The following is a 144,179-nucleotide window of genomic DNA, read 5'->3' on the forward strand; positions in this document are numbered from 1 at the left end:
CGCCGGGGGGGTCCCCACTGGGCCTGGGGGCCCCGGCGGTTGCCATGGTGACGCAGGGTCGGTGGCTCCGCGCAGTGGAAACAAAGCCGCCCGCCTGCCCGCCCGCTCCTCGCCCGAGCTCCTCCTCCGCCGGCGCCTCCCTCCCCTCCCAGGCGCCGCCGCCGCCGCCGGAGCGGCTCCCGGCCCCGCGCCCGCCGCCGCCGCCACCGCCACGGCCGCCGCCGCCACGGGCCAGGTAAGGCGAGCGCGCCCGCCGCGCGGAGGGCTCGGGCCGGGCGCCGGCGGTGGGGGTCCGCCCGCTGAGGGGAGCGGGCGCCGGGGCCCGGCTGCACCGGAGTCCCCGAGGGGCGCGTCTCCACCGGAGACGGTCTCCCCGGCCGCCCCGCAACCTCGGAGGGCGCCCGGGGCACGGCGGCGGCGGCGGGCGGCAAACTTCGCGGTCGGCGCAGGGCCCGAGCCTCCTCCCGGCGCGACGGCCCTGCCGGTCTCGGCTCCGCTCGACGGCGTACGAGGCGCGGGGCTGCCCGGAGACGGCCCGGCGCGCGGGTGAGGCTGTGCGGGGAGGCGGGGGTGGTACCTGCCTGCGTTATCCTTTCTCTCTCTCCCCCTCCCTCTCGGCGTGTTATCGAGGCTTGTAGAAAAAAAAAAAGATATGAAAATATTTACCTCTGGACTTTCATGTTTCCTAGTTGATTCTCTTTGAGGACGGGATGGTGCTAGGGTCTCCAAGGGAACAAACGAGACTTTTTTTTTTTTTTTTAAACCATCTCTGAAAAGTGAGCCCAGGCTTCCATGCCTGGGACGGGAGCATTTTGAGGTGCTTCTGAAGTTCGTTTGGATTTTGAACATAACCGCCTTTATCTTTGGAAGGTGTGACTAAATGGGAAAGGTAGCCCGGGTTTCCCATCCAGCAATACCAGCGTTAATAGGATCAATACTTTGTAGATTAGATACTTGGCACCGATGTCATTGCTGCTGTTTCTGGAAGGTATTGTGTTCGTGCTTTAAGGAACTGGAAAATGCCTTGCGTTTCTATGTGTGAGGAAGCAAACCAAAGCACCTCTGAGGGCAGGTATCTGGGCGGTGTTTGCATCTGTTTCTGAGTGTGAGGAAGAGGGTTACGATGGCCTTGCTAAGGGCATTCAGGTACTGGATGGGGAATTGCTCAAGTTATGGGTAACCTCTTTTCTCAACGGCCCCAAGCCTCGCCATCATTTCGTGATATTTAGTTTGTTGCAGACACAAAGAATGGATTAAAAATAGGATTGTGAAGACTGTTTCGTAGCTACTTAGGTATCATCTTAGGTGTACTCATGTGAAAGACGGAAAACAGTTTTCATTTTTAGAAATATAGCTGATCAATTCAGAAGGAAATAATGTACTTGTTAATATTTTTTAATTTGGGGAGAAATGTCACATTGATAACTGGAAAATAATTCAACTTATTAAATTGTATACCCAACTTAGTAAAATAATTTATAAGTTGGAAGAGGTCAGTTAGAGAACATTACATGGAAAGCAAGAAATTATATTTTTGCTAAAAGGTAGTTAACGAGAAGAAATCATTGGCAGCGATCATTTTGAATTGCAGTTAAGTTGATTAGAATTACGGATGTTAAAGCTACTTGAGGTTTCAGACATAAAGTGATATTCCTCTTCCCTCTTTTGGGATTTCAACACCTGTTAGCTAGCTGATTACTAGGTTTCTGAGTCTGTTCATATTTGCTAGTAATTTTTAAAATTTATTTATTTATTTATTATTTTTGGCTGCGTTGGGTCTTCGTTGCTGCGAGCGGGCTTTCTCTAGTTGCGGCGAGTGGGGGCTACTCTTCGTTGTGGTGCAAGGGCTTCTCACTGCAGTGGCTTCTCTTGTTGTGGAGCACAGGCTCTAGGCACACGGGCTTCAGCAGTTGTGGCACGCGGGCTCAGTAGTTGTGGCTCGCGGGCTCTACAGCGCAGGCTCAGTAGTTGTGGAGCACGGGTTTAGTTGCTCCACGGCATGTGGGATCTTCCCAGACCAGGGATCGAACCCGTGTCCCCTGCATTGGCAGGCGGATTCTTAATCACTGCACCACCAGGGAAGCCCTTTGCTAGTAATTTCAAGTCATGTCACTTCATTAGAAGATTGTATTGGAAACTAAGGAATTGAGTTACAGCAACAATTTACAGATTATTTCACAATTGGGTTTGTTGTTAAACTGAATTTTACCTGTAGAGTGATTCACAGATGTTCTGCTAAATACTCTTTGATGATGGTAATGAAATGGGACATTGATTAAAATGAAGTCTATCTGTTTTCAGAAGATAACCAGGAGAGAAAAATAAGTATTTTCTCATTTAAGCATGAAAGGCAACCAGGATATTGAATCCTGGTCCTGTTATATAGACAGAATATAGTTTCATGTTTTGTAGCAAAAATAATAATTTTTGTGTTCTTTCTAAGGCACCAAGAGTACAGCTTTATTTACATCTCTGTTAGCAAATCCAACATTCAAGTGAAAGTATTCTGGACCTGCTTTTCAGCCACGTGGGCCCCTCACTATGAGTTCTAGCCTGTGGCACTTAGTTTGTATTCTGAAGAAAGGAGATAGCCAGTGTTAATTCAGCACAATAAGGGCTCATGTTTTGCCTTTGCTGCTAGCTCACACAAGGCACAGGATTCAAAATAGTTTGGCATCTTTAAGGCTGTATCGCTTTCTGCCAAAAAACTAAAGTCAGTAAACATCAGCAATAAACAGGCATGTATTGCAAGCACCGCTTTGTTCTAGTGGTTTATTTACACAAGCTCTGAAGCAGGAAATGAAGCTTTTGTCAGTGAAGTGAAAAACAGCAATTTGGCATGCTTATGTATGTTACTAGCATCATGAGGTATGTGCAGAACCAAATAATGAAAGCAAAAAGTGCTGTGATATCCACAGTACCTTCTTAGGAAATGCAAATGGGAGTGTGGTGTACCTCCGTGGTTGAGACTGGCCACCTGGTGGAAGTAGGGAACAGCACACAGCATCCTCAGGTGTAAAATAGCAGTTGTCACTCTCCCTCATTCACAGTAATAGGAGTCTTCTGCAATTCTAGGCTTCAGAGTCTTAAAATTAGAAAAGTCTTAATTTTGTAAAATTATTTTATAATTTTGTAAAGTCATAGTTTTATAAAGTCTTAATTTAATGATTAAAAAAAAAAACCTGGTCCTAATTTTTGGTTTACATTGTAAAATTTGGTCTGATAATTAAAACCACAGCCATCGTTCTACCTGAAGAATTACGTAACTTGACTTACCAAGCAGGTCCAAAGAGATAAAAAGAGCCAAGGCATGTTCTTGTTTAAGTAGGATTAACCTTGTACTTGTGCCATTGAAAGTCATTTGTTTGTAACCATATGAGCCTGCATGGACAGTATTAGGCCACTGAAGCCTTTGTTGGCGGTTTCTGGGTCAGTGTTCTCTAGCAATTTCTAGCACTGTGGTAATGTGATGACTGCTTGGTAATTTAGCACGTTGTACAATGTGTTGTAGCGTTTGTAAAAGCACATTTCTGAAAAAGTGATAGTTTTTTAAAAATGATTTCTTCATTACCAAGACACTTAGGTTTGGATTTGTGGCTGGGGAGAGTAATGTTAGCCCCGTGACCTCGAGGAAAAAATGCTATAAATGTAAGGTATTGTCAACTGACCTGCTGTGCGTGGTGGGTATTGATCATGACCATTGTGCTGAGAAAAGGCATGGGAAACCCACGCTGGTGGTGATATGAAGGGGTGTTTCATGCCGTGGATTATTAGTAGGGATTGACGGAGGTTGAAAAACATTTGTGGGCCCATACTTCATTTTTTTGTGCCCTCAGTTAAAATGAGGATAAGCTCTCTTAAGCCATTTTAGAAACCACTTTACAAAATGGGAAACACATATATTTATACAGTCTAGCACAGAATTGGAGTGTTATAAACATAGTTCGAGGTCAGTGATTGATTTCCATATGTGCCAGTTCTTTGTAGCAATTATATAGTTTCGGACATCCATCAGCAAATGTTTATCAAGTGTTTCCTTCTCTTTATTCCGTATCACTTGATAAAGTCACCTGAGCTCTTATGGTTGAAGACTTACTTGTTTTCCAACTGTTATGATTATTCTTTTATTGTATGTGTAACTCATTACATACAATACCCAAATATTCTCCATTGGCCTAGTTTTCAGCCTTCCTTTTCTTATGGGGAAAAGTTACCAGTTAATTCTTAATGCTATTTAAGTAATTTTATATCCCCAGGGCTTTTAGAAAATATGAGTTGGTTAATTTGTTATTCAATAAGAAAAATATTAGAAACTTAGTTTATAATGGTGTGTATTTTTAAAAAACCCACAACACATGTTATAATCCTTAATTTCACATTTTGGACATGTACAGAGGTTGCATGGTGGATAGGAAAATTTGGGATCCTGTTAGGTGACCAAGTGCTCATTTCCCTAACTGCCTGGATCTAGATCTCTGCTTCTTTACTTCATAATCAGTTGAAATGAAAGCCAAAGACCCTCAAAGTGGAGGCTTCAGTGAGTTAAAAAGTGTTAGAAAGGGAGATTAATATACACTGAGACCCCGCCGGGCTTGGAGTGAAGGGGAGGGGAGGAAAAAGATGGATGGCACTGATCATCTCTTCAACACCTTATGGTTCAAGATCCTGAAGCAATTCCCCACGGGCTGTTTACATGGTTTCCAGAGACTCCTGCAACAGAGATGCTGATCTGGTCACTTATCCCCGCTTTTTCTCCCGACTGAGTAAAAAGTGACTCCCCTGAATTGTGGTGCAAGTGCACTTTGAATATTATAAGCCACAAATTAGGGCATAAGAATAAAGATTTTTGACACAGATATATTATATAATCTAATTGGTCAGGGAGAACAGTTAGATAATCAAGACAGTAATGGAGCTCTAAAATAAAACTGTGTGTTTGTCCCACATATTTGAGGTGTTCAAACGAGAGATTGTTGCTCTGAGTATCAGTCCATTATGAACTGTCTTCCCTCTATGATAACCAAAGCTGTTCAAGGGAGACATGGCATCTTACACAATTTTATCACTACGTGTTGTGTCAGGCATAGTTGTATTGAAGAATAGATGCTTACTCAGACTCTTGAGTGGGAAACCTCTAATGAAAGGTTTCTGTGTGGTCTTATCTGGCATTTCGTCTTGTTTCATATAGTTTCCTCCGACCCTGGTTAGTATGATTGCGGTTCCATCTTTTTTCTATCAATCAAACCCTTGCTAGTGCTTCCTAATAGAAGCTGTGTTCTAAACACTTTACAAATATTAATTTATTTAATCCTCTTAAGAACTCTATGAAGTAGGTACTACTGTGATTCCCCATTTTCAGAAGGAGGAAACTGATGTGATCTTTCTCTGTTATATTAACCTACAGGTACACAAAATGTACCAGATTCCTGGCTTCTTTATGTCAAGGAATGCAGCAAGCTTTGCTTTTTAATTCACTGAAATAAAGGCACTAATCGTTATGGCACTTGGGCTTTTTTCTTAGTTTAATGAAAAGAAACAAAACCTAAAGTCATAAAACGAGAATCATTTCTTCATAGTGTATTGTGACATATGCCAGTGTTTTCTATACTTAAAAAAACTAGAATAGGCTAATTTATAGAAAAGATACTTTTGAAGGTAGTTGTTCTTTCACTTATTATTTGTATTCATATATTGAAAGAATATATATTCCCTACGGTGTTAGCCTTGCTATATACATGTAAATATATCTTTTATATGTGTCTATTTTGCATTGCCTTATGTAGACTATCATCAGTCTAGGCTCACCTTTTAAAAAAAATTGAAGTACAGTTGATTTACAATATTATATTAGTTTCAGGAAGGCAGCATAGTGATTCAGTATTTTTGCAGATTATACTCCATTATAAGTTATTACAAGATAATGACTATAATCCCCTTTGCTGTAGGCTCATCTGTTCTTTTCTCAGTAGCTCTAACCTGTCCTGAGGACCAGGACTCCTTCTCACTCATTCTCTTCCAAGAGAACTCTGTGTATACCATCTTTTTTTTTTCTTTAACAATTTAGCATGTTGTTTGAAAATACATGTATCTGTTTTTTGTGCTAGACTGTAAACTTCTTAAGAACAAGAACTGTGTCTTACTCATTTCCAAAGATAAGATAGGTACAAATGTGCTTTTCTTATTTGAATACTTAAAAGATTTTTAATGTGATATAAACTTATCATTTTTAAATCTAGTTCCAAAGTCAGTATTGAGGGCCTTAAAATGTCAATATTAGGGTCTTAGGAAAGTGACTCAAATTTCTTAGAGTAGTATTACTTCAGTTATCCAAGTTTCAAAATGTATCCTTAGGGCACTATAAAATTACTTTGAGCTTTTAGTTATTTGAAGTACGACATTAGAAATCAAATACCACAATTTCATTTTCAATTTATTTGGATTCCTGAAGGTCATATCTTAAAAGGTTATATATAAAAAGCATAAAAAACACTAGCTAGCTTAATTTTATACTAGCAGTTATGCATAAACTTTTGATTATTCTAGTCAAAGAGAGCAAAAAATGGATCTTTAAAAATCATTTAAGTTTGTCTTTATAATGCTTTTCGTATTTTACCTTCTAACCCCTCTCCCCCTTCTAAGCTCATGTTCTCACTGTCTCCATAGAAGAGTGATTAAGTGTTTTAATTTCAGGGGCCTTTTCTTATTTAAGCTATATGAAAAATAAGATTAAATAAGAGACAGGTGTCCACAAAAGCAAGTAATGAAATATAGTTCTGTAGGTTCTTTTAATAATAAATATTGTAATAGCTATCATTTATTGATCACTTACCTGGTACCCGGTAGTCTATTAAGTATGCTACACAAACTGTCTTTTTGATCTTCACAATAACTCTTGTTTCCTCATGTGTAAAATGCTAATAAATAGCTTATCCAAGATCGCACAGAGTCGGTACATTTAAAAACATGATTTGCGTGATAAATCACAATCTGAAGTTGACTATGATTGCTTTGTTAATTACCAGCCAACAAAGAAGGCCTTCCTGCTGCAGTGAAGATGCTTTTCAATTATGTATGCTTTGGAAAGAGTGGCAGTTGAGAACTGCCTGGTGGGGCAGATTCAGGATGGTGGGTGTGGTCAACTTCGAGAGGGGAGATGGTTCTCAGGAGGTAACCCAAACCATATGTCCTTGTTTATGTTCATTGCTGCAGACTCCAGGTGGGGTTTTTGTGTAGAAGGAGGGGGAGAATGTTTCCCCTGAAACCTATTTTTAGAATTAAAAACAAAATGAAAAGGAATTACCTTCTCTCTCCTGAATTTGTTTTATTTTGTACTGTGCCCTGGATTCAGAATTAACCCCCAAAAGGGCCATATGAGATGTTATAGGATGAAAAGAAATGCAATGAAAAGTCACCCAATAAATGTCACATCCCTCAGGCTGGATTTCTTGAGGGTCAGAGCAATATGTTCTCTGTCACTGCGGGAGAGTTCCTTGTCTTAGGAAGCTGGAAGCCTGGGGTATGGGGATCAGAATGAAGTCAGAAGCCTTGAAAACTGTTCTCATTTGGATCACTCCCTTGTACATCACGGTTTTTTCCTGGAATTCCTACTGCAAACCTTTCTTGATAGCTACTGGGAAAAAAGAGGCATGAGAGACTTTTAGTTAAAATCTTAACAGCATGTGAAAGCTCACTTTTTGGAACAATTAGTTATTTTTGTCGATGTGAGCTTTTTTTCAGGTTCAAGGGCAATCTGAGAGTCAGTAAAGCACAGTGGTTAAGAGCATGCATTTTGAAGCCAGGCAGCCTGTATTTGAATGCTGGCTGTGCTACCATCTAGCTGTATGACCTTGGGGCAGCTACTTAATCGTGCTGTGCCATCATTTCTTGACTATGAAATGGGGAGAATAATATTACTTACTTCATTGGGTTGTGAGGATTAAGCGAATAAATATTTGTAAAGTCTTAATTATTAGCTGTTAAGAGTATGTTTTGTCTACAGAAAGGACAACTGATATTTGATGTTTTTACAGGTAAAAATAAAAATCGAGTTTCCTTTAGGCCTGTAAGTTCCAACTTACTTATCTTCTTATTCTGCTTGTAAATCTGGTAAATGTGAGCCATCACCTTCACTTTTTCTGTGATGAAACTTTAGTTCAAATCAAACAGATTGAGTGCCTTAAACTATCAGTCTCATTGATAAACTTCGTTAAATTTAAACCCTTAAATATTTTCAATTGTGTATATAAATTTAATATATTTGATTTTCTTTTTAAACAAATCAGATGCTTAGTGGGCAAATGTATGACTCACATGAATGAAACCTTTCCAAATACTTAGCTCAAGTTCCTTTGACTGTTCCATCACTTACAGAATTAATATTTTATAGACATAGCCAAATCCTCTTAAACATTTCAATCTAAATAAATCATATGCCTAAATATAGCACACATTTTAAACGAGAATCACAGGGCTAATCTGTCAGTTTATGTCAGATTCTTTTAAACACTAAAAACATAATAATTATGCACAAACTGTTCCAATTAATATAAAACATATTTCTAAACTTTTCTAAAAAGTATTAACGTGAGTCTGATTTGCTTCATCATATCTATATTTAATTCTAAACCTTCTCTAGATTGGAAAGGCACTTACCCATTGGAAAGAAGTTTATTATCTCGGGTAAGCTGGAGGTACCATTTTAGGTGAACTTTCGTTATCATACCATTCCACATTGATTTCAAGTTACTGCTTGACTGTTTTTCATTAAAATATGGCTCCTTATTGATCACAGACCTAAGGCTTAGATGCTGCACTTGGGCTACATACATCCTGGATAGTTCTTCCTGTGACCTTGAATGACAGGCTTCACCCTCTTTTGTAGTCACCATGACAACAGGTGACTCCAAATCGTGCTCTTCAGATAGTTCTGGTGTTTTAATCCTTAGACCAGTGCCGTCCAATATGTAATTTTAAGTTTCAGGTAGCCATATTAAAAAAGTAAAAAGTGATTTTTTTTTTAAATTAATTAATTTTTTTTGGCTGTGTTGGGTCTTCGTTTCTGTGCAAGGGCTTTCTCTAGTTGTGGCAAGTGGGGGCCACTCTTCATCGCGGTGCGTGGGCCTCTCACTGTCGCGGCCTCTCTTGTTGCGGAGCACAGGCTCCAGACGCACAGGCTCAGTAGTTGTGGCTCACGGGCCCAGTTGCTCCGCGGCATGTGGGATCTTCCCAGACCAGAGCTCGAACCCGTGTCCCCTGCATTAGCAGGCAGATTCTCAACCACTGCGCCACCAGGGAAGCCTAAAAAGTGATTTTAATAGTAGATTTTACTTAACCCAACATATGCAAAATATCATTGTAATTTCAACATGTAACAATATAAAAATTATTAACAAGATTTTTGACATGCTTTTTAATTTTTTCATGAAATCTGGCATGTATTTTACACTTACACAATTTCTCAATTTAGATGCTATATTTCCACCAGTTGCAATGAAGTGTAGTCCTGCCCAAATGGTAAAGTTGTAGTTTATGGAAAAATATTTGACATTGCTTCAATTTCTAAATTTAAATTAATTAAAATTAAATAAAATTAAAATTTCTTTTCCATAGTTGCGCTAGCCGTATTTCACATGCTCAGTAGCCAAATGTGGCTTGTGGTTAACCATATTGACGAGTGCAGCCCCAGACTGGATTCAGATTTGCTTCTCACCTAATTTTTCTGTCAGCTCCAGACTAAGCCCCACTGCTGTTTCAGATATCTTCTTCTACTCAGTTGGATTCCTCATTTCTCCAGCTCACAGTAATTTTAATGGCATCCGATTGGCTTGAAAGGCATTTTAGTGTCATTTCATTAAAGCCCAATTTCAACTCTGTTCTGTTTTTACAACTGGTTTCTCAGACAGTTTTTTCATTTGTTCATTTACAGCAGTAGTAGTAGTTTCAAAGGAGATGCACTGTTTCATCATACGTAGTTTGCCATGTAGAGAGAAATGTTAAGACTTAAGTGTAACCCATGTGTGAGCCCAAGTGGCTGATTCTGGCAACCCTCCTCCTTTTTTCTGTCAGCTCACTCTCCTGCCATCCTCAACAACCATCTCTCATCTTCTTCTCTCCCCTCAAACATGTGCCCCCTCTTGCCTCCTTGCCCTCTGCCGATGACCTTGCTTCTAGAGAACTTCCACAGGCTTCTACCACTGCGTCTTCAATCTCACCTGCTGCTTCTTTTTTTTTTTTTAATTAATTAATTAATTTTTATTTTTGGCTGTGTTGGGTCTTCGTTTCTGTGCAAGGGCTTTCTCTAGTTGTGGCAAGCGGGGCCACTCTTCATCGCGATGTGCGGGCCTCTCATTATCGCGGCCTCTCTTGTTGCGGAGCACAGGCTCCAGACGTGCAGGCTCAGTAGTTGTGGCTCACGGGCCTAGTTGCTCCGCGGCATGTGGGATCTTCCCAGACCAGGGCTCGAACCCGTGTCCCCTGCATTGGCAGGCGGATTCTTAACCACTGTGCCACCAGGGAAGCCCAGTCTCACCTGCTTCTGAATGCACACCTACTACCATCTCCCCGAGGGACCCCAAGTGGCTGAGCTCCTATCTAAACCCTCCTCCTCCACTTGTGTGTTGTGTACCTTCCCCTCTTGCCCACTCACAGATAATGGTCTTTTTCTCTGTCATCAGTTTCCCCCCACTATTGGATAATTTCCATCAGTTTATATACTGTAATATTATAAACTTTAATAATTTAAGCTCACCTTAAAAAAACCCCACAAACACAATACTTCCTTAACCCCTACATTTTTCTTCAGCTTCAACACCATTTCTCTGCTCTCGTTTATAGCAAAATGTCCTGTAAGAGTTGCTCTTTGCTGCTTCTCTCCTCCCATCCTTGAATCTATCCCAGTTAGATGTGCACACCCACCATTCCACTGAAAGTGCTTCAAAGTGACCTTGCCAAATCCAGAATCAGTTCCCAATCTTCATCTTACCCAGCCTTTCAGTAACATTTGAGAGTTGATCAATGCCTTCTTCTTGAAAGACTTCCTTCACTTGGTGTATACATTCACTGGTGCTTTAGTCATGCTGCATTACAAACCACCCTAAAACTCAGTAGCTCACATTTAATTTTTCGTTCATAGGTCTCCTAGGTAGGCTGCATTTCAAGTGATCTAGTTTGGGCTGAGTTGGGTGGCCCTGCTCCAGGCTGTGGATTGGGTTCAGATCTGCTCCTTGTGTATTTGTTCTGGGACTTAGGCTGAGGGGACTACGCAGGGTCTGCTCTTGTCATGGCAGATCATTGGGGTCCCACAGTGAAGTCAAGCCACACAAGCACACCGAAGGCCTTTTCTTTCGTCTTGTCCACTAATGTTCCTGTTGGCCAAAGAAACTCACATAGCCAGGCCTGACATCGGTGGGCAGGGACGCCACTCCATCCGCAGTTGGGAAGGGAAGGGGAGTGAATATTTGCTGAACAGTCATTCAGCACATCACATGTGGCCTCCAGGACACCTTTCTTTCTTGCTTCTCTGCCCATCTCACTGGCTTTCCAGCTGAGTGTCCTTTGACGGTTTCTGCAGATTTCTCTAAGCATTGCAGGGCCTTCAGGTCTAGTCTCTGGAGTCCTTCCTTTCTTTGTCTACCCCAGTTTTCTAGGTATCTCATCTTATCGCACAGCTTTAATGTCATCTCACCTGCTGATGAATCCCAAATTCTTATCTTCAGTAGAAAATTCTTCCCTTCATTTCATGCTCATGTGTCCACTTGACATTTCGACTTGGATGGCTAAATAGGCATCTCAAACTCAACAGGTCCAAGAATGTACTCCTGAGTCCCTGTACCAATACTGCCCCAGCCTGCTCCTCCCACAGGCTTTTCCCAACTTAGTAAATGGCATCTTCGTTCTTTCAGTTGCCTTGACCCTAACTCTGGAGTCCTCCTTGACTTCTCCCTTTTCCCTTCATACGTTAAATTGAATCCATTAGTGAATTTGTTGACTTCGCCTTCAGATTTGATCATTTGTCACCACTTCCCCCACCCCCACTACAGTACAGTCTGCTACCATTACTCTTTTGTTTTACCGCAGGTACCTTCTAATTGGTTTCCCAGCCTCTGCCCTTAATACCTCACAGTCTGTTTCCTTTGTAACAACGAGAACAATCTTTTGGAACTTGGAATCAGCTCCAATCATTTCCTTGCTCAAAGGACTGTGACGCCAAGAGAAAACAAAATACAAGCCCCCCACCCCCACCCCAGGTTCCCTCCTCACTTAGAATGAATGGCAAAGTCCGTTCAGGGGCCTGTGAGGCCTCCCCACATGCTCTGGGCCCTGCTAGCCCCCGCCTCGCCTCCCGCTGGCTCATTGCTCTCCAGGCTTGCTCTTCTCTGAACGTACCAAGCCTGCTCTGGCCTCCAGGTCTTGGCACTGCTGTCCCCTTTGCTGGGACTCTTCTGTCGCCAGATATTTGTATGACTTACTTCCTTGTTTCTTTCAGGTCTGTACTTGAGTGTTATCAGAGTGACTCCACCCAAACACTCTGTAAAAATGTAATCTTTTTGTCTCTCAAACTCTCTGTCCCCCTTACCTGTTCTTCTCCATAGCACTGTTACCACCTCGCACATCGTGCAAACAAACAAAAAGTATATATCTTTGTCCTCCTCTTTCTTCTACTGTATAAAACCCATAAAGACAGTGGCTCTGTTTTTTTTTCCTACTGTATTTTCAGCTTCAATACCTAGAATGTAGTAGGTGTTCAATAAATATTTCTTGACAGAATAAAAGAATTTTATCGGATACCTGTTTCCAGCACAGGGGATCAATCTTAGAAAAACTCCAGAATATTATAGAAGAGTTTTAGATTCCCATAGTCAAGCCTTAGTGTTGTCAAGTGGTTGTCTCTGTAACTTACTAAATGATTCCAGAGAAGAGCACAGAAGATGCCATCCTCTGTGCTGGTAAACAGATCAGAATTACTTATGTGGTAGAACTTGAGACGTCTGTAATCATCGAGACATGAGCATTTCCACGGCAGAGACTTTTTCTATTAGGTGAGGGCTTGTAATAGTTCCTTTATACGTTAACTGTTTTGTTGAAGTCTTAAAAAAAAAAAAGGTATAGTTCTCTCTTCTCAAGTCTTTGTCAAAATGGATATAAACCATTTGAAGATCATTTTTGAACGCTTGCCAATGTAAATATGAACTAGAATTTCTTATGTGCAACTTTAGGGCTAAGAAATAAAAGGAAAACACCTAAAACCCACTTCTCTACAAGCTTGAATTAGCAGTTTGCTTGCAGATATTCAAATATTAATGATAATAACAAGCGCTTTAAAAAACATAGTGTCCCAAGAGCTAGAGGCTGCAAAATCAAGTAAGTCTAATAGATTTATCTCTTTTTCAAACTGAAGTAAATGTATTTTGGGGAGGAGAGGGGTTGGAAAGTTGTGCTTTAGCAAAGCTTCTGATTATCTCATAATCACTGAAATGTGAACAAGACTATAGAGAATACAAAATACATCCCCACTCCCAACCTATGAATTAAAAAACAATTCTGCTATTAATTGTAGCTGATGTGTGGGTGTCATTTATGAACTTTCTCCTTTTGAGCTTGCATCCATGTGTCCTGAGAAAGTGAACAGACTTATTGGAGATTATTAAGTTAGCTCCTAGGTACTAAAAGATGGAAGTTATTCACTGGTGCGTGGTCTGCCTTGCTGGCTCACTGTGCCCGCATTGCATGGACACGAAGAGCGTGGGCTTCCTGGTGGTCAGATCTGGTCCGAGTCCTGGCTTTGCCACCTAGTGGCCCGCGTGACCTAGAGTAAGTTCCCTTCCTTACTACAAAGTGGAGCGCTAATGGTACCTATCATGGTGAGTTGTCTGGAGGGTTAAAGGATTAAATGAGGGAATTCCCTGGCAGTCCAGTGGTTAGTACTCCAGGGTTTCACTGCCGAGGGCCTGGGTTCGATTCCTGGACGGGGAACTGAGATCCTGCAAGCTGTGCTGCACCGCCAAGAAAAACAAAAAAAAATTTTTAATGAGGTAATATATGTATTTATTGTTATTTATTATCATCTTATTTATTATGTTTCTTATTAGCTATACAGTATTATTAATTTGGGGAGATTATAATAGAAGTGGATAGTAGTAATTACAATTTTATATGGGAAGATGGTATAGCTATCTTGAACATAACCTCTTCTAGTGCTGGGAATCGATTCGTGTAGATTTAAAGACGTTTTTGTCATTTAGCTCCTTTGTAAGTGATGGCAGTTTCATTGGAGTTACAGCGCACCAGGATTAGAGTGCGTGTTCTCGTATCTAATATCCGTCTGCAGGTGGGAAGTAATTAGATTTAGCTCTTCCTCTGAAGAGAGTGCTGTTAATGAATGATTTGGAGAATGTTGGGAATCAATAAATCTGTTAGGATAAGGCAGGAAGTTCACATTTTAAAGAGCACTCTTTTTGTTAAAGCTCTTATCATGTATAGTTCTGGTGTCAATCCTATACTTAGCCCATGAATTTTTTGGTTTTATAAGAGAATATGTTCATTTACATAGTGCATTTACACAGGTAAGATAAATGACACATATTACTATTAAATAGTTTAACATTAAAATATCAGACATACTTACTATAGTATCAATAGTATCTCAATCAATAGAACCAGGGTTTCTTATTATAGATCTACAAATAAATTTTCATCAGTTGATGTGTTTTATAAAACATCTTTCATATAGCAGGTTTTTTTTTTTAGATGGAGCAATCAATTGAAATCAGGATAGAAAAATAGGAATAGATATGATTAAATTATGGGATTTAGGTTAAATTTATTGTAGTAACACCTTTTTTTTTTTTTTTTTTTTAAAGTTTATTTATTTATTTATTTATTTATTTTTGGCTGTGTTGGGTCTTCGTTTCTGTGCGAGGGCTTTCTCTAGTTGTGGCAAGCGGGGGCCACTCTTCATCGCGGTGCGCGGGCCTCTCACTATCGCGACCTCTCTTGTTGCGGAGCACAGGCTCTAGACGCGCAGGCTCAGTAATTGTGGCTCACGGGCCTAGTTGCTCCGTGGCATGTGGGATCTTCCCAGACCAGGGCTCAAACCCGTGTCCCCTGCATTGGCAGGCAGACTCTCAACCACTGCGCCACCAGGGAAGTCCCAACACCTTTTTAAAAAGTATTACTTATTGAATACATTTTAATCTTTTTTATATGCCAGATTTGGTTTTATTATTATGAAATAATTATGTAGTGTTTTTTACATAGAGCTCTTGTTTTTGCTCAAACTTGACAGGCGTATTAATCTCATTCTGTGAGAATTGCCTTTATACCCTTCAAACAGCTGACAGATCTCTCCTAACATCTTTCTCAGCTGTTACTTCCTTTTGGACTCTGACCTCCAGTCTCATGCAGCTTCTTTTAAGCCCTCATTTGTGCAGTGTTTCCTTCTGCCCCTGGGCCTTTGCACTGGCTGTTCCTTCTGTGTGGATGTCCTTCCCTTCCCTCTTCCCTCAGTAACTCCTGCTTGTTTTCCTGATTTCAGCTCAGTTGTTACTTCCTTAGGGAAATCTTCCCGAACACTCCTGACCAGGTCAGGCACCACTATTCATTCAACAAATATTTATTGAGTGGCTGCCGTGGGTCAGGCAGAGTTCTAAGCTCTGGTAATATAAACAGACCAGGTTTCCCTATATCTTATAGACAATGATGGAAGAGTTTGAGACCTTTAAAAATGTTTACTGCAACAGTGAGACACATAATTAGGAGGAGCTTAAAGCATTTTAGAACTCAAAATTATATCCAGACTGAGATTCGCTTATTCTTTGGTCTGCAGTAAATTTAAATGGTTTGATTATTAACCTCTAGGTCACGGTCAATTGGTCTATAAGTGGTAGACTTTTCTGCCAGGGAAAGTCCACTTAAAAAAAGAGATACTGGCTGAAATTTGGATTAGGATTTCACTGAATTTGTAGATCAATTTGGGAGAGTTAACATCTTCACAATACTGAGTCCTCTAGTCAATGAACTTCATATAGCTCTCTGTCTAGGTTGTCTTTAATTTCTCTAACTAATGTTTTCAAGTTCTGTTTGTAGCATTCTTATATATCTTTCATTAAGTTGTATTCTTTTCGTCGTTACTGCAAATTACATCTTTTAACGTTTCACCTTCTAATTTTTGTTGCCTGTATAAATCTATTGCAATACGATAGATTTTGGTGTGTTGACCTCGATTCCAAGGATTTTGCTACATTCACTTCTTAGTCTTAATGGTTTATCCATAGGTTCGGTTGGATTTTCTGTGTGCATGATCATTTTATGTGGTAAAGAGTTTTATTTTTTATTGTCCAGTTCTTATACTTTCCTTTTTTTTTTTATTGCCTCATTGCACTAGCTGGGACGTCATTTATAATTTTGAATAGTAGTGATGATAGCATGTGTTTGTCTTACTCTCATTCTCAATTTCAGGGGAGAAAGTTTTCAATATTTAAAGTAGGCACTTAGTGTTGTTGAAACCTTTTTGCTAAATTAAGAAAATTCTCTTATTTCTAATTTGATAGGCATTTAAGTCATGAACATGTGTTGACTTTTCTCAAAAGCTTTTTCTACATCTATTAAGATTATCATAAAATTTGTTTTTCCCTTATTTTTTCAACGTGGTAATCATATTAAAAAACGTTAAAACAATCTTGCATTTCTGTCATAAACCCAACAGATGTGCTATCATTTTTGTGTTTTGTTGGATTCAATTTGCTAATATTTTGCTTAAGAATTTTGTATCTATGTTTAGGGAAGAGATTAGCTTGTAATTTCCGTTTTGTGTAATGAACTTGCCTTGTTTTGGTATGAAGGATATGATGGTCTTATAAAATCAATTGTGGAGTGTTTCCCTTTTTCATCCAATTCTCTGGAAGAGATTGGTGTTAGTTCTTCCTTCAATGTTTGATAGAAAATTCATTAGTGAAGCCATCTGAGACTGGGATTTTCTTTGTAGTAAAGTTTTAAATTATGGATACAATTATATTAAGTATAGACCTATACATATTTGCCATTTCTTCTTATGGCAAGTTTAATATTTTTTGGCTATAATTAGCTGTTATTTTTCTAACTTTTTGTGAGAAAGATACTTAGATAATTGATTTTCAGCCTGCTTTTCTAATATATGCATTCAAAGGTCTGCATTTTCCTTTAAACCATGGTTTTAATAGCATCCTATAAGTTTTGATGTCATACTTAAATTTTTCTGCTCAAGAAGTTTTAAAATGGCCATTGTACTTTTTTTTCTATGACCTATAGGTTACTTAGACACTTAATGCTTAATTTCCAGTTATTTGGGATATTCTAATGATCTTCTAAAATTGATTTCTAGCTTAATCCCGTTATTACCAAATAACATGCTGTAAAGATTTTAGTCTTTTGATATTTTTGAGACCTGTTTATAGCCTGGATGTGGTTACTCTTGGTAAATGATACATGTACACTTGAATAGACTGTACAGTATATTCTGTAGTCATTGGTGTAGCATTCTATATCTGTAGATTAGATCAGATTTATTAATTGAATTGATCAAACTTCCTATCTATAGGGTTTTTTTTTGTCAATTCTGTGAATTATTGAGATAGATAAGCTAAATCTCTTGCTGTAATGATGAGTTTTTATGTCTCCTTTTAATTCTGTTAGCTGTTTCAAATATATTTTGAGGATATGTTATTAGATACATACAAATTTATAATTGTTATATATTCTTGTTGTATTGGATCCTTTTATTATAATTAAATGCCTCTAGTTCTAGTAATGGTTCTTGACTTAGAGTCTACTTGTCTGATATTAGTATAGCTTTCCTTTGGTTAGTGTTTACATGGTGTATTTTTTTTTTTTTTATAATTTTATTTTATTTTATTTTATTTATTTTTATTTTTGGCTGTGTAGGGTCTTCGTTGCTGTGCACGGGCTTTCTGTAGTTGCGGCGAGCGGGGTCTACTCTTCGTTGCAGTGTGCAGGCTCCTCATTGCGGTGGTTTCTCTCGTTGCAGAGCACGGGCTCTAGGCGCGCGGGCTTCAGTAGTTGTGGCACACGGGCTCAGTAGTTGTGGCTCACGGCCTCTAGAGCGCAGGCTCAGTAGTTGTGGCGCATGGGCTTAGTTGCTCCGTGGCATGTGGGATCTTCCTGGACCAGGGCTCAAACCCATGTCCCCTGCATTGGCAGGCGGACTCCCAACCACTGTGCCACCAGGGAAGCCCTCGTGTATCTTTTTCATACTTTAACTTTTCAGACTTATTTTTGAGTTGTCTCTTTTATAAGCAGCATGTAGTTGGATTTTGCTTTTCTTCTCTCACCTTACAAATCTTTGGAGTATCTAATAGTCCATTTACATTTAAAGTAATTGATAATATATTTAGGTTTAAATTTACCATTTTACTATTTGTTTTCTAATGATCTGATCTGTTTTCTTTTTTTCTTGCATTTTAAAACTAATCAAGTATTTAGCATTCAGTTTTCTTCTCTATTGGCTTGTTAATTATATATTCTGTTGTTATTCTTTTAGCCATTATCCTAGAGAGGACAACATCTGTCCTTCACTTAAGAATTTAAATTGTTACTTCAACCACTTCCCTCACAATGCATGGTTCTGAGAATACTTCAACTTAAAAAATCCCCTGCTCCCTTCTGTGCTGTTGCTGTCATTTATTTTAATTTCACATATGAATAAAACCTCATGACATATTGTTATTGCTGTTTTATGCAGTTAGTATTCATTTATATTTATCATTCCTTCATGTGAGTCTTTGGTTCCCTCTGGGATTATTTTCCTTCTGTTGGAAGAACTCCCTTTAGTATTTCTTTGTATTTTTGTGTGTTTGAAATTTTATTTTTTCTTAATTCTTTTTTTTTTCTTAATTCTTAAAGTATATTTTTGCTGCGTGTAGAATTCTCGGTTGTCAATTTCTTTCATTGCTTTAAGGATGTAACTTCATCATCCTCTGTCTTCTATTATTTTTGTTTAAGAAATCAGCTGGCAGTCTCATTGTTGATCCTTTGAAGATTATGTACTGTTTTTCTCCCTGTGCTTTAAAATTTTTTTTGTCTTTGATATTGAGGAGTTCTATTATAATATGCCTAGGCACATTTTCCTTACTATTTATCCTGCTTGGGTGTTATAAAGCTTCTTTAATCAGTTTTAGGGTATTGGCAATTATCTCATCAGATATTGCTTCTTCTGGTCCAATCTTTCTCCTTGCATCCTGAAAGTACAGTTTTACATATGTTAGACCTTTTCACTGTGTCCTTTTTGACTCTTAAATTCTTTTCTGTATTTTCCATTGTCTTTTCACCTCTTTGCTTTAGTTTGCAAATTTTCTAATGATCTATCTTTCAAGGCATGAATGCTTTCTTCTTAGTCTTTAATTTGCTCTTAAAAACATCTGTTGAGTTTTTATTTTGTTACAGCTTTATTGAGGTATAACTTACATGCCATAAAATTTATGCATTGTAAATGTACAATTCAATGATGTTAATTAAATTTATAGAGTTCTGCAACCATTACCACAATCCAGTTTTAGAACAAAATTCTCTTGTGCCCATTTGCAAGCTCTGCTCCCATCCCTAATCCCAAGCTACCACTTTTCTATAAATTTGTCTTTTCTACTCATTTAATACAAATTGAATTTTACAGTATGTAGTCTTTTGTATCTGGCTCCTTTCACTTTGCATGTTTTTTGAAGCTTGCAAGGCTTGTCCATATTGTAGCATGTGTTGGTATTTTATTGCTTTTTATTGCTGAATAGTATTATTCTGTATGGATATACTATAGTCTGTTTATCCATTCATCAGTTAATGAAAATTTGGATTGTTTCCAGTTATTAGCTACTATGAATAATGGTGCTTACAATTCATGTAAGTCTTTGCGTAGGCATATATTTTCATTTCTCTTGGGTATGAGTAGTGGAGTAGAATTTCTGGGTCATGTGATAGATGAATGTTTAATTTTTAAGAAACTACAGAACTGTTTTCCAAAGTGGCTGTAACATTTTATAAATATATATTCCCACCAGCAATGTGTAAAGCTTTCAGTTTCTTCACATTCTCATCAACAATTATTGACTACAGCCATTTCTAGTGGGTGTATAGATTTTAATTTGTGATTTAATTTGAAATTTCCTAATGATGAATGCTGTTGAGCACCTTTTTATATTATATGCTTATTAGCCACTTGTATGTTTTGCTTGGCGAAATGTCTATTCAATTCTCTTGCCCATTTTTAAATTGGGTTGTCTTCTTACTCATTTGTAAGAGTATTATATATGTTCTGGATACAGGCCCTTTATTGGCTATATGATTTGCAAACATTTTCCCAAAATCTGTGGCTAGTGTTGTCATTTTCTTAATGGTGTCTTCTTTTGAAGCACAAAAGATTTCAATTTTGATGAAGTTCAATTTATTAATTTTGTCTTCTGTGGCATGCTTTTGTTATTATACCTGATAATTTATTGCCTAATCTGAGATTTTCTGTATTTTCATGAGATGTAGAAATTTTCTATATTTTTTTCTAAAAGATTTATAATTCTAGTAGTTGTCTGTGGATTCCATATTATATTCACCATACTGGATCACATAATCTGCAAATAAAGAAAGTTCTGTTTTTTCCTTTCAAATCTGAAAACCTTTCTGTCTTTCCTCCCTCCCTTACTTACTCCTCCCTCCTTTCCTCCTTCTTCCCTTCCTTTCTTCTTATTGTAGTAGCCTGAAGAACTTCCACTACAATGTTATATAAAAGTGGCAAAAGTGGACAACTGTACCTTGTTTATTGACAAAAGCAGACATCCTTGCTTTATTCTTGAATTTAGGGGTAAAAAACATTCAGTTTATCAACATTATATATGATGTTAACTGTAGATTTTTTCATAGATGCCCTTTTGTTAGGTTGCGGGAGACCCTTGCTATGCTTAGTTTGAGAGTTTTACAGAATTATCAGTGGGTATTGGAGTTTGTTAAATATTTTTCTGCATGTGTTGAGATAATGATGTGTTTTGCCCTTGATTAGTATTTATGAATTTCTCCTTTATTAATATTATACTTAATATAGTTTATTACATTAATTGATTTTCGAATTTTTCACCAACCTTCTTTTCCAGAGTTAAAATCTCACTTGTCCCAGCTGTATTGGTAAATTCAGTCTGCTTTTTTTTTTTTTTTAATGTTTTTTTAAATTTCTTTTTTTTTTCTTATTAGTCACCCATTTTATATACATCAGTGTATATATGTCAATCCCAATCTCCCAACTCATCACACCATAACCCCCACCACCTGCCTCTTTCCCTCCTTTGTGTCCATACATTTTTTTCTCTACTTCTGTGTCTCAATTTCTGCTCTGCAAACCGGTTCATCTGGCCCATTTTCTAGGTTCCACATATATGTGTTAATATATGATATTTGTTTTTCTCTTTCTGACTTACTTCACGCTGTATGACAGTCTCTAGATCCATCCACGTCTCAACAAATGACCCAATTTCATTCCTTTTTTATGGCTGAGTAATATTCCATTGTATATATACACATATATGTACATATATATGTACATATATATATATATATACCACGTCTTCTTTATCCATTAGTCTGTCGATGGGCATTTAGGTTGCTTCCATGACCTGGCTATTGTAAATAGTGCTGCAGTGAACATTGGGGTGCATGTGTCTTTTTGAATTGTGGTTTTCTCTGGGTATATGCCCAGTAGTGGGATTGCTGGGTCATATGGTAATTCTATTTTTAGTTCTTTAAGGAAACTCCATACTGTTCTCCATAGTGGCTGTATCAATTTACATTCCCACCAACAGTGCAAGAGGATTCCCTTTTCTCCACACCCTCTCCAGCATTTGTTGTTTGTAGACTTTCTGATGATGCCCATTCTAACTGGTGTGAGGTGATACCTTATTGTAGTTTTGATTTGCATTTCTCTAATAATTAGTGATGTTGAGCAGCTTTTCATGTGCTTCTTGGCCATCTGTATGTCTTCTTTGGAGAAATGTCTATTTAGGTCTTCTGCCCATTTTTGAATTGGGTTGTTTGTTTTTTTAATATTGAGCTGCAAGAGCTGTTTATATATTTTGGAGATTAATCCTTTGTCTGATGATTCATTTGCAAATATTTTCTCCCATTCTGAGGGTTGTCTTTTTGTCTTGTTTATGGTTTCCTTCGCCGTGCAAAAGCTTTTAAGTTTCATTAGGTCCCATTTGTTTATTTTTGTTCTTATTTCCATTACTCTAGGAGGTGGATCAAAAAAGATCTTGCTGTGATTTATGTCAAAGAGTGTTCTTCCTATGTTTTCCTCTAAGAGTTTTATAGTGTCTGGTCTTACATTTAGGTCTCTCATCCATTTTGAGTTTATTTTTGTGTATGGTGTTAGGGAGTGTTCTAATTTCATTCTTCTACATGTAGCTGTCCAGTTTCCCCAGCACCACTTATCGAAGAGACTGTCTTTTCTCCATTGTATATCCTTGCCTCCTTTGTCATGGATTAGTTGACCATAGGTACATGGGTTTATCTCTGGGCTTTCTATCTTGTTCCATTGATCTATATTTCTGTTTTTGTGCCAGTACCACATTGTCTTGATTACTGTAGCTTTGTAGTATCGTCTGAAGTCAGGGAGTCTGATTCCTCCAGCTCCATTTTTTCCCCTCAAGACTGCTTTGGCTATTCGGGGTCTTTTGTGTCTCCATACAGATGTTAAGATTTTTTGTTCTAGTTCTGTAAAAAATGCCATTGGTAATTTGATAGGGATTGCATTGAATCTGTAGATTGCTTTGGGTAGTATAGTCATTTTCACGATACTGATTCTTCCAATCCAAGAACATGGTATATCTCTCCATCTGTTGGTATCATCTTTAATTTCCTTCATCAGTGTCTTATAGTTTTCTGCATACAGGTCTTTTGTCTCTCTAGGTAGGTTTATTCCTAGGTATTTTATTCTTTTTGTTGCAGTGGTAAATGGGAGTGTTTCCTTAATTTCTCTTCCAGTTTTTTCATCATTAGTGTATAGGAATGCAAGAGATTTCTGTGCATTAATTTTGTATCCTGCAACTTTACCAAATTCATTGATTAGCTCTAGTAGTTTTCTGGTGGCATCTTTAGGATTCTCTATGTATAGTATCATGTCATCTGCAAACAGTGGCAGTTTTACTTCTTCTTTTCCAATTTGGATTCCTTTTATTTCTTTTTCTTCTCTGATTGCCGTGGCTAGGACTTCCAAAACTATGTTGAATAATAGTGATGAGAATGGACATCCTTGTCTTGTTCCCGACCTTAGAGGAAATGCTTTCAGTTTCTCACCATTGAGAATGATGTTTGCTGTGGGTTTGTTGTATATGGCCTTTTTTAGGTTGAAGTAGTTTCCCTCTATGCCCACTTTCTGGAGAGTTTTTATCATCAATGGGTGTTGAATTTTCTCACAAGCTTTTTCTGCATCTATTGAGAGGATCATATGGTTTTTATTCTTCAATTTGTTAATATGGTGTATCACATTGATTGATTTACATATATTGAAGAATCCTTGCATCTCTGGGATAAATCCCACTTGATCATGGTGTGTGATCCTTTTAATGTGTTGGATTCTGTTTGCTAGAATTTTGTTGAGGATTTCTGCATCTATATTCATCAGTGATAATTGTCTGTAATTTTCTTTTTTTGTAGTATCTTTGTCTGGTTTTGGTATCAGGGTGATGGTGGCCTCATAGAATGAGTTTGGGAGTGTTCCTTCCTCTGCAGCTTTTTGGAAGAGTTTGAGAAGGATGGGTGCAAGCTCTTCTCTAAATGTTTGATAGAATTCACCTGTGAAGCCATCTGGTCCTGGACTTTTGTTTGTTGGAAGATTTTTAATCACAGTTTCAATTTCATTACTTGTGCTCCTATGCTCGGTGCATATATATTTATAGTTGTTATATCTTCTTCTTGGATTGATCCCTTGATCATTATGTAGTGTCCTTCCTTATCTCTTTTAACGTTCTTTATTTTAAAGTCTATTTTGTCTGATATGAGTATTGCTACTCCAGTTTTCTTATGATTTCCATTTGCATGGAATATCTTTTTCCATCCCCTCACTTTCAGTCTGTATGTGTCCCTAGGTCTGAGTGGGTCTCTTGTAGACAGCATCTATATGGGTCTTGTTTTTGTATCCATTCAGCAAGCCTGTGTCTTTTGGTTGGAGCATTTAATCCATTCACGTTTAAGGTAATTATCGATATGTATGTTCCTATGACCATTTTCTTAATTGTTTTGGGTTTGTTTTTGTAGGTCCTTTTCTTCTCTTGTGTCTCCCACTTAGAGAAGTTCCTTTAGCATTTGTTGTAGAGCTGGTTTGGTGGTGCTGAATTCTCTTAGCTTTTGCTTGTCTGTAAAGCTTTTGATTTCTCCATCGAATCTGAATGAGATCCTTGCTGGGTAGAGTAATCTTGGTTGTAGGTTCTTCCCTTTCATCACTTTAAGTATATCATGCCACTCCCTTCTGGCTTGTAGAGTTTCTGCTGAGAAATCAGCTGTTAACCTTATGGGAGTTCCCTTGTATGTTATTTGTCGTTTTTCCCTTGCTGCTTTCAATAATTTTTCTTTGTCTTTAATTTTTGCCAATTTGATTACTATGTGTCTCGGCGTGTTTCTCCTTGGGTTTCTCCTGCATGGGACTCTCTGCGCTTCCTGGACTTGGGTGGCTATTTCCTTTCCCATGTTAGGGAAGTTTTCGACTATAATCTCTTCAAATATTTTCTCGGGTCCTTTCTCTCTCTCTTCTCCTTCTGGGACCCCTATAATGCGAATGTTGTTGCGTTTAATGTTGTCCCAGAGGTCTCTTAGGCTGTCTTCATTTCTTTTCATTCTTTTTTCTTTATTCTTTTCTGCAGCAGTGAATTCCACCATTGTCTTCCAGATCACTTATCCATTCTTCTGCCTCAGTTATTCTGCTATTGATTCCTTCTAGTTCATTTTTCATTTCAGTTATTGTATTGTTCATCTCTGTTTGTTTGTTCTTTAATTCTTCTGGATCTTTGTTAAACATTTCTTGCATCTTCTCGATCTTTGCCTCCGTTCTTTTTCCGAGGTCCTGGATCATCTTCACTATCTTTATTCTGCATTCTTTTTCTGGAAGATTGCCTATCTCCATTTCATTTAGTTGTTTTTCTGGGGTTTTATCATGTTTCTTCATCTGGTACATAGCCCTCTGCCTTTTCATCTTGTCTGTCTTTCTGTGAATGTGGTTTTTGTTCCACAGGCTGCAGGATTGTAGTTCTTCTTGCTTCTGCTGTCTGCCCTCTGGAATTCAGTCTGTTTTCTAAAAGGATTTTTGTGTCTGTATTCATGAGGAGTAATGCTGTATAGTTTTCTTGTTATAGCTTTATCTGGCTTTGGAATCAAGGCAATGCTGGCGCAATAGAACGAGCTGGGAACTGTTTCCTTCCTTTATTTTCTGAAAGAGTTTGTGAAGAATGGGCTTTATTTCTTTTTAATATTTTTGATAAAAGCCATCTGGCCTTGGGCTTTTCTTTGTGGGAAGATTTTTATTTACCAATCCAATTGTTTTCCTTGTATAGTTCTATTCAGAATTTCTCTTTTGAGTCCATTTTGGTGTTTTTTTGGGGGAAATTTGTTCATTTCATCTACGTTCTCTAATTTGTGGACATAAAGTGTTTATAATATTCTTGTATAAGCCTTTTCATTTCTGTAGGGTCCATAGTGATGTCCTCTCTGTATATAACTTGATAATCTGACAACTCATGTCTTCTGTTTTACTAACAGAAGTTTAACCAACTTAGCTTAAGTAGCTTAATTGGTTTGTCATTTTTGTTGGGGTTTCCTTTACAAACCAACTTTTAGTTTCAGTGATTTTGTCTATTGTTTTCTGGCTCATTGATTTTCTTTCTAATCTTTATTTACAGGATCAATCTTTCTCTCCTTTGTTCAATCTGTTTGTATGTTACAACCTGAAATGTGTCTCTTCTAGGTAGCATCTAGTTCAGTTGTGCTTTTTTTTTTTTAACATCTTTATTGGAGTATAATTGCTTTACAGTGTTGTGTTAGTTTCTGCTATGTAACAAAGTGAATCAGCTATATGCATACATATATCCCCATATCCCTTCCCTCTTGCGTCTCCCTCCCACCCTCATTATCCCACCCCTCTAGGTGGTTACAAAGCACTGAGCTGATCTCCCTGTGCCATGCAGCTGCTTCCCACTAGCTATCTATTTTACATTTGGTAGTATATATATGTCAATGCTACTCTCTTACTTCATCCCAGCTTACCCTTCTCCCTGCCCATGTCCTCAAGTCCATTCTCTATGTCTGTGTCTTTATTCCTGTCCTGTCCCTAGGTTCATCAGAACCTTTTTTTTAAAATTTAGATTCCATATATATGTGTTAGCCTACAGTATTTCTTTTTCTCTTTCTGACTTACTTCACTCTGTATGACAGACTCTAGGTCATTCCACCTCACTACAAATAACTCAATTTCGTTTCTTTTTATGGCTGAGTAATATTCCGTTGTATATATGTGCCACATCTTCTTTGTCCATTCATCTGTCGATGGACACTTAGGTTGCTTCAATGTCCTGGCTATTGTAAATAGTGCTGCAGTGAACATTGTGGTACATGACTCTTTTTGAATTATGGTTTTCTCAGGGTATCAGGTGTGTTTTTTTATCCAGTTGGACAATCTCTGTTTTTTGAGTGGAATGTTTAATCCATTCACTTTTAATGTAATTATTGATATGGTTTTGTGTCTGCCATTCTGCTTGCTATTTCATGCCTCTCTTCCTCCTTGATTTTTTCTTTTGTGTTAACTAGTTTTTAGTGGGACATTTTAATTTGTTGATTTTTATTTATTTATTTATTTTTTATAAATTTATTTATTTATTTATTTATTTATGGCTGTGCTGGGTCTTCGTTCCTGTGCAAGGGCTTTCTCCAGTTGCGGCAAGCGGGGGCCACTCCTCATCATGGTGTGCGGGCCTCTCAGTGTCACGGCCTCTCTTGTTGTGGAGCACAGGCTCCAGACGCGCAGGCTAAGTAGCTGTGGCTCATGGGCTTAGTTGCTCTGCGGCATGTGGGATCTTCCCACACCAAGACTCGAACCCGTGTCCCCTGCACTGGCAGGCAGACTCTCAACCACTGCGCCACCAGGGAAGCCCTGTTGATTTTTAAATATGCTTTTTTTTGTTGTTGTCATTGTAGTTATTTTCTTTGTGATTGCTCTAGGGGTTACAATGTGTTTTAATTTATAGAAGTGTACTGCAGATTAACAGTAACTTAATTCTGTGAAAATAGAAACTTTGTTCAAATATATATCCTTTTCCTCCCCTTTCCTTTGGGTTCTTATTATCATATGTATTATATCTACATATATTAAAAACTGAGCAACTGCCTCTATATATACTTCAAACTCAACAATATATAATTATTGCTTTCTACAATTTTATGTGTTTTAAGGAAGATGAGAAGAAATGAAAAAATATATTTATTTATAGAATATTTTTTATTTAGTACATATTTAGCATTTGGAACACTTTTCATTTCTCCATGTCAATTTAAGTTAATGTCTGATGTCATTTTCTTAAAGCTTGAAGGACTTCCTTTAGTATTTCTTGTAAGGCAGGTCTGCTAGGAAGAAATTCTCTCAGTCCTTGTTTATCTAGGAATATCTGTTTTTCCACCTTGGTTTTTGAATCAGTTTTGCTCAGTTGATTGATAGCCTTTTTTTTTTTTTCAAAACTTTGTCATCCAATGACTTCTGGCCTCTCTTGTTTCTATTGAGAAGTCAGTTGTTAATCTCATTATTCCTTTGTATGTGATGAATGGTTTTTCTCTTGCTGCTTTCAAGATTTAATCTTTCTCTTTGTCTTTCAACAGTTTGTGGTGTGCCTTTGTACAGATCTCTTTGTTACATCAAATTTGGGATTATTTTGGAGTATATCTTCAAATATTTTTTTCTGCCCCTTTCTCTCTCTCCTTTCCATCTGAGTCTCCCATTACATGTATGTTGGTATACTTGATGTTATCCCAAAGGTCTATGGAGCTATTTATTAATTATTCATTAATTCATGATCTTTTTTCCTCTGTTCTTCAGACCAGATAATATCTCATCTATCTTAATATTACTTAATCTTTATTTTGCCATCTGAAATGTACCATTTTGCCCCTCTGCTGAATTTTTCATTTCAGTTATTGTAATTTTCAACTCTTGAGTTTCTATTTGTTTTTAAAAAAATAATATTTCTTTATTGAGGTTCTTTATTTGTTGAGTCATTATTGTCATACTTTCCTGTAATTTTTTCAACCTTTTTTTTCACTTTAAAGTTCTGTAAATGTATTTATAGTAGTGGCTTGAGGTTTTTGCTAAACTCAATATCTGGGGGCACTCAGAGATAGTTTTTATTGACTACTTTTTCCCCCCTGAGTGTGGGTCATGTTCTTGTTTGTTTGCATATCTTAACATTTTTTTGTGGAATACTGGAAATTTTAATAATATATCACAGCAACTGTGGATTGTGATTTATTCCCTCCTAAGGGTGGTTGTTGTTGTTTTATCTTGTTTGTGATTAATAATTGGCCTAAATTTGTGAAGTCTCTGCATGATGTATAGCTGATGTCTTTGATCAGGTTTTTTTCCTCATTGTTTATTTTTAAAGCTTGGCTTCCTAGGGATCTTTTCTGTGTCTGCATAGTTGAAGGTTCAGCCAGAGATAGAGGTTGTGCTCAAATTTCTCAAGCCAGTAAGGCTTCCACTCTCTATGGAGAGATCTGCATGTGGCCTGGGGAGTCCATTCAAAGTTCAGGGCATTTTCAAGTCTGCCCTTGTTTTTACTTCCATGGGCACTCATATCTTCTCTGTGCATGTATTCAGACTCTATTTGCTGTGAATATGTTAGTGTGTTAGACACTAGTCTCTACCATGTATGCACTCAGCCTCTGGTTAACCCAGGATACGTGGAAAATTTTTCAAGCCTTCCTTTGCTGTCTTAACTTCTGGAACAGCATATCTGTGGCTTGTCTCAAACAATTGTTTTCTTAGGCTCGTGGAACTGCTGTCTCTATTAGCTTGTAACTGAGATCACCACTTTGAACAACATTGTTTCATGTCAAGTGAGCTTTCTTGACAGTGGCAGTGAAGCTGCTGTTTCTCACAATTGGTTATACCCTGGTTCAACTAGCATGCTGAAGGGGGGCATGGGGTGATGCGAGGGGCCCCAGGCAAGAGTACTACAATACTTACGTTAATCTCACCCAAAGTTCACCTACTTAGTTTGTTGCATGCTGGAATTTCCAGAATCCTGAAATGATTGTATTTGACAGTTTTAACTGGCTTTATAGTTGCTTTGTGGGGATAGGATTTATCAACCTCTTCACTCCATCATGCCAAAGTGAATCTCTTCTAGTTATTATATTTTTGAGACTTACAATCTTTATTTGATTCTTACCTTTCTTTTTCTTTTTAAAACAGATTCCAGTTCTCTGGTGAAATTCTTCACTTGTCATTTTATTTTTTTGAACATATTAGTCATAGTTCTTTTAATGTCCATGCCTGATAAGTTCAGTATTTGGATCACCAGTGGGTCACTTTGTCTTATGTCTCCCCCCACTCCCCACTCCTCTGTCCCAATTTTAGTCATTTGGTCTTGTCCCCTAGCATGATATTTTTGACAGAATGTCAGACAGTGTATATGAAAAACTTGTAGATGCTCAGAATGATGTTATCTTTCTTCAGAGTGCAGTTAGTTTTCTTCTGGAAGACAGAGTTAGGGACCGCCTGTTTTGATTCAGTCACGAATTGAAAAGATTTGATTCTGAGTTTCATTCTTTTTGAGGAATATATTACTTTGGTTCTCTTTTACTCCTAGGGCATAGCCTTTTAGAGATCCCAACTGAAAACCTGAGGTGTTTACTGGGGTCTTCCTCCTTGGTGAGACTGAGCTCCACTTTCTTTTTCCTCAGTCCTACAAATCTACCAAAAGCTCTACTTAGTATTTTAACCTCATGTATGACACTTTCTCTGGTTTTCTGGCTTTTCATGTTTCGGAGCTTAGGAATCTGGAAGGGAAATGTTATGTAGAATATTGGTCTTGCTCTCGGCACTTCTCATTTCTTTGGGATCTTGGCTTGTCCAGTCCTACTCACGTTGGTAAACCTGAACTCTAATTTTTGAGCACTTACCACAGTGAACCAAAATACTTGAGCTGCCACTTTCTTCTTGGCCTCCTGGCCCCCAAGTGTGCCAAAAATTGGCAAATGCCTTGAACACTGAAGTGGCAGAGAATGTCAGGCCCACTTTAGTGCATTTCCTTTCTTTCCAGCAACTTGGTCTCTCAAGTCCTGGTTGCTTTGGTTGCTGTATAAGAACTTAAACAGTTTTTTGCTTTTGTAAATTTTGTCCCCTCTTTCTTCATGGGATCGTTGGTCTTATACAGACTACTTCACTCTTTATGGAAGTGGAACTCCAAAAGCATTCTTAGGGTTATTACTTTACTTGATCTAAGTTGACAAAGAGATGTATGATCATGTAATTTTTCCCCTCTAGATTAGAATCTTGGAATAATCAGGAGCCTCTTGAAGATATAATAACTAGACAGGAAAGGCTAAAAAATCATCTTGCAAAATTTGAACTAGAGAAATTTTACTCAATATAGCTAAGAGACTAAATGGTTTTGCCTAAACTGACCTGCAGTGTTGTTATAATTTTGATCTCTTGAATACTTCCTTTTGAATCAGTTCTTTATTATTTCTTACAGTAAAATCACTTATAAATATATAAGGCAATTTTACAAAAAAATGATATGACTTTTAGTATAGATCTTTATTTGTAATTTGTGGAGTATTAAGAACCATGTTATTTGAGTTTATTATTTGGAAAACACAAATATTTAACTTACTAGTGTCAATTTTTAAAAAAAATTTTTTTAGAAAAATGACACAGAATGCTTAACTTTTCATTTTAGTTTATTTTGATTTTAATACTTTTCATTGTGTTATGGAAAGTAAAAATCTGTTTTGAAAATGGCTTTTAAAAATTATTAGGTAAGAGAGCAGTCAAGATGGCAGAGTAGAAGGACATGCTCTCACTCCCTCTTGTGAGAACACCAGAATCACAACCAGCTGCTGGACAGTCATCGACAGGAAGACACTGGAACTCACCAGAATGATACTCCACATACAAAGACAAAGGAGAAGCCACAATGAGATGGTAGGAGGGGCGGAATCACAGCAAAATCAAATCCCATAACTGCTGGGTGGGTGACTGACAGACTGGAGAACACTTATACCACAGAAGTCCACCCACTGGAGTGAAGGTTCTCAGCCCCACATCAGGCTTCCCAACCTGGGGGTCTGGCAATGGGAGGAGGAATTCCTAGAGAATCAGACTTTGAAGCCTAGTGGAATTTGATTGCAGGACTTCGACAGGACTGGAGGAAACAGAGACTCCACTCTTGGAGGGCACACACAAAGTAGTGTGCGCATCAGGACCCAGGGCAAGGAGCAGTGACCCCAGGGGAGACTGAACCAGACCTACCTGCTGGTGTTGGAGGGTCTCCTGCAGAGGCGGGGGGTGGCTGTGGCTCACCGTGGGGACAAGAACACTGGCAGCAGAAGTTCTGGGAGGTACTCCTTGGTGTGAGCCCTCCCAGAATCTGCCATTAGCCCCACCAAAGAGCCCAGGTAGGCTCCAGTGTTGGGTTGCCTCAGGCCAAACAACCAACAGGGAGGGAACCCAGCCCCACCCATCAGCAGTCAAGTGGGTTAAAGTTTTACTGAGCTCTGCCCACCGAACAACACCCAGCTCTACCCACCACCAGTCCCTCCCATCAGGAGACCTGCACAAGCCTCTTAGATAGCCTCATCCGCCGGAGGGCAGATAGCAGAAGCAAGAAGAACTACAGTCCTGCAGCCTGTGGAACAAAAACCACATTCAAAGAAAGATAGACAAGATGAAAAGGCAGAGGGCTATGTACCAGATGAAGGAACATGATAAAACCCCAGAAAAGCAATTAAATGAAGTGGAGATAGGCAACCTTCCAGAAAAAGAATTCAGAATAATGAAAGTGAAGATGATCCAGGACCTCGGAAAAACAATGGAGGCAAAGATCGAGAAGATGCAAGAAATGTTTAACAAAGATCTAGAAGAATTAAAGAACAAAGAAACAGAGATGAACAATACAGTAACTGAAATGAAAACTACACTAGAAGGAATCAATAGCAAAATAACTGAGGCAGAAGAATGGATAAGTGACCTGGAAGACAGAATGGTGGAATTCACTGCTGCAGAAAAGAATAAAGAAAAAAGAATGCAAAGAAATAAAGACAACCTAAGAGACCACTGGGACAACATTAAACGCAACAACATTCTCATTATAGGGGTCCCAGAAGGAGAAGAGAGAGAGAAAGGACCCGAGAAAATATTTGAAGAGATTATAGTCGAAAACTTCCCTAACATGGGAAAGGAAATAGCCACCCAAGTCCAGGAAGCACAGAGAGTCCCATGCAGGATAAACCCAAGGAGAAACACGCTGAGACACATAGTAATCAAATTGGCAAAAATTAAAGACAAAGAAAAATTATTGAAAGCAGCAAGGGAAAAACGACAAATAACATACAAGGGAACTCCCATAAGGTTAACAGCTGATTTCTCAGCAGAAACTCTACAAGCCAGAAGGGAGTGGCATGATATACTTAAAGTGATGAACCTACAACCAAGATTACTCTACCCAGCAAGGATCTCATTCAGATTCGATGGAGAAATCAAAAGCTTTACAGACAAGCAAAAGCTAAGAGAATTCAGCACCACCAAACGAGCTCTACAACAAATGCTAAAGGAACTTCTGTAAGTGGGAAACACAAGAGAAGAAAAGGACCTACAAAAACAAACCCAAAACAATTAAGAAAATGGTCATAGGAACATACATATTGATAATTACCTTAAAAGTGAATGGATTAAATGCTCCAACCAAAAGACACAGGCTTGCTGAATGGATACAAAAACAAGACCCACATAGATGCTGTCTACAAGAGACCCACTTCAGACTTAGGGACACATGCAGACTGAAAGTGAGGGGATGGAAAAAGATGTTCCATGCAAATGGAAATCAAAAGAAAGCTGGAGTAGCAATACTCATATCAGATAAAATAGACTTTAAAATAAAGAAAGTTACAAGAGACAAGGAAGGACACTACATAATGATCAAGGGATCAATCCAAGAAAAAGATATAACAATTATATATGTATATATGCACCCAGCATAGGAGCACCTCAATACATAAGGCAACTGCTAACAGCTCTAAAAGAGGAAATTGACAGTAACACAATAATAGTGGGGGACTTTAACACCTCACTTACACCAATGGACAGATCATCCAAAATGAAAATAAATAAGGGAACAGAAGCTTTAAATGACACAGTAGACCAGATAGATTTAATTGATATTTTTAGGACATTCCATCCAAAAACAGCAGATTACACTTTCTTCTCAAGTGTGCACGGAACATTCTCCATGATAGATCACATCTTGGGTCACAAATCAAGCCTCAGTAAATTTAAGAAAATTGAAATCATATTAAGCATCTTATCTGACCACAATGCTATGAGATTAGAAATGAATTACAGGGGAAAAAAACGTAAAAAACACAAACACATGGAGGTTAACACTACGTTACTAAGTAACGAAGAGATCACTGATGTAATCAAAGAGGAGATCAAAAAATACCTAGAGACAAATGACAATGGAAACACGATGATCCAAAACCTATAGGATGCAGCAAAAGCAGTTCTAAGAGGGAAGTTTATAGCTATACAGACTACCTCAAGAAACAAGAAAAATCTCAAATAAATAATCTAACCTTACATCTAAAGGAACTAGAGAAAGAAGAACAAACAAAACCCAAAGTTAGCAGAAGGAAAGAAATCATAAAGATCAGAGCAGAAATAAATGAAATAGAAACAAAGGAAACAATAGCAAAGATCAATAAAACTAAAAGCTGGTTCTTTGAGAAGATAAACAAAATTGATAAACCATTAGCCAGACTCATCAAGAAAAAGAGGGAGAGGACTCAAATCAATAAAATTAGAAATGAAAAAGGAGAAGTTACAGCAGATACAGCAGAAATACAAAGCACCCTAAGAGACTACTACAAGCAACTCTATGCCAATAAAATGGAGAACCTGGAAGAAATGGACAAATTCTTAGAAAGGTATAACCTTCCAAGACTGAACCAGGAAGAAATAGAAAATATGAACAGACCAATCACAAGTAATGAAATTGAAACTGTGATTAGAAATCTTCCAACAAACAAAAGTCCAGGACCAGATGGCTTCACAGGTGAATTCTATCAAACATTTAGAGAAGAGCTTGCACCCATCCTTCTCAAACTCTTCCAAAAAACTGCAGAGGAAGGAGCACTCCCAAACTCATTCTATGAGGCCACCATCACCCTGATACCAAAACCAGACAAAGACACTACAAAAAAAAGAAAATTACAGACAGTTATCACTGATGAATATACATGCAGAAATCCTCAACAAAATGCTAGCAAACAGAATCCAACACCTTAAAAGGATCACACACCATGATCAAGTGGGATTTATCCCAGAGATGCAAGGATTCTTCAATATATGCAAATCAATCAATGTGATACAACATATTAACAAATTGAAGAATAAAAACCATATGATCTTCTCAATAGATGCAGAAAAAGCTTTTGAGAAAATTCAACACCCATTGATGATAAAAACTCTCCAGAAAGTGGGCATAGAGGGAACCTACTTCAACCTAAAAAAGGCCATATACAACAAACCCACAGCAAACATCATTCTCAATGGTGAGAAACTGAAAGCATTTCCTCTAAGGCCAGGAACAAGACAAGGATGTCCACTCTCAACACTATTATTCAAGATAGTTTTGGAAGTCCTAGCCACAGCAATCAGAGAAGAAAAAGAAATAAAAGGAATCCAAATTGGAAAAGAAGAAGTAAAACTGCCACTGTTTGCAGATGACATGATACTATACATAGAGAATCCTAAAGATGCCACCAGAAAACTACTAGAGCTAACAATGAATTTGGTAAAGTTGCAGGATACAAAATTAATGCACAGAAATCTCTTGCATTCCTATACACTAATGATGAAAAATCTGAAAGAGAAATTAAGGAAACACTCCCATTTACCATTGCAACAAAAAGAATAAAATACCTAGGAATATACCTACCTAGGGAGACAAAAGACCTGTATGCAGAAAACTATAAGACACCGATGAAAGGAATTAAAGATGATACCAGCAGATGGAGAGATATACCATGTTTTTGGATTGGAAGAATCAATATCGTTAAAATGACTATACTACCCAAAGCAATCTACAGATTCAATGCAATCCCTATCAAATTACCAATGGCATTTTTTACAGAACTAGAACAAAAAATCTTAAAATTTGTATGGAGACACAGAAGACCCTGAATAGCCAAAGCAGTCTTGAGGGAATAAAATGGAGCTGGAGGTATCAGACTCTCTGACTTCAGACTATACTACAAAGCTATAGCAATGAAGACAATATGGTAGTGACACAAAAACAGAAACATAGATCAATGGAACAAGATAGAAAGCCCAGAGACAAACCCATGTACCTATGGTCAACTAATCCATGACAAAGGAGGCAAGGATATACAATGGAGAAAAGACAGTCTCTTCGATAAGTGGTGCTGGGAAAACTGGACAGCTACATGTAGAAGAATGAAATTAGAACACTCCCTAACACCATACACAAAAATAAACTCAAAATGGATGAGAGACCTAAATGTAAGACCAGACACTATAAAACTCTTAGAGGAAAACATAGGAAGAACACTCTTTGACATAAATCACAGCAAGATCTTTTTTGATCCACCTCCTAGAGTAATGGAAATAAGAACAAAAATAAACAAATGGGACCTAATGAAACTTAAAAGCTTTTGCACAGCAAAGGAAACCATGGTCAGTTTTAAGAATGGTCAGTTTTAAGAATGTTCCAAGTGTGCTTGAAAATAATTTGTAATTTAAAGTTTTGGAGTATAGTGACTATATATCTGTTTGTTGAATCAAATTTACTGCTCACATTATTTAAGTTTTTTATATCCTTACTAATTTTTTTTGGGGGGGGGGGTCTACTGGTTCTGAAAGAGGTATCCTCTATCAGTGAATGACAGCAGTATGTTAAATCTCCTATTATGATAATGAATTTGTCTATTTTTTCCTTGTAGCTCTGTTTCTCTATATAATTTGAAGTTAAGTGCATACAAATTTAAAACTTCCTGGTAAATTGGTCTTGTTGATATGAAGTGCCCTTGTTTATTTCTAGTAACGCTTTTGCTTTCAAGTCTGCTGTATCTGTTATTATATAATTTCCTTTTGGTTTACATTTGCACAGTATATCTTTTCCAATTATTTTACTTTGAACCTTTTTGTACCATTATGTTTTGTTTTTTTAATAAATTTTTAAAAATTAAAAAAAAACAATTATTAGGTAAGATTCATCAATTGTAACATGTACTGCTCTGATGAATGATGTTGATAATGTAACATGTACCGCTCAGATGAATGCTGTTGATAATGTGGGGGCAATGGGTATATGGGAAATCTTTGTACCTTACTCTCAATTTTGTTGTGAATCTTAAACTGCTCTAAAAAAAATAAAATCTTCGAAAAAATTGTTAGATACACAGAAATCACATTTACGTGTTCTGATATACCAGTGTTACCCTGATATATTGCTGGAGAAACCTTTTAATTATTAACCCTAATTTATTTTTATATATACCACTGTGGTAAACCACCAATATTGTGATGAACTATAATGTCCTTATGTTTGGGTTTTTGATAGACATTGATTTTGAATTAATAGAAGCTCAAAAGTAGAACCTGTAACATTTTAAAATAAATGTTTTTGTTCAATATATTAAGTTTATGAATATATATAGTACACTGAAGAACAAAAAAGGAGAAATCAGTGACTTTATAGGAACATATGAAAGAAAACCTTTCCCTGTTTTTTGTCTTTTTCTGACATTCCTATTTGGTAGATTAGTAGATATGAAATAAGCCTTGATAGAGTTATAAGTATTTAATTACATATAAGGGACACTAATGGCTACCTTATAGACATCCAGATAGTGAAAGTTGTTTCTAAATTGTAAAGTGCTATATACTTTCATTCATCCAGATAAGAAAGTATAACTAATAACAGGATGTATATCAAAACCCTTGATGAAATTACAAAATGCTACACAATGTAAAGCATTATTACTAGGCCCATGGAGCTTGCTCCTGCTTTGCAGTTCATGGTTTTTCAAAGGAAATACAGAAATAGGACTTTCTGCAGCAAATAAGTTAGACTACTTGGTAAATGAACATCGAAGTGCCACCAGCATGTATCTCGCTGCCTTGTAACTCCTGTGTTTTACGTACATGCTAGTCCCTGTCACTAGATTGTGAGCTCTGTGAGGAGGGTGACAGCGCCTTGCTCCTTATTAGGTATACGGTACCTGGAGGTACTCTATAAATGTTGGCTAAGTAAGTATGTTAAAGAAAAATTATATATTGGACACTTGTTAAAAATGGCAAGACAGATTTTATTCAGTACGTCTGCAGTAGTGGAGAGAGACTTCAGTGTAAACTGAGCCATGAAAACAAAAGGCAGGAAGCCTATGAAATCCTGGGGTGTGCTAACAGAAAGGCACTAAAGGTCTTTAAGGGGAGTTGGTCCAGATGGTTAGGTCATCTGGGTTTGTTCATTGGCCCTTATCTGGAGGAGAAACAAACCTCTCCTATCTTTAGGGCACGAAGTAGTTTTGCAACTTGGAGCAAGGTGCCCACTGAAGTTAGGCTCCTATCCTCCCACAGGAACTGGGAGACAGGAGCGCTGTCTCCCTGGGTATTTGCATTTCAGAGAGGTAGCTCCCAGCTCACTGGGGACATGTTTCTGGGTGGTAGAAGAGTTACATCTCAAAGGGGCAGGAAAAGTTCATAATTGCAAGCTTTTTAAAGCTCTAAGAAAAGGGAGGTCAGGGGTCGGTAGTCAGGTGTTGGCTGGAACAAACAGTGAATTCTTTTGGCGGTTTTGAGCTTTCTAAGGCAGGCATTTTAGGGAGCTGGGGTCATCATTCTATGAATATGGCCTTGAGCTGATAGAAACTATGCTAGTATTTGCTTCAGTCTCTTAGTGTGCTTAAGGGTGGATGAAATCCATTTGTGCTGAAAGTTGTAGGTCTCATAGGCCAAGGTGAGGCCCAGTTGAGTAGAGGTCACAGAGGAGCCTGATGCAAGTTTGGTCAAGGAGAGAATCTTTGTCAATAACACGGGGCAAGCCAAGGGTATTTTTTGAATGGAAATCCAGGATGAAACCAGAAGTGGCGTAGAGATCAGGGATGCTTAGAATCATTTAATGTCCAGTAATTGCTGGGGGGAGAGGGGACTAATGTTTGTTTACTTGGGCATGTTACATCTGTTATTTTTACTTAACCTTTCTAATAATCCTGTGAGGTCAGTACTATCTTCATATTAAATCAAGAGACAGAGATTCAGACATTTTAAATAGCATAATCAGGGTCATAGAGTTAATGACTGGTGGAGTTGGGATTCAAATCCAGATTTTTTTGACTTCAAGTACCAATATATGATCCATGCATGATCATCAGGATGTATTTTAATATTGTTATACAGCAATTTGCTTTTCTTAGAAGTAGTTTACATTAGTAACAGTTAATATTGATAAGCTGCTTACTAAGTGTCAGATCCTAAGAGGTAAATTCAGTAAGATCTAATAAACTTTGTTTTCTTTTTGTTTTAATCCAGCATGTTTTTTATTTTTTATTTTTTTAGGATTTTTTTGATGTGGACCATTTTTAAAGTCTTTATTGAATTTGTTACAACATTGCTTCCACTTCATGTCTTGGTCCCTTGGTGGCAACATGCAGGATCCAAGCTCCCCAACCAGGGATCAGATCAGCACCCCCTGTACTGGAAGGCCAAGTCCCAACCACTGGACTGCCAGGGAACCCCATAAGGTCTAATAAACTTTGAATAGTGAGAAAGTAAGAGTATTACTAGTAATTTGCTTTGTCCAGATGTAGATGCTCTCAGCTGTCATTTGAATGACTGCTGACACCCCCGTACATATGGAAAGGCCACTCCTAATCCTAGATTCCTGTAATGTTGGAACAGGAAGGTCTTTAGCCATCAAGTCCAGAATCTTAATTTCTCAGGAGAAACAGCCATGACCCAGAAAGTTTAAGTGATTTCCCTGAGTGATTTACTCAAGATCCCAGAGCCTACTCATTAGGAAACGCTGGGATTGGTTTAACCAAAAATTATTGTGGCCCAGTTTTGGGATTTACCTAAGATGTCCTTATCACAGAATATATTTACTATATGTCAAACTGCCACAGTGTTGCCACTGCATTGTTTTAGCAAATAACCTTAAAAGGTGAAGTTGCCTATGGGTGGAGATGGCAGTGACTCAGCAGTGTCCCTGGTAGCCCCGTCAGTGATTTAGCAGAGCTCTCTGTGTCAGACACTTCTGCCTGAATCTGCTAAATCTCTTTTGAGTGACCTTCCCCTTCTCTGCTCCCACCCCCAGCCCCAAGACTATAGTTTAGGCAGAAATAAAGTAACAGCAACTTGAGAACAATAAGAAAGCAACCAACGCAGATCTAAAAACAAAAACAAAAACAAACCTTAAAAAATTTTTTTGCCTAAATGTGACCGTTAGAGTGTTTTAAAAATTTCAAAGATCGAAATACACCATTTCTCTTACTTATGTCAAAACCTATTCATTTATGCTGTTTTAGGTGTTAAACAGTAAGCTGGTTTTCCCCCTTGTTGTTTTCCCTCTGTATTCCTATGCCTAAATTTCATCTTTGCCTCTGCATTTTTTTTCAGTACTAAAATAACCCATTTAAAAAAACTGTAGTAAGAGCACTTAAGATGAGATCTACCCTTTTAATGATTTTTTGAGTGTACAATACATTGCTGTTGACCATAGATTCAATGTTGTTCAGCAGATCTCTGAAACTTACTCATTTTGCTTAGCTGAAACTTTTTGCCGGTTGATTAGTAATTCATTTCCCCCTCCCCTCAAACCCTGGCAACCTCCAATCCACTCTTTGGTTCTGTGAATTGGACTACTTTGGATACTTCATGTAAGTATTGGGGGGGCCAAAAAGTTCATTCGGCTTTTCCATAAGATGTGACAGAGACACCAGAACGAACTTTTTGGCCAACCCAGTAGGATCATGCAGTGTTTGTCTTTATGTGACTGGCTTATTTCACTTAACATAATGTCTTCAGGGTTCATCCATGTTGCTGAAAATGGCAGGATTTCCTTCTTTTTTATGGCTGAATAGTATTCCATTGCATGTATACCACACTTTTTTTCATCCATTTATCCATTGATGGACATTTAGGTTGTTTCCACATACTGGCTGTTGTGAATAGTGCTGCAGTGAACATGGAGTGCTATTGTCTCTTTGAGATCTTGATTTCAGTTCTTTTGGATAAATACCCAGAAGTGGGATTGCCGGATCATACAGTGTTTCCTCCATTATGTTTTCCATAGTGGCTGCACCATTTTGCATTTCCACCAAGTGTCCAGGGGTTTCAGTTTCTCCACATCCTTGCCAACACTTGATATTTTCTGATTTTTCTGATAGTAGCCATCCTGACTGGTATGAAGTGATGTCTCATTGTGATTTTGATTTGCACGTCCCTGATGATTAGTGACATTGAACAGTTTGTTTTGTTTTTTTACCTTTTAGCCATTTGTATGTCTTCTTTGGAGAAATGTCTCTTCAAGTCCTTAGCCTATCTTTAAATCAGATTATTAGTTTTTTGCTGTTGAGTTGAAGGAGTTCCTGATATATTTTGGCTATTAACCCCTTATCAGATATATGGTTTGCCAATATTTTCTCCCATTATGTAGGTTGCCCTTTCACTCTGTGGATTGTTTCCTTTGCTGGGCAGAAGCTTTTTAGCTTGATGTAGTCTCACTTTCCCCCCTGCCTTCTGGACATCCTTTTCATCTCGGTTATCCCTTTGGATCCCTGGGTGTGGAAACATCACATGGCTCTTCATTCTGTTGGGTCACACGGGGGGGTAGGTGGCGTTACTAGCGAAGCTGTAGAACAGAGGGGTTAACGCTGCGGTGGACATGAGTGAGTGGGGAGTTGTTAACGACCAATGAGCATGAATAAGTAGGAGAGCAGGGGTCGAGGATGGGAGTTGGGGGCTGTCAGATTAAGTTACCGCAAAAGTGAAGGGCCGTGGTGAATAGAGTGGAGGCAGAGAATGGTGTTTCATTTTCATGGAGTCATGGAATAGGCAATGGGAAACCTGGGCTATAAGATGGGGTCAGTCAGGGCCACTTAGAGAAAGGAAATCTACTCCTTAAGAGAGAAAAGTAGAAAATCAGGGTATGTTAATTATAATGTAAAAGAATATTAAGGTGTGGAAACAAGGAAGGCAGGAGATGTAGCTCCCCCTTTCCTGCATCCCCTCAGCATCCTTTGACTCTTCCTCTCGCAGCGTTTATCATCAGGTGCTGTCATAGCTGAGTTACTTGGGCTCCGCCTCGAATTGTACATTTCTTGAGGGTTAGATCATCATCAGCACCAAGCACGAGGTCCAATAAATATTTGGTTTATGAACAGATACACATGGTGGATGGGCAGCAGGAGAAACTCAACATCCCTGAACACAAACGTTGGAAAGTAGAGACAGAAAGCTTTGCTAATGGTTTTTATTTTTGTCTTTTTATTATGGAAGAACTTTAAACATATTCAAAAGTAGAGAAAATGGTAGAATGAATCCCTTTTTACTAATCATGAAGCCTTAACAATGGTCAACATATGGCCAATCTAGCTTCCTTTATCTGCCCCCTCCCCATTGGATTATTTTAAACAAAGCCCAGATGTTGTATTATTTCATCTGTGAAAATGCCAGGGTGTATCTTTAAAACAATAAAGAGACTTGCCTTTTAAAAAAATATAACCACAATGCTATTAGCACACCAGAAAACAGCATTCTTTGCTGTCATCAAATATCTGATCAGTGTTCACATTTCCCTGATTGTCTTGTAAATTTTTTCCCAGTTGGTGTGTTAGAGTTGGAATCCAAATAAGGACTACACATGCATTTAGCTGATAAATGTCTTAGGATACTGTTAATCTATAGGTTCACCCATTTTTTCCCCCCTTGCAATTTATTGAAAAAAAGACAGATCCTTTGCCTGTAGAGTTTCCCACAGTGTGGATTTTTGCTAATTATACCCCCTGGTGTAGCTTAATTTTTCTGTCCCCTATATTTCCTGTAAACTGGTAATTAGAACCAAAGCTTTGACAGATTTTCCATTTTTTGGCAAGATTTCAGGAAGGGGTGGTATATACTTTCTACTGTAGGACATCAGGGGGCACATACTACCTGGTCCCCCTGTCTGTGAGGTTAAGTTTGACCTGTGAACAGGTGTTGTCAGCCTGATCCATCCATCATAAACTTCCCCATCTGCTTTGTGCCTAGTGGTTTTAGCAACCATTGATAATTATTGTCTCAATCAGGGGCTGGCAAACTTTTTCTGTAAAGGGCTGGATAGTGAACATTTTGGGCTTTGAGAGCCATATGGTCTCTGTCATTGCAGACAGCAGCCTGATGCAATATGTAAATGAGTGGGTATAACTGTGTTCCTATAAAACTTTATTTACCAGATTAGATCTGGCCTGCTGGCCCTTATTTGCCAACTCCTGACCTACATCAGTTATTTCATTAGGGGTTGCAAAATAATATTATGATTCTGTCATTCTTTCTTTGTTTATGAAATGCTTCTATAAAGAAGAATTTTGCCCCATCAATTATTTGGTTACCCTAAGGAACTGTTTGCAAAGGAAAGGCAGGGTAAATGCTTGAGTCTTTCCCTTGATTTATTATACATCTTCAGAATAAGATGTTGGGTTCCTAGCATCTTCCAAAGGTGATCATTTTGTTTTTTTAAATACCATCGTGAAATTATTGATTTAAAAAAAAAAATGTTCTATGTGTTTATTTTATTTTATTTTTGGCTGTGTTGTGTCTTTGTTGCTGTGCACGTGCGGGCTTTCTCTAACTGTGGCGAGCGGGGGCTACTCTTCATTGCGGTGCACAGGCTTCAGTAGTTGCAGCACACGGGCTCAGTAGTTGTGGCGCATGGGCTCAGTTGCCCCAAAGCATGTGGGATCTTCGCGGACCAGGGATTGAACCCGTATCCCCTGCATTGGCAGGCAGATTCTTAACCACTGTGCCAGCAGGGAAGTCCCGAAATTACTGATTTTTTACATATTTGATGTTTCAGTCCTGCTAGACTTAGGCCCTGTAGATGCACAGGAGAGCCTAGTGGCTAGTGTCTTAATAGTCACACTGCAGCCATGTGGCACTTCCTAGGCGTTTTTAGCTGTCCTGCAGAATGTCTTTGATGTACACTTGTTATACAATAAATCAGTGGTCTCCGTCTGCAGCTGTAGAATCCATGATGCTCTACTTTTCAGTTTTATTAGGTAAGAAAAACAATGTTTTTCAAATTCAGCAATTAGATTCCTTCTCGAAGTTTTACATGGTTTTTAATCTGTGTTAAAACACTTGTTTTTTTTTAAATTAATTAATTTATTTTTGGCTGCGTTGGGTCTTCGTTTCTGTGAGAGGGCTTTCTCTAGTTGCGGCGAGCGGGGGCCACTCTTCATCGCGTTGCGCGGGCCTCTCACTATCGCGGCCTCTCTTGTTGCGGAGCACAGGCTCCAGATGCGCAGGCTCAGTAGTTGTGGCTCACGGGCCCTGTTGCTCCGCGGCATGTGGGATCTTCCCAGACCAGGGCTCGAACCCGTGTCCCCTGCATTGGCAGGCAGATTCTCAACCACTGCACCACCAGGGAAGCCCAAAACACTTGTTTTTAATCATGACTAGGTCACTGCTATTAAAAGCAAAATTGACATTTAAATGTTCATAGTGGAATATTATTTAGTTAGCCTACAGTCTGAAATTTGATTTAATACCCTTTGGTTTTTCATTAGTGCCTAGTGGAAAAAGAATGGACAGTTTTAAAGAACTCAAATTTAACATTGTTGTACATACGGAAATGCTCTCTCCTGATTTGTCATCCGTATTTCACTTAAATCAGTGGACTCTTCTGATGCTTCTCCTCACTTCCTTTCTCCATTGCTTTAGCTATTGAGATTCACTGTCTGCATTTTCTGTCTGCTGTGGCCAAACGTGCACCCTAAACCCATGGTGGTGTGTCTTCCCCCTTAGATGCTGGTGGTTTTGTGAGGTCTCCTTTATGTGTTTGTGTCACTGACCTGCTGCTGCTTTGACACCTACTTGTCACCCTCTCTTTCCTTGGATTTAGGGATGACCTTTATTTTTTCTTCTCAACCTCTTCTTGCTTCCTTTTCTCTCTTCTCTTTTCCCGACCCATTAGCAATGTTCCTGAGTCTCGTTTTATCTCTCCTCAGCATTTCTCTCTTTCTTTCTCTCCAAGCCTCTCTTCCTTGCTTGGGAAGCTCATAGTTTGCCAGTCTTGATTTCATGATTTCAGTTATTCCTCATATGCACATGATTCTAGAACTCTGTCTCCACTGCTGAGCTCTGATGTTTGTTTCTATATTTATTGTCAAGGATGAGATGTTTAAACTTTGACTTTTTTTTTTTTAACAACTGAAAATAAAATCCAAGAGAAGGGAATACATCATGTTCCTGAGGTACCTTTTAAAGGTAGTCCCATCCCTCATGGAGCTCCCAGTGGCTGCTTGATCAGTGAAACGATTTTGAAGATGGGTTTAAGACCTTCTGAAAGTTGCCTCCCGTACCTCTCTGTTTCCATCTTCTGCTGCACCCTGTCTCTGCTCTGGCCCAGTATCTGCTGGCTGTCCTTGCTTTAGACTACTCTATGACATTTCTCCATTCAATATATCTTGTCACACTACAAGTTTCCCTCCTTTCCAGGAAGATTTTCCAGACGAGTTCTGACCATCTTCAGGGATACCAGCAGCTGAATCCTTTTTCTCTCAACCATAAAATTAGGAGGAATTTTTTTTCATGACTTAAAAACTTCCGCAAACCCATTATTTTCTGGGCCGATAAGAAGGGAAGCAGTGTTTGCCTTTTGAGAATGTGAGTGGTATGTCTGACAGGCAACAAGATCACTTAACCTTAATGTGTAATAAATGTAAAACTATCTTTCCTAACAGTGTGCTTCTTTTCTTATACAAATATCATTTGTTTTTTCAGGAGGAAGGAAATGTTTGTTTTATCTCATTAAAAAAAATCACAGTTCTTTGCTTTATTCTAATCTTCACAGTTGAGTATATGCGGATCAGTAAAGCCACTTTATGTAGCTGTGTTGCAAAGTGACACATTCATTAAGATTGAGGCGGAAAGGCCTTTTGCAAAAACTCATTCAGGGCAAATAAATTCAATAACATTTAATTTAATATTTCTGTTTCTCCTTGCCAAGCTTGGACTAAGGCATATAGTAAACGTGGTAGAATTTAGAAAGTGATTTTTTTTTCCTTTAAAAATCTTTTTGCCCATTATTATTTTTTTTTTAATTTTTTTTTTTAATTTATTTTTTTAATGCTATTCTTGTCTGCTTACATTCTTTTTATGTATGTATGTATGTATGTATGTATGTATGGCTGTGTTGGGTCTTCGTTTCTGTGCGAGGGTTTTCTCTAGTTGCGGCAAGCGGGGGCCACTCTTCATCGCGGTGCGCGGGCTTCTCACTATCGCGGCCTCTCTTGTTGTGGAGCACAGGCTCCAGACGCGCAGGCTCAGCAATTGTGGCTCACGGGCCCAGTCGCTCCGCGGCACGTGGGATCCTCCCAGACCAGGGCTCGAACCCGTGTCCCCTGCATTGGCAGGCAGACTCCCAACCACTGCGCCACCAGGGAAGCCCTTTTTGCCCATTATTAATTGAAGTATTGCATTAATTGGATTGGGCACATTTTACTGAGTCAGAGCACAGTTGGACTGCGGTAAGTATAAATGTACTCCGCTACAGGACATGTTGTAGCTATTTTTATTAATGATGCAAAAGAGATGATACATTCTTTATAATTACGGGAAGTGAGCAAAACACTTTTGGGAGAGATGAAAAATATTTGTGTGACTTTGTTTTTACTTTAGAATAATATTATAACAAGAACATCCTTCTAGCTTTTACTGCATTTATAATTTTGAGAAAGCTGTGAGTTTTGAGAATACTAGTGATGACTTTTGCTTAGTCTATAAGGAAACATTTAGAGAAAATTTAAAAGCTTTAAGGATAAAGAATGCCTCCTTAGATTGATGTCTGGACATTTACAGACAAACAGTCCTATAGAAGTTGTAGTCTATGACTTTTATTAAAGGTTATCTAGGAGCCTAAACCTGAAGTTGACAGTGGATAAATATTTATGAAAACTGGGGATTTTCAATGGTGAAGATAAAAGAATTCATTCATTTGTTTAACATATATTGAGGGCTTTCTAGATACTATGATTTATGAATCTTTTTACATACTTTTAAAAAAATTTATTTTATTGAAGTCTAGTTGATTTACAATGTTGTGTTAATTTCTGCTGTACAGCCAAGTGATTCAGTTATACATATATATACATTCTTTTTTTCATATTGCTTTCCATTATACTTTATTGCAGAATACTGAATATTGTTCCCTGTGCTATGTAGTAGGACCTTGTTGCTTATCCATTCTATATATAATAGTTTGTGTGTGCTGACCCCCAACTCCCAGTCCATCCCTCCGCCCCCCCCTCCCCGACCCCTTGGCAACCACAAGTCTGTTCTCTATGTCTGTGAGTCTGTTTCGGTTTTGTAGATAAGTTCATTTGTGTTTTATTTTAGATTCCACATATAAGTGCTATCACATGGTATTTGTCTTTCCTTTCTGACTTACTTGACTTAGTATGATAATCTCTAAGTCTTTCCATGTTACTGCAAATGGCAATATTTCATTCTTTTTCTTTTTTACATACTTTTATAGTTAAAGATTTCTTGGGGAGTTCAGATAATCAGATTCAATATTTCTTTACAGAAATGGTGGGGTGTTAGATTTATAGTTTAAAAATCTGGATTAAAAATGTATAGTATTCAAGAATATTTACCAAGACAATGTGCTGACTTCACCACACTTTGAAGGGTGTGTTGTACCATCATCACACATTGGTAGAGATAGGAGGAGTCTTGGAGACAACGCAGTCTATTTATTTATGTGGCAAGTATTTAATGAGTATTTGCTCTGTGCTGGCTTCTGATAGGCGCTTGTGCTACAGTGGTAAACAGTGGATCGATGGCTCTTGTATTCTTAGAGTTGACGTTTTAGTTGTGGACATCAAGAGTAGACAAACGAATTATTAGTCAAATTGGGCTTGTAGAGGTCTGTTGAAGAAAGTAAACGGGGTGTTGTAATAGAAAATAAAGGGTAAGGAATTTAAAAAATAAGGTACAGGTTTTCCTCGCTATCTGAAGGTAGAGTGTTCCTATAAAACCTTTCGTTAAGCCGAAATGGTGTAAAGCGAAGAAGCAATGACCTTAGGACACATCTTGCTAACAGCTGCACAAAATAAATTGAGGAAAAGTACAGATGCTCACAGACACAGTTCAAAGCTATGGCGGCTGGATGCTGAGATGTTGAGAGGCTGAGCACGGTCCCTAGGAAGGAGCTTGGTGGGGCCCCTCTTGCTGCTGGGGTGCGCGCTGCCTCGGTAACGGTTGCTGCAAAACCAACACTGAACACTGTTTTCGCTTGTCGCCTTTTTTCATAAAATTGAAAATCCTCCATAGATTTCTTTCGATTAGCAAAAACAGGTATTAATGTAGGTCTTTTGGAAAAGGGAAGTGACATAAAGTGAACTTTCAAGAAGTGGGGGATACCTGTAATTAGGGAGGCCCTCTTTGAGGACTTTCTGTTGAAGTTGAGATCAATAAAAAGGAATGAGCTTGGCAAGGACATTTCATATCAGCCTAAAGCAGGAAAGAGTTTGGACTGTTCCTGGAACTTAACAAAGGTGGATGTGACAGGAAGGCAATATGGGCGGTGACTCAAGACGAGACTGGAGGGAAGGCTAAGGGCCAGATTGTACAGTGAGCACCTTGCTGTATGGAGTCTGGATTCCACTGTCTGCGTAACGGAAAACTATTGAACAGTGGTGACTGCTTTGCTTAGTATATTGGGAAACATTTAGAGAAAATGTAAAAGCCTTAATGACAAAGTATACCTCCTCAGTGTGATGTCTATATAAATATAATCTAATTTACATTTTCAGAAGCTCATATTTGGCTGCTGCAAAGAAAATAGTTTGTACTAGGGCAAGATAGAAGCAGGAAGATCAGTTAGGAGGCAGTATCGTAATGGATAAGATCAAATGTTGGGTGAAGTTGGAAGCTTGGAGACACACTTTGGAGGTAGAATTGACTCATGCCGCCAATGGGCTGGACGTGAGGAGTGAGATGCAGTGTGCAGTCAAACCTGACTCCTAGACTGTGGCCTGAAAAACAGAGAATCGGTGGTGCCATTTATTGTGATGGGGAAACTGTGTTGGGTGTGGTTAGAAGTGAAGATCCAAACTTGTCCTAGATTTAATTTACGTTTGAAATGTTGGTAAGAATATAAGGGGAGGGGTCCAGTAGGCGGTCTGGAACTCAGAGGAAAGGTATGAGCTGCAGACACAGAATCAGGGGAGCTGTCAGGTGGTATTTAAAGCTGTGGGAGCAGATCAGATGATCTGGGGGAAAGATTGCAAATAAGAAGAACAGTGGCTCAAGACCAAGTTCTTGGGGATTTGGTAGAAGAGGAGCTGTAGAGAACACCGAGAAAGAGTGGTCAGGAAGAGAGCCGGGAAAGCGCGGCATCCCGGCAGGGATGAGAAGAGAGGGCCTCAGGAGGAAGGGCGTGGGCGATATACCAGTAGGTATATCACCTCTGTCTTCCAAAAGAAAGGCAGTTGTATTGGTTTGGAAGAAGAGGGAACATTTGAGTATGTGTTTGTGAGTGTGTGTGTGTGTGTGTGTGTGAGTGTGTGTGTGTGTGTGTGTGTTATTAGTTTCATTTAGTGAAACAAGCATTAAAATAATTAACTTACTTCTACCTAAGTTTGAAATTGTAGAAATTGTGCAAAACACCTATGTTAGTTTCTTTGATCATTTGATTCTTTCTTGATATGATTAAAGAGTTTTATTAAATTTTGGCCAAGGGAAATTGTGGGGAAAGGAATTAATAGCAAAGAGATTTGTCTAATGGGAAAGGGCTCAGTCACTTTTAATAATGTAATTTGCAACCTATATTGCTATTAACCCTTGATCTTCTTATGTTATACTTCTGCCTCTTCCAAGTAAAGAGTAAGGTACCAAGCAAGCAACCTAAACTTATAAGACTTATACATTATCTGTTCGTGCCCCATATAGATAGAATAAGGAAGAAAAAAAAAACTAATGAAATTTCCTTTTCATCTCGTCAGGTAGTGGAGATTATTAGGATCCTGTACACTTGGTAGATTACGTTTTACTTGCTGTATGTTCTATCTATAGATAGAAAACCTGGGTACCTTTTGATACTGTGTTTGGTGCGTATCTTATATCTACTGCCAGTTTAGAATGCTGAAGTACTTAATGTCAATGGAAACATTATTTCTAAATTTCTAATAGCATCCCTATAGTGCTAATTTATGTAAAATATTTCTACCCGTATGATTTCATTGAGTCCTTACAAGAACCTGTGAGGCAGGTGTTCTCTCCTAGTCCAAGATCATATATAACGTATCAGTACTGGAGTCAGGCCCCACATCTAGGTCTCCTGAGTCCATTTCAGGCTGCCTGCAAGCGGTGGCCACGCTTCTGGCTGCACAGGTCCTGAGGCTGCAGGCGTGGCTATACGTAGGGTGAGGAGTACCTGCCTTTTCTCCCTCATTGCAGGACATTCACTGGTTTCAAAGCACCGGCAAATGATGCATTGTAAATCCCTTCTCCATCTGCTTAAATAGTGGCCTCTCATCCAGAATTACAGCCTGGAGCTCTAGGTCATTAACTTGGCTGTATTCTAATAAATAGATTATGGTTCCCCATCAAATTAAATTGCTTGGTCTTGGAGGAGGGGTAAAGTAAGAGTTTCAATCTCTGAGGCAAGTTTTCTGGAAGTGCTCAGAATGCTGCCAAGCAGCCATTAAGGGTTATTGGTGTTGGAGGTTAAATTCATTTAGAGTCAGCTGTTGATCCTTCAAGAATGAGCGCTCGGCACCTGCTGAGCCTCTTCTTCCAGGGTTTTCTAAGTTAGAGCCTTTTATTATAACAAGGATTTTTCTTAATGTCAAGGCATAGCAAAACCCCCAAATCTGAGCCTATCACGCTATACAAAAGCTTAAATATTGTTAATGTTCCCTAAGGGAGAACTATAATAATTGGGACGGAGAGCAGCGTATTATTGACGATCTGTAATCATTAACAGTAATGTGAGTCTTTTAAACTCTAACTGGAAGCCAACTTCACAAATCTCTAGATGGAAGAACTGGACTTTCTTGAAGGTAGATGCCACATGTATGGTTTAATCTTAATTTGAGACTCAAGTGCCATAAACACTAAGATTTGGAGTGTAGGGTTTTGTGAATGAGAGATTTGGCATTAGCGAGATAGGAAGTGTGTGTCATTTATCAGTAGCTGAGCTTAAAACCAGTGTCCTGTGTCGGTTATTCACAAAGAAGGATGGTGCTAGAAGTGTCAGAATCTCTCGTATGTTGGGGGTAGGGGAGAACTATTAGTCAAAGAATTTAGGATGTCATAAAAACTGATGAACAAAAACCGACTATGTTTGAATAATGATGTTCCATTTTGCAGAAAAAGAAATTAAAGACAGAACCAGGTCTTTAGCACCATCTCTAAAAACAGGAACCATAGATAATGAAAATGACAGTTGCTTAATTTGTATCAGTTTTTTGGTTAGAGAGCCCTTTAAAACGTATTGTCTCTCAAATAGGGAGCAATGTTAATACTGTTGATTTTCTATGATGGGAGGAGGATCCAGGAAATGAGAATTAAAACTTGGCAGTGTTGCTGTTTCGTAAGGGGAAAAATATAACCTGTCTTGTTAATGACAAATTAAAATGGTTGATGGACTCTGTGAGCATGATTCAGGCTAAATGAAAACTGTATGAGAAATACTTGGAAGAAACTAAACTCACCCTGAGACGTATAAATATAATTCATACGGACAGTGGGGTGAGACACAGGATAGAGCCCTGGACAGGCAAAAAATTGGATCACAGTGATGGCTTATTTTTTGAGCTCCCTTTGTCCTGACTTTTTATATAATCTTGGAAAAAATGCTTACCTTTCATGGGCATTTACACATCTATTGAATGGGAATTATGGTGCCCTTCACTATTGTGAAGGCTATGCAGTGTTTCTAAAATTTTTGAGCTTCTTAGAGAAACTCTCTTAATTAACAGAAGTCATTATAGTAAAAATTATAGAAGTTTATATACAGAAGAATATATAGGAACTTTATTTTGACCAAGAACTTTCTAACACAAACAAAAAGTGCAAGAACAACAGGGTTAGGCAGTTTCAAAGTGTGTAAGAAAGTCCTCTAGGTAGGATGATAGCCATGGATAAATGAAGACAATTTCTTTGGGACAGAGATTAGCTTTGGATTATCTTTGGATTAGTTTGGAAGGGGATCGTTTAGCATGATGTGTTGGTTATCTGTTGTTACAAAACAAACCACCTCAAAGCTTAGCGGCTTAAAACAGCAGTCATTTTATTTGCTCATGATTCTGTGGGTCAGCACTTTCTACTGGGATGATTTTTTTGCTGGTCTCTTTCTGGGTCACACTTTCAAATGGCTGTAGTCACTAGTGGTTCATCTGAGGCTGATTGGTCTATGATGGTGTCACTCACATGACTGGTGTTGGTCTGGCTTTTGTCTGGGCTCCCCGTCCTCCCACCGGCCCCCCCTTTCTGGTTTCTCATCTTCAGGGAGCCTAGCCTGGGCTTCTTTACATAGTGGCCCAAAGTTCCAAGAGGCCAGGAGCAGAAGCTGCAAGGCACCCTGAGGCCAGGGTTCAGAACTCTCACAAAGTCGCTTCAACTTTGTTAGTCAAAGCAAGTCACAAGGCCAGCCGAGATTTAAGGGATGGGGAAGCAGATTCCTCCAGCCATTGATGGGCTGAATGGAAAGTCACATTGCAAAGGCTGTACAGGGCTGTGGAGAATTACCGTAGCCATATTACTACCCCTACGCATGATGGGGGAAGGCCAAAGGATATTTAGGTGAAATGGTCTACTAGTAAATTTAAGATTGAAATAGAAGAGTTACATCGTGAAAAGCTGGGGAAGGAAACCCCAAAAACCCTGAACAGTCTAAGTTTTTAAAAGTAGATATGAATGTTTTTGAAATAGAAAAATATGAAGAATCCTTATCCAATGGCTTTTTGATATAAATGGTGTGTGCTAATACAACTCTCTGAAATAAAATGTAGAACTTGAGAGGTATAATTTAGGAGAGATATCCAAGGGGAAAGTAAAAGGATTCTTACACTCTCGGGTGTCATATTTATTGATTCTTGGGGTTAGACAGTTTGCTACAGAAGAATGAAAACAAACGAATGTGCAGAAGGGAGAATTAAAAAAAAAAGGTATGAACTTAGGGATTAAAATAAATAAAGTTTGATACATATCTTTATGCAATAGTCACTAAATGTGATTAGGACTGACAGTGGTCTCCTCAAATTAAACTTTTATCACAAATTCCCACCTTTCCCATCTGGATAAATATTTGAAAAAAAAAAATCCAGGGATTACAGTTGGCAAGGATTCTGGGAAGATAGCAAGATACAGTGGCTCCCTAGCCAGCCAGTCTCAATTCTGCTGTTTCTGGCTCTCCTGACCCAAACCGTTCCTGGAGCCAAAAGAGCCCTGGGTTCAGGTGAAATCCTGAGCTCTGTGGAAGTTGGAGGTGAGGGGGGACAGGTGAGGACCTTCTTCCTGGGTTGGGCTGGGCTGGGCTGGCAGTGAAGATTGGCATCTGCTGAGTCTTGGGGGAGGACCAGAGTGCACTGGATGCTATAAAGAGCTTGACCTACAGAGGCTGGGGGACTGCTGGGAGGAACATTGAAAATTGCCCTCATCCCACTGTATGTATGTGAGTGTGTTTGTGTGTGTGTGTCCCACAAGAGACCTAGGAGAACGTGAACACTTGGGCTGAGTGAGTCCTCCCTGTCTTGTAGGCTGGGAGGGTGTGAGGAAAATTTGCAAGAAACTTCCCTCCTGGTGACTTGGCAGGACCCTGGTGTCAGCCTGCTGTTGCTCTGTGAGGTCACAGGAGTAGAGACCACCGCGCTCCCACCTTTCACGGAAGTGTAGTCACGTGGGTCCTCCAACAATCAGACCAGAACCCCAGTGATGTAACAGAGAGACAGCTGGAGACAGACGCCGAGCGGACAAAAAATAGTAAGAGCACATAAGGAGATTTAAATGAAGCACAAGAAGACTTCCTAGAGATGAAGGGCATGCTTTTCCAATCAAACGTTTCAGTAAATGAATTGAAGGAGATGATGATCATCCCTGAGACCTGAATGAGGAGCCAGGTAGGTGAAGTGGAAGAATCTGAAAGCACAGAACTAAAATATAAAGGGATGGAAATCACAAGAGAAAACAGATCTAGGAAATATAACATGTGACTAACAGGAGAGCCAGAAGGAGAAAAAGGACAGATGGAGGAAAGGCAATACTTAAATAAATATAAGAAACAAATTTTCTGAGCTTAACAATCAAGACTTGACTCTGTACATTCAAATCGCTCATCAAGTTCCAAACTAGATTTATGAATTCTCTGTGTGTACTGGAAAAGTTCTTGAACTCTTAAGAATACAGAGCAAAATCTTAAAAGCTTCCAGAAAGAGAGGACAAATTACCCACCATTAAGGGGTATCAGACTAAGCAGCAGATTTCTTATCTGTGACATCTGAAGCTAGAGATAGTGGAGTAACTTCTGTAGAAAACGGAGACAAAAAGCCAGCAGCCTGCAAGTCACATGCATAGCCAGGCTGCCATCTCTCTGTCAGGATAAAAGACATTTACTGTTACGCAGGAATTCAGAGACGTCATCACCCATTTTCTAACAAAAATACTCAAGGAAAGAGTATCAAACAAAAAGCATCCAAACAAAAAGTTAATCAGAAATACCTCAAGGTGAGCAGAGATAATAGAGGAAATTTTTCTTTTCTTTTCTTTTTTTTGAAAATTTCTAAATTAACCATTTAACTCAAGTGGGAAGGAAAGAATAAGTTCAAATATAATAGTCTTTACATTAAATGTGAATGAACTGAATTTTCCCATTAAAAATTTGATACTGTTAGGCTAAGTTAAAAAGCAAAACCCAGGTATATGGTATTTTAAAGAAACATTTGAAACAAAGTGATAGAAGTTGAAAAAAAAAATGATGGACAAAGATCTCAGGCCAATATAGAGAGTCAGAAGAACTAGCAATATGAGGTTTAGTATTTAAGTTATATTTAAGTTAACTGCATAAATAGGATAAGGAAAGAAATTATATAATAATTCTAAAAAAGCACAGTTTATGAAGAAGATAAATAAGCATGTATGTATAAAATAACATAGCCACTAAATCTGTAAAGCACAGTATTAGAAATGCAAATGCAGTTATGGTGAGACACTTTAATAAACCTCTCTCATTTGTCTCAACCCATCTTAACTTTGTGCAGACCCCTAAGATGGAGAAATTGAATAAATAAAAAAAGTTAGATTTAACGGATATGCTAGAACCTTACATCCCTCGAATACAGAATATTCTGTTCTGGATTACTTACAAAACTTGATTGTATACTTGACCACAAAGAAGACCTTAACAAAGCCAAAGGAAAAGAGGTTTTTATAGATCTTGTTCTCTGATCATAATCCAGTAAGATTAGAAATAAATGAGAAGGTAATAAAAAAGAAACTATTTACTTGGAAATTTAAAATCACTCTTTATAACATTTGTATCAAAGGAGGAGACAAAAGTCACTTTACAAGATATATAGAAATCAATAAAAGGAGCATGATTTATTCCAAAAGCTATAGGGTAGAATGAAAGCTGTAGCCAGTGGAAATTTTACAGCCTTTGAATGTGTTCCTTATTTAAGAATAAAGACAAAGTGTGTCTCATCATGAAATGAGAAAAAAGAATGACAAAACAAACTAAAATAATTTAGAAAGAGGTAATAATAAAGATAAAAGCTGAAGTTAATGAAATAAAAAATAATAGAAAGGATAAATACATTAATAATAGCTGGTTCTTTGAAGCAATAAAATAGATATAAAGATTATGTGTCTGATTCGGAAATTAATAAAGAATAAAATATTTACAAGACAAAAGGAGAAACAGGACATAATCAGAGCTATAGGAGCAATTCAAAGAAGATAACGATAACTGCATTCAACTCTATGGCAATGAGTTTGAAAAACCAGAAAAAATGGATTATTTCCTTGCCAAATATAAATGTCTAAATTTGACTCAGGAAAAAGTGGAAAATTTGAATAAGACAGTACCATAAAAGAGATTGGAAAAGTGATTAAAGAGCTTCCATTTAAAAAGACAAGGAATCATATGAAGTTACAGCTGAGTTTTATGTAACCTTTAAAAAACAAATAATTTTATCATTATTTGGACTGTTCCAGAAGATGATGAAAAGCCCCTAATTCATTTGTAAAATAAGCATACATTTAATTACAAAACCTGATAGAGTACAAAACTAGTCTGGAGACCAATTTAATGTTGAATATGGATGTAAAATTCTAAATAAAAGATTAGCAGATAGAACCCATCAGTGTATCTGAGGACCCAACTATGTATGACTAGGTAGGGTTTATTCCAAGAACACGAGTGGAAATTTTTCAGTGAAATCCCTCACATGATCAAATTAGGGCTAGAAAACCACATGGTTACATCAATAGATGCTGAAAAAGTATTTAATAAAATGTATAGACACAACTAATAAAAAGTATAAATTAAGAATGGAAACTACATTAATAGGCCATTTACCAAAACCAACAGTATCATCCTAAACAGCAAAACACACAAAAATTTACAGTTAGTATTAGGAACTAAACAACATTGCTATGACTTATTCATTTAACAAATGTTTTTTCAGCACTTACTTTGGGCCAGGGTATTGGTCTGTGTTCTCAGGAATGAATAAAGAAGAGAAAAGGCTGTGACTCATGGAGCTTACATTCTTGTGGGAATTATTAACCTTGTCTTAGAGTTTCTGGTAAGTTTGTTAAAAAAAGAAAAATGAAATAACTGGAATAAATACTGGAAAAGACAAGCTAAAACTATCTTTTTTCCCCCTAATGATATGATTGTATACCTTGTAAATCCAAGACACTCCAAATAAATCCTGTAAGAATGAATAAGAGAATTTGGTAAGTGGCTGGATTAAAAATAAATAAACAAAATCAAAAGCCTCCTTCTTGCCCCATAATAGCAACAGGCCCTTAGAAATAAAGAGTAGGGACAAATTAGAATAGTGACAAAACCTTAAAAATACTGAAGAATAAGTTTAAAAGAAAGGCATGAAACATGGAGAAAATGAAAATGTCTTATTGAAGAACATAGATCAAGATTGTGAACAAATTAGAGACTTACCATGTTCTTGGATTGGAAGTCTTAATATTGAAGCATACATTTGATGTGATTCCAATCCCAACAGTTTTTTTCTCAATTTGATAAAATGATCTGAAGGTTTATAACAGAAGGTTAAGTGCTACCAGTAGCCAAGAATATAATTCCTCCATTGCCTCCCTCCAGACCACTGGAATGTAAGCTCAGGAGGGAAGGGATTTTGCTCACTATTGAATCTTCAGCACCTATAACTGTATCTGGAACATAGGAGACACTTAATAAATAGTTGAATGAATTAATAAAAAAACTCCCTAGAGGAGACATAACTTACCAGGTATCAAAATATACTAAAAAGCCATGGTATTCAAATTATTATGGTCGAGACAGATGGCTAGACAAATAGATCAATGGAATACAATAGAAAATCAGAAATAGATCTTGCAATGCATGAGAATTTAATATATGACAAAGACTGTATTTCAGTTAATCAGAAAATGATGGATTATTTAACAAATGGGATTGACACTGATGGCTATTGACCTGGAAGAAAAGAAAATTAGAATCCTACCTTACACCATATATAAAAATAAAAAATAAAAGTTAAAAGTAAGGCACGAAAAATTTTGTAAGAGAATAACTATATGTACAATATTAGGAACTGCATATACGATATAATATTAACTATGATCAGAGACTCAGAAGCTGCAAGAGAAAAGATAAATATATGACTGTTCAAAAAATCAAATATTTTGCTTTTCAAAGGATATTAAGCAAAGCCAGTCAATAGTAAATTTGGGGAAGTGTTTTTTTAAAATAATTAATTAATTAATTAATTAATGTATTTATTTATTTTTGTCTGTGTTGGGTCTTCGTTTCTGTGCGAGGGCTTTCTCTAGTTGCGGCGAGCGGGGGCCACTCTTCATCACGGTGCGCGGGCCTTTCACTGTCGCGGCCTCTCTTGTTACGGAGCACCGGCTCCAGGCGCGCAGGCTCAGTAGTTGTGGCTCATGGGCGCAGTTGCTCCGCGGCATGTGGGATCTTCCCAGACCAGGGCTCGAACCCGTGTCCCCCGCATTAGCAGGCAGACTCTCAACCACTGCGCCACCAGGAAAGCCCTGGGGAAGCGTTTGTAATACAGAGGATAGAATTTAATACTTGTTAAAAAAAAAGAGCATTTATAAATTGAAAGGACCAACAACCCAATAGAAAAATAAGTAAAAAATATGAAGACATATGAGCAAATACAGAGGTGGCCAACAAATGAGAAAACGGTCAAACTCAAATAATGATACATCACCCCTCAGACTGGCAAAAATTATAAGGCTCAATAACATCTATTGCTGTTAGAGGAAAAGAGCACTCATATTACTGAGTTGAAGTACATGTTACAGTCTTTTTGGAAAGCAATCTGGCAACATGTGTTAGGAGTAATATCTGTTTGACCCAAGAATTCCACTCCTTGTTCTCTTAAAAAAAATAAAACACCTGTATGCACGGATGTGTATCACAAGATTGTATTCTGCAGTAATGTTAGTGTCGGGGGAAAAAAATGGAGATACATGAAGGCTTACCAGGGGAGGAATTGGTGAGCTATATTACATACATTCAAATGGTGAAATGTTATACAGCTGATAAAAAAGGAATTCGGGGCTGTATTGGTTGAATTGAGAGATTTTCTGAGCCATTATTGAGTGGGAAAAAGGAGATGCAGAAAACTGGGTATAGTAGTTAGAAAAAAACAATGGAAAAAATGTGCTTATGGTGTCTTTACAATTATATGTACATGGATAGATATATGCATGTGGAAATATATATGGAAGAAAACACAGCAGGTAGTTAATATGGGTTACTGGGGGCAAGGGTGTGGCATTCAGGCTGATGTGAGTGGAGGGAAGTGAGGAGGAGAAGTTAACCAAATAAAACACACACACAGACCACTAATAAAGAAACAATATGTATGATGACTTTTACATGTTTATGTATATAAATTTGTGTGTATGTGTGTGCAGGCATGCACGTATGCACACACGTGCAAATGAAAGTTTAAAAGTAAAGAACTCTTGTTTGCTTTGGGTTGTTTTATTCCATTATTTATTTATAATTTCTGCAGTACTAAGCAGGAACCTAGCTCTAAAAGCACAATAAATTCTCAAAGTCAAATGCAGCATGGCAATTGTATCCTGGCTCTTTGTGTTGTGAGTAGCAGAAATCCTACCAAAAAAACTAGCATGAACAAAAACGGGGATTTATTGGCTCATGGGAGCCTCACACACGATTAGGTCCAGAGGCTCAGTTCAGCTCTCATCAAAAGTCTTTTGCCTTTGTCTGTATCTCTGCGTCCTGCCTTCCTTGGCTCCTCTTTTTGTTTTTGGCTTTATTCTCTCTTAGTCTCCCTCTTGATGGTATGACAGTTCCCTGATACATCCTTTTCTGGTCTACGTTCCTTCCCCTGGCCCCTGGCATGTTTCTTCTTCCTCCAAGCTTCAAATTTAAAAAGTCCTAGGAAGGAGCTTTGACAGGGCTGGTTTGAGTCGCCTGCCCACCCGGACTGGTCCTTGTGAGCAGGGGGTTTAGTGGAGTCCTGTGATGAGCCAGCTGGGTCACAGATCCACAGCGTGGGAAAGAAGGGAGGCACTGCGACTAGTGCACCAACCCAACCACAGCCACAGAATTTGAGTGAGGGGAAGACTTCCCCAAAGAAGCCACGGCAGTTGGGAAGGAAGCAGTGTGGTCTAAAGGAGAAAAAGAGATCCTAGGTAGGCAGACAACAGATATCCACTGGAGGGACTCTGCTTCGAAATACAAGCCAAGTTTGCATCTTCAATATCAAAGGAATTGAGTAGTGGAGAAAGTGGATTTGAGTCAAATACTAAGTAGGGCAATGAAAATAGTCATTTGCCCAAAAGCTCAAATTGATTTATAAGAATTATAGTAGGTCATTATCTCCTTGTATATTCTTACCCCAGATGATTTATCAAAGGCCTAAGTAATTAATGAGAAATATCAGCTTCGGATATTTGAATAGGTGTTCTTCTAGGAAAAGAAAATCTTTTGTATTTGTTCTTTCCCCCAGCTTTAGGGAGATGTAGTTGATATACAACATTATGTAAGTTTAAAGTTCACAATGTGATGATTTGATACGCATATATATTGCAAAATGATTACCACAATAAGATTAGTTACCACGTCCCTCACCTCACATAATTACATGTATTTATTTTTAAGGCAGTTTTAGTATGCCAGATTCTTCTTTCCCCTGTGCCTGGTGAGACATACTTTTAGCAGTTGTTCCCATCAAGGAGTGCTCCAGATTTGCTCACCTTAAAGATTCCATCCTTTTTAATATTGATTTATAGTGATGCTTGGATATTTAGGTGATAAATGAATGACTGACATTTCAATTTTGTGAAAAAAATGAATGAATTTACAGATCACAGAGAAAAAAATAAGTTGATCTGAAATATCCATTGACAGAAAAATCTGGGCTATCAAAGTTGCTAATGTATTTAGCCGTGAATTTTTTTTTTTTAACTTTTTACTGTGAACGATGACACCAGTACAGAAAAATGTCCTGCCTGGTGGTGTAGCACGACGTGGACATTCACAAGGTTCCACCACCCAGGTCAAGAGATGGAACCTCCTCAGCCTCTTAGCAGCGCCCCCCGCTCCTCCCCCCACCGCAAAGGCATCTGCTGTCCTGACTTTTATGTTAATCACAACCTGGCTTCTCTTCTTAGTTTTACCATCTAAACTTGCATCCCTTCTACAGCTTAGTTTTGCCTATTTTTTGAGCTTTCTAGAAATGGAATCATATAGTATGTGCTTTTTGGGGTCTGGCTTCTTCTTTCATTCAACATTTGAATTGTTGCCCACAATTACGGAGTGAACGCAGGGTGGGAACGGGCTGGAATGCCCATCTTTTAGAGGATCAAATTAATCCACTGAGTTCTTTGGGGGACCTTAGAATCATAACGAGATACATGAAATATTTAAGAACTCTAGCGGTTGGTACCCCATCCTCCCAAGAGGAGAAATCACTGTGCTGTTTATGCCATTCTAGAAAGAAACACTTGTGCTGGTCCCATTTCCAGGGATGCTACCAGAGCTCAAGGCTTTCAGCCAGTCCTGCCCAGAAGTGCCACTTGCAGAGGCAGGAGTTGATGAAGTATTTCAAGCTGATGGAGTGGGTTTGCTAGAAAACGCCTTAGAGTTAAAGTAGGTATCTTTTTGATTGGATGTTTGAACATTTAGTATTTTCTTTGCATGTTACCAAGAAGCCCCCATATGAATTTTTATAAATATGAACGTTATGATCATAACACTGTATCTTAACATATTCAAAGGTACGAAGAGTGTTTCTGTGAAAAAAGAAAGCTTTATTTAAAATAAAGTTATTCACTTAGACAGCTCAATACTGCCTAAGCGAATAACTTATGTTCCCAGAATTAGGAACTAAAAATTGTGGTGGGCCTAACATAGAACATTCTTACTCCTCTTCTAATGGTAAGAAGCTTGGTACAGAAAGTATTAATGTAACCAGCTGATTGTCACATGCTGGCAGTGTAATGTATTCTCACATATGCATACGCCTTTTAAACATTTTTTATTTTTCCCCAGTTTTATTGACATCTAATTGACATACAGCACTGTAAGTTTAGGGTATACAGCATAATAATTTGACTTACGTATATTGTGGAATGATCGCCACAATAAGTTTAATTAGCACCCATCATCTCATACAGATACAGAAAAAAAGAAAAAGAGAAAATGTTTCTTCCCTTTGATGAGAACTCCTAAGACTTACTCTCTTAACTTTCAAGTATACCACATACAACATTGTCAAAACTATAGTCATCATGTTGTGCATTACATTCCTAGTGCTTATTTATCTTATAGCTGGAAGATTGTACCTTTTGACCGCCTTTGTACCATTCCCCCTTCCCCCGCCCCACTTATGGGTAACCACAAATCTAAAGTGACCTCTTTTTCTATGAGTCTGGTTTTTTTTTTTTAAAGTTTCCACATGTAAGTGGGATCATACAGTACTTATCTTTCTCTGTCTGACTTATTTCACTTAGCATAATGCCTCATGGTCCATCAATGTTGTTGTAGATGGCAAGATTTCCTTTTTTTATGGCAGAATAATATTCCATCATATATATATGAAGAAGTTGGTATATATACATATACTTCTTTATTCATGTTTAACACTTAGATTGTTTCCACGTCTTGGCTATTGTAAATAGTAAATAATGCTGCTGTGAACATGGGGGTGCAGATATCTGTTCGACATAGTGTTTTTGTTTCCTGCCGGTACATTCCCAGAAGTGGAATTGCTGGATCATATGGTAGTTCTATTTTTAATTTTTTGCGGAAACTCCCACACTGTTTTCCATAGTGGATGCACCAAATTACATTCCCACTGACAGTGTGCAAGGGTTTCCTTTTCTCCACATCCTCACCAGCATTTGTTATCTCTTGTCTTTTTGATCATAGCCATTCTAACAGGTGTGGAGGTGATATCTTATTGTGGTTTTGATTTGCATTTCCCTGATGATTAGTGATTTTCTGCACCTTTTCATGTACTTGTTGGCCATTCATATATCTTCTCTGGAAGAATGTCCATTCCTGTGCTTTGTCCATTTTTAAATAAGACTATTTGGTTTTTTGCTATTAAGTTGTACGAGTTCTTTATATATTTTGGATATTAACCACTTATCAGATATATGGTTTGAAAATATTTTTTTCCCATCCCATAGGCTATCTTGTCATTTTGTCGATGGTTTCCTTTACTGTGCAGAGCTTTTTAGTTTGATATAGGCCCACTTGTTTATTTTTGATTTTGTTGCTTGTGCTTTAGGTGTCATATTCAAAATGAAGTCATTGCTAAGACTCATGTCAAGGAGCTTTGTGCCTATATTTTCTTCTAGGAGTTTTATGGTTTCCAGTCTTACATTTAAGTCTTTAATACATTTCGAGTTCATTTTTGTGATTGACGTAAGGTAGGGGTCTAGTTTCATTACACATAAGCCTTTTATTGGTGTTTCTAGATCTATACTCTGGCTTTCTGTGCCTATAGATGTAATTGTGCTTATTTATCCTCACTGAATGTTTTACTCTCTCTTTTCCTGATGTCTTTATGTATATGCTTACATTCTTTTTTTCCCTTATTCACACAACTTCACGTACATCAGTCCTTTCGACAGTAATGGAGGCAGTTACTGCTGTGAGTTCTTCTGGTACCATCAGCTCCAGCAAGGCTGAGTGGGAAGGTAGCTGCAGAGAGAGTACAACATGTTCTCTTGGGATGGGCCTTGGGTCTGTGTGCGGCTACCAAGAGGGCTGATGGAATGGGAGCCGTCCAGGAACGGGATCACTAGGGACCTGCCCGGCACTAGGGACCATCCTCCGCAGGCAGCTAGGACTGGGAGTGGTGACAGGGATAGAGCTCCTTCTTGTCCCTTGACTGTCGTCCTGGAGATGTTCATCCCCCAAGAGAATAAAAAGCCAGCTTGGTAGAACTGTGGCAAGATAAAGTCACATTTTGCAAGAACTTGGGCACGTGTGTCCTGAACAGGATCAGGATGAGGAATGAATATTTAGGGCACATGGAAGGAAAAGGGATAGAAGAGCTGATGCTTGTGTCTATATATTCTTTTTTGCATGTAAGTGTGGATACAGAGAAATTAGCTTACGGTAGCAATTTTGAAATACATGCATTCATATACGGTAACTCTATTAAAAAAAACTCTACCTACATTTTTTTGGCTGATGCCAGAGATTCTATTTATTGATTGACTTCCTTTTCCCACCAAGAGTATCTTGCCACGCTAACCATTATACTATCCATTCTTGTATTATATGAAGTCAATTTAAAAGTGAACTAAAGTCATAATGAAAAAGGAAGATAGTATGTATTCATAAACCAATTATTCATGATTGCAAAAATCATCCAAGTTTACCTACCCACTGCCTCTTCTCTTTAAGGCAGTAGGATCCATAACAAACTTAAAATTCTAGCAGAGCTGCAGTTTCCCTCTCAGAACTGTTATGACAGCCTTCTGCTGTTATTGCTTGGGGGTCTGCTCAGAAATTCAATTACATTTTGATATTTTTCCAAGCAAAACATAATTTAAGACAAATGTACTACCGCCCCGATCACATATATTAAAGCAAAATAAAAATTATTTAGAGATTTCCCACATTGCTGCTCCCTTCCATTAGTACTAATGAGAACACACTGTGTACGTGAAATCAGCTTTCAGCCATTTGTCCAGAGCCAGTAGTAATAGCAACTAGGGGTCAACATTAAGGACTGTTGATTGTATCAGGCTTTCTGTAGGCAAGTGGGTGAAGTTTGAGTACTTCTTGATAGCCAGACGTGCACGATTCTTCATATTTGGAGACATAACTGCAAATGTGTTCTGTGTTTACTTCTCTGTCTTGGGAATTAGACTTGACTTGGTTATAATGCTTATGTCAGGTGTCATATGCTTCACTCTTCCTTGAGTGTATGTATGTATACAACCATGGTTTGCAAGACTAGTATTGAAACAAAAAGTTTGAAATTGAATAGTCAAATAAGGAAGACATTTATAACAGATTTCTTTACACTGGGAAGGTGAGAACCGTCTGCTGTATTTAAATGCGCTCTCATCTTTATAAAGCACTTTCTGAAAACACATTTTAAATCTTTATCCTTAAGATTTACCTTCTTTTGTGTGTTCCTAAGCACTATTGAGGGTATTTAGACAATTGGAGCTTATACCAATGATCCGCTGAATGAGTGAGTCTATATTGAATGGAGTTTAATTGCAAACATCTATTTCTGATAAGTGTCCCATTCAGTCTTCATAGAGGCCAGCATTTGTTACAAGTTTCGGAGAGAAAAATCTCTATATCGAGCCATACCCACAGTGCTCTGGAGTGTACTTTACACCACTACGATTCTTAATTCCTTCCTTACTATCATATCTGTGGACTGAAAAAGCTAAGCATGGAGATAACACTTTCCTATCCTGGAGGCAGAAATGTGTGAAAAGATGAAGGGGATTTAACCTTTCAAGTCTACTGCTTCTAATCGTTGAAGCTCAGAAAATTCCATAAAGCACTTTTCAGTGAACTGTTCACAATATTAGAATTTCTCTTCCTTTGCAGACCCTTCATGTGGCCTTTGTAAATATGCGTTTGAGACAGAGAGAGGTTATGTAGCAGCTGAAAAAAATGCCTGGAAGATTTCTGTCCCTCCTCTTCCTGCCCATTTTCATCTCTGCCTGATTCGGATGATGTGATATTCGGAGAGACAGCTTCATCGAAGTCGTCCTTCAAGGAGACCCGTCTGGCCCAAGACTGGACGTACAGAGTTCAGGATGGCCGGTCAGCCGCCAGAGGATGCCGCTGAGTCTCAGGTCTCGGACGAGCTGGAGTGTAAGATCTGTTACAGCCGGTACAACCTGAGACAGAGGAAACCCAAAGTGCTGGAGTGCTGTCACAGGGTGTGTGCCAAATGCCTCTACAAGATCATAGACTTCGGGGACTCCCCGCGCGGCGTCATCGTCTGCCCTTTCTGCAGGTTCGAGACGTGCCTGCCGGACGATGAAGTCAGCAGCCTGCCCGATGACAACAACATCCTGGTGAACTTGACTTGTGGCGGCAAAGGCAAGAAGTGCCTGCCCGAGAACCCCACCGAGTTGCTGCTGACCCCCAAGCGGCTGGCCTCGCTGGTCAGCCCTTCCCACGCGTCCTCCAACTGCCTGGTCATCACGATCATGGAGGTGCAGAGGGAGAGCTCACCGTCGCTCAGCTCCACGCCCGTGGTCGAGTTCTACAGGCCCTCCAGCTTCGACTCCGCGACCACCGTGTCGCACAACTGGACCGTGTGGAACTGCACGTCCCTGCTCTTTCAGACGTCCATCCGGGTGTTGGTGTGGCTGCTAGGCTTGCTGTACTTCAGCTCCTTGCCCTTGGGCATCTACTTACTGGTGTCCAAGAAGGTCACCCTCGGGGTGGTCTTCGTCAGCCTCGTCCCTTCCAGCCTCGTCATCCTGATGGTATACGGCTTCTGCCAGTGCGTCTGTCACGAATTCCTGGACTGTTTGGCACCGTCCTCTTAACCGAGACGCACGCTCAGAATTTGACACACGTTGCCATGTTTCAAGTTAGGTCATTTAGCCCGTCTTTTCTCGCGTATTCTCTGTGATCGGTGCCCATGGCGTGAACAAAGCCACTGGGCATATATTTGTGGTCCGTTTTCCATCAAAATGTTGACTCCGCTGGTTCCCCTGTATGCTGGAAGTAAAAATGTTCGTTGCTACTTATGTGTTAGCAAAAAAGAAAAAGGGATCAGCTAAGCCTTCCTAGAGCGCTTCTGAGTCTTCCCAGAGAAAGGGCAGGTTCCGCTCCGAGCTGCTAGACAGACACCAGGGCCAGGCGTGTTATGCTGCCGTAGGGGTCTTTGTGGACAGTTAGGCATGAACTGATTCCTCTTCTCATAATCTTAGCCGGGGATGGAGGCTGGTCCAAGAGGAGAGCAGCCCCGAGACACACCCGTTTGCTCAGTGCTCAGCCCCTGCCCCTGTCCCATTGTTGGTGCCCCTGTGGATCCTCTTCAGCCCGGATGCTGGTTCCCTCTGCGCATGCTCCTTGCCAAGAGGAAACTCGCCTCTTGTGTGGTTTCAGTTATGTACCTGTTTTGCCGCATTACTAAAGAGAATTAAAAACATTGAGGAGGGGCTTCCTTGGTGGCACAGTGGTTGAGAATCTGCCTGCCGATGCAGGGGACACGGGTTCGAGCCCTGGTCTGGGAAGATCCCACATGCCGCGGAGCAACTGGGCCCGTGAGCCACAACTACTGAGCCTGCGCGTCTGGAGCCTGTGCTCCGCAACAAGAGAGGCCGCGACAGTGAGAGGCCCGCGCACCGCGATGAAGAGTGGCCCCCGCTCGCCGCAACTAGAGAAAGCTCTCGCACGGAAACGAAGACCCAACACAGCCAAAAATAAATAAATAAATTTTAAAAAAAAATTAAAAAACATTGAGGAATTTGCATCAGAGTAAACTTCAAGGCGGAATGTGGCCGCTTGTTTTTGAGACACACCCTTTCCTCCACGTTTATTTTCCACTCTCCAGCCTTCTCTGAAATTCTCTCAGATCAGTTATCGTTCACAGAGATCTGATTTGAGCTTTTCCTTAAAGCATTTTCATTTTGTTTTTTTTTTTTTTTTTTTTTTTAACCACGTTGTTCAGTCAGCTCCACCCCTTATCCTGAGTGAGGTTCCGTTTAAATTAGTTGCTATAACTTTATGTGGATTTTGTTTTTTTCCCATTGTATTTAAAATTCTATTAGGGACTCAATCCCATAAAAATTTGGGGTAAATCGCGGCAGTGGAAACCCAGAAACAATTCAGGAGCTGTTCAAGCTCATGGTTGGATGTGCTGAGAACCTAAGTATTTTGCTGTGCTTTACTGAGCTGTACCAAAATACTATGGTTTCGGCTTATGTGCCAGACTGTGTTGCAGTAGGTCAGGCAGAAGGATGGGCAAGAAACACGCCAAGTTGATACCCTGAATCGAAAAGATCCTTCAAGGAAGTAAGATGGAGGGGCAGAGTGCAATCTGACTATTGCCATCCCTGTTAAGTCCCTTTTAGAAAGAATTCAAGTTCTTATGCAATCTATTTCAAATAAAAGCATAAGCTATGTGACTTGAGTTAATGAACTTCATTTCATGATGTAGGGGAAGTTGAATGTATATATTTATGAGAAGAAATTGGTTAGCAGATTTTAGGTTTGAGGGAATAGAATGCCCACAGAAAGTAGGCAAAAAAAAAAAAAGCTTTTTAGTCTAAAACTCATTACTGATGATAAACATTTAAATATTTATAACTCTTAGAAAGGGGCATTACTAAGACTACTTTAACTTGTTTGTGATGGAACATTTGTTGTGTGAAATACAGTGAACCAGTTCCAATCTCTTTATTCAGTAAAAAATGACACTTATTTCTAGAATAGTAGTTTGACTTTAATTCTGTAACTATTAACTTTGAGAATATGTATACCCAGGGTAGGTATGACAGGAAAGTATATGTGGGATGTGGCCCAATGAATTTAAGCCCCAGTACAGCTAAATACACTTATAATTTCACGAAATCTAGTTTAGATAGCATTGTGAATGCAATTTCCAAATATCCATTTGTACTTAGAGTAAATATAATGTTTAGGAGATGTTTTGTGGTCCGGACTTATATATTTATAAGGTTTTTTAAAAATGTTCATTTTGCCTGAAATGTAACATCAAATAACTTGGTAAGTTATCATAGGATGAGGTATCTAGAAAGCTCTGGATATGGGTACTATGCATTTTGCTTATTTGTATAATGTCTGCAGTGCTAAATTTGTGTCTCTCTTTGTATTGTGATAGTCTTTTTTTTTTTTTTTGAGTTGCCAGTAAGTTAATTTGGTGTTAAAGAGTTTTAAATGTATGACAACAAAAAACTCTTCATGCTGTTGAATGAAAAAAGGACAGTGCTTCAGTCTTATTTATTGTGGTGATGTTTTGTTTGTCCATTAAATTGTTATTATTTCCAAGCTAGAAGTTTGATTTCTCTGACTGATGGTTGAAATTCAATTTTATTTTGGACTTCTTTTAACATTAGATAACTGCAAACATGAGCTTTCAAAAACATTGATTAAGCTAATCCCTTTGTCATACGAAGGAAGATTCCAGAAGTTTCTGACAAAGCTGATTTGCTCCATCCTACTTCTAAAAGGCCTTCATACCTTTTTTTAAAGAAAAAAAGGAAAAAATAAGAAAGATGAAATAAAAACATTGTGTTTATAATAAAATTTTTCGTTTTAATTTGTTTGATTTGTTTTCCAGATTTTGCCGAGCTACTCAGCAAAATAGAATCCATTTTAGTTAGGAATTCACTAATCTTGTGTGATCTGGGCAAGTTTTAAAAAATTACCTGATAATTAAATATGACCAGTGTTAGGCAAAGTAGAAATAATTTGGGACTATGTAGCAGTTTTATGCTTATGATAATTAGTGAATTGGCACCATATGTTAATTGAGAGTAATGGTTTCATTCACTTCTGAAATCTGCATAAATGAGGAAAGACCGTTAAGGAAAACAGTTACCTGTGCTAGTCATAACCTAAGGTGTGAACTCATGCTTATCTGCTGAGAGACCCTCAAGTGATGTGCATTTGCCTGATTGTAAAGAGATACTAGGCTTCCAAGACACCCTGAGTTTGAAAATTTCTTAATCCGCCAACCAGGTAGACGTGGAAACCAAAGGAATCCTGTATTGATAGGCAAACTGACAGTCATTATAAATATGAGCCCTGTGAGTCCTTGGGTGTAGAAGAGATGGAAATTAGTTAACTTGAAAGAGTATATTGGAGGCAAATTGCGGTTCTACATGTTTCTGCATTTTTGGGGAATTGTTCTCTTTTCACTCTTCTTGGTAATAATAAATACTTGCCCTAATTCTTTTGAAACACTGCAGAAGCACCACAAATTATTCCAGAACCTTCCTCAAAACCAATGAGCAGTTTGGTTAAAAGTAAGATCCCTGAAAAAGTTTAACCGTTTGCTCTTGAACTTGAGTCTTGTATGTTTTCCACCTCTTTACCCCTATGTTAGATGTCTACTTCTCTTTGCCTCAAATCTTTTATGAATTTTTACTCCTCTGTGAGATGCTAGACTATTGGGTCTTCCCTTCAAGTTTAGGTTTGTGTGAAAGAGAAGAAAGAGAATAAGAATAGTAGTAGTAGTAGTAGTAGTAGTAGTAGTAGTAGTAGTAGTAGTAGTAGTAATAATAATAATAATGCAGGTAACTAAATGTTAAAATTTGAGTAAATTCCAAGTGAGTCCTGGAGACAATACAGATTCAGCTCGATTGCTTATAGCATTTAAATCTGTGTTATAATCCAAATCTAAGTATACTCAGTGTACAGGTAATCTATGGTTCTGACATGAAGGTGCTTTAATAGAAATAAAAAAAAAATTATGTCCTGAATATTTTGTATACTAAGTAGGAATAGGTGCTAATATATCTGTAAAAGTGGTTGAACCTTGATTTAATTAAACATTCAATTACATGGAATAATTACACTATATAAGCATTTTAATTAATCAGAAGTTTATAGATTTGCAACATATTAACATTTTCCTTTTAAATTTCATAAGAGAAAAGAATATGCTGTTAGTAAGTCATTTTAGACCTTGGTTTGCCCGTGAAGTGTGATGGTTTAGGCACGAAAGTTTCTTTCAATGTTCAGATTCATTTGCCCCAGATCAGCGGTCTGGTCTGAAGACTTACATTTGGGAGTCTTTGGCATTTCAATAGCAACTGAAGCTAAGGGAATAGAGAAATGGAGAGTGAGAGGGAGCAGAGTGCCAAGGCTGAGCTCTGAAACTGTAACTTTGAAGCATCAGCAGAGGATCCAGCAAAGGGACTGCCTAGGAGCAGCCAGAGCGAGGGAGGTGGGAGAGGCGTGGAAATGGGGGCACGTGTGGTCACCGGAGCCGAGAGATAGAAGGTGGAGTTAGGATTACTAGGTGAACACAGATTAGTATGTTAAAAGATTTTTCAAGCTTTTTTCATCAAGTTTTAAAATTACACAGAAAAGTTGAGAGAATCCTGTAGTGATCACTAGTACACTAACCACTTAGATTTATTGGCAGCCAACCTCTTGTTATATGTTTTTTCTCTCTCTCCCCTAAGCACAAGGGACTTACTCTAACTAAACTATCATTACTATATCCAAGACCATTAAAAAATACTTTTGTGATATTATTTAATATGCAGTCTGTACAGATTTTTCTATTTGTTCCCCAAATAGCTTTTAGAGTTTAAAACACAAAGCACAAACCAGGATCTAGTTAAGCTTCACACGTTGCATTTGGTTGTTGTGTATTTTATTCTCTTTTATTCTGGAACAGTCACCCCACCTTGTTTTCCCTGTGACATTGACTTGAAGCAGGCCAGTTACTTTGGACAATGTCCCACATTCTGGATTTGTCTGACTTTCAGGCAAATGGTGGTGTTTAATGTTATTCTATCACTTGTATTTCCTGTAAACTGAAAATTAGGTTTAGAAGTGTGGTTGGATTCAGATTTGGGGCAAGAGGTTGTCTTAGATGATGCCATGCATTTGGAATTGCATCACATGAGACATGAATGGAAGGTTGCCCCACCATTAGAAATACTGACCCATCACTCAGTTAAGAGGGTGACCTCCAGGTCTCACCATTTCCCCTGTGCAATTAGCAAGTAATCTGTGGGGTGATACTTCAGCACCATGCAAATTATCATCTTCCCTAAAAATTTTTACCTGATGGCCTTAGCATCCAGAGATCATACTTGCCTGAATCAATTATTTCATTCTTCCAACGATATGAAATCTAGTCTAATCTAGGTTTTCAAGAGACAATGGTCCAGTGCCTCTTAGCAGGGAATTGTGGAGGAGATGGAATCATAGGAGCCTATACCCGTCTAATGCTTTGGTAAATCTTAAGGTTGGAACACACTGTTACAGTCATCCAATTATTGAAGGACTAAACTAAAATGTATAATAATCTTTAATCTCCTGAGGTATTTTCTATAAGATCAGAGAAGAAGAAACCCAAATCTTCTGTGAGATAACAGTTTTTTAAACCTGTAAATACTGCCTTTGACTCTAGCCTCAAACTTCCAATGTACCGCGTGGGTTTCTTAACCACCCATCTGAAACACGTTATTACTCTCTTACTTAAGTTGCTTAACAAGCTCTCTGGTTATCTTCCAAATCATGTTTGGACTATGTGTGATTTTTCTTAAGACTCCTTTGCCTAAATCTTTATCAGATCTTCTTCTTGAACTCTTCACTTCAGACAGCTCCATTTTCTTGTTATTCTAGTAATTAGTTCACTCCTCAGTTTATTCTTCAAAGTGATCTTGTTTGGTCAGAATAACCTCTTGTTTATTGTCTGACCATTCATTCCCTCCCTTCCTAAAACCCGTCTAGGTGGTGGGTTCATTCATAAAGTTCACTGTATGTTTCCAGCCTTGATACTGTTCTAAAACTTTCCCTACGTGCACTCCTGTTTTTAGATTTTCCAATCCCTTGAGTGGTAGATGGAATGCGTGCAGAGCTATTGCCAACGCACATAATAGATTCTATAGTCTTTACATAATGTTTTAAAATGTTTAGTAAGTATTATGCGTAGGTAAGATGTATGCTGTATAATCCTAAACTTAATGTCTCTCCCTGACTCTTGCCAATACAGTTCTAATTTGGTTGAGCCAATCATGAATTATCTTTCGGCCAATAAATGTATACTGGACTAGGGTCAGATCATTCTGAGAGTTGGCTTAGTACGTGAATTAAGAAGGCAGTCGAGAAGAAAGTCATAATTAGACAGTAGGTCCGAGAAGAATGGTGAAATGCAAAGGAGGACAGGAACAGGCTGACAGTAGCAGCGACAGTAAAATGTCGATAATTTCACTTGTTTCCAAATTAAACAATTCACATTCTTATTTAAGTTTTATGGAATGACACGTTCAAACTATGCCTCTCACCCAGCATCCGTATTCACATTGCATGTAGGGAAGTAGCTAAATACATGCAGAAGGAGGGTGCAAGCAGAATAAACTACTGGTTATTTTTTGAGCCTATGAAACTTCCCCAGTTAATTCTCAAACAATGGAACACAAGGTTCCAAATTTTGAAAAACATGTACCAGACTTAAAGTTTTGATCATCGAATGTTAGGGCTGGAAAGATTTCTAAGATTACAGTCCAGCTGCTTTATTTCACAGACTGTAAAACTCTGAGAAAAGGTCAAAGGAGTCATGTGAGAAGTGCTAGAGCCAAGTTCTAACCAAGGCCTCTGACGTCCAAGTCTGCTTTTTACCTTACACGTCCCTGCTGCTGAGTCAACATCAGCCAACTTCTGTTTTCCACGTGGATTATGAAATTATGGGCAACCAATATGCAGCTGGACAGACATTATTTTATTCCTAGAAATCATATCTAGCTGTAAAAATATGTAATGAAGACAAGAAATAATCATCGGAATTATTCAACTTCCTCCTTTTTCCTAGAGAAGTAAGATCAAAGCATTTGGGTACTAAAAACTTATCCATAAAACAAACACGAAGAGCTTTATCACACACAAGCAGGCAGATAGCTGTGGTCATTAGGAGAAGGAAAAGGGTATTGAGGTGAAAGATTAGTACACATGTGACAAATTATCAGGATCTGGAGACTCTCACATCTATCTCTTCTTTCCATATTGGTAAAGAAAAATATTATTCTAACTGTTAAGGAAAAGATTATTCAATGACACTTGTTGGAGAAGAGCAAAGCAGACTTTATTTAAGGGAGAGCCATCGAGATGGGTGTAGGGACCACTGTAATGGGCTCTTGCAGTGGGGGAGAGCGATTGGACTCATCTCCAACTCCAACAAGATTAAGTGGAAATTTATATTCCAAGGAACAGAGTGGACATCAGTGGCTAGAAAATTACCAAGAGGAGACATCAGGGGTCAGGGGGATTCTTGTTAGACTGGTCTCAATAGAAATCTTGCTGAAGGCAGGCCAAAGTGATGATATCAAGGCTGGTCCAATACCAAGGGGAGGGGATTTTCGCTCAACGAGTTTAGCAGAATTCTTGTTCAAAATGGATTCTTTGAGGTCAGAGAAGGAAGCCCGAAGTCAGGCTTAGTTGAGCAGGGGACGCAGAGGAGCCTGTTTAGGCTATGAAGAGAGTCTTTGTCAATATGCACCGTCCTAATTTAGACCCTCACCTGGATAGTCACAATGGTCTTTGAGGCAATTTTCCTGCATGGTGAATAGGGACTTTCCATGCCATTCTGGCCTCCTCAGCCTCTGGAATGACTCTCACATCTGGGAAGATGCTCCTCTGATGCCTGGTCCCTCAGTGCCTGGACCTCAACTCCAGTGACTGGTCCTCCTTCCCCACTCCCCACCCCCTCACATTCCCACCATCCATTCATACTCTTGAAGGGCTCACAATTGGCTTTGACTACCACAACTGTAATGAAACTGATTTCTCAAAGGGACTGATACCTTTTTTAAAAGAGTAACTTCTGTTTTCACCAAAGTTATACATGTTCATGGTGTTAAAAGCTAAATGTATAAGGACAAATAATAAAAACAGGTGCCTTTGACCCATCCCTCCCTGTCCTCTAAGGGCAACCACTTTCTTCTCTAAAATCTTTTTTTCCTCTTTACTTCCATATTTCTGAAAACTATACTTATGTGATAATTATTTACATTTTTAAAAAATTCTAGTCATTATCTACTGTCTTTTGTGGAAAATGAGGATTTAGTTTCCTACTACCTGCCCTCTACTACACACACACACACACACACACACACACACATTGCACTTCTTTACATCTTCTCAATATACTTGTATCATCACATTTTTTGGTAAAATCAATATTCAGTGCTTAGATCGTTAATGACTATGTAATATTGTTCATAGATGAGATAATAGTACATTGTGAATACATTTTCTTTCTTTTAAAAACAGCTTTTTTGAGGCATAAATGATAAACAAAAAAACCTGGACAGGGAAATCCCTGGTGGCGCAGTGGTTAAGACTCCGAGCTCCTAATGCAGGGGACCCGGGTTCAAACTTTGGCCAGGGAACTAGATCCCACATGCAACTAAGAGTTTGCATACCACAACTAAGGAGCCCACCAGCTGCAACTAAGGAGCCCGCCTGCCGCAACTTAGACCTGGCACAACCAAATAAATAAATTAATTAATTAATTAATTAATTTTAAAAGCCCTGGACATTTTAATGTATACAATGTGATGAGTTTGGAGGTGTGTATATACCTGTGAAACCATCACCACACTCAAGGTAATAACCAAATCCATCACCTCTGGTAATTTCCTCTTGTCCCACCTCCTTTTTCGTAGTAAGAACGCTTCACCTGAAATCTACTCTCAATAACACTGAGCTGTTAACCAGAGGCACAGGGTTGTAGGGCAGGTCTCTAGCACGTAGTCCTCCTGGATACTGAATGGTAACTCCCTGTTTCCCCAACCCCTCAGTCCCTGGAAACCACCCCCATTTTCTTTCTTTTACAATTTGTAGTTTTCCCTGGAATTAATTGCCTCATTAAAAAATGTACTTCACTTTCTCTGCACTTATAACTGGATCATCCTTGGAGTCTCTGACTACTGAAAAGCCTTTCCTTCCTGTCAAACAGGATGGATAATCTGCCCGTTTATCCTCCTGCAGCCCTGCGTCGTCTTGACCTCATCTAGATTAGTTGCTTTCTGCACAGCTGGCATCCAGGGACTTCCTTTCATCCTGGGAATCCTCTTTGCTTAAATCACATGCTATCTTTTTCTTGGTTGATTCATTTTTTGATGAAGCACATTGTCCGGCAGCTTGCAGGGGGAAAAAGGCATAAGAGGTAAACTCTTTAAGACCTCGTATGTCTGAAAATATCCTTATTCTAGCCTTAGGCTTGATTGATGCTGTGTTTAGAAGTCATTCTCTCTCGTTGCTTCTTTGCCATGCAACCCCAGTTTGCTATGGAGAAGTTCTACAGTATTCTAGTCTTGGAGCCTTTGTATGTGATTTGTTTTTTCATTGTGGAAACTGTTAGTGTCTTTTTTTTTCTTTTTTTTTGGTCCACGTTGTTCTGAAATTTCACAGTGAAAAACTGTTATACATTCTTTTTCTCCCCCATTTATTGTGCTAGGTGTTCAGTAGACCTTTTCTATGTGGAAATTTATTCCCTTGGTTCTAGAAATGGTTTTGTATTCGTTTTTACAAAATATCCTCCCCTCTATTTTTTTCTCTTCTAGTTTCTGGAACGCATGTTGGTCAGCTTTTGAACCTTTCTGATTGATCTTCTAGTTTGCTTATCCTTTCTCTCCTATTTCTCATCTCTTTCATTTTTGATCTAATTACCTAGAATTTTTCTCAATTTTATCTATCAGCCCTTCTCTTTAATTTCGTTTGCCATCATTTTAAATTTCTTAGAGTGCTTTCTTGTTCTCTGAATGTTTCTGTTCTTTTTTTAAAACGGCAGTCTCCTCATTTCATGAACACAGTATCTTTGTACCTCAGTGAGAATATTCATTCTAGAATTTTTATGTGTTCTTTTGTTCCCCACGTCATCTGTTTCCTCCGAGTTAATTTTGTCTGTTTCCTTTGGTCTCTGTCTTGCATGGAGAACCATCCCTCATCTGTCTGATCCTTGGCTGTCTTTTCAGTTTAGTGAGGAGCTAAACACGCTGGTTGGAAACTGTACACATGGCTGGGGCTTGTCAACTGATGGGCCTCTGGGGACGGTCCTCCTGTTTCATTGACGGATGCTCAGTTCTCATTCCATCTAGGTCTATCTTTTAAGTTGATGAGTTTCTCCACAGAGGAAATGCTGGCTGCCAGTGTTTTGGAAGCTGAGTGTGGGGAGGAAGGTGTCAGATTCCCTTTTCAATACGTAGCCTGTCATTTAATACCTCTGTTCTCAGTAGGACTCCTGACCTCCACCCCCAGGTGCTCCCTGTGCCTCTGGAGAAAGACTTTCTCTGATGCAACCCCTTTAGAAACAAAGCCTTCATCTTCAGCAAGACAGGGAGGAGACAAGAGGCTAATTTCCTCTGTGCCAACTCTCAACAGCTCTGTGGCCCCATCTTCAGAGACGGTGCCTCTTTTCTTGAGCTTTTCCAAGGTTCTGGTTCACGCATCAACTTGCTTCTTTTTGACATCCTTCTTCTCCTTTGCTGCCACTCCTGTAGGCTTAGGGGCAGCTTCCAGTAAAATGTATGCTCGCTGTGGTGATTCCAAATGAGTTTCCATGGGTTCCAGAAATTTTAGAACTTTTTCTTATAATGTGGTCGAGGTATATATACAACACAATGAAGGTTACACATTTTCAAAAAGCCCATGCACTGTCGTATACTGATTCCCCCTGAAACATGGATGGAGTCCCTTGGAGTTCAGAATTGCAAGAGACACCCATCCTCGGTAGCAATCTCACCAAAGAGAAAGATTTTTTATCAGTGGGTGTTATTACCATCTCACTATATTAGGGAGTGAAAAATTGGGCAGGGCAGCCTGGTAGATTTTTTAAAAGCTTACTCTTTCCTATATTTAATGGAGAAATGGGAAAAATCGTTGCTGGTTTAGAAATTATTTTTAATAGAATTTGAACAGCCATGAGCAGAAACCATTTTCTTTTTTAACTTACGTCTAATAAACATTCCATGGCCCTAAGGGTAGAAAATAACTCTCTAGCAGTAACGAGACATAACACTTGCCATGATTAATGACCACATAAACTGAAAATCTCACATCATCAAAGTCAGTATTTTTCTTTTAAAAGGTTTACTACGGCCAAGCTCTTCATCAAAATCTAGTTTGCAAGATGCTGATATTGTTCTAATATGAAATTCAGAAATAATTAAGCATTTGTCAGACATCATTTGTTTTCAGTTACACAGGTAAATGTGAGGCTGGAATCTGTTGCCTGTAAAAGTATTTGACACATTGGTACATCAGCTAATTACTGCTTAGCGCTGGGTTGCAAAATGATAACATGCTATACACTAAGAAGTACTAAAGCGGAAGTGATATCTTCTGTTGAGCAATTAAGTCGTTTCCTGCACTTGTTAAATTACCTTGTGCTTATGAATCAAGACCCTGAGGAATCTGAGGCCCTGTTCCCTCTTCCTGTAGCATGTGTTTATGGAGGCCTGCAATGACAGTCCTGTCTGGGATCTACTGGACTCTTACCATGTGCTACACTTTGGGTGAACCATGTGCTTTACGTTCCTTATCTCAGTCGATTGTCACAGCAGTTATCTTAATATCTCCATCTAGCAGCTAAATTCAGGATGCTACTAGGTGAAAAGTGAAAGTTTTCTTCTCCCAAATCCACCTGCACTTCCTAGAAATATTCCTTTTAACCATTAAAATTTTTTTAAAAAACATGTCTCCTTTACACAGTACTTCTTGATTCCCCTAAGAGGGCAAATATTTAACTCACATTACCTGCTACTTTCTCTTCTCTCCAGTTTTGTTAGTTATGCTATTTGTAGTCTTTCTGTTGATTATGTTTATAACTTAATATATATACTTCAACTCCCAGGCTTATTTCTCCATGACTGGCTGCATTTCCCTGTTCCCTAAACTCTTAGATCCAAGCTTTTTGTTGATTTGGGATGGAGACTCTGAGGAAGGCTTAATGCCAAGCTTCTGAGCAACATTAAGTAAATATTTCTTAAATAAACTTTTTCTTTTAGAAAAATTTAGACAATTATATAGAGAGTCCCCATATACTTCACTCCTAATTTCCTCTCTTATTAATATCTAATATTATATGGTACGCTTGTCACAATTAATGACCAATATTGATATATTATTATTAACTACAGTCTATACTTTATTTGGATTTCCTTGGTTTTGCTTTAATGTCCTTTTTCTGTTCCGGGCTCCCATCCAGGACACCACATTACATTTAGTTGTCATGTTTGCTTAGGTCCCTGTTGGCTGTGGCAGTTTCTCAGACTTTCCTTGTTTTTGATGACCTTGAAAGCTTTAAGGAGACTGACAAGTAGTTCTAAGGAGTCCTTGGCAGTTTTAAGAGTTTTGGGTGTTGTGTACAATGTCCCTCAAGTAAAATTTGTCTGAAGTTTTTCTTGTGATTAGACTGGGGTTTTGGGTTTGTGGGAGGAAGATTGCAAAGATAAAGTGCCGTTTTCATCACATCATATCATGGTCCATACTGTCAACATGACTTTTTATGGTGGGTATGGGCCTTGATCACATGGCTGAGGTAACATTTGTTAGATTTCTCTGCTTTAAATTTACTCTTTTTTTTTCACGGATGCTGATTTTGGGGTTGTATCTAAAAATTCCTCACCAAATCCAAGATCACCTAGATTTTCTCCTTTGTTTTATTCAAAAAATTTTATGGGGACTTCCCTGTGGTCCAGTGGTTAAGAATCCGCCTTCCAATGCAGGGGATGCAGGTTCGATCCCTAGTCAGGGAACTAAGATCCCACATGCCGCAGGGCAACTAAGCCCGAGGGCTGCAACTACTGAGCCCTCGTGCCACAACGAAAGATCCCGCATGCCACAACTAAGACCTGATGCAACCAAAAATAAAAATAAATAAATAAATAAATAAATATTTTTTTTAAAGTTTCATGGTTTTATGTTTTACATTTAGGTCTATGATTCGTTTTCAGTTAATTTTTGTGAAAAGTTTAAGGTCTGTATATAGGTTTGTTTTTTTTTTGTATATGGATATCCAATTATTCCAGAATCATTTGTTAAAGACAATCCTTTCTCCACTGAATTGCCTTTGCTCTTTTATCAAAGATCTGTTGACTATATTTGTACTTCTTCATTTCTGGAGAAAACATGAAAGAATGTTGAAATGTCTTTCAACATTAGGTATGCTGCTATGTAGAGTTTTGTAGATGCTTCATCAAGTTGAAATAATTCCCCTCTCCCAGTTTGCTGAGAGTTTTTATCATGAATGTGTGCTGGATTTTGTCAAATGCAATTTCTGAATCAATTGATATAATTGTACGATTTTTCTTCTTTAGCCTGTTGATGTGGTGGTTTACATTGATTGATTTTTCAAATGTTGAACCAGCCTTGTATATTTGGAATAAATCCCACTTGGTCATGGTATATAATTTTTAAACATCGTTGGATTTGATTTACTATTTTGTAGAGGGGTTTTGCGTCTATGTTCATGAGAGATATTGGTCTGTATTTTTTCTTTCTTATAATGTCTTTATCTGGTTTTGGTTTTGGAGTAATGCTGGCCTCGTAAAATAAGTTACAAAGTAGTCCCTCTGCTTCTACTTTCTGGAAGGGATTGTGGAGAATTGGCATAATTTCTTTTTTAAATGTTTGGTAGGCTAACCGGAAAACCATTTGAAGTTGGTGCTTTTCCTTTTTGGAAGGTTATTCATTATTGTTTTGATTTCTTTAATAGATATAGGGTTATTCAAGTTATCTACTTCTTCTCATGTGATTTTTGGTAGTTCTGTTGAAAGCTAGACATTTTGTATTACGTACTAGGAACTGAGGTAAATAGGCAAAACTTCAAGGACTTCGTATTATCAATATAATTGTGTTTGAATTTGTTAGCCTGGCAGTCAAACACCTCCATATTTTGGCTTCAATCTAGCATTTCAGCCTTCTCTTCAAACAATAATGTCATTTATTGAACACATACTATTTATAAGTGTTTAACACAGAAACACTGGTAGGCATATATAAGTATCTCAATTTTACAGATGTGAACTCTAGATGCAGCCAAGTGGAATAACTTGCCATGGTTATGTAGATAGTAAATGACTAAGCCAAGACTGGATGTCCTGTCTCTCTGGTCTCTGAATCCCATACTTTTTCTCACTAGACCTTAATGTTTATTCCCTTGATCAAGTCCTCAAGTCTAACCCAGTCAAATTTGTCTGTTCATCATCCCCCAAACATGCTAACAGCTCTTGCTGTCCTCCTTGGAATGCCTTGCCCATCTGTATCAGTGATGGAATAGCCAACAAAATAATTAAATAATAAATGCATAGTTATTTCATATTACAGAAAATTTGGAGGTGAGCAGCCCCAGAGTGGAAAGAATGGCTCTGCAATGTCACCAGTGACCCAGACCTGTTCATCCTTGTGTTCTGCTATCTTCATCATCTTGGTGTTGCCACCCATACTGTTCACTAGAAGGATGATTCAGCTTTCAGAATTGTATCTGTAAAGAACAGGAATCCAAGCAGAAAGAAAGGGAATGGGGCAGAAGGGAAGAAAATATTTCCCAGAATATTAGCAAAACAGGACCCTAAACCCATCCCTAGATCCACCAACTGCACAGAGAGCAGGATTGTTGTAAGACATGGTTTATTTTCCAGAATATGCACATGGTTGTCCCAACAAAATCAGGGATCTAGAAGTAATGAGGATGGGGAGAATGACTTTGGAGCCCAACCTCCGGGTCTGCCAGCCCATCCATCCATTAAGGTCCAGATCAAGCATCATTCTCTGCCCCACGATCTCCTCCCCACACCACACGGCATGGTCTCTTTTTGCACAGAATGTCTCTAGAGCTTTAAATTATTTACTGTCTTGTATGTTGAGTTATCTTTTCAAGACTATATCTAGTTTTCAAATGTATCTTAACATGCGCCTTGTAAAAAGAAACTATGTCTTATGCATCACTCACACACTAAACATTTGCTTGAGCACCAAATGTGGTCTGTTTAGCAAAATCACCTGATAGGCTACATATAGTTCTTCTTTTTTTTTTTTTTAATTTATTCAAGTATAGTTGATTTACAATGTTGTGTTAATTTCTGCTGTACAGCAAAGTGATTCAGCTATATATACATATATATATACATACACACACACACACACACACACACACACACACACACACACACTCTTTTCATATTTTTTTCCCTTATGGTGTATCACAGGATATTGAATATAGTTCCCTGTGCTATACAGTAGGACCTTATTGTTTATCCATTCTATATATAGTAGTTTGTTACGTATAGTTCCTTATGGCTTGGATATCTAACTCCTTATCTTGTCTCTTCTCACATATTTAAAAGAAAGATTTGAGAAAATACATAGTTTTGAAAATGATGAACATATAAAATTGTTTTTGTAGTACGTGATATACAGAAAGGGTAAGTAGACCTTGAAAATAGAGTCCAATCTTCTGAAGTCAAGAGAAGTCTCATTCAGGAGCAAAGTGGTTTAAAAGGCTGTGGCTTTGTAATAAAGCATCTTTCCCTCTATTGTAAACAACTAAAAAAAAAAGGAAAAAGCATTTTTCATTCATCACTTTGACAGTATTATTTGACACATTGAGATAATGATATCAGTTAAGAGGGAACCTTGAGAAATCAACAGACCAAGTTGTTGGCTGAAAGGCTGTGTTTTGGGTGTAAACATGCAATTGTGGCTTTTCAAAATTCCAAGCACTCATTAAAATAAGATAGGCTGAGAGAGCAGCAGGATTATAGGCTGTTGCACAGAGTAGTCAGTGGTTTGGAGGAGAGGAAAGAAGACTGGGGCTGGGGCCAGAGGATGGTGTTAAGATGCCCCTTCCACTCCCAGGATCTGAGCAATCTGCTTGGTGTTCATTTCTTGTAAGATCCTCTGGGGTGGTTATAATTTTTACTTCCATAAAATAGATCAGAATTTTGTTTCTCAATCCTAAGGAGAAAAATCACTTACTACTGCTACAAATCAGTTACTGAATAGGGTAATTTATACACATCATTCTTATTTAATTCTTCTAGCAACCCAACAGAATAGGTGATATTATCCCCTTTGTACTGATGGAGAAATGGATAGTGCAGTTGCCCAAGGTTACAGAGCAATGGTAGACCTGAGGTTCTTCCCCCCAGATTCTAAAATCTGAGTTTTTTCCCCCATTTTTTTGAAAGCAGTTATTCTCCACCTTGGCTGCACATTAAAAATCACCTGGAAGCCTTAAAATCCTTTACCTCCCAGGCCACATCCCAGATGAATTTAATCAGACTCTCTGGAGTTGGGGCCCAGGGGCCTCACCAATTCCAACGTGGAGCCAAGTTTGAGAACCAGTGTCTTCTGAAGCTGGCTTATGCAAAAGAGGTATGGAAATGCTAGAATTAGGATTTACTGATTTTAAATTTATTAATGTAAGTGTGGGGAGGTGAATAAAACACTGATCTGGGGTTCATCTTACCATTTGCTCATTATGAGGCCTTGGGAAGTCATAAATGAAAAAAATTTCAGAGAATAGCATAATGAACGTGTGTGAACCCACTTCCCAGCTCTGTCCAATTTCAATTCAATCTAAAGTTCAGCTGTATTCGTTTCATTTTTTTTCTTAATAATTAAAATGATACATATGCATTAGAAACCCCCTATGTTCCTGACCCCAATACCCTCTCTCTCCAATTGTGTTTATCATTTCCATGCACCCTTTAGTACTCTTACTGTATACATCCAATGTATGTATGTATGAATTAAAGTGTATGTGTTTTCAAATTGTGTATAAATGGCACATATACCACACAACTTTGTGCAACTTCATTGTTTTTGTTGTTGTTTAGTGTTGTGTTTTTGAGATTTATCCACGTTGACACAAGGGGCTGTGTAGTATTCCATTGCATGTATGGCAAATTACTTACCTACCCTGCTGATGATGGATATTTGAATTATTTCTAATTATTTGTCATTAAACACAAGCCTGCAAAGATTTTTTTTTTTCATTTTGGCCATACCGCATGGCTTGTGGGATCTTAGTTCCCTGACCAGAGATTGAACCCAGACCCTCAGCAGTGAGAGCATGGAATCCTAACCACTGGACCATCAGGGAATTCCCTTAACATTCCTGATTAAACATCTCCTTGTGCAAATGTGCAGCAGTTCCTAGGAAATACACTAAAAAGAAGAATTATTATTGGGTTGAAAGGTATGCCTGTTCTCAATCTCACTAGACTTGGCCAAGTTGCTCTTCAAGTGTAGTTTTTCTTTACATCCTTGACAATCATAGGTATTATCAAATTTTACATTTTTACCAAATTGACCAGTGTGAAATGGCTTAAATTGCTTTAATGGACATTTCTCCAATTACTAAAGGATTTCAACTGTTTTTCTGTATGTTTGTCTTTTCACATCTTTTGCCTATTTTTCTTTTGGCTTGTTTGTCTTTTCTCTGTTGATATTTAGGGTATTTTTATGTATGTTCTACACTAATCTTTTGTCGGTTATACACACTGCAAGTATCTTTTCCAGTTTGTGGCTTATCTCTTCAATTTATGGTGTGTATTGGAGAACAGATGACTTTAAGCTGGATGCAGTCAAATACATTGATCTTTTCCGTTATGGTTTATAATTTTTAAAAACCTTCAAAAGAAGTCTTTCCGTACTCTGATGTCAGAGAAATATTTGCCTTTTCAAAACTTTTATAGTTTTCACATCTGGATCTTTAATCACCTGGAGTTTAATTTGGGGTTTATTTTTGTATTAGTTAGGAGGAGGCTAGGTTATACGGAAGAAACCAACAACCCCAAATCTCAGAGGTTTAACCTCCAATTTATGTCTCATGACGCTGGTGTCCGCTGTGGGTGTGCTGGGTCTCTGCTCATCACTGCCCCTCAGGGACCCAGGCTGATGGAAGCTTGTCTAGACAGGGGCATCCAGGATCCTGGAAGCAGGGAGCGGAATGTGGCAGGTCACACACTGTGCTTGAAGGTGACACACGGGTCTTCTGGTCACATTTCAGTGGCCACAGCAAGTCACGTGACCACGTATGTCTAACTTCAGAAGGGATGGGAAGTGCAACCCCATCCTGGGTCCAGAAGGAGAGAATTGGAGTATTTGATAAATAAAATTAATTTTTTTATTGGAATAATCAATTCTCTGAACACCATTTGGGAAGAGTCCATGCTTTCCTGATTGATCCGTAAGACCACCTCTGTCACACATCACGTTTTCACATTGGCGTGTTTGTTTCTGGCTTTCTCTTGGACAGCACTGTTCCATGATACCACATCATTTTAATCACAACAGCTCCACACAGCTATTGATCTCATATCTTACAGTGAAAGATCCCTAACCTTGGTCATCGCCTTTAAAATTGGCTCAGCTACTCCCGATCCTTTGCTTTTCCTATGAATTTCTAAATCAGTTTGTCAAATTTTATGAAATTCCTCCAGGATTTTGCCTAGTGTTCCCCAGCAAGCAAATACTGGTGCCAGAGTATGAACTTAGATCTCTCCGATCCCCATGTGAAAAAGACATTGACCTGTCAGCCTAGGAACTGATGCCAGCAGGTGAGGACAGTGTACTTGGCTTGCTTGGGTCTTACAGCACCCAGCATGGGGCTGGCCTGGAGTAAACACCACTCGGTAAATGTTTATGTCTGTGCATTTCACTGAATGTGAATATATGAGTCGAGAGGTCTTGGTGCACCCAGTGGAAAGGGGCTTGGAACACTCTTAATAGGCTTGGAGGGTGAAAATATAGAATTTGCTCCTACAAGAGATGGCTTGATCTCATCACTGGATGTGTTGGAGGAAGGCCACATTTGCAGAGTAGGGACAGAATTTCTCATCAGCATCCAGAGCCAGGCATTCTGGAAGTGAAATCTCTTTGCCACCTCTTCCGAAGGCATTGATCTCTGATCATGAGTCACTCAGCCCCCAGGCGCCCCCTTGCAGCTGGCTCAGAAGGATTCGTCAGCTCCATCACTCGGTTGTTTCTCCCTGGGGCAAATGGTCAGTGTATGTACAACAAATGCTTATTGAATCAGACTGAAGGGAGATGGCAGCAATTGAGCCCTCAATTCGTCCTGAAATATGGCTGGTTGGAAAAAAAAGAATGCAATGGAACATATCAAAGAAAATGTTTCTTCCATGCCCTTGACTACTCCAGTGGGATTTCTCTATTACCAATGGTCCTCTATGACTCACAGCTCTTTTCCCTTCCCTGCCCTTTTGTAGCAGGAAAGGAAAATTCTGTGCTCTGGCTCACAAATTGTGCTTCTCATGACTCAGTCGGTCAGCCGGTTAACATTGATTTGTTCTTTGGGGCTCTGTAAGTCACAGAGGAGAGAGTGAAGTGTGCTCTTGCTTTTTACTTTGTATTGGCAAGGCCAGAACTCAGAGGCTGTTTATTTCCATCCGCATACCTAGTACTTTTGCTGCCTCGGAGTGAATGCTGGTGCCTTGGTTATGGGCTAAGCTGTAGATGCCCACATATTTTTCTATGCAGCACCCTTTTATTGAATGTCAAATAGAGCTTTATGTAAAAACAATAGCAAAGCTTAACATTAGCTAGTATTGCTAACAATTATATCGCAAAAGTATGACACCCATACAATGAAATAATTGGAGTTACTCAATAATTGCATGCATTGCCCCAAGAACAGCGGCCCCATCCCTGGAAGTGTTCCATGGAGGTTGGCTGAAGTGAACATCCATCCATATCGGGAAGGAGATGTGCATTAAATAGGAGGTTGGATGAAATTGTAGGCTTCCTTCTGTTATTAGTTTTCTGGGGCTGCTGAAACAAGGTACCACAAACTGAGTGGCTTAAACAACAGAAAACTGTTGTCTCACAGTCCTGGAAGCTGGAAGTCCAAGCTCAAGGTGTCAGCAGGGCCCCCCTTTCTCTAAAGCCAGTAGGGAAAGATCTGTTCCAGACCCCTCTCCAAGCTTATAGTAGTTCCTTGGCTTGTGGCAGCCTAAGTGCAGCCTACACATGGAGTTCTCCCTGGATTTCGATCTCGGTGTCCAAATTTCCCTTTTTTTAAGGTCACTGGTCATATTGGTTAGGGGCCCACCCTACTGCAGTATAACCTCAACTTAATAATTACATATGCAACAACACTATTTCCAAATAAAGTGCCATTGTAGTGTGGGAGCTAGGATGTCAATATACGAATTTGGGGGAGGAGCACAGTTCAACTCTGCAATTCAGTCAGATTCAAGAAATATAAAAGTCTAATTAAAATTAATAGCCATTGACACTATTTCTAAACATTTTTTGGTTATTGCTCATCTAACCCTGGTGTCCCCCACGTCTGGGCTTAAAGAGAACATGTCTTTCTTTAAACCCTGAAGTTCTTTTACTTCCCCATATTTCTTTAGCTCCGTGGAGGACTGACTACTGCCTTTGCTTACCTCTAACAAGAGATTCTCGGACCTGATCTAATAAAGCTATTGATAATAGAAGTATAATCTGGGCTTTAGATCAGCAGTTAATTTGACTTTCCCAATAATCCCTCTGCTGTCTTTTTGTCTCTGCATTTGCCAGCCTGAAATCCTGGCACTGACTTTTCCAATCTGAAGGGTGGATTCTTCCCCATCAATGTCAGCTCTTCGCCCTTTGAACCTTGGGTATGCAGATGTGGATGGTCACACTCAAGATTTAGAACAAACTCGCACAAAACTCAGTTACATTGGAACATTACTTTACAATCCCTACTTAATCAGAACCTAATGAAACCTTGAAGCAAAAGCATTTAAAATGTGATGAATGATTCTATCACAGGAGGGCAAGAGCAAAACAGCTAATTAGGAAAAAATCTTGTCCGCGGGGTTTCTCTGGTAATGTGGGAATTTTCTTCTTATAATGTTGAAAGAAAAATAATCAGGAAATAAATTTATATTTTCAGTACAATTTCAACTATGGGGAAGAGAAAACAGAAAAAGAGCTGGGGTGGATTGAAGCAACGTGTTAATAGTCATTATTGACAGTTCATAGAGTTCAGGTGATAAAATTCTTTTCTTTATAGTTGCCATTATTTTCAAATGTCTTTAAAATAACCCATGTTTTATCCTTTATCTTTCTTTTCTTCATCCCACCTTCAACATTCAGTAGGCACAAGGATGTAAGTTCCTGAACCTCAAAGGCTGTGCTGTGTGTCATATAACCTATCAGACTTAGTTCTTGGCCATGAGATGTTCACTCAATGTTGGCTGAATAACTATAGGAGAGGGATGGTTTGGGCTGTGGAGCTTTGTGTGAGAAATAGTGCAGAGTAGCCATTTTTCTCCTTTTCTTATCCCATTACACTTCCAGTGCATATCATACGCTACAGACGTAATGAAGTTACGCTCAGGAGGCCAAGTTGAGATGAAAATGAGAGTTTAGGTTGAAGGTCAGAAATGATCCCATAAGCTGCTAGTGATAGAGACCAGTTATGCAGGCTGCTGTCTTTCAATTATCTTGATAAAGAAATTTATTTTGTTACTGGAAATTGATGAGCTGGAGGAAGGTGAATGGAGAGAGATTTAAGATTTAAATGTCTGACTTAGTAGATCTCTTAATTTATATAGAGATGTGTGATAGCTGAGGCCTAGATCAGCATACATATTCTTTTTTTTTTTAAGTGAGAGCATCTTTATTTATTTATTTATTTATTTTTTATTTTTGGCTGTGTTGGGTCTTCGTTTTTCTGTGCGAGGGCTTTCTCTAGTTGTGGCAAGCGGGGGCCACTCTGCATCACGGTGCACGGGCCTCTCACTATCGCGGCCTCTCGTTGCGGAGCACAGGCTCCAGACGCGCAGGCTCAGTAGTTGTGCCTCACGGGCCGAGTTGCTCCGCGGCATGTGGGATCTTCCCAGACCAGGGCTCGAACCCGTGTCCTCTGCATTAGCAGGCAGATTCTCAACCACTGCGCCACCAGGGAAGCCCAGCATACATATTCTTATCCAAATTGCAGGGTGAAAGGAAAAGTCAGCACTTCCTCAACCCACTGCAAATCTCCATAGCAACAGAAATAGATGGGCCTCCCAGCTATGAACGATGAGGAGCCATTGACAGCTGTACAAAAGATGCTACCCAGCTGCCATGACTTTCCTCAGCATAACCTGATCTTCTTGCTCCCCATGACTAACTCCACGGCAAGCCATTCTGAACACGTAAAATGGAGGAAAATGGAAAATCCTCTTTCTTTTTTTTTTTTTACAATGTTTGTAGTTTGTTTTTATTTTGTTTTGTTGTTTGGGTGTTTCTGGCCATGCCGCACAGCTTGTGGGAATCTTAGCTCCCCAACCAGGGATCAAACCCATGCCCCCTGCAGTGGAAGCACAGAGTCTTAACCACTGGACTGTCAGGGAAGTCCCTGAAAATCCTCTTATTAGGATTCTTATTTTATGACCTAAAGAGAGGACTCCATTGGGCTACTTACCAAATGAGTGTAGGTGAGCAGCTCAGAATCCTCTAGTGGTAAATTCTCAGGGCAGTCCTAAGACAATCACTCAGGTGTTTCCATTCACGGCCGTGGGCACACAGCCGTGCTCCCTGCTCTACCTGATGCTTCCTTTTATGCAGCATAAAAATCAGGACCACAAACATCTATGTCCCTAAATTTGAGGGAGGCATTTCCGGTAGAAAGTGCAGTTCTCCTTTTCCATTGCTCCAAGAAGGACTCTTCCTTGGCATCTCAGTGTTCCTTTAACACCACATCACAGGAGGCGCTCTCTGTTCCAAATCAGAGGTGAATCCCACCACGACTCCATGGGTGGCAAGTGAAAGTCCAGAGCAGAGGAAGAAATTTTTACCTTAGAGTTGGGACTCTTTGTACCTGATGTTCTGTGCTTAGGTTTTAGATTTTACTCTGAAATTCCATTTGCTTTTTCAGAAAGAAAAATATCCCTTTTTATCTTCAAACTGACCTGAATTGTAAGACAAGTGGAAGTCACCACCAGCCCTGCACGTGGTTTTAGAAGAGGCCCCCCACCCCGTGCCTGTCCTCTCCCTTGGTAGCCCGCCCCTATTTGTCACCTATTGGACTTGTCCTGCCCTCAGCTTGCTGTCAGCAGTTCCACACCCAGATCTGCCTTTTGTGGTCTTTTCAAAGTGAGAAAGTCACATTCTCTAGAGAAACAGAGCTTAAGACCCACTCCCCGATGATACTTTGTCAGACTTTGTTCTGCTGGTCTTTTGTTTTTCTTATCATATAAAAAGATTTACTGATTTGCTCTTTGGGATTCTTGCATCACATTTTCTCTGTGTTTAAGCCATATAGCAGGCAAAACAGGTGAAGCAGGTGCCTTGGCAGGTGCTTCTAGCTCAGTGTTGGGGGCGTGTCTTTGCAGGTTAGGGTGATTAATTCCCTGCTCTCCCCTCTTTATTCCTCTCTTCCCAGATATAAATGATGAGGATTCCGATGCCTGCCTCCTCCCCGCCCTCCCTAATTCATGCTCTCTCTTCCTTTTTTCCAAGGAATACATGCTTCTTAGATTCATGGCTCCCTTAGGGTGGAGGGAATGAGTTTCTATAAGTACAGTTATTCTTATCTTGTCCTACACCCTCATTTCAAGTTTCCCAGTATATAAATTTCATTTCAAGGACTCTCCCCGTCTCAGCATCCTCTACAAACCCTTGCCGGTCCTGTCACTGCTGAATTTCTCCACCGAATGCTTTGGAGGGAGCAGGAAAGCCAGCGGAGGCCTCTGCAGGGTGGCTGCTTTGATCTTGTCATTGAAGCCAGTGCATTGCTGACTGCCAGCGCCTGCTGTCGTGTGACAGAGACTAAGTGGAGGTTTTTTTTTTTTTTCTCTCTTTCTTTCTTTCTGTCTTCTTTTTTCAAGCCCGACAATTTTCTCCAACTCACCTGAGATTTAATTTTAACTTCATGATCCTTCACATGTTTTGACATTTTAGAAATCAAAATGTCAGTGAGATGAACTCTCAGTAGAGTTTGATCAGATATAACACAGACTTTACCAAAACAGCGATTAGTCTCGCCTGGCTCTTTGCTGTTGAAGGGGGACTTAAAAGAGGGGTTCAACTTTGAGTCTGTCCACCTGGGGAGAGGATGGGGGAGGGATCTGAAGGTCTGAGTTCTTGCCCGGCTCCGCCACTTACTCACTGCTGTTTGCCTTCTCTGCCTCAGTCTCCGTATCTGTAAAACAATCAGAAAGGTCCCTTTCTAAGTGAATGTTTGCTCCGTGCCCATCTTTTACTTAACAGCAAGTCCCTTCTTGCACTTTCAAGCATCTTTCTGAGATAAAGTCTAGGGAGTCAGTAAAGAAAGTGAGGGGCATCGACAAGTTTCTAATCCTTGGGTCAGAGGCCTTAATGTCCTATCATCACCAGGAAACACTTGTTGGGGGCTTCTCTGCAGTGGGCCCTGTGTGACGTGTCTCCCCATTTCCCTGTGCAATGTGCCATATGGCTTTGGGAAAGTCATTTCTGGGTTTCTCTGTTTCCATTTATAAAATGGACACGCTGATTTCCATTTCACCTATCTCATAAAGCTGTTCTTAGGTTACCTGGGAATGAGTTAAAATGCTCTGAGTTCATTAGAAAAGAAGACTTTTTTTTTCTGTTTTCCTGTTGTACAAGCTTTTGTGGGCTTAGTGAAAACCAAATGCGTCCCCTTAAACATCTGTACTCAATAGTAATCTTATAAGCACTGGCATTATCAACATCTTTGAAGCAACTGTCAGCCTCAAATAGCAGAAGATACTCCCGGCTGTGTGGAATATACCACATTGCAAGCTAGAGAGAGAAATGCTGAAATGAAGGTTTTTTTTTTAAAAAGTTGTGGGTTTTTTTGGGGAAAAATATCTATCAGTAGTGTGCTGGAAATGGACATGTCACTACAAGTAAGTTTCTTCCATGAAATTACTGTGAAGACCATTACCTTTCTATAATAAGGCACCTGAATTTAAGTAACATGGGAGATAACATAGGCTACTTTTGAGGCTAACAGCCTCAGATCTTTCTCTGTGTCTGCTATCAGAGCTATTTTCATGCCTCCTGGCTGCCTCCGGGAGACACAGCCCCAAGCCAGCAGCACATCCATCCCCCCCCCACCCCCCGCCACAAAGGCCACAGCCCCCAGATGGCTCCACCACCGCCGTCCTTGCTGTAATCCCCAGCCCTCCCTCCCACCCCAGTGCTCATGTGAGAGTTTGCTGCGTCCGCTGCGCAGATGTCATCAGCTGTATTTCCAAAGCCCTCACTGTGCCTGTCTCTGTTAAGCTCATGCTTATGTTTGGAACGTGCAGGGAGTCTTCTATTCCAATATAAGCATCGTTGTTGCTCCCTGACAAATGTCATCTGTCTGTCTGTCTATGAATGTCCTCAGAAAATGGTGCTCTCTGGGGTGAGGGGTAAAGCCTCCCTCTAATTTAGGATAGAAAAAATATCTCATGAGAGTGGGTCCTGTCCAGTATAATCTTCTTCCCTTTTTATCCTGAAGCCTTTTTATTTCTTGTTACAATTCATTTTCGATAGTTAAAATCTCTCCACCTGCTCTTGCAGGGCATTTCACTGTTTGCAGCGTCCAACAGCTACAGCTGTTGTCAGGACTTAGCACATCCTGTATTACAGAACAATCTGACTCTCAACAAGGTGACACATTTCCCAATAAGATCACACTTCGCTACAGCAGTAACCCGTATGCAGAATCAGGATCGTGCTCTTAGGGCTGATGCCTAGCATGTGAAACACTTAAAGGAGCAGAATTAAACGTCCATAAAGATGGTAATAAGTAGGCAGAACATACTAGGGGTGTGTGTCTGTGTTGCATTTATTTTCTTCAGTCTTCCCAGGGAAGAGTGAATTCACTAATAAACCTATTATGCAATCGGTTTGAATTAATACATACTTGTTGATGAAAATCGGCAGTCACATTTTTTTACCTGTGTAGAGCTTTACAGATTGCAAAACACCCCAGTGTGCCTATAAACCAAGCAAGCAGGCAACAGCTGATTATGCACTAATTTTTTAACGAGACCCGCTGTTACTCACTCAGCCTCAGATACTCAAAAAATGCTCTAGGTCTTTATCTCTCTTGACCAACCCTTGCTTCAACCCTTCCAGAAGCAAATTGGGCTGGCTTTCAAAGTTTCCAGTTGTCTTATAGTTGTAGAGCCTGAATTTCTAACAATACTGTGGTGAGTTCAGAACTAACCCCCAGTGGAGGTATTAAACCCATACCCATGTATCTCTCTTCTGATACAGGATGTAGAAAGTCATCTAACCACAGGTAGGAGCCGCCCAACCGTCAGATTTTCCATGGGCTCATTTGATTGGGCCCTGAGTATGCAACGTGTTTTCCAGTTGGGGATGAGGTGCCCATCCCTGGAGGTGCTCAAAGACAGGTGCGCCGTACTCGTATAGGTGATGAAGGGGAGGTATGAAAGATGGTCCTAGGGAACTATGGTGAAGCTTGGCTGGTTGCCCATCAACGTCTTTTCTCTTCCCCCTGAGCATCTACTAGACGACACTCTCTAAATTTCTTTGCAATTTTAAACTTTTATTTTAAGTCACTAAGATTTCTGGGTTTATTTGTTTTAGCAGCTAGCAGTCACCTTACCTAATATCAATACAACAAACTTCAAATTTCCATCCAATCCTGAGATGCTAGGATTCTACATCACGAGAGACAAGATTCAGTTGTGATTACTTGTGACTTTCTCACCGCTTGTAGTCAATTCTTCTTATGTTTTCTCTCCGTCTGGTTCTCCACAGAATTTCCATTATCCGCCTTTTGATTTTTTTATAGGGCTGCCAGTTTACTCACGGACAAGGAAGTGGCTAATGTGGGTTTAGCCTGTGCAGTCACCCAGCTTAAAAACATGCTTCCTGGGCATGTGTTCAGCCTGCTGTGGTTGAACCCAGGTCAGGGCGGTAGGCTGAGTGCGTGGGACAGCAAGGGTGACACAGCCCCGGGATGTGGTGATGACAGATGGCATCTGACAAAGACTGAAGTGGGGATGGGACTTCAGGGGTGGTGGAATCAGTGGCATCGTGGTGGCTGCTAAGAGTTACCTGCAGGAGACGGCCAGGCTCTGATGTCCCCATGATACCATTAAAGTTCGATTTCCCTGCACATCGACGCACTGCAGAAGCCAAGTAAGCAAGTGCTAAATGACTCTGACATTTCTTCTGGTGTTTCCGCGTGGGTCCCCAACACACACTGCACAATCGTTAGGTAATTAATAGAAGCAGAGGGTTCAGAACTTTGGAGAAGGACTTAATGAAATTTGTTTTTAATGGTAACTACTTACTGATAAACCAAGGGAATCGGCTCTAATTAGCGTAAACCTCTTTCCTGAGAGATTGTGTGTTAGTGTTAGGATAAGTTTGAATCGGGCTGTCCCTCAAAGGGAAAAATCACTTTAAAGCACATCTTTCTGAAAAATCCTGGGTTTTGTTCTGGAAACTTTAAAAAAATCATCATCAAGATTGTCATCATCAGATTTAGAATTTCAGTAAAGTTAGAATTCTGGCTCAAGAGATTGAAACTCTTGACCAATATCCTGATTCTTCCCTTTAATTTTATAATAGAGGGTGTTGAATGAGTCTGCTCAGCCTCTTGTCTGGAGTGGGAGTGATAGTGTGTGTGTGTGTGTGTGTGTGTGTGTGTGTGTGTGTACTGAGGGGGGTGCTTTACCAAAGACTTTAACATGTAATCATTTTTATCACATTATACTTGTCAATTACTCTTGACTCAATTGTGGTGCGATCATATTCTGATAAACAAATGTGAACACTGGAGTGCTTTATTTAATTTAAAAGTGTGCCTTGTTTGAATATGTTTATTTACCTGAAGCCTTTTAATAAAGTGCTTCTTGTGTACACTTACAGGATTGTAATAAGCGCTGAAGGTGAGGCAGTTATTCAGCTGAGGCATGTGGTATTTGGGGTTTTTTTCCCTCTTCTTTTACTCAACACTTTGATGTTGCTAAGATCTTCACTAGTATCTGTTGCTGTTGACATCCAAACCAACAAATATATTTAGCACAACACACCAGAGGCTGGAAAGTAAAGCTTTTAATTAACCTGCAGGGAATTTTCTAAGATCATAGGTTTAAAAAAAAAAAAAATAGAGGCAGGAAGTGCCCTGACAAAGGTAACACAGGCATTTTTTCCTGACTTCTGGATGAGCAGGAGTTACCTCTGACCCACCAGTGTAAAGCAGTAGGTTACCATTAAAAAGTGTACTTACACACTCTGAATGACCCTATACAATGACCCTGCCCTGCAGAAAAGGACAAGGAACATCCAACAAATGTGTTGTTGTGATTAGTTTGAAATTTCAAAAGCCCACCAGCCCCAGGCAAAGTCATGGGAGGGTCTTACCACTCCCTCCTTGCTGATGTCTGCCCATCACTAGGGGCCCCTCATCCCTGCCCAGGGCCTGTGCCCTCCTGCTTCTCCCTCTTTTTCCAGGAGCCAGGAGCCCTGTCTTGAAGCCACCTCCATCCATCTCCCTCCCCTCCCCAACGAGGCCCAAGCCTACCCACGGGGCGCCCATCCATGCTCTCTGCTTTCCCACATAATAAGCATTTCCAAGTTCCAAACACCGTATAAGTGTGTTGCATTGAATCCTTAAGACCATACTCTACGGTAGGTGTTGGTATGTCTACCCTATAAGCAAGGAAGCTGTGGGGAGAGAGCCCAATTCTTTCCTTCCCTCCCCTCGTGTCCTCTTTCTTAAGGGATGTTTCCTGGAAATAACTACTGCTTCCCTCCTCTCTCCTCCTCCAGAATCCTTTCTTGTTTGGACCCAGTCTGCCTGCAGACCCCGTCCATTCTTCATTGGACTCTCCAGTCCCACAGCCAGTCAGCTCAGTTTTGCATTTTTCATTTTCCCCAAGTGGTCACTCTGAGTGAACAAGGGGCTGGGGCTGGGTGACGGGGGGGATGAGGCTGGGTGTACCGCTGAGGCCAGCTGCTGGGAGCCATGCAGACCAAGGCGGGGAGAAGACAGCATCACCCCAGAGCCAGGAAGAGAAGCCCCTTCCTCCTGCACGCCCCCTACAGAGCTCTTTGCTGACAAAGCTTAATATTGCATTTGCTGCAAAGGAGAAATGCCTAAAGCTCTCTTGTCACAGAGCAGGTGAAGAAGCGTGGGTTTGAGACTGATGGGCAACAGGTGTATAGCTGGACCCTGGCCTGTGACTGCTCCCCCTGTCTGGCTCAAGCTTCTCCTCTGATTCTACTCTGGCCTCTGATCTTCCTGGCCTTAGGAAAAGTGTTCTTCCTTCTCTCTTCTTGGTCAGATTCTACCCATTCTGCCCAAGGCCCTGGCAGGCATCCGTGGACTGCCTCCTTACTATCCTCCCGCTGTGGTTCAGCCAGCTCTGTGACATCCATTCTTGTCATTTCCTGATTGTCTTCCTAATAAGATTGTTAAGTTTTTTGAGAACAAGGTCAGACACTCTTTCTCCATGTTTTACTCTGTTGCCTGGAATGACCCCCAGTCAATATTATGATGTGATTGATGGAAGGCCTCGAAAGTTCTGGGTTGGGGAGCTACTTGGGGAATGTTTAGAAGTCTCTAGAAAAAAAATCCAGCGGCTACTTCTTTTCTCCACTTATACCCAAGACTCCAGCCTGGGTGTTTGCAAGAGATTGAGAGCCTCCTTAACATGCAGCTCTACGTTCTTCCCTTCTCTAGGAAGTAGAGTTATTGCAATGCACCAATGAATAGCATGTGACTCCCTCCCATAATTCTGTGGACTGGGTGAACGAGATGCAAAAATGTCAGGAATGATGAAAACGATTTTGCCCACTCTGACCTGAGTCTGGTTGGGAAAGAATATCTTCTTCTTTTTATCACTTTTAAAAAACAAGAGTTGCTTTAATAATAGAGACTTATTTCTCAAGATGAAATACTAGCGATCATAAAGAAATAGAGAAAGAGAATGACCTGGGTGCTTTATAAGGGACAGTTTATTGGATCAGGGCCGCTTTGACTTATTACTCTGTGTTTTCCCAAATGACCCCTAAGTGATTCTTGAATCACTGTGGTCTTGGCCTCTATGGCCAGGACTAGATTATATTAAAAGCTTTGGCCTGTGCCATGAGTCACTTGTTGTTTTTCAAGTGAGGCTCCTCTACCCCCTCCCTGGCTTTTCTAGACAGTCCTTTATAAGTTATCAATTTCCTCTTATATTTGACTGAGGTCTTCCCAGGCTACCTTCTCCTACCATTGGACTGAGCTGATGTTCGTCTTTTGTATTTCCTCAGCATTAAAAAATGTGTGTGTGTGTGTGTGTGTGTAAATATCTCATATCACTCTGTATTATAATTAGTAGTTAACTTGTAGTCCTTCTGGGATATGCCATCTTTAACTATAGATTCCCCAGGATCTAAATCTATGACTTGCATGTAGCAAAGGCTAAATAAATATTATTGGAATGAATGGATGGTTGAATGAAGAAGCAGCCATAGTTCTTTTGGTAACCAACACCAAAAACCCAATTTAATCTCTTTCAAGCATGAGAGAAAATTTATTGGCTCACGTAGTTGGGAAGATCAGTGGGTACCACTTCTGGCTTCAGGCTTGACTGGACCCAAGGATTCAAACTCCATCATCGGGATTCTATCCTTCTCTCTTTCAATACACTATATTTCAGTTCTGCTGTCATCTAGATTTGCTCCATTTTCATAAAACGTCTCTCTATGTGGCTTAAATAAACAAACAAACAAATAAATAAAGCCACTGAAAGTTCCAGCCCAGGGTTTCTCAATGCAGGCGCTATTGACAATTTGGAATGGATAATTCTTTGTTGTGTGGGGCAACCCCACACGTTGCAAGATGGTTTGCATCCCTGGATTCCAGGCATCAAACGCCAATAGTGCTGCCATCCATCGTGCCTGCTAACTATGCCCCCTACATCTCCAAATGCCCGTTAGGGAGGCAGTGTAGCTTCTGGTCGAGATCCCAGAGAAAATGGCCTGACTCTCTGTCGCTTGGTCTCCATCTCAGTCCTTGTAAGGATACCTACTGGCTCTGCTTAGATTGTGTTTCCACCCCTGGACCAATCATGGTGTTCGATGTGTTCAGGAGTTTGTCTGATTGGCCCACGTATTAGTTATCTATTGCTGTCTAATTGCTCCCAAATTTAGCAGCTTAAAACCTTTATTATCTCAGTTTCTATGGGGCAGGAATCTGCCAACAGCTTTGTTGGGTGGTAGTAACTCAGGGTGTCTCACAAGGTTGCAGTCAGGCTGTTGGCCAGGGCTGCCATCTTGTCAAGGCTCACCTGGGGCTGGACGGTCCACTTCCAAGCTTGCTCACCCATGTGGTCGCTTGTAGGTCTCACCAAATGGCCTCTCCATTGCCCACCTGAGTGTCCTTCCCATGTGGCAGCTGGCTTCCCCCAGAGTGACTGATCCAGGAGGGAAAGAGGAGAGGGGAAGAGGGGGGAGAGAAGAACCCAGTATAGAAGCCATAGTCTTTTACAACCTAATCTTGGAAGTGACATACCGTCATTTCCTCTGTATTCTATTGGTTATACAGACCAACTCTGGTCCCCTGATGGTGGGGCTACACCTTTGTGTGAGCACAAGAAGGCAGGATTGTGGGGGGCCATCTTGGCACCCGTCCCCCTCAGACAACAAGGGCACAGACCATGTTCATTCCTGTGCATGGAAGGCACGATTACAGGAATGACAGCTCCGGGAAATCACAGGGGTTGAGGAGGAACATTTCCCAAAAGGAAGTCATGCAATGGAAACAAAAAGTAGATGTCTGCCACAAATGAATATTTAAATTCGCTTGTTACCAACTCAAAGCAGGGCAGGGGAAGGTCTAGTTGAAAACAGTGCTATGAATTACTTCTTTCTATCTGCAGATCATCATTTGTCCCTTAAGAATCTTTTTCTACTGCGGACTAATGTTCCTGGTCAGCATTTATTTGTGCAAAGGCGTTCCCCAGCAATTCAACGGCTGATTTATAAATAGGTTTTGTAGATCTTGGGAGTAGACCAATATTTGAGTGGGTGTCTCCTATAAGTTGCTCTGACAGTAGCTTACTTTCTCTCCAGAACTCTCCTTTCTTTGGTGCTCTTGTCATTTTTTTTTTGATTTATAGCAGAGAGAAAGCATCAGCTATATCCTAGTATGTTTCCATTAGAAAGAGGTAGGGTGCAGGGCTGGAGCAGCCCCGGGAATAGGGTGCAGCTGAACGCACTACAAGATTAGAGATAACTGTTCCAAAGTAGGTATTTTGATTCTGTGCAGCAGGATAGATTTTTCTGTGGTTGTGTTCCCCAGAGACTACGTGGGATAAGTAAGTGCTGTTTTCTCATTAGGGATTACTGGCATACAGAGGCAAGGTGATTTTTGAGACTTCCGTCTTTTGTTGAAGTACTGCCAGCCACTGAGCCATCCTGACACCCCACTGCTCTCAGAAATGAGAAACCACTATTGGTCTTCCCACTGCCCTGCCAGTGAGAAGGCTGCCAGGTGTCACATAACCAACACCCCAGAGAGCTGATTGAAGATTTGGCATCCTGGGAGTCTTCCTCCAAAGCTTTTAGAAAGTAATCATAACAACGTAGAAAATGAATGACTCAGGACTGAAAAGAAGTCTTGCTAGGGTTTAATCACACAAATGGAGACACTGCATCCCCTCACTCTCTCAACTAATGAAGACAAAGATGGTACGTGTGGGACCTTGTGTTATTTAAGCTGCATCTTACACAAATCCTGCGTGTCACATTGGGCACCCATCAACAGTGACAGATTTGTGCAAAGTGGGAGAAGTCGTCCGTCTTGGGGCAGCTCAATGGATCGCCAAGCGGAGACCAGGATCTGTCAGGTCTTTGGTAGATTTTCCGGCAACACAGCGACCATGCTTCATGGCAGTGGTGTGCAGATTTATGCACTGGCCTTTGCAGCGGATCTTCAAAAATGATTAAACATTTGAAAATGACATTCCCCCATATTTGTTTTGTCCCTGACAATTCCCACCCCTTTAACTTTCGAGGTAGCTGACAGAGGAGAGTCGAGGTGAAGAAAGGTGAAGAAAGACACCATCATTTGTAAGTATACTCCCTGTTACCCGGCACATCCCAGCGCAGACTGAAAGGGAGGGAAAGGAGGAGGTCACATATAGTAAATTCGTCGTCTTATGCTGCATCTCACGAGGCTTGAAGTTTCTGTTTTACATGGGTAAGACCCAGAATATCTGGGCAAGAAATTATCTCTATGACTAGTTGGGGTCACAGCATGGGGGTCACCCCCAGGGGCACTGGAGGAAGTGTGGGTTCGGGTTGGCCTCATTGCTGGAGGAATGGATGGGGTATCGTTCGCCCATATCTGTGTCCCTGTTTTTCCCCCTGTACTTAGGCTCTGGCTGTTCTGCTCAACCATGTTCCTCTCCCTGTTCCCTAACCCTGAGAGGCCACTTGACAGGGCTAGATGGGAAGGAGCTGATGACAGCACTCAGTCCAGCCCGTTTGGCAGAGAATTCAAAAAAGGTCAGGGTCTCAGGCGATGGGCTCAGACAGTCCTGAGTTTGAATTCTACTAGCTGTGTGAGCTTGGGCAAATTATGTAACCTCTCTGGGCTTCTGTTTTCTGTGTGAACATTGGAGATAATCATAGTACCTCCTTAACCCATGGAGCTGGAGTGAGGACTAAGTCAGATAATGCAGTGGGTGGCAGAACTCGGGAAGGATCTACTCTTCTTTGTTTGTTTTTGTGTGTGTATGTGTTTAATATCAGGCTTTATTGTGGGTGGATTGGTGGGTAGCAACCTTATGAATCCTTTGTTACTATAATCTGCACTTAAGCTAGATGTGATATGTTTCTGCTTCTAAGGGCCAGATTATTATTCACATTAAACTTGTGTTCTTCCAGTCTTGTCCATCTCATTGAATGAATCCACCCAAAGCATCTCCTCTTCTTGTTCCGGTGCCCAGTGTGGGCCGCCCTCCCAGTATCGCTGCCTTTCATGGCCCCAGGAGCAACGGGACACAGGGTGGCAGAGCTGGAGGGACCTTACTGCTTACAGGGTGCCCTTCCCTCCTTGGTGATTAAGGGTCAAAATCCAATCTTGTTGTTGTTGAATCAGGCTTCATGGTTTTTCTCTTGGGGAGAAGGAGTCTGTAATGCTCCACCTGCTTTATCTTAGGGAGTCAGGGGACCCCTGACACAGCCCTTGGAATTACCTGCCACTCGCCGTTTTACTGGAAGAAACAGAACTCCGAGGACCTGCCACATGATCTTTCTTGAGAAGGTTTGCCTCAGTAAAGCTTTATGAGGCTGCAGGTAGACAATTTATCCTATCATTTAACCTGGTTTTTTTTGTTAAAGGAAGAAAGGTAATAATTGTGAAATGCAGCCTGTAGGGAATAAACAAAATACTTCTGTGCTTAATAAGCCTTTCATTCATTTTCTTTATCTCCTGCTAAGGACTTTTTCTCTTTTCTTCAATGGAAAAATCATTTTGTCTATTTTTTCCTCACTGAAAGACCTTAGTAGAAGAAATATTCTGGGATATTTGGTCCTCTGCCCTTCTTTCTCTTTCCTAAAGCTCTGATTTAATCACTCCAAAGCATTGCAGCCAAAACCCAGTTAGGAATAAAATAGGATGGGAGTGGTGCCGCCAGCTTGCCCAAGGGGAGCATCTCACCACCTGGGGGTGCACACAGTGGGGCAGGCCCTGCCCTGCATCTCAGAACATTGGCGTTGAGTGTTTTATGCGCAGAACTTTCCGCCAGCTGACAACACGCTTGAGTGCACGTCCAGCCCTGGCCCAGGAAACTGGACCCCCGCTACCCGGAGTTACTGGGGGCGCACCGGCCGACCAGGCTCATCCCATGGGAGGGACCCAAGAGAATAGGCACGAGCATCTTTCTGCCCCGCAGGGGAGGTGCTGGCGTGAAACAGAGGGCCCCAGGCAACGAATTTCCGACAGCCTTCGGGAGTGAGGCATCCGAGGGGCGTGGTGGGGACTCGCTCTTTCCTGGATGCTCATGGTCCAGGGAAATCATTTGAAAAAGATGTTCTGGGGAGGTCTTCCTTCCCAATCATGTTTAAGACTGAACTAAGTGGAAAACAACAGAGGGTGGAGGAAGTGGAGGGATTGCAACTGCCAAGCAGCGCCCAGCCTATCTGCACCTATCCAGCCTCCCTGGGTGGGTGCTTCAGGGAGTGAGCCGGGTTCTGCCTCTCCTGGGCAGACCACGGTCATCCTGAGGCTGCGGAGGAGAGGTCATGAAGCCCAGCCCCCCTACCCCAGGCCTCGCTGAGGTGTGGACACCAGCCCCCATCCCCTGAGCCCCACCTTTCCACCCATGTTAGGGATGATCTTGATGACATTGTGCCACGCATCCTTTCGTTTGCTTGCATTTGCAGCCAGAACTAAAGCCCAGCCATTGTTTTCATCTTTCAGCATCTGGAACATTTTCCTTCACTGCTTTCAGATAGTGTCTAAATGACACCACTAAATGAAATGGAAGCAGTCAGATCTCTGGCCCCGGCTAGGGTTTGCAAATGAATGACAGTGAAGGTGGCTTCCCTTGCCCACTGCTGGCACTTAATTCACTCAAGCATCAGTGAGCTCACCTCTCAGGACTGGCACATCAGTGACTTCACTCAAATAACTTTCCAGGCAGAGGCAGAAGTGACAGCCTGTCCTGAACCATTATGTCACTCCCCCAACCCCTGCCCGGTGTAGACAGTCTCCGATGGTTTACCACCGCATGTGAATACATCCAGCGTGCCGAGCCTGGCATCGCAGGCTGCGAGCATCTGGCCCCTGCCGCCTTTCCAGCCTCCCTCCCCACCTCCATGTGACCTAAGCTCTAAAAGAACTCTACCCACCCTTCCCTGAACATCCTCTGCATCTTCCCACTTCTGGGCTTTTACTGACGGCATTGCCTTCACTGAAATGCCCTTCCTCCATCTCTACCTGTTGAAATCCCATCATCCTGCGGGGCACAATGCAAATGCTATATCCTTGATGAAGGCTTCTGTGAGTTCCAGAGCCCAAAGTGATTCTGGGCTCCATTGTGACTTTTTGAATTCCCATCTCCTTGTCCCTCGCAGTCCCTGGTTATCCTCTCAGCCCTCATCTCTGGTGTGGGCCTTCAGCTTTCTGGACCAATTTCTGTTCCACAAACATCACTGAAGTTCTTCAAGTTCCAACTACTGTGTTAGATACTGGCAATACGAGGATGAATAAGAGACCGAGGGGCTTCCCTGGCGGCGCAGTGGTTAAGAATCCGCCTGCCAATGCAGGGGACACAGGTTCAAGCCCTGGTCCAGGAAGATCCCACATGCCGCGGAGCAACTAAGCCCGTGCACCACAACTACTGAAGCCCACATGCCTAGAGCCCGTGTTCCACAATAAGAGAAGCCACCGCAATGAGAAGCCCATGCACCACAACGAAGAGTAACTCCCGCTTGCCACAACTAGAGAAAGCCTGTGCACAGCAATGAGGACTCAATGCAGCCAAAAATAAATAAATAAATAAGTAAATAAAAGATAAGAGACTGAAGGTGTCTTTGAGGATGTCAAAGCCCAGTGACCAGACAGGCAGGTAAACACCTAACTGTGATGAAATATATTGAGACACAGGAACAGAGCTCTGGGACTGCACAGGGATGGACAAGGGCCCAGAGCTACTGAAGTTCCCTGTGTGTCCAGGGAACTGTCACTGGTCTCTGAGTGGGCCAGAAAAAGGGCTCGTGTAGGAGCATGATGGGAAGAGAAGCTGGAACACCATGTCTGTGATGGTTAATTTTATGTGTCAACTTGGCTGAGCCAAAGTACCCAGATATTTGATCAAACATTATTCTAGATGTTTTTGTGAAGGTTTGTTTTAGAAGAGATTGACATTTAAATTAGTGGACTTTGAGTAAAGCAGATTACCCTCCATAATGTGGGTGGGCCCCATCTAATTAGTTGAAGGTGTTAATAAAAAAGAGACTGACCTTCCCCAAAGAAGAGGGAGCTCTGCTGGCAGATTGCCTTTGGACTTGAGCTACAACATCAGTTCTTCTCTGGGTCTCCAGCCTGCTGGCCTCCTCTGCAGATCTTGAACTTGCCAGCCTTCACAATCAATGAGCTAATTCCTTAGAATACATCTCTCTCTCTGCCCCTCCCTGGCAGCAGTGGCGTCCTGTCATGCAGCCGTCAGTAAGGAGTTTTTGTCCCATTACCTGCAATGTTTGGAAAGCCGTCACTTCCTTTCCATTCCCACAGACTCAGATTGGACTTTCGTCCTCAGGAACTGCTGAGACTCTGTCCTACCTCATCTCTCTGGCCATCTCCCATCCAGCAGAAGGCTCTGCTGTGCCCTGCCTGCCTGCCAAGGGAGCTAGCCCCTGCATTGTGGAAGCTAAGCGAAGGAAGTGAGTGTATGGATTAGGAAAGCACCCAGGTGGAGATGCTGGCCTGGGCAGGTATAATCACAGCCGGGGCTACATAGACAGAGCCTGTTGAGTCCTGTCTACTTGCTGATAGGCATCGAGAAATGAGTGGCCCTCTGCAGGATGAGGTGGGGAGAGCTAGGATATGGCTTATGAACTGCAGACTTTAGGACTGCCCTGCCCAAGGTGAGTGAGGCATCGGCACACGAGGGAGTAGCCCAGCTCCACGGACCGGACCCAGACTGCAAGGGCAGGGATGCTCAGACTTGAGGCGGCTGGATTGGAGGAGCCCAGAAGCTCAGGGTCACTGGTTCCGCATCTGGGGGTGTCACTTAATCCCATGCCACCCTGGCTAAGGAGGCTGATTTTTTCCCATTGCTGTCAGATCATGCTCGGGTTCTGGAGGGGACCAGCAGGGGCTGGGGCTGGGGCCGGCACAGGCGGGGGAAGCGAGGCAGGGCTGACAGTTGTCCTGGTACCATGTAGCCTTTCTTAAATTAGCGGTGGGGAGAGGAGATAGGAAAGGAGAGCCAGAAAGTCAGCAGTCAGACTTTTCCGTGCCATCTGTGATGGGAAGCAGAAGGCTACCGAGAGAAACCACGTGCTGGGGCGAATTGGTAGAACTTGAAAGCAGAAGTGACATGCCATCCTGCTAAATCAAGAGGCTTTCCTTTCCTTTTTTTTTTCTTTTCCCCTCCCCTCCCCTCCCCTTCTCTCCCCTCCCCTCCCCTCCCCTCCCCTCCCCTCCCATCTCCTCCCCTCCCTTGCCCTCCCCTCCCCTCTCCCCCCTCCTTTTCCTTTTTTTTCTTTCTTTCTTTTTTAAACACAGAGCTCTGTGGAGTCTCGAAGTCATGGTACTACTAAGAAAATACAGATCTAACATTTGGGGGAAATAGGAAAGGAAGCATGTAAGCTAACGAGCCAAGATTAAACTGAGCCACAGTGGGTGCTTCAGTGCAAAGCAAGGCTAGCTTTGAGTGTAGGAGTTCGATTTTTTAAAATCTTGCTACAAATGGGATTCCTAATCTATAACACCATTTAAGGGATGTTATTTTTCAGAGAAGATAATCACCATCGGGTCATTACATGCCTTAATTTCTTACCTTTTCTTTTATTACTCGTGATGAGGAGTAGTTGAACTGGGGGGCCTGTGCTGCCATGTCTGGCCCAACCAGCCTCTGGTTAGTGAGCACTCCACGTCTTGGAGGAATTAAGGAGTCTTTAGATGAGTACTTGACACTTTTAGCCTTATTCAGATACGTTAAGGGCCTCATAAAGTGTGTGCACTTCTCGGGGGTGGAGTACTTCCATCTTTGCTCAAGCAGATGAGGGAACCGGGACTCTGAGGAGCTGTAGAACCTGAACCCAGTTGACAGCCAATAGTTTGCAGAGCCAGCAGCTAACAAGGCTTGTGTGATTCAGAAACCTGTTCCCTTTCTGCCATATCGTCTTCTTCCTGCTGCCTCCTCACCAGTCCTAAGGGGAGGAGGGGGTGGCCTGGAGGTGGAGAATATCCACCCTGATTTGCCTTTAGCCCATGTTCATTCCTCTAGCCTCCTGCTTCTGCACACAGGAATCGCCGCCCTGAGCCGATGCCCCGGTGATGTTACGCACAGGCCCAGCGTCACCTGAACACGGCTGTGTACCTTTAAGCACAGCTCAGCCACATGTGCCCTTTCTCTCCTGGTGCCTGTGATCTTATCCCACCGTAGCCTGGCAGCCCTGCTGACGCATCCCCACACCACCTTCAGGGATTGCCCTTCGCCTTGCTCTTCCAGTGGTGCATGCTTAACCGAGGGACCCGCCCAAGGACACATGAGCCTGTCACCGTGCACTGGCGGAGACACAAGTGTGGTCCCAGCTACCTGGTCCAGGCGTCTTTCCTTCCACCAGCCTGATGCTCAGCGGGGCATCCTCAAAGGGCCTCTCCAGTGTTGGCAGTACACTTTGCTTTTTCCCTCTGGTTGAATTGATCACTTTTCAGCTCTCTGTTGGGTGTTATTAACTATGGCTTACGCGGAATTATTGCCCTGGGAGCAGGTGACAGCTTGTTCTCTCACTCCTGATGCATCACGTCAGTAACCGATTGTCTGTTTTGGCAATGTAGACTCTTGAGACTTTAAACATTAACAAGGATCTTTGTTTCCTATGAAACGAAGACACCAACCAATACTGTGTTTTTACTTGTGGTGAAATAGAATAAGTCCTGGACTGAGAGTCAGAAAACCTAGATTTAAGCTCCAGCTGCTTGACCTTGGTTGCTTCGCATCACTTGGTTACCCTTAACGTCTTCAAGTGTGAGATGGAGACACCCAGTGTAAATTCCTTACCGGGAGTCAAAAGGCGGTCAGGACGTGAGAGACCACTACCCTCTACAAAAGTTTAAGCAGCTGCCAGACATGGAAGGTTAAAACCACATTCCTCATTGTTTCTCCTCCGGGGTCCACAGGCTCGCAGCTCTCATTGGGCGGAGAGAACATGTGGGTTATAGACCACACAAGGCCCCAAGGGCAACCTGGAGAGTTTTATACTCTCACTACCCCTCATCTCCATGAGAATCACGAACGAGAGCATAAAGGCTGATAGAATTGTGTTTCACTTCAAATGGTATAAAGGAGGGGGAAAGATGATTGCATATCTTAACGTTATTTTATCCATGCTCTTCCCTCCTCCCTTCCTCCCTCCCTCCCTCCCTTCCTCCCTCCCTCCCTCCCTCCCTTCCTTCCTCCCTCCCTTCCTCCCTTCCTCCCTCCCTCCTTCCCTCCCTCCCTCCCTTCCTTCCTCCCTCCCTCCCTTCCTTCCTCCCTCCCTCCCTCCCTCCCTCCTTCCTTCCTTCCTCCCTCCCTCCCTCCCTTCCTTCCTCCCTCCCTCCCTCCCTTCCTTCCTCCCTCCCTTCCTTCCTTCCTCCCTCCCTCCCTCCCTCCCTCCCTTCCTTCCTCCCTCCCTCCCCTCCCTCCCTCCCTTCCTCCCTCCCTCCCTTCCTTCCTCCCTCCCTCCCTTCCTTCCTTCCTCCCTCCCTCCCTCCCTCCCTCCCTCCTTCCTTCCTCCCTCCCCTCCCTCCCTTCCTTCCTCCCTCCCTCCCTTCCTTCCTGCCTACCCCCCTCCCTTCCATCCTTCCTTCCTTCCTTCCTCCCTTCCTCCCTCCCTTCCTCCCTCCCTCCCTTCCTTCCTCCCTCCCTTCCTTCCTCCCTCCCTGCCTCCCTCCCTCCCTCCCTCCCTCCCTCCCTTCCTTCCTCCCTCCCTTCCTTCCTCCCTCCCTCCCTCCCTTCCTTCCTCCCTCCCTCCCTTCCTCCCTCCCTCCCTCCCTTCCTTCCTTCCTCCCTCCCTCCCTCCCTCCCTTCCTTCCTCCCTTCCTTCCTTCCTTCCTCCCTCCCTCCCTCCCTCCCTTCCTTCTTCCTATGCACTCATCCATGCGCCCATGCATCCATGCGTCCATCCATCCAAGCATCCATCCATCCATGCATCCACGCATCAAACTTTCACCGACCACCTGTTAGACCCTATTATGTGGGGATATACAATTGATTAGGTCACAGCTTTTGCTCTTCAGTTGCTTACTGTAGTGAGAGAGACAAATGAGTAAACAGAGAATTAAAATATTATATGACCAAGTTCTGTAAACTTGATCAAGCAGCCTCCCCTCCCTCCCTTCCTCCCTCCCTGCCTTCCTGCCCTCTTTCCTTCCTCCCTTCCTCCTTCTTTCCATCCCTTCATTCTTGCAGACAACAGGGTGCTTAAGGGGTGCCTAGACTCTGTTTTCTTTTTTCCTAAGAAACACCAATATAGGAAGAAACTGCTCTTTTTGAAGCTGCCTGTAACGTTTCTTTTCCTCTAGAGATAGAGGACAGATTTTTCATTAATTGCCTATTAACACTTTAATGGACCTTCTGGTTATGAAACTCATAAATCCCAGATCATCTTCTGCAATGGAGACGTTTAAGACAACAAGAATCTAAATGTTTTACATAATTAAAATGTCTTCACTGAGGGCAGAATGTAAGTCTCTGATGATTTTTCTTTAGAAACAACATTTTTTTTCTTCTGTGGAAGCCTCAGAAAAGACCTGCCTGCCCTCCAATTTGGAAAGACATGGTCCTTTGGAAACCGAGGGCAAAACAGTGAGAGAATAAATGTCTGTTGTTTTAAGCCACCAAATTTGTGGTAATTTGTTACAGCAGTTCTAAGAAACTAATACATCAACACACACACACACACACACACACACACACACACACACAATTCTACACCAAAAAATGCAGAAAGAAAACTGTAAATAGGGAGGAATACTGAGGTGTAGCTCTTCACCAGTTCTTGAAATTTAGAATGTGAAAAACTCACATGCACAGAAAGGTAATGTCTCCACTACGTGAGGGAGAGATTGCTGGAAGGGATTTACCTTCTCTCTTTTCTCGCTCACTCTAAAGGGTCAAGGAGAGGCTGGTGGATTCATGCGGCTGCTTTAAGCAGTTGTCCCATCTATATTCCCTCCAAGCCCGTCGGTCCCTCTCAGCCACAGAAGGGACTTGCTGAGCAAAGCCTGACATTTTCTAGTTCTTCTTGGGTCTGCACCTGCGACTACCCTCACCAGGCAGGCTGACAAATCCCTAAGATGCCAGCACAGAATTCCTTTGGTGGCCTGGATGTGGCATGTCCTCCCGTCCCCTGAAGAGAGTGTCTCAAGGCTCTGTGTTAACAGATGACTATTCTCCGAGCAGAATCATGAATACCCTAGTGGCTACAGGAGAGTTGAGACCAGGGTGGCCCCCTTAGCTCGGGATGGCCAAACTTAAAGAAAAGTTCGTTAAGGTTATGGAGCAGTTTTGTTTACTGGCCCCAATTTAAGCTTACCTGGAGCCCAAGTGAGTGTCCATCCAACACGTCAGAAAGCTCCCTTATCCACAAAAGGTCCACGGTTTGCATGACTGGGAACATTGCCCCCATGGAACTGGTGTAACCAGTTTACTGAATGGACTAGACTTGATGCAGCGTCAGCAGAAGAAACGTGATGCTTCTTCTCCATCCTTGCCTTTCCTTCCCCAACTTTTTGACCTATCTGTCTGATCCCACAGCTTTCCTGGTCAGTTTCAGATCTTAATGAGCGGTCTCACTTTTAGGTTTTAAAAAAATCAAGTCTAATATCAAAGCTTGGGTGTCTCCAATTTAAGGCTTTTCACCTGGAAGCCTGGAGCGGGTAGAAGAGCCTTGGGAGCTGCTGCTTGCTTCGGATCCTGACTGACCCTCAGCTGGGCAGAGTTGCCCTAGTATGTGGGTCATCTTTGCTGTCTTGCTTTCTTTCCCTTTCCTTTTTAGGCAGTGACTCTGCTGCTTGACTACTTGTGATCATGAGGTTGCCATTGTCAGGATGCTCCAGGAGGGGAAATTTAAGGCTGAGCGTGATAAGCTTTGGTGAAAGGTTTGGGGAAGGAAGTGAAATGCCGTTTACATTTAGATGATTTAGGGATTCAAGCCCTGTCTTTATTAGATTATTTGTGGATTTAAATCCTAAAGTTAATTCAGTCTCATGTCTGGTAAAAATATTTTAAAATCAGTTACATTGGTTTGACATCATAGGAATTAAACTATATGAACGTAATTTGAATTTATTTTCTCCTAACAGGTAATCATGCTGCCATTATAGAAATTTTTGCCTTATACAAGTTGGGCAGCTGGAAACATATGCCCTCCAACATATCAAGGACATTTAAACCAGAATCTCTTAAAACCAGCTTCAGTTTTAATATAAAGAATGTATTATGCATTACATGGAAATAATATACACTTGGTATATTTATACCTCTAAAATATTTGAATAAACAAGTGTCCTTGCAAATAGGAAGTTGACTTTTTGAGATGGTTTTACTATGAAAATGCTTATCACGAAGACATTGCCTTTTTTTAAATTAATTTTGTTTTATTGGAGTATAGTAGATTTACAATGTTGTGTTAGTTTCTGCTGTACAGCAAAGTGAGTCAGTTACACATATACATATATCCACTCTTTTTAAGATTCTATTCCAATATAGGTCATTGCAGAGTATTGAGTTCCCTGTGCTACACAGTAGGTTCTCATTAGTTATCTACTTTATATATAGCAGTGTGTATATGTCAATCCCAACACATTGCCTTTTTTACTACTACTTAAGAAAACTAATATTTGTAATTTTCCGGCTTCATACCCCATGAATTGTATGGCAACAAGAGCACAGGGTCAGGACAAAATAAGAAGCCAAAAAAAGTTGCATTCTGTAGCTGGACCATGAGTATTCGGGGGGTATTTATCCTCTCAAAGAATGATACTCCTGCATGTTCTGTGTGCAACAGTAAATCATATTTCAAATTCTGCCCTGAATGAACTTATCAGCAGCCTCTGCCCACGTCATTCATTGCCTCTGACAGATCTATCCCCCAGCTGGTGTTGATTTCTCCCTGCAGTGTGGGGAGACCATTAATCTTGCATGTTTTCTCACTCGGTGGGTTCTTTTTCTTTACTGAGATTTTAAAACAGATTGTGGCTGCTTCCACTGACTTTTGAGAGATTTTTTCATGTGTCCTCTTTTAAACAGGTTGTGTAAAAACTAATTCCTTGAGTAGAACTGGGGTCACGGGCAGAAATTTTGTCGCCAGCGGGGAGCTTTGATTTTGTCATCCTTCCCCGTGTCAAAATTGGTGGTGGGGGGACTGCCCATGGAAGCATTTATTATGAAGCATCTGAAGAGATGCTCTGGCACCATCCTGATAGGTGATTCTTCTCCAGGCCTGATGAAGCCCCTTCCTGCTGCCTCCTGAGCTGCACTGATAAGGCCGTGGAGACTCACAAAATCAAATGCCAACAGCAAGGGAGGAGGGAATTCCTGAAGCGGCAGCTGCCCTGTGGACCTCTGTAGTTGAACTTTGCAGTGGGCAGTTCTCTGGCTACAGAGAGAGAAAGGGTTGTCTCTGCCCAAGCAGCAAGGAGCAGAGTGATATAATTATCTAGTGAAGACAGGTGTTTGGAGACATCAGTTCTTGCTGAACAAAAGAATGGGTGTGCAAAACTGGACAATCCACTTTAGGCTTAGTAAGCCCTTCCTTCTCCTTGGCTGGTTATTTCTTTTTTTCTTTCTGAATGATTTACGACATTATCTGAACTGCCCACTTCCTATAAAGTTTCCATTTTCTCTCGTAAAAAGGCTTTTGATTTAGTATAATTATTTAAAAGTGGCAAGGGCACCCCAGTTATTGAATGCTTACATGGCTTCTCACCCCACATTAAAGCTCTTTGTAGGATTCAAAGCAAGTGAGACAAACCTACAGAGAAAAAGGCTGTCTGCTTCTATCAGACTTATTAATCCCTTATCAAAATGCATCTCTTTCACGTTCCATTGACTGCAGAGCCTGTGAGGTGACCTGCTGGCGGCCTATCTGAAAGCTCCTTTAAAACCCCCATTCTGCCTGCATTTGGTACAGGCACCAAATGAAGAGATTGCTTATCCACCTTTACAGGTTCACGCTGAACCCTGCTTCTGTTCTCAGTCATGACACCTTATGGAGACCCTCCCGATCAAGACACTGCTGCCCATTCTCTGATTTCCATCCTTCCCTCCTCTTCTTCTCCTCCTTCTTCTTCCCCTTCTTCTCCTTCTCCTTTTCCTTCTTCTTCTTCCTGGATTTGATGTGAAGCACTGTGTGATCTCTGGTTACGAACTTGGGTTCTCTTGGTAGCAATCTTGGTCTATCCTGGCTGTATCTTCAGGTCGCCTGAGCATACATCATTCTGGTTATATTTGACCCCAAGACCTTCCCAATCCAGTTCCATGCCCAGCAACTTTTACCAGGTTCAGCCTAACCCTGGAAAGAGACAAAAGGCCCAATGAATAAGGTGATTAATGATAGAATGTTCATGATTAAAAAAGAGTTGCTAATACATTGGAAAGAATCCAATAATGTATATGGAAGCACTTGTTTACTCTTGATTTCTGTACACTTTCAAAACTATTGTTGTTCCTGACAAAGGCAATACTAAGTAGCTGCAGTGTTTCACTGTATTTGTGTTATTAGCTGTAGCGTGGAGTTCTACCTGAATAAGAGACACCAAGGCTAAGAGGCAGAGATGGGGTTTTCATCACGACCTCTGAGCTCTGAAGGAGCATTTGGCCTGTGGAGGTGGTGAGCCCTCCTTCAGCATTTACTGAGCTCCTGTTCAGTGCCTGGAGAGGTTTAGGGGCTACAGCTACGACCAGATACACAAAGAGCCTGAGCTCATAGAACACCTATTTTAGTGGGAGAAGAAAAGAATAAAGAAATAGGCAAGTGCGTAAATAAGAAACTCTCAGGTGGTCTACCCAAGGAATCTCCCTGAGCTTTTGAAGGTGAGCAGATCGGATCCCTTTGTCTCTAGCTCTCCCCCTTCTAGAAGCTGTCCGCCTACGGGAGCCCTCTCCCTGGAAGCTCTCCTCACCACTCTTTTTTTTTTTTTTTAAATTGGGGGTAGGATGCTCAAATTCATAGAAAGGAGATCGTTAGATGTGTTTTGTTTTGTTTTGTTTTTTAATTAATTAATTTATTTATTTTTGGCTGTGTTGGGTCTTCGTTTCTGTGAGAGGGCTTTCTCTAGTTGCGGCAAGCGGGGGCCACTCTTCATCGCGGTGCGCGGGCCTCTCACGATCGCGGCCTCTCTTGTTGCGGAGCACAGGCTCCAGACGCGCAGGCTCAGTAATTGTGGCTCACGGGCCCAGTTGCTCCGCGGCATGTGGGATCTTCCCAGACCAGGGCTCGAACCCGTGTCCCCTGCATTAGCAGGCAGATTCTCAACCACTGCGCCACCAGGGAAGCTCTCTCCTCACCACTCTTATGTCCAACAGAAACAGTCAGGCCCCAGCCCATCAAGTCTTCCTAGTTCTGCTAGCACTTGGGCCTCCTCTTCCTCATCTATAAAATGGAGTGTTAGACTCCATCCTGAAGGTCTCTCCTACCTCTGCAATTTGAGGCTGAGAAACCGAGGCGGCTGGGACAGGAACACAGGTGAAAAAAAAATTGTTTTCTTCTTCCTATGCCTAGAAAGATGTGTTACAAGTGTTCTTCTGGGGCACATATTTTTAAGTTTTTTCAAGTCAGAGACCATATATCCCCCCTCCCCATTAAAAAAGAAAACATTGCCTAATATGGGGCTGAAAGCCCAGAATATGCCTACCTGGGACCTGCTTATTATAGTGTTTTCCATCATCCTCACCACCGCCATGACCATGGCTACCATGTCATAGATCCTACTGTGCACCCGGAACTGCTCTATAGTTGCCTACATCATCTCACTTAACCCTTACTGTAACCCTGCAAAGGAGACCAAGTTCTCATTTCAGGATAAGAAAGTGGAAACTGAAAGAGTTAAGTAACTCTGCCAAAAAAGTGGCAGAGCTGGAATCATATCCAAGTGCAGATATCCAAGGCACTCTTTTGGTACAGCTTATTGTATTTGTGCAAATCTTTAACAAAAAAGTGTACATAAATCAAACACCAATCAAAATTGAAATTACGGAAGCATCAGGAATACAAATGTGATTTACAGTCCTCAGCCGCTGCCTTGTAAGAAGAGGCCTTTATTGCTGAGGATGGTGATGGACAATCAACGTCTCTGCTTAGACCTCACCTCGGGGCCCTTGAACTTCTTCCTTCTGTCTCTGGACGTCTGAACAGCTTCCTCCCTCCCTCCATCGAGACCTTTGTGCAAATATTGAAATATAGTCATCCCTCAGTATCATGGGAGATTGGTTCTCACCCCCCAGACCCATGGCTACCGAATTCCAAGGATGTGCGAGTCCTTATGGCATAGCATTTTCATATGACCTATATACATCTTCCGGTATAATTTCAATCACCTCTAGATTACTTGTAATACCTAATACAATGTAAATGCTATGTAAATAGTTGCCAAACACATGGCAAGTTCAAGTTTTGCTTTTTGGAAATTTCTGGAATATTTTTTCAAATATTTTCTATCCATGGTTGGTTAAATCTGCAGATGCAGAACCCATGGATACAGAGGGCCGACTGTACTGTCTTCTCAGAGTGAACTTCTGGACACCTGTGACAGTTACCAATTTACTACCTCTCGGCTCCAAATTTATTCTTCAGTACCTGCTCTGCGGTGATAGCATGGAGTCTGAAAGCGTTTCTCCTTACAGTGGTCTGATGTTAAGTTCTGTCAGTAGAGGGCGCTAGAGGGCTTCTTTTCCCGGTTCCAGGGCTGCTGTGGTTTTGTTTTCTCTTGCTCCTGTCGCACAGTGTATCCAGCAATGCACGTGCAGGGCGTGCAGATCCTTGCGGTGCTCTGGCCCTGGCCCTGGCGGGACAGCCGCCTCGCACCCACACGCAGACCCTGCACACTCCAGGCCGGGCACCGCCCAGCCGGCCGGCACTGCAATCTTATCTCCTGACCTCCTCTGCACCCACCTGCTGGCCTCACGTCTGGTGGGCTTTCTTCAGCTCCGGGCTCCTGCTGAGCACACGTCTCCAGTGCTTGACAGGCGCAGTGGCGCCCTGTGCTCTAGCGTGAGGCTCCTGCAGAGTCACTTTCTGTACCATTTGTCTCCTGCAGCACTGCCTCTTTCTCCAGCTCTTTGTTTCCTCAGAGACTCCTTCCCCAGCTCCCTTTCCAGCAGGGCTGGGCCCCCACCAGCTTCCCTCGGCACCCCAGGGGTCAGATTTCCACGTGGTCCAGCCATGACTTCCCTACCAGTCAGTGAACTGAAGCCCCGGCCTCTCCAAGGCCGTCGGGATCTCAGCTCCGGGGCTGGGCTCATCCTCGGGTGGTCTGTCTCAGCCCCGGAGGGAGTGTCTGATCCTTACAGCTGATGCTTCTGTATTCTTCAGAATTCTCTTTAATTCTCCCCAGCCTCCCTGTCAATCCCCTGTTAATAATTCTTTATATTTACCTTTCCCTGTTCAGGATACTGTGTGGCTTTTGTCCGCGTATTGGGAAATGCCCTATCTCAGGGTTTCTCAAGTTCAACACTAGTGACGTTGGAGGCTGCATCGTCCTTAGTCTTGTGGGGCTTTCCTGTGAGTTGTGGGATGTTGAACATCATCCGTGGCCTCTCCCCACCAGATGCCGGTAGCACTCTCACCGTTGTAACAATAAAAAGTGTTTCCAGACGTTGGGAAATTCCCATGGGAGGCAAAATCTCCCCTGACTGAGACCCACTGCCCTATCTCACACCTCCCCTTCCCACCTTGTCTTATCCTATTTCCGTTTTTTTTTTCTCTTCACAGCACCGTTCACCACTTAGCAGTATATTTATTATATGCAGATTCTTTGCTGCATGTCTTTCTGAGTAGAACGTAAAGGACATAAGGGTGCGGGCTTTGTTTTGTTTCCTGCTGTCACTCCAGCACCTAGAACTCTGATACATTGCAGCTACTCGATAGATAGGAATGAATGAATGAATGAGTGAATGGGTGTGAGGAGACAAGTTTGGAGAAGGCAGGAGAAAGTGCAAGGCCCTGAAAAGAAAGGATAAGATGCCAAGAGAGCTGGAGGGAAGGACCCAAGAGTCCAGAGGCCGGGAGACCCTACATGAGGAGGGGTGGTGGGCGTAGAAGCAGCCGGTGGCCCACAGGGCACATGGGTCAGAAGGTGCCCATTGGGATTTGGGTGAGTTTTGCTGCACGCAGACATCGGAACCCTCTCTTTATCAAATCTTCTGAGCTATGTCTCTCCATATACTGTGTAATGAGGTTTTTCTTTCAAGGAATGAAGGCAAATTCCATGTTCTGCCCCACGGCTGGCACTTACTGAAGACAGACCCTCCCAGGAGCGCTCAGTCAAGTCTGAGTGACCCAGATAAACACATTCACCCACCAGGACTCTGAGTCACCCCAATGCCAGTGACACTAATGCCTGTTCTCCAGCTTGGTTTTCTTTAAGGTTCACTTTCTCCCTGAGGAAGCCTGAGGACCCCAAGAGGCTGGTAGCAGAGGTGCCGCTAATTACGTGGGTGTGATGAACAGTGCAAAGCGCTAATGAACAGAGACTAAACTGGCTTATTTAACAGTTATTTTGAGAAGAGAATTTTTTTGCTTTTGCTGAACTGGTCCGTTTGTTTAAATTAAATGAGATGGTAATGGGCGTGACAGTGTTGGTTAAAGTGCAGGGTTTCATAAGACTGAGAGGCGTGATACTATTACTGTTAAGTGGACACGTCTGCTTTCTGTTAACAAGGCTCTGAACGGGGGGCACATCAAAAGGTTTGCTGGGGAAGAGATTCTGCGCCACCTGCTAAGGATGCCTGTTAAGGAAGCCAGGGCGGTCAGCCGGTCCTTCTCCTATCCTCCACAGGGGGCGCCACTGAGCCAGATGCGGGTGTACCAGTGTCTCCTGGATACACCCTCCAGTTGAACTGGAGATTTCCCTGGGGGCTGAAGAAGCTTCTGTCTACTGTGACTCTCCCAAAATAGCCTTCTCAAGTGTGTATAGGCAACCGAACAGGGATGCAGGACGTTGGGAAGATAAGATGGGATACCGCTGATGCTGTTTCAGTGCTCTGTGATGTGAATACATACGTCCTAGCTCACTAACTGTGCACATTTTCCAGGGGCTTTTGATGACATTTTCCTGCTCCATCGGAGAAACAGAAGGTCTTGTGAACAAACACAGATCAAAAACAGATGTTTTACGTTCAGAAAGGAAAAGACTGAAATGAAATCCACCACCATGACATGGATTACCAGTTTCTTTTATGAAGTCTGATTTTACTAATGGGTGCCCTACGTAGATGAAATAAAAAGCATGAAAAAGAAAATAAAAGTTTACTTATTTTTTCTCATCTTGTGCAGATTTCTGGGTCAGTCCATTGCTCTGAACCACGAGTCTCTCCAGGTTATAATGTCCCTCATTTTCTACAGAAGCTATGCATCTCAAAAAAATTTTGCCCCCAAAATTCCATTAAACAAGAATTAGAGAGTGATTTCAGTTTAGGCTTTAGAACTGTTTATGGATAGCCTGAAATCCCACCCTCTTCCTGGAGCTTTCTGAGCCTCCATCATAGTAAAATGCGTACCATGTCCACGTCATTACATGGTTGAAGGAGGTGGTAAATAGTGTAATATGTGAACAATAGAGCATATTACATAGAAAGTGCTCAATAAATGATAGGGATTATTAAAGTTATTGTGCTTCAACGTTTGGATGCATGGTTTTTCTACCTTGCACCTGCAGTCAGGTAAAGCCAGCAGGCAACATAAATGACTCTCTGGGAGGTGACTGTAGAGGCCAAGTCATTGAGCCGTTAATTCAGTCTCCAGGAAAAGGGCACATCGGTTAAGAGAATGTTTATCAGACGCCCACCCCCTGCCTTGCAGTAAAAATATGTTTTGAGTTTTTCCTGTGTGTGCTGGACATCATGGGGGCAGATGGAGGTGTGACACACTTTCACAGGTGGTGATTTTGTGGGTCCTGAATTTTATCGAAATCTTGTTAATGCTTACTGAGTCAGATGAGATTAGGTACCCACTGTGAATTCCAGGATATTTCATCAGCGGGGTCACACTGTAGGTTGGGGGTACTAAGGAACATAATTTATTGTTTTTCTCTGATTCCTTCCTCTAAAGATCCAGCCATTTTTCCTAATCCCCTTTCTTTCAATGACTACTATGTTGGGACCTACATTGTGTCAAAACAACTGACTACTTCATGAATCAAATCCTGGTTAATTAAGTGAGGGGGTAGTCAAGCAAACATTGCAGATAAAAATCTCTTTAGGCTGTGAGAAGTAACTGAACTCATTTCTGTGTGTGTAGCTCGTGAACTCAACCTCAGAAAAATCCTGGAAAAAAAATAAGTTTTTCTTCCTATTAGGAAGACTACTATTAGGCTGGACTACTGGTTCTGTACAAGTAAGGAAAGAAAATTCTCAATACAGTAGAAGTATTTTTATGGCCTGGAGACAATTTAATAATAAAAAACTATTGAGAAGTTTTTCCTATTGAGCTCAGCTCACAGAAATATGTCTTGCACTCAGCTGCCCTCTATTGGCTGAAACATGGATTATTCTCTCTACCAGTGGCTTCCCTGAGGATAGAAGAGTAATGATAACGTGTTCACAAATACTCATCTGATGCATTTTGTACATGTGGACCAGGATAAAGGTCTATTTGGATTTCAAATTAACACATTTTTATGAAACGTACCCTCCACTCCTTATCTCATCTCCTTGACTTGCCTAATTTCTCTTCTTAGCGCTTATCCCATTTTATGGATATCCACTTATGTATTTGCCCTTTGTCTGTTTCCTTGACTAGAAGGTAAGCTTCATGAGATCAAAGACTTCATTTGGTTTACAGCTGTATCCTTGAGCCTAGAAGAATGCCTGGCACTTAGTAGCTGTTCTATAAACAGTAGTTGAATAAATGAATGAGTATCAAGTATATCTTAGGACTGGGTACTGTGATCAAAGATTAATAACACATGATTCTGGCCTTTTAGGGCCTACAATATAGAAGAATTGTACCAAAAAAATGATGGTTATAGGAAGAGCTGTCAGCACAACTATTGCATTGTAATCTGGGGGAGATAGTCTCCAGGAAGTCACTCGTACTTAGCTTTAGTATTTGAGGAGCTGCCCTGTGGAAGAAAGATTGGACTATTTCAATTTATTTCCAAAGGACATATCAATTGGTAGAAGGTATAGGGAAATAATTTTGACTCAGCAAAAATTTCAGAATTGTCTGAAGTCGTCTTGGATAACTTTTCACCATCATCTGAGGCACTTAATCACGGCCAGGAGGAACTTCTGTCAGGAGATGTCATCAATTGTAATGATTCTCAAACTGGGATGTTTTTAAAGACTCGTTTTCCTGAGACCTTTCCCAGACATACTGAATCAGAATATCCGGGAGGGGGTCCCAGGAACCTCTTTTTTTTAGAATAAGCTCCCTGGCTAGTCAGATGCAGCTTCTGCAGACTCTTCGGGCGTCATTAGACTGGCAGACTGAGGCATCAGAGGGGTAATTGGACTGAATGATCTCACATATCTAACCATAAGGTTTCATGGCTCCAGAAGATCAGAGAAGTTACTGCCCTTTTACTAATGGTAATAGTGGTAGGTGTAGTCTATGGAAGGACTATCAACAAGATCAAACACCAAATCGAGAATGCCAGGATGGGATTCTGGCAGGTATCTTAAGCAAATATGTAGTAAAACTCCATAGATTCTGTCATCCTCAGAGGGTAGAAATGGCTAACCTTTAAAGCCCAGGCTCAAATATCCCACCTTCCAAATTCTGTATTGTGGTCAAGCTTGCGATGAATAATTCCTATATGTCTCATTCCCAATCTTTAGGGTTTGGAGAGGAAACTCAGATCATGGGTGGGCTGATTTTAGGGAGATTTATCACATGAAAGATGTATTTTGAATCCAGTCAAGGAAGAAGAAAGGTTCCTTGCTCACTACACTCTACCCAGAGAAGTTACTGTCTTTGTGTCATGCCCCGGACCTTTGAGTACACTGTCTTGGTCTTGTGGGAGGTTTGGTAATTAACGGGGGGAGTAGAGAAAGGAGTTAAAGGTTAATCACTCATCTTTCTCAGATTTTACTGCAAACAACTTTTATTTAGGAACTTGGACACATTGGACAAGTCCTAGCCTGCACTGGTCCATCCGCTGTAAGTGCCCAATAAATGCCAGTTGTCGTGATGGTTATTTACTGAGTGCCAGGATTCGGGTGTGAACACAAAGATGAACAGTCTGTGGTCACTGCCCTCAAGGAGCTTGGAGGCTGGCTGTGGCGATGGAATCACAACAAATGTGACAAATGTTTTGTACTGGAGTCCTTACCACTTGTGCAAAAGTGTGTGTCTCTGGTGTCCCCAGTTCAGTCTGAGCAGACATCGTGTGAATGAGGCCAGTTACTTGCCCTGCCCACGTTATTAACTTGCACGGGTTCATAAGCCTGGTTACCTTCCTGTTTTGTTTTGTTTTCTTTTCTTTTCTTAAAGGAGGAGGAGGAAAGGTTTATGCTTGGGTCCCAGGATAATGAAGAAAAAGACAGGAACCCGGAAGGGCAGCATGGAGCCCTTCTCCAGCCTGGTCTGAGAGGCTGGATCAACAGAAAGGGGAGAACAACAGAAGGTGAAGGGGGGCTCTTCAGAGTCGGGGTACACACAGAGTGTTTCAAGGCCCAGGTGATGAAATAAGGCACGGAGCTGAAGGAGAGCCATTTCCCCGTGCTGCTCCACAGACCAGAGAAGCCCAGAGAGGCAGAGGGACCAGGAAGGAAAGACCTTCCACCAGGGCGTCTGCTGGGCAGATGGGGGTGTCTTCCTTGAGGGGACTTGGGGTATCGTATCTCTAGGTGAAGACCAAGGCCCAAGTTTACCCATGGAGGGCTTGCTGAGTGCCTTTACTGCAGTCCTTGGAGGCCCACAGGAATAACTGGGGGATACTTTGAGGATGAACTTAAGGCTTGGGTCAGCAGGTTAACAAGCTAGTAAAACTCAGGTATTTTGGGTAATTATTTTGTATCACAGGCCGGGGAAGCCATGACCATTTCTGTTGTAGGAACACAGAATGGAGCCAGGAACCTGTGAGAGAGGCCAGGTGGATGGGGGCAGGGAAATCTGTGATAAGGAGGACGTTGTGAACTGAGCTTTGCAGGATGAGTAGGAGTTGGTTAGGCTGACATGGGTCAGCGAGTTTTCTCTTTTGAGCGTCTCCCTTGCACCTTCCCACCCTTTCCCCAACCTCCAGTATCAGCCTAATGCTGTGTGTGCCTTCTAGATAGACAGAGGGGAACAGAGCAGACTTTGGGGTCTCTCTCCAACAAAGTCTTCTCCAAGGCATGCCCAGTGTAGATTGCTGAACCCTGATTCCCCACCTGGCCCTGGTGGGGCTTGGGATTGGCCCCAGTGCTAGACCAGGGAGCAGGAAGCTGTCTCCATCCTTGTCTCTGTTCAGATTACGTATTTACATATGCACATGCAAGGGAGAGTGATTCTTATTAAACTGCAGGACAGGTTCTACTGGAAGACCCCTTGTTCTCCCTCTCTTGCCTGCCGGCATCGTGGCTAGACTGCTGGGCATGGAGAAGGGTGAAGAGACAGCTGGATTCCCAAACAGAAGCAGGCAGGGCGGGTGAATGAGGGGAGCTCAAATGAACCAATCAGAGAAACACTTTAAGGACCTGTTGAGGCCAGGCTGGAGATGGCTTTCCTGGGGAGCCTTCAGATTCAAGGGAGGTCACATTGATCTGTCTGCTGCTAACAGAAGGCAGGTGATTATTTTTGACCAAAGGTGTCAGGAAGCACACGAATCTGATAGACTGTCCAGTGTGAAGCATCAGGCTTGGGAACTTGAGTCCCACCCCCCCCAATCCCCTTTATTTTTATTATTATTATTTTTTTAAATATTTATTTATTTGGCTGTGTTGGGTCTTAGTTGTGGCACGCGGGATATTTGTTGTAGCATGTGGGCTTCTCTCTAGTTGTGGCGTGCGGGCTCCAGAACGCGTGGGCTCAGTGTGGAGTGAGAGCTCAGTAGTTGTGGGGTGTGGGCTCAGTAGTTGCAGCACATGGGCTTAGTTGCCCCGCGGCATGTGGGATCTTAGTTCCCTGACCAGGGATCAAACCCGAGTCCTCTGCATTGGAAGGCAGAGTCTTAACCACTGGACCACCAGGGAAGTCCCCCGATCCCCTTTAATTCACCCCTACTCCCTTTAAATCACCCTTGCAGGTGGGAACCAATCCATTCCCTATAGCAGGAATGTGGGCACATCCGCACTTTTGGGGTGGGGAGGGAGGCATCTTTCCTTTTCTACCACAGAATGCAGCCTTCTTTACCTGTATTCCTGGGGGTCTGGCGACCGTCTGAGAAGATATTCTCTTTCCTGTCACCTCTCTGGTCTCCAGAGTTTGGGAGGAAAACAGAGTTCAGGAAGCGAATGTAGACCGTAGCGATCGGGGTGATCTCTCACACAGGCCTACACACAAAGAAACAAATGGCAGGAAGCAAAAAGAGTCCATTTTGCTAAAGCAAAACTACTGTCTCTAGGCAGCTGCACTGCTGGTCTGGCTGGGAAGGGCTCCGCCACACAATTAAAAAGATAGAACTGTTTCCTGTTCAGTTAGCGTCCTTCCTGCTGTCGCCGCACCTGTTCAGGGGACCCCGGGGCTTTCTGTCCTCGTGCTCAGGATCTCACAGACCTGAGCTGTGGACCCTGTGCTTGTTTACCCCACCGCGGCTTCACATACATTTACTTGATGTGTGGAGGGATTGGAGAGGACCATGATGACGTGTAGGGCGAGCGGCAGCTCACCAAGCTTGCCAAGAATCTGATGCTCTGCGAAGATTAATTATGGGCTCAGCCTTTTACGTGCTCTGTCGTTCGGCAGACATCTCTGTTGCTTTCAGAAATTAATACCAATAATTAAAGCCAACCTGTCCTCTGCTTGAGAGCCACTCCAGCAGGGGTCCTGCTCCCCGCCACCTGGACACGCTTCACTGAATGAGCCCGGAAAGCAGCAGAGGACCAAAGGAGAAAGTGAGGTATGGGGACAGGGACTCCACGTGGGGAGAAGGTGCCACTCCCCATGCCAGCTGGGGCACGTGTGACTCTCCTGCACTGCTCCTGCCCCAAACACCAGCAGAGCCCTGAATGTGTTTTTATTAACTGGTGTGGTGAATTCAGTGGGAGAAATAATTCCCACAAATCATGCTGCATTGAATGCAAATTGATTTCTTTTTGCTGTGCTGCTATTTAATTAAGTCAATGCAGACTCTAGCACATAGAGAAGTGGAAGGTATACATTTTGGGGTAATAGGATTCAAACCACTCAAAGTCAGGTAATAGCAATGATGGCATATTTGGGGCTGGCTCATTGGATGGGGTAGCATGTGTTTTTTTGTTTGTTTTTCTCTTTGTTTTTGTTTTTGTTTTTGTTTTGGTAGAACAGGCAATCTTGCCCACATGGTTTATTTTTTAAATGCCCCAAAAAACTGTTAAAAATGGTAGTTAGATTCCTAGGCTAGCCCACAAAAACTTGTTTAACCCACACAATGCCGGACTGCAGGGCTGGTTCATTGGTCCATTGGAAACACATCCTATATCCCTTGTTTGGTAGGGACAGCAGCCTCTGAACTCTGAGAAGGACGGCACAGCTCTTTTGTTTGGTTCTAGGTAGTTTTACTATAAGAATCTTGCTCCAAGCAGTTTCGCTGCACAATGAATTGTGCGCTGTAAGACTATTTTGCTGTAAAAGATAGAATAACAATAATAAAATAAAAGGACATTAAAAAAGACATAATGAAATATGGAAAATTAATAACAAATTTTTAGAAGATTTTATTGTGAAAAATGAAAATACAAAACATACTTGCATACATATAATATGTATGTAGATTCATGGTTGTAGTTTTATTCCTGTATATCTTAGAGAAAACGATGATACTTGCTTTCTCAAAGTCGATCATGAAGGATTCAGGGTCTAATGTCGGATCTAAGTCTTTTATGATATGAAAAAATCTGCAGTGACTCTCTTCAGACTTCCCTGGAAGTAAAACAAACAGACAAGGGATGCTGCTATTTCTTATCAATATATGTAATGTATATAACTGGTAGCTCAGGTCTGGACTACATTTAAATGTTATGTTGCATACCTAGACCTTGTATTTCACCCAATCATCTAAGGCAGATTCTGTGCCAAATACCACAATTCTGTCTACATCCTGTTCTCCACCTTTAAATAGCAAAAAAAAAAGTCACCATTTTCAAGAAACTTATACTCATCAGGAATCACATAACCATTTTTGGAGGTGTATAGGAAAAGCTCGATTCTTCTTTTGCCTTCAACCTCTAATATTGCATGATAAATTTGGTAAAGACGTCACGACAGAACCAACTGTTTTATCTAGAACTAGCGAAAGAATTGATCATTGAGGACTGTTGTCAATTACTAGCTTCCCCTTCTATATTTGCCATATAAACTTTTGGTTTTGATGGGTGGGAGGGATGACGGTGCTCACCGAAGGATTTATAAATGCTATGCTGTCATTTTCTAGTGGAGAATGCAATCTGGCTTTACACTCTCTTATCTCACATTTCTGGTAAGTTTTCTTATCACTAAATTTTCTATCGAGTTGATATTCATAGTTGTTCTCATTGTGTTAGCACACAATTCACAAATAATTATAAAATACACAGTACTCTTTATTGTAAATTCCGTACAGCCATTTGATAACTTGCAGAGTGCTTTTGTTGATTTCCGCTGGACTCTTGCATCCATTGTCAGTCTATGGTTGGGATCAGACCATGAATTGACAAAATCAGACTATGAATAAATGTTTGATTACCATCCAGTTCAGCAAAGTCACTCAAAGCATTGACAAATGAGAGTGGCTTAAACATGAATGTTGGTGGATGCTGTTATTTCCTTTGAATAAGACAAGAGAAAAAAATGAAGACATGTAGGCACCCCATTCATTCATCAGTATGTGACATCTTCCCTGAATCAGACCACAGTTTTTGAACACTAGAAGAGCATTTCCTCATTTTTTGGTGTTATTCACAATCGAGCAGCCATAGATATGACATATCGTTATGTTTAATCTGCATCATTAACATTTTCTCTATCATCTTCTTAAGTCTGGACAAGAAACAAAAAAAAGAAACCAAGCCCTGGTTTGTAGTGTTTGCCAAATTCTGTGGTGTAAATACTCCTTCCATTATTTCACGCTACCAACTTGAGATGTGTAGTAGCATACCGTCATGTAGTATTTCCATGATAGAAGCACAATAGTAGAAAATAACCTTGAGACCATAGATAATAGCAAAATGTAGTAAAATAATTAGGAAGAGATATAAAATTTGAGTATTTATTACCTTTATTTTAAATATAATTTAAGTGTAAATTTATACAATTTACATTTTTAAAATAATATATTTATTTATTTATTTTTGGCTGCGTTGGGTCTTCGTTGCTGTGCGCAGGCTTTCTCTAGTTGTGGCGAGCGGGGGCTACTCTTCATTGCGGTGCGCGGGCTTCTCATTGCAGTGGCTTCTCTTGTTGCGGAGCACGGGCTCTAGGCGCTCGGGCTTCAGTAGTTGTGGCTCGCGGGCTCTAGAGTGCAGGCTCAGTAGTTGTGGTGCACAGACTTAGTTGCTCTGTGGGATGTGGGATCTTCCCAGACCAGGGCTCGAACCTGTGTCCCCTGCATTGGCAGGCGGATTCTTAACCACTGCACCACCAGGGAAGCCCACAATTTACTTTTAAATCATGGTTGTATTTAACAACTGGCTCGCAAAAATCCTAAAAATTTAACAATGGGCTCTCAAGAGCTGGTACAAACCAGCTTGAGCACACCACCGCCCGTATCACTCCCATGTAGGTGGGAAAGATTAGTTCTTATCGTAAATGCTGTGACACTTGGCTGCTAAAGTGGAACATATAAACAGGTGCTCAGTGCATGTATATTGAATGAATGAAGACTTTCAGTAGATTATCTATTTGCTCTAATCAAAGCACGTTCATACAACCAAAGGCAGAGTAACTACATTCGAACTATACAGTATTAGCAAATACCATACTGACTGCAATCAGTCTGTTTTCTCAGCTGCAGTGTGATTTTCTACCCTTCCTCTGAAGGCACAGCTTGCATTTTAAAACTAGGCCCCTACAATCTGATCCTCTCTTGTTCAGTGTGGAATAATAACCCCTAACAAAGCTAACTGAAAAATACCAGCAGGTTCCTTAGGCCCCGGAATATAATGTCTTCTCAGACGAGCAGCTGCTAATTGGCTAGCTGGGGTCTGGTCTTCTGGGATTTGTCTCAACGGCTGCTGACAGGCTGTTTACCTGGGAGACACTCACCTTTATCCCTGCAATTAACTAGAGGTGGGGCCCCCGAGTTGTGCTTTTGATTCACAAAAGCCGAACAACTTCCCCTGTGGCGCACCCCTCTGTGACGTTATTCTTTTGTGAGTGATCTGTCGGTGGGTTCAGGGAATGCAAGCCTAGAGCTGTATTGGCTTCACTTCTTTGCAGGCACAGAAGGCGGCAGCCATCCGTCAGAAGGTCAGGAGATGAGCAGGGACACCCTGCATGGGACTGTGCCTCTGGCCTTCATTCATCTTCATTTCTTCTCACTCCCTCACTCAGCTAATGAGTTAATAAGTACCAAGTGCCTACCTGCAATCTGAGCAGTGTGGATTTTCAAACATTTAAGAACCTTCATGGACTTTTTCTTACAAAGCATATTTATTGTAGAAGACAATTACAAAATATTATACAAATAAGTGAGAACAAAAGGAAAACAATCATAATCACGCTAAGATATTTATTGTTGTCTTCCAGACTTTCTAGTGCATATATAACACGTGGTTGCAAAATTGGGATCATACTTAATATAATGCTTTTTGACTTAAAATTATACAGTGAAGAAGTTTTAATATTAATAAGGTTTTTGCACTGGTCTTGGGAGGGACAAAATGTCCCTTTAGCCTCATCGTATTGGAGGGAAATAAAGTGATGTTTCTTGTGGAAATGGAATATTAGAATGGAGGAAACCAAGTGATTCGTAAAGCCCTTCTGTCTAGAATATGCTATTTCTGGGGTCAGGGAATCTGAGGTCTTGGAATCCTGTCATGGTTTTTTGCGATGTCTTCTGAATTAGAATCTTTGATTTTGGAAATTAGACTATTGCTACTAAATGCATATTTCTTTTTTTTAAAGTTCAACCAACCTTTTTGCATTTTTTAAAAATTTTATTTATTTTATTTTATTTATGGCTGTGTTGGGTCTTCGTTTCTGTACAAGGGCTTCCTCTAGTTGCGGCAAGCGGGGGGCCACTCTTCATCGCGGTGCGCGGGCCTCTCACCATCGCGGCCTCTCGTTGCGGAGCACAGGCTCCAGACGCGCAGGCTCAGCAACTGTGGCTCACGGGCCTAGTTGCTCCGCGGCATGTGGGATCCCCCCAGGCCAGGGCTCGAACCCATGTCCCCTGCATTGGCAGGCAGACTCTCAACCACTGCGCCACCAGGGAAGCCCCCCCTAAATGCATATTTCTGTAATGATTTCCTTTAGCTTACTCAATGCTAAAAATATTAATGCTGCCTGTGCTAAGAGCAAATGCAGAAAAGAGCTTTCGGGTGTACGTTGCCTCTAAAATAGAGGAAGCAGTGGTCTCCTGGGACTCAGACAGGGGTCGCCAAGATCAGACGCTTCCACCTTGTTTCCACCTCCGGTTTCTTGGCAATGGTGTCCCCACCCCTCAAGCCGGTTGGGCCATCTTTTTGCTGTCTCTCTTCCATTATCTCCACTGTCACTGGCTTGGCTCGGGCCCTCACTGTTGCTCTCCCGCATTGCTGGGGTACCCTCCTTCGCGGCCTGCAGCCCTACCCCTTCCAAGCGTCACTGTCACAGTGACCTGTCTATGGCCTTGCTCATGCAAGCATGATTCCTGGGCCAGTAGCAGCAACATCACCTGGGAGCTTGTTAGAAATGCAAGCCCCATATTCTCTGTCAGTGAGGATCCAGTATGAAGACAGCTTCATTCATTTGAATAGAGAAATTTTAATATAACAATCGGATGAGTGGATAAATAAATTGCATGCACGTATGCAATGGAAACCTACTCAGGAAACAACATGAATGAATCTCAGAGGCCTTGTGCTGAGCGAAAGACTCGAATCTCAAAATATTATGCACAGTGTGATTCCATTTATACAACATTCTGGAAAAGACAAAACTGTAGGGGCAGAGTTCAGTGGTTGATGGGGAGACTTGACTACAAAGGGACAGCATCAGAAAATTCTGGGGGTGCTGGAAGTGCTCTGTGTTCTCGTGATGGGAGGTACACTTGTTTAGACATGTGTTAATACTCGTAGAAGGAAAGCCAAGTGGACTGTATGTAAACTTAAACGTGGCAATAACTAAATAAATTAACAATGATAGTGATGAGTTACAAACCATTGAATAAAATCCGAAACCTTGAGTTCATATTGATATAAGTTCTTCCAGACAAACACTTACCAACTACAAGGGGAGGAAGATTAACGTTATGGTGGAGAAGCCTGGCTGACCCCCACTTAATGGACGATCAAAGTTAATATCACCAGCAACGGATGAAGCTGAATCGTTTACCATCTGATAATGGTGCAACGTTAAGAACACAGATAAGGTTAGCTTCACAGGCATGAGATGTTTGTAGTTGCGCAGGATCCCATGCTTGGTTTAATGCTCTGCTGTCGCTGTCTTGAAATTCCTAAGAACTTTTAAGTAAGAGGTACAGGATTGTGTAGAGGGTCCTTTGGCTGTAAAGGATGTCGTTGGGACAGTTAGTGACACTTGAATGAGGTCTGAGGACTGGATAGCAATAATGGACCAGTGTTAACTTCCCCATCTGGTTGGCTGGATTATGGTTGTGTGGGAGAATATCCTTGTTGTAGGACTTCCAAACTTAAACATTTGAGGCTGATGGGGCATCGTGTTGGCAACTTACTCGCAAATAGTTCAGGAAAAAAGGCCTTTGTTTTCCTTTTGCAACTTGTCATTAAGTTTGAGATTGTTTCAGACAAGAAAGAGTGATAGGGAGGGGAGAGAGTTGTGGGGCAGGGAGGGCCTCTCTAACAAGGTGACATTTGACCTGGGACCTGAATAAAGTGAGGGAGAAAGTGGGTATCTGGAGGAAGAGCATTCCAGGCAGAGGGAACCGAATGTGCAAAGGTGTTTAAGAACTAGCTAGGGGGCTAGTAAGTTTGCTGCAGAGTGATGGAGCAGGAAAGTGGCAGATGAGGAGGTCAGGGAGGTAATGGGGACCAAATCAAAGCCCCGGTCAGGGTTTTGGGTTGTGTTCTCTGTGCTGGGGACACATTGGACAGCTTGCTCTGCAGAGGGGTGCATGACCCCACTTAGGTGCCACAAGGATTGCCCTGGCTGCCACGTGGAAAGGACACTATGGAGTAGCAAGACTGGAAACAAGGAGGCCAGTTGGGAGACAATGGGGATCATTCACTCTGTGATGGACACTTGAGCTGCGGAAACTTCCGGGGAGGCTTTAAAGAGTTTCTGACCAGCCCCCAAGTGCAGAGCATTGGGATGGCTCAGCCTCAACATCAGTGAAGCCATCTGACTGCTCCCACCCCCTCCTGCCCATCTTCCCCTGGAGACCTGCCAAGATGTGTCCCGCACAGAAGCTGCTCGCCAAGGGGCAGCTCTGATCATGACTTGCCAGGAAGGTTGAGAAGCCAGCTGATTACATTCTTAATCCAATTTTTCTATTATTTGGCACAAGTGCTAAAGTGTCCTTTTAAATTAATTACCATAGAACCAAAGACAGGCTCAGGGAGAAATATTGTAACCGTCAGATCTTGCCTCCTTTCCTGGGGCTGCCTGACAACCACAGCACTTCTGTCCTGTGCAGAAGCCCCCAAATGAAAGGATCTTGGGGTTTTATCTGGTCCCAAATGACAAAGAAATCTGTGCATTGACCCATGCATTTTGGATTCAAAAGGACCTTGGTGAGGAACAATTCCAGTCTCCTCTTTTTCTGGACTCACCAGGTGACTGACAATTTATAGCTTGATTAGTTTTGTTTTGCCCCAAACTTGCTCTCAGTGGTCATACAGTCCCAGTGAGAGAAGGACCTGAACTTAGGTCCAAGGAGTTGTATTCAGCTCTTGGAACACCCAGTGATCTCAAGGACATACCTAAAATTTCATGTCTTTTTTATGTTTGCACAATGATGTTTGAATCTATTGTGTGATTCTTTTCAAGCATAAATATACACCTGTTGTGTTATACTTAAAACACACTTTTTAATATCCAGGAACAGGCTCCCACTTGAAGATCAACATGTAAAAACGTTTCTCCCCCACCTTTAATAACTGCCTATCTGTCATAAAGTGCATTTCAAATGTGATCTTAAGCCTCTAAGATAGTTAATCCCCAGTGTACAAAGCAGCGACCCGCACAATTAGATGATGATTTGCTCTAGGAAGGAGACAAAGCCAGTGACCTTGGTAATGAGGCAGCTAGTTAGAGTTGAGTGATTTCCAGGTCAGGACTCAGGATGATGTACGGCCAGACAGAGCTCTTCCCACTAATTTTGTTGGCTTGATCATGACCGAACTGGTTCTTATTCAGCCCATGGTGCCTGCTCTTAAATTCAGAGTACAGTGATTTAGTTTCAAATTTTGTTTGAAGAGATTTATACCATTCAAAGGGTAAGATAAAAATATGATCTCCTTCCTTAATAACTTTTAGGATTATAATTCTGAGGCAGATAAAACATTTAATTCTAAAACTGCAATAAAAATAGTTAAGCCTTAAAGTAAAAACACTGTCATGAATTTAACCTTTCAAGCAATTTACAAAACACATCAAGCACGCTGCAATGCTTTGATCTGTCAAATTCGCAGTAGCCCTTTCAAAATCATCTGTGTTTCCCGTGACCACAACTTATCTTTTTGTCTTACTTCCTGACAACCATTCATAGGTCTACTTACTTGGGACACGTACTTCCAATACATTTTTTACCACCTTCATAGACTGAACAAGCAAATTCAGAAGATCTAGGTCTTGAATATACTAGCCATGTGATTTTAAGTTCCTATGCACGTTAATGTTCTCACCTGTGGGTTTAATTTTCATCTGTGTTCTACTGCATGCTATGGGCTGTACTGAATTCATATGTTGACGTTCTAACCCCTCTGTCTCTCCGAATGTAACTGTATATGGAGATACGGTCTTTAAAGAAGTAATTAAATTAAAATGAAGTCATTAGGGTTGGCTCTAATCCAATGTAACTGATGTCCTTATAAGAAGAGGAAATTTGAACACAGACACGCACAGAGGGAAGACCTTGTGAGGACACAGGGAGAAGGTGGCCGTCTGCAAGCCAAGGAGAGAGGCCTCAGAATGACACCAATCCTGATGACACCTTGATCTCGGAGCGCTGGCCTTCAGAACTCTGAGGAAATAAACGTCTGTTGGTCAAGCCCCCAGTCTGTGGTACTCTGGAGTGGCGGACCCAGCAAACTCATACAGATTTTGGTGTTGGGATCTGGGTGCTGCCATGACAAATGCCCCAAAGAATGTGGAAGTGGCTTTGGAACCGGTAGTGGGCAGAGGCTGGAAGAGTTTCGAGGCCCATGTGAGAAAAACCCAGATTGCTTTTGAAGAGACTGTTGATAGAAATGTGTATCTTAACGGCAATCATGGGGGGAGCTCAGATGGGAATGCGGACGTGTTATTGGGCACTGGAAAGTGATCCTCGCTGCAAAGTGGCAAAGATCTTGGCTGAATTGTGTCCTAGAGTTTCATGGAAGGTAGAACTCGGATGTAATAAACTTGGATGTTTAGCTGAGGAGATTTCTAAGCAAAGTGTTCAAGGTGGAGCCTCATTTCTCCTGACTGTTTATATTGTAGTAAAATGCGAGAGGAGAGAAGAATTGAAGAAAGAATTGTTCAGCAGAAAGGAACCCGAACTTGAAGTTTTGGAAACCCCTCAGCCTCTTCATACTGCAACACACGAATGCACTGCCTTTTTTAAAAAAAATTTATTTTATTGAAGTACAGTTGATTTACAATGTTGTGTTAATTTCTACTGTACATCAAAGTGATTTAGTTATACATATATATATATTCTTTTTCATATTCTTTTCCTTATGGTTTATCACAGGATATTGACTATATTTCCCTGTGCTATACAGTAGGACCTTGTTGTTTATCCATCCTATATGTAATATTTTGATGAATGTGCTGCCTTTTGCCTTATAGGGTGGCTGTGAGGACCACGTGCAAGAAGTACTTATAAATCATAAACTGCTGTATAAAGATGAGATGCTATAATGTTATTATTGCCTTATATATTTTTATACCTTCCTCATGGGCTTGAGGGAGAGGAAAACGTCAGCATTGTTATTTTTTTCATTTGGAATATTTGAAGTCTGGAGAGATGAAGAGATTTATACGATAACGTCATAGTGTTGCAGACCCTGGATTAGGCTTGGACCTTTAATGTCTCAATCCAGTGCTCTTTCTGATATAACGTTCTCTCCTACGAAAGACTTCTAGACCTTCAGCAAATTAGATCAACAAGCATTTAATTACACACCCTGACCAGCGCCACACTGGAACCAGTGAGGAATACAAAATAAGCAGAAGGTGTAGTCTTGTCTCCACGTTATCCAGAAAGCAACAAGTAAACATATGTCTCGGCTAACAAACTACATAGCAATCTTGGGATAATACATTTCTAGCTTTCCACATTAATTAATTGGTTAACTTCTAAAGGCAGGTTAGTGAGCCCCATAACAGTTTTTGGAAAAATAATAAATGCAAATTAGATTTAGAGTTTTAAAAGCTCTTATTGCTTTGGTGAGATGCCATTTTTTTCTTATAACTTCTGTGATTGTCTTGAAAGGAAAAGGTTTCCCAATCGGAGGTTCACGTCACAGTATGCAGCTCCTGCCAAGCATAAAAAGTTATGATGGGGACTATTTGTGAATTTGGTCACTGATTTAATTAGAAATGGTCCCGACCATTAAAATGTTCCCAGGAAGAGAAAAAGTACCATTTTGCATATCTTGTTTTTGCAGCTGTAAAGCAATCTGGATGCTCGAGTTGTGATGTCTACCATTATTTGGTACAAACCTCCGGGAAGCTCAGTGTGGGAATTTCCTGTGAGTGAGAGGCCTTTCCCTTTCAATTCCACATTCAACCTCACAGCCGCTTTTGTAGCATGTCTGCTGGAACATAGGTGTTAAAATTCTGTCTTCTCCTTTTACAACGAGGTAAAAAAAAAAAAGCCTTTGCAAAATAATGATAAGGAGAGTGACATAATTATTGTATAATATATAAAGCTTTTTGCTTTCTAATGAATCTACTTTAAAGAAGATCTTCAGATTTGATGACCCCATAATACGGTTCTGGGAAGTAGTATGGAAATGTAAGCATAATCCCATCAGTGATTTAAGGGAGTCCAATGGTGAATTATTTTGTAAACTGTAGAGTTTTTCTTCCTATTTGAAGACTTTCCCACTCATTTTTGATTTATACGTTTGTATTTCCATGTATTTGATTGTCTCAAAGCAGGATACATAAATCAACATAGGGCCAAAAAGCTATGAACTTTCCAAACAAGGCTCTCACAAAGAGCAAATCCGTTCTGATCCCACACAGCTGGGCTCCACTCATGACGCCCCGCGGCCTGAGACAGGGCTGTGCCTCAGGTCCTAGAAAGACAGGCCACGGTGAGGGCGTTGGACTCTGCCATCATACAATCCTGCACACATATCCCAGGGGGCTCAGACACTGGAGAAAGAAAAGCTACTTCCTAAAAACAAGGTTTGTTCACATAATCAGCCCATGAACCCTCTCTTCTTTTCCCTCCTTCACTCTGAAAAGAAGGTTCACTACCTACCCATTCCTAAGGCAAACCAGCCAAGACCTTACCACACCTCCTTCAGGCTTTCATTTTTCCCTTTTAAACTCCTTTTGACATTCTTACTTACCTGGTTCCATGTGTGTCTCTATTCTGCAGAGGTTATGTGTGTGTGTGTGTGTGTCTCTGTACTCTGGTGTGTTAGGCAACTCATTGTCTTTATATAGTTAACTGATTTACTCCTCATAACCCTATGAAGTTGAAACTATTAGCCCCATTTTACATATGAGGACACTGACACATAATCTCTTGTACATAAATCCAGGGGAATGATTTAATAAACTGTCCCTCCAATGCGCTCTCTCCTTAGGCTCACATGCTTCAGTATGTGTGTATGTGTGTGTGTGTGTATGTGTGTATGTGTGTGTCTCTGTGTGTATGTGTGTGTCTGTGTATGTGTGCATATACGTGTCTATGTGTGTATGTGTCTGTGTGTGTGTATGTGTGTATGTGTGTGTGTCTCTGTGTGTCTGTGTGTGTCTCTGTATGTGTGCATATACGTGTGTATGTGTGGGTATATCTGTGTGTGTCTGTGTATGTATGTGTGTGTGTATGTGTATGTATGTGTTTATGTGTGTGTGTGTGTGTGTGTGTGTGTGTGTGTGTGTAGAGAGAGTAAATATAGAAGACAATTTGCACAAACACCCATCAAATCATCTTATTCCATTGCATCCTTCATATGAGCCTGTGGCTTTCTTTCCCTCCTTCCTCCACCCCAGTCGACAAGAAGAGACAACGGTGGTGACTGACCGTCAGGTAGGTAGCCTTGGCATCTGGTAATCACGTAAAAATTTCCTTGAGTTTCTCCTCAGCCTTGACTTGAAAGTTTGCAGGCTGTTTCTAAGCGAGTGAACCACAAATCTCCGTGGTCCATTACTGCCACCTAGAGGTGACATGTTGAAACACATTTTCTAGACCCAGGGGAACAGAGCAAAGCAAAACAAAAAGTAACCCCCCGTCCTGTCCTAAAGCAAGTTGTTTTAGTCTGAGCTAAAGGGCTTCACGTAGGTGCTTCCCCTCCCTCCAAGTTAAGAGCTTTACTGGTACTTGTTCAGCATAGAGGAGTGTAGGCTTACGTAAAGCTTCCAGTCTAGGGAGGCTTGAGGTTCACTGCAGTCCAGTGTACACACTGTGACTTTTCCGGCCTCCCCTTGCCTAACCCACCATCAGGAGGAGGAAGGCAGCCTCCTAGCTGCATCCCAACCCCTGGGCAGCTCTCCCAAGCCAGGCCTGGTTGTGATGGGTGGGGCAGGAGCGAAATCGGGACTGTGGGGGTGCAGGGCAAGCGGCCGGTGGAAGGAAGAAGGAAGGGAAGGGCAGCTCGTGGAACTCATTTGGAGCTTTAAAGAAGTTAGTTATCCCAGTGATTCCTTGTGAAAAGGGAAATTCTCAGTATGACTCAGACACACCTACTCATTTCCCTAGTTCCATCTCTGTTACCACAAAAAGCCAAAGGGATTTTTTTAAAGCACATGGGCCACATCCAATGAACAAAGTGGACGTGAGCTCTCCTCTTTCCAGCATTCGACTCATGTCAATAGGTAAACCACAGAATTCTCCAAAAGAATTAGGAGGACAGCCTGATGGAAAGATCTCTTGGTTTTTTTTGTTTTTTTTTTTTTAAATAAATTTATTTATTTTTGGCTGTGTTGGGTCTTTGTTTCTGTGCGAGGGCTTTCTCTAGTTGCGGCGAGCGGGGGCCACTCTTCATCGCGATGCGCGGGCCTCTCACTATCGCGGCCTCTCTTGTTGGGAGCACAGGCTCCAGAAGCCCAGGCTCAGTAGTTGTGGCTCACGGGCCTAGTTGCTCCGCGGTATGTGGGATCTTCCCAGACCAGGGCTCGAACCCGTGTCCCCTGCATTGGCAAGCAGATTCTCAACCACTGCGCCACCAGGGAAGCCCGATCTCTTGGTTTTTAAGGGTCTTTGTTTTTTGAGATGACAGACACTAAAATGATTTGGACTGAATAAAGGAAGACTAGATCAGAGGATGTAAAATTTTTAATAATTTAAACAGTTTATTTTGGTAAATATCCTTTTAGTTTTTTATTTACATCAACATTTTAATGCAAATCTAAACATAACACACTTTTTATATAATTTGTGTGGTTTAAATATTACATTATGTATATTTTCCCATCATAACGTGTAGCCTTTGTAATTAGCAGCTAGCTGGATATATGGAGATAATGTAATTTATTAATCATGGTGCTATTATTGGTCATGTATTTCTTTTCCGGTGACGTGTTATTTTGAAATATTTCCTTTAAAGAGCATTTTCTTCATTTGAATTAAGCATACATTTTTAGGACAAATTCTCAAGAATTGTATACCTGGATCATACGATATAAATATTTTATCTAAATCAATATTATCATTTTGCTTTGCAAAAGACTTGTGCACATTGACAATATCACCAGCAATGAAGGATGTTCTCATGTCATCAGAAATTCAGCAGCACAAAGTCCTGTCTTAAATTTTTTTTTTGCTAATTTAGAGGGTATGAAATAGTTCTTTTCATTTACATCTGCTTACTGATGAGACTGGACATTCCCTCAAACAACTGTTTTCTACTTGTATTTTCTCTTTGGGGGAATTATCTGTTCATATCTTTTACAATTTATCTAGTGGGTTCATCATGCTTTCTTACTACATTGGAAGGACTTCTTTATAGATATTAACATTTTACTGTTCATATTGGTGGCAAATAATTTTATTTTTTATTATAAAGAAATACATTTGACATGGTCAAGTGTGTCAATCTTTTTATTTATTGGTGATTTCTCCTAATGTTTCAAATTTTAGAAAAGTATCATCTTCAATGATTTATTTAGTATTTTATTCTCATTCCTCATTTTTAAAAGTAATTTTGAATATTTAAAAATTTTAATCCCTTAATCCTCCTGCAGTTTGTTTTGGTGACTAACAATATTTCTCAAATATTGACCGTTTGCATCAGAACCAGTTGGGGCACATGTTAAAAGTCCAGATTTCCGGAAACCCTAGATTTACTGAGTCAAACCATCGCGGTGGCACCAGTCCAATCACAAGAGAAAACACTGGACAAACCTAAACTGAGGGACATTGTATGACATACCTGACCAGTACTCCTTGAGACATTCAAAGTCATGAAAATGAAGGAAAAGACTGAGAAACTGCCATAGACTAGAGAAGCCTAAGGAGATGTGACCACTAAACAATGTGGGGTCCCGGGTTCGATCCAGGAACAGCATAAGGACAATAATGGAAAAAATAATGGTGAGGTTTCAATGAAGTCTGAGTTCACTTAATAGTAACGCACCCATGTTAATTTCTCTGTGTTGACAAAGTCTCGCGGTAATAACCTTAGGTGAATCTGGGTGAGGGGTATACAGGAACTCTCTGTGCTGTCTTTGCAACTTTTCTGTAAATCTAACATTATTCTCACATGAGTTTATTTTTTAAAAATATATTGAGGGTCTTTATTTTAATAAGCCCATCAAGTGACCCATACTGGCGGAAGGCATGGGTGCACATCTGAGTTACTCACTGATGCTGGGATGGGCAAATGTCGAGGTGGTTGGTGGTCAGCGCGGGGAAAATCTACCACTTCTCTTTTATTCTGAAAAGCTTACTGTTGTAGGGTTTGTTTCTGAATTCTCCAGTCTGTTGCTCAGGTCTATCATTTGGCTTTTGGAGCATTAAAACTGTCCTAAACCAGAGCTCAGTCGTCAAGAGCTGCAGTGTACCAGCTGAGCGAAGGTTAAAAATCAGCCAGGGGCAAGCTGGGGCGAAGGCAATCCCAGTTACCACCTCCAGCCTCCCACCTCCTGGTTAGTGGCCTCTTGTTTTCCACCTCAACCCTCAGAGTCCAGTCTGTGGGCTCAGCGTCTATTGTTCTGATTCCTTGATATTTTTCTTAGCTCAGCTTCAGCCTCGAGCCCTGAGCTCAGATGCAAACGTCCAGGGTGGGAGGAACAGAAAAAAAGGGGAATCGTTGGTCTCTCTGCGCACATTTTAAGAGAAATTTTAAGGTAGTAAATTGTCACGATGTTTGTTTAAACTATGGCAAAACATCCTGAGAAGAAACAAGGAGAAAATAAGGTTGTGAGGCATTTAGAGAAGGTGGGCAAGGAGAGCTGTCTTTGACCCCAGGTTGCGTGATTCCATTATGTGAAAAGTCCAGACAGGACCAACCCCATAGAGGCAGAAAGCAGATTGGTTGCTAGGGGCTGTGAGGAAGGAGGGGTGGCGAGTGACGGTTACCGGGTATGGGTTTCTTTTTAAGGTGAAAAAAGTGGTCTGGAATGAGACAGCAGTGATGATTGCACAACTCTGTGAATATACTAAAAACCCCTGAATTTTACAGGGTGGATTTTATGGCATGTGAATTACCACTAAAAAAGATGGGTGCTGTCTTTTAAAATGGTGTTTACTAATACTGCCCCAACCGAAGGCACAGGCCCTTCCCCTGTCCAGAGGCTGTCTAGCCCATGTTAGCACGAAGCCCTGTCTTGCTCCGTCTCTAGCCTTGTTTAGCCAGGAGCCTGACACCCTAAATGCCTGGCAGGGAAAAACACAGACAGGATTTGAATCTTGGCTCCATCAGTTTCCAGATGAATAATCTTGGGCAAGTTACTTAACCTTTCTGAGCCTCAATGCCCTCATCTGTCAAATAAGGATGAGGATAATATTTATCTCGTAGGTTACTGAGAGGATTAATACGCTCGGAACAATGCCTGGCATGGCATAGATGCTGTATAGGTGTTAGTGACTGTTCTCATTCATTCATTCAACAACCAGAAAATGCCGTGTCTCTTCCTCTGCACCCTAGTCTGTAGGGATGCAGAAGTGGAGAGGATGTGGCCCCGCCCTCAAGATACGTGCCGTGGGACTGGAGTAAAATGTATCTTCCTGGCTCCGGAGGCTGCTGGGAGGAGGATGTGAGACTCGCTCTCCTCTGAGGAGCTGGGATGGGCCAAAGGGGACCATCGGGGCTTTCTGTGGTATGTCGTGTGCCCAGGAGATTAACCTTCCCCTTGGTACCAGGAAAGGGTTTCAGTAGGATTCTGTGGTTTCTACCCTGCAAATTTCACAAAGAACTATTTTGTATGAGATTATGAGGAGGAGCAACTAAGGCAGACATTTATTTCTTGGAGAGACCGACAGACCTGAAGGCTTGCAGAGACAGCCCCCCAGTATCCAGGATGGGGGCACAGCCGGGAGTCTCTGCGGCCCAGAAGCCGGGGGTCCTGGGACAGCTCCCCTAGGTCTGTGTGGCACTCTGGGGTCCGCTGACCTGGCCTCCCTGCACGCGATCGTTCTCCCCAGCACTGGCCTCCAGCACCGACGTAAAGTTTGCTGGAGTTTATTTCCTTGTGTAGACAAAGCCTGCAGGCAGGACCACCAGGTAGAGAGTCTGGAGATGTCGCCTCTGGTCCCAGCGCTGCCCTTCCCTTGCTGTCTGGTCCTCACGCAGCCTCAGGACTTCAGGATGGCCACGTGTGCTAGGACTTTAGTCTCCGAGAGCCTAACCTTCCTCCTTTAAAAAACAAGTTGGCATTGGCTGAGGGATCTTCAAACTGGCCTTTCTAAAACCCCTTAGGGGCCCAGGGTGAAAGGCCAGGGAGGACCTCGGCAGGCTGCTGGGCGCCCCACCATCCTAACCTGAGCAACTTCACTTTACCAGGGCTTGTGGGGAAGCTTCCTTTGGAAGAAAGAATCCCAAGCTTTGAAGCTCGATGAGCCACCAGGATGGACCTCTCTGAGGTCCCTCCTGGTTCTACCTTTCTGTGGCTGTGAGAAGATGGAAGATGACACGTGCTTTCTGTAATAAAGGATGTGTAGAGACATGCGCCTTGTCAGCCTTTGTCGCCATCAAACCACCCCGACAGTTCCACGTGCTCCAGTTACCCCCATGGGTTCCCTTACGCTGTGGCCTCTCGGGGACCCTGGGCCTGACCCCAAGCCGTGCGAGCCTGCCCAGGTCCCCCCCCCGAGGCTGCAGAGGGGACGTTTCCCCGCCAGCCACACAAGGTGGTTTCTGAGGTGGAGCTCCTTTCGGTTCTTTGACATTTTAAAGCCAGGAAGGCCTTATTTAAGCTCGTGGGAGTCTCTCTCTCAGCACAATTTCCTGCAAAGTCCTCCTTCAAGGCCGGAAATCTTCAAACTCCGTCAGCCTGGCTTTGCCGGATTGGTACCACTGTCTCAAGGCCCTGAGTTTGTGGGGTTACAGCAAAGTAGTATTGTGATTTTTATCATGTCCATCTCCCTCTGCAGTTTTAAATAAGATAATTAACTAAATCAGTTCTTAACTCTGCTTAAACATTTAAATCACCTGGGGCAGGGGCCAGAGAAATGCTCATGCTGGGTGCCTCCCCAGGAAGGCTGATTTGGTTTGATTTTCACCGCATCTTGGGGTGCGCCTGAGGATCAGTTTTTAAACTCCCTCTCCCTTGGGACCCTGTGCAGACGAGTGGGGAACCACTGGGCTGATGGAAGTGTCCTGAGGAGACCAGTGAGAAACACACACAGAGACACACACGGACACACACAGACATACACACACACACATACACATATAGACACACATGCCCTTACAGATACAGACACATGCACACATACATATACATATACATACACACACACAGACACAGACGCAGACATACACACACATACACATATAGACACACATGCCCTTACAGATACAGACGCATGCACACGTACATATACATACACACACACAGACACAGACGCAGACATACACACACATACACATATAGACACACATGCCCTTACAGATACAGACACATGCGCACGTACATATACATATACATACACACACACAGACACAGACGCAGACATACACACACATACACATATAGACACACATGCCCTTACAGATACAGACACATGCACACGTACATATACATATACATACACACACAGACACAGACATACACACACATACACATATAGACACACATGCCCTTACAGATACAGACACATGCACACGTACATATACATATACATACACACACACACATACATACACAGACTCACACAGAGACGCATACATACCTACATACACATGCACATACACACATAGAGACACGCACAGACACATACACACACATACATACACACACAGACACAGACATACACACACATACACATATAGACACACATACCCTTACAGATACAGACACATATACACATACATATACATATACATACACAGACACACATACATACAGACACACATATACACACATACACACATACATACACATACACACAGAGACACACATACATATACACACATACACACATACACACATACATACACATACACACACACAGAGACACACATACATATACACACATACACACATACACACATACATACACATACACACACATACACACACATACACAGAGACACACATACATATACACACATACACACATACACACACATACACACAGAGACACACATACATATACACACATACACACATACATACACATACACACACATACACACAGAGACACACATACATATACACACATACACACATACACACATACATACACATACACACACATACACACACATACACACAGAGACACACATACATATACACACATACACACACATACATGCATACACACACACTGGATATAATATCTTGAAATGTGTCTGTTCAAAAATACCATTGGATAATTTCATCTCTCATTGTATAAAAGGTCACAGGGAGAATATTTGCTTCAAAGGAAAATGACTTCTGAATCGTGAGCATGATCAATTTAAAGGGAGTGGTCAGAAAGAGAAAAGCTAATATCGTATATTAATGCATATATGTGAAATCTAGAAAAATGGTATAGATGCTCTTATTTGCAAAGCAGAAATAGAGACACAGAAGTAGAGAACAAAGGTATGGATACCAAGGCGGAGAGGGGAGGGGTGGGAGGAATCGGAGACTGGGATTGACACACATACATTATTGCTACTGTGTATAAACTAGACAACTGATGGGAACATGCTGTATAGCACCGGGAACTCTACCTAACACACTGTGGTAACCTAAATGTGAGGGAAGTCCAAAAGGGAGGGGATATCTGTATGCGTATGGCTGACTCATTTTGTTGTGCAGTGGAGGCTAACGCAACATTGTAAAGCAGCTGTACTCCAATAAAAATTAATAAAAGAAACAAAGGGAATGGCTAAAGTAAAATTCCAGGTCTAATTTATAAGTGAGGTTTCTACTCCTACTTTTCCCCACAGTTCATCTTGCATTTTAAATCACACAATAGACTGTCACAAATGGGATCACATTTTCCTCCAGGGACCCTGCTCTAATTGTTGGCTGACTCTTGATTAAGGACCATGCATCCCATAAATTAATCAGAGTAGCGGTCTATCAGAAAAGCAGCTATTCATTGGTTAAAACATCCTCATTTTATAGACTACAACCACCATTCAAATCCAGTACATGGGCATCATGTGTTGTACACACAGAGTATATCTGAGGTGGCTAAACTTCTACTAAATGAAGATGTGATACATAAAAATACACCCCCACTGTGCTATAAATTGAATCTGAAGCTAAATAATGCCAGCTATGACAATTACCTCAAAAGATTGTTCTGGAAATTAAGCTAGGATGAAGTGTGTGAAAGAGCTTATTGAAAATAACAGTTATAACCACTCCAGTTTAAGTGTCGACTATCTGCTGGTCTCTGGGCCTGGACACTGAACAGACCTCATCGCATTTCCTTCTCCCATTAATCCTTTGACGAGGAATTAACTCACCCCTCATTCAGGCCACACTGCTAGGAGGAGGTGACATCAGGGCTGAACCCAGCATGGCCTCACCCAGATTTCCTGCCCATAAACCTTGCTATGCTCAAGAGCCATACAGCGGATGATATTGTTATCAGATAAGGTCCTCTGAGAATTTAGAAAGTTACTCACAGGATTATTTGGGAGACCCAAATAGCTTTAACAAATTGCTTAAGGAAGTATGAGCTGACAGTTTCTTTTTCACTTATGAAAACTTCCGACACCACTAGGGACATTTCATCTTTCTGTTGGCCTTGTAGTTGTCATGATAGGAAAACATTTTTGTGTTGGATGATGAAAAGTTCATTATTTAAAGTAAGATTTCTAATTTCAACTCTTTCTATCTTTATATCTCTAGGATATATTAAGTGAAAAAAAAAAAAAACAAGCTCCTAGAGCAGATAAAATGCTAAACTATATATAATGCTGGGGCTCAGAGCAGGCTGCCCTCAAATATGCCAGAGTGGCATATTGATTATTTTGAGTTAAAGTTACTTAAGAAACATCCAGTGCAAGAAAAAACACTCTGACCACACCCCGCCCCCCTTTCTTCCTGAAATTGGGAAATAAATCTCCCATGTGGAGGTGTCCTCCCTTTTCCAGGAGGATAGAAAGTATCCTTATCACCAGAGTTCCGGAATTCAAGGATGAGAGCTTATAAACAAATTTTGTTACTTCTTGGCTAATTTGCTACCCCAAGCACAAGCCCCTTTGTTTTGTTAAATCTTCACAAATAATTGTTTTGTTTTATTTTGTTTAAAAATGATACATAAACAGCCTGCTTTACTCATTTCAGAGGTCCTATTTCTATGAGATCTCTGTGCACACAAATTAAATTTGTTTTTTTTTTCCTGTAACTTACCTTGTATCAGTTTAATTATTAAGCCAGTAAAAGAACCAAGTGGGCTGGAGGGAAATTGTACTGCTCCCCAACGATAAGAAAGAGGGGAAACACACAAACACAGAGTCCTATTTGCTTAATTTTTTATGTAGTAAGATAAAGCAAAAACTAACAAAAATGGTTACTTATGGGGAGAAGGGATAGGTTGGAGGAGGAATGGAAGCCGGATACTCTGAATTCACCTTGGTTTGTTGATTTGACTATGGACTTATATAAACGTTTTATATAATTACCAAATAAAATTAGGGTGGGTCCTAATCCAGTATGACTGGTGTCCTTATAAAAAGGGAACATTTGAAGTCAGACATGCACACGGGACGGATGCAGTGTGAAGATGAAAGCAGAGATTGGGGGGATGGTGGTGCTTCCATAACCAAGGAAGGCCAAAGATTGCCACAGACCACGGGAAGCTGGAACAGCTTCTCCCTCCCAGCCCTCAGAACAGACCAACCCTGCCACACCTTGATCTTGGACTTGCAGCCTCCAGAACTGTGAGACATTAACTTTCCGTTGTTTAAACCACCCACTTTGTGGTACTTTTTGTTATGGCAGCCCTAGCGAATTAAAGTAAAAACCTATTGACTAAAAGACACTCCAGAGGCAGGTTGACAAAAAGTTCTGCGTGACTCTTGTTTGGATCCTGATTCAGACCAACCAACTCTATAAAAATACTCATTTGGATATTCGATGATATTAAGAAATCATAGGGTCTTAGGCTTCCCTGGTGGCACAGTGGTTAAGAATCCGCCTACCAATGCAGGGGACACGAGTTTGATCCCTGGTCCTGGAAGATCCCACATGCTGCAGAGCACCTAAGCCCGTGCACCACAACTACTGAGCCTCTGCTCTAGAGCCCGAGAGCCACAACTACTGAAGCCCGCACGCCTAGAGCCCGTGCTCCGCAACAAGAGAAGCCACCGCAATGAGAAGCCCAAGCACCGCAACGAAGAGTAGCCCCTGCTCGCCGCAACTAGAGAAAGCCTGTGCGTAGCAACGAAGACCCAACACAGCCAAAAATATGTAAATAAATTAATTTTTTTAGAAAAGAAATCATAGGGTCTCTTAGGGATAACGTATTTTGGATATGTTTGAAAAGATTCATAATTTAAAGACACGTATTGGAGTATCTTTGGATAAATTGATAAAATGCCTGGGATTTGCATCCAAGTAAGCCCTCAGGGACAAGAAAAATCAGTGAGTTTAGGTGTAGATAGAACAAGATAGCCAGCAGGTGATCATTCTGGAAGGTGGATTATAGGGTCAGGCGGTAATATGCTGGTAAACTGGCTGGGGTAACGGGAAGCCCTAATTTGAAGCATTTGCCAATGTCTATGGTGTTCCTACCATGGCCTATTTCAAGCTACCAAGGGTTTAACAGGCAGCTTGCAAAATTCCTAAATAGTTAATATTCAGGTCTTGGGAGCTGGTAGTAGGAACTGGCTCCAGCATGCCACTGTTCCATTTTCTCTATTTTTATAAATAAAATAGTCCATAATTTTTTTTAAAAATAGGAGCACAACCTGGATAACATTTCTACTCTTCATTTTATCCTGGAGTTTGGTGTTGGAAAAGAGAACTTGGCCTTGGAAGTCCCAGCTGAGTCTCAGTTCTACAATTTACTAGCCGTGTGACCTTAGATAGGTCACTTAATTTTCCTGAGCCTGGTTCCTCGGTGAAGAATACTATCTCATAAAGTTGTTGTGAGGATTACTTGAAGTAACATAAATGGCTTTAAAAATGTCA

The 144,179-nt window shown here is 41.1% G+C and overlaps 1 protein-coding gene across 3 annotated transcripts; it reads left to right on the forward strand.

Moving 5' to 3' along the window:
* Positions 1–285: 285 nt before the first annotated feature.
* RNF182 (ring finger protein 182) lies at positions 286–65,992 on the forward strand. 3 transcript variants are annotated; one of them, XM_036867760.1, is made up of 2 exons: positions 286–546; positions 64,818–65,992. In XM_036867760.1, exon 2 carries the CDS (start codon positions 65,030–65,032, stop codon positions 65,771–65,773), a length of 744 nt encoding a protein of 247 aa, XP_036723655.1. In that variant the 5' UTR covers positions 286–546; positions 64,818–65,029; the 3' UTR covers positions 65,774–65,992. The 3 variants fall into 3 exon arrangements, with proteins under 3 accessions (XP_036723655.1, XP_036723654.1, XP_036723656.1); XM_036867759.1 differs by lacking the exon at positions 286–546 and adding an exon at positions 60,338–60,875; XM_036867761.1 differs by lacking the exon at positions 286–546 and adding an exon at positions 63,061–63,325.
* Positions 65,993–144,179: the final 78,187 nt, after the last annotated feature.

This window comes from Balaenoptera musculus, chromosome 11 (assembly GCF_009873245.2).
Source record: "Balaenoptera musculus isolate JJ_BM4_2016_0621 chromosome 11, mBalMus1.pri.v3, whole genome shotgun sequence".
NCBI lineage: Eukaryota > Metazoa > Chordata > Mammalia > Artiodactyla > Balaenopteridae > Balaenoptera > Balaenoptera musculus.

What these genes read in the sequence shown, in the direction of transcription:
- RNF182 (XM_036867760.1), top strand. Translation starts at nt 65,030, where the DNA reads ATGGCCGGTCAGCCGCCAGAGGATGCCGCTGAGTCTCAGGTCTCGGAC.